Here is a 144,179-nt window from a genome sequence, read left to right on the forward strand (position 1 = left end):
GCCTTTGCCGTTTCTCTTTAAACTAGTGGTCTTATTCACCATCAACACTTGATGCTCTTTACGGAGTTCAGACTCTGCGACTTTCAGCATCGCAAACAACTCGCCGGGAGACTTGTTCATCCCTTGCAAGTTGTAGTTCAACACAAAGCCTTTATAGCTTGGCGGCAGTGATTGAAGGATTCTGTCAGTGATAGCCTCTTGCGGGAGTTCAATCCCTAGCTCAGCTAGACGGTTTGAGTACCCAGACATTTTGAGCACATGTTCACTGACAGACGAATTCTCCTCCATCTTGCAAGCATAGAATTTATCGGAGGTCTCATACCTCTCGATCCGGGCGTTCTTCTGAAAGATAAACTTCAACTCCTGGAACATCTCAAATGCTCCATGACGCTCAAAGCAACGTTGAAGTCCCGGTTCTAAGCCATACAACACTGCACATTGAACTACTCAGTAGTCCTCCTTACGTGCTAACCAAGCGTTCTTAACATCCTGATCAGCCGTAGCGGGTGGTTCATCTCCTAGGGCAGCATTAAGGACATAATCCTTCTTCCCAGCTTGTAAGATTAGCTTAAGATTACGAGCCCAGTCTACAAAGTTGCTTCCATCATCTTTCAACTTAGCTTTCTCTAGGAACGTATTAAAATTCAGGGTGACTGTCGCGTGAGCCATGATCTACAACACAAATATATTCAAAGTGGACTTAGACTATGTTCAAGATAATTAGAGTTTAACTTAATCAAATTATTCGCTAAACTCCCACTCAAAAAGTACATCTCTCTAGTCATTTGAGTGGTTCATGATCCACTTACACTAGCTCAAGTCCGATCATCACGTGAGTTGAGCATAGTTTCAGTGGTAAGCATCCCTATTCTAATCATATCATCTATATGATTCATGATCGACCTTTCGGTCTCATGTGTTCCGAGGCCACGTCTGCACATGCTAGGCTCGTCAAGCTTAACCCGAGTGTTCCGCGTGCGCAACTATTTTGCACCCGTTGTATGTGAACGTTGAGTCTATCACACCCGATCATCACGTGGTGTCTCGAAACGACGAACTGTAGCAACGGTGCACAGTCAGGGAGAACACAATTTTGTCTTGAAATTTTAGTGAGAGATCACCTCATAATGCTACCGTCGTTCTAAGAAAAATAAGGTGCATAAAAGGATTAACATCACATGCAATTCATAAGTGACATGATATGGCCATCATCACGTGCTCCTTGATCTCCATCACCAAAGCACCGACACGATCTTCTTGTCACCGGCACCGCACCATGATCTCCATCGACGTGTCGCCATCGGGGTTGTCGTGCTACTCATGCTATTACTACTAAAGCTACATCCTAGAAAAATAGTAAACGCATCTGCAAGCACAAACGTTAGTATAAAGACAACCCTATGGCTCCTGCCGGTGCCGTACCATCGACGTGCAAGTCGATATTATCTATTACAACATGATCATCTCATACATCCAATATATCACATCACATCGTTGGCCATATCACATCACAAGCATACCCTGCAAAAACAAGTTAGACGTCCTCTAATTTTGTTGTTGCATGTTTTACATGGTGACCATGGGTATCTAGTAGGATCGCATCTTACTTACGCAAACACCACAACGGAGATATATGAGTTGCTATTTAACCTCATCCAAGGACCTCCTCGGTCAAATCCGATTCAACTAAAGTTGGAGAAACTGACACTTGGCAGTCATCTTTGAGCAACGGGGTTACTTGTAGCGATGAAACCAGTCTCTCGTAAGCGTACGAGTAATGTCAGTCCAAGCCGCTTCAATACAACAATACCGCGGAATCAAGAAAAGACTAAGGAGGGCAGAAAAACGCACATCACCGCCCACAAAAACTTTTGTGTTCTACTCGAGAATACATCTACGTATGAACCAAGCTCATGATGCCACTGTTGGGGAACGTCGCATGGGAAACAAAAAGTTTCCTACGCGCACGAAGACCTATCATGGTGATGTCCATCTACGAGAGGGGATGTGTGATCTACGTACCCTTGTAGACCGTACAGCAGAAGCGTTAGTGAACGTGGTTGATGTAGTGGAACGTCCTCACGTCCCTCGATCCGCCCCGCGAACCGTCCCGCGATTAGTCCCACGATCTAGTGCCGAACGGACGGCACCTCCGCGTTCAGCACACGTACAGCTCGACGATGATCTCAGCCTTCTTGATCCAGAAAGAGAGACGGAGAGGTAGAAGAGTTCTCCGGCAGCGTGATGGCGCTCCGGAGGTTGGTGATGATCTTGTCTCAGCAGGGCTCCGCCCGAGCTCCGCAGAAACGCGATCTAGAGGAAAAACCGTGGAGGTATGTGGTCGGGCTGCCCTGTAAAAGTCGTCCAAAATCAGCCCTAAAACCTCCGTATATATAGGGGGAAGAGGGGGAGCCTTGCCTTGGGGCTCAAGGATCCCCAAGGGGGTCGGCCGAGCCAAGGGGGGAAGGTCTCCCCCCCAAACCGAGTCCAACTTGGTTTGGTGGGTGGAGTCCTTCTTCCCTTTCCCACCTCCTCCTTTTTTTCTTTTCTCTTTGATTTTCTTCCTATAGCGCATAGGGCCTTCTTGGGCTGTCCCACCAGCCCACTAAGGGCTGGTGTGCCACCCCCAAGGCCTATGGGCTTCCCCGGGGTGGGTTGCCACCCGTCGGTGAACTCCCGAAACCCATTCGTCATTCCCGGTAACTCCGAAAACCTTCCGGTAATCAAATGAGGTCATCCTATATATCAATCTTCGTTTCCGGACCATTCAGGAAACCCTCATGACGTCCGTGATCTCATCCGGGACTCCGAACAACATTCGGTAACCAACCATATAAATCAAATACGCATAAAACAACGTCGAACCTTAAGTGTGCAGACCCTCCGGGTTCGAGAACTATGTAGACATGACCCGAGAGACTCCTCGGTCAATATCCAATAGCAGGACCTGGATGGCCATATTGGATCCTACATATTCTACGAAGATCTTATCGTTTGAACTTCAGTGCCAAGGATTCATGTAATCCCGTATGTCATTCCCTTTGTCCTTCGGTATGTTACTTGCCCGAGATTCGATCGTCAGTATCCGCATACCTATTTCAATCTCGTTTACCGGCAAGTCTCTTTACTCATTCCGTAATACAAGATCCCGCAACTTACACTAAGTCACATTGCTTGCAAGGCTTGTGTGTGATGTTGTATAGTCACACGGAGATACCTCTCCGTCACACGGAGTGACAAATCCCAGTCTTGATCCATACTAACTCAACGAACACCTTCGGAGATACCTGTAGAGCATCTTTATAGTCACCCAGTTACGTTGCGACGTTGGATACACACACAGTATTCCTCCGGTGTTAGTGAGTTATATGATCTCATGGTCATAGGAACAAATACTTGACACGCAGAAAAAACTGTAGCAACAAAATGACACGATCAACATGCTACGTCTATTAGTTTGGGTCTAGTCCATCACGTGATTCTCCTAATGACGTGATCTAGTTATCAAGCTACAACACCTTGTTCATAATCAGAAGACACTGACTATCTTTGATCAACTGGCTAGCCAACTAGAGGCTTGCTAGGGACAGTGTTTTGTCTATGTATCCACACATGTAAATAGTCTTCATTCAATACAATTATAGCATGGATAATAAACGATTATCTTGATACAGGAATTATAATAATAACTATATTTATTATTGCCTCTAGGGCATAATTCCAACAGTCTCCCACTTGCACTAGAGTCAATAATCTAGCCCTCTCATCATTATGCGAATTACATTGTAATAAATCTAACACCCATACAGTTCTGGTGTTGATCATGCTTTGCCTGTGGAAGAGGTTTAGTCAGTGGGTCTGCTACATTCAGATCCGTGTGCACTTTGCATATATTTACGTCCTCCCCTTCGACGTAGTCGCGGATGAGGTTGAAGCGTCGTTTGATGTGTCTGGACTTCTTGTGAAACCGTGGTTCCTTTACTAAGGCAATGGCACCCGTGTTTGTCACAGAACAAGATTATTGGATTCAGTGCACTTGGCAGCACTCCAAGATCCGTCATGAATTGCTTCATCCAGACACCCTCCATAGCCGCCTCCGAGGCAGCCATGTACTCCGCTTCACATGTAGAATCTGCTACGACGCTTTGCTTGGAACTGCACCAGCTTACCGCACCCCCATTAAGAATAAATACGTATCCAGTTTGCGACTTAGAGTCATCCGGATCTGTGTCAAAGCTTGCATCGACGTAACCTTTTACGGCGAGTTCTTCATCACCTCCATACACGAGAAACATCTCCTTAGTCCTTTTCAGGTACTTCAGGATATTCTTGACCGCCGTCCAGTGATCCACTCCTGGATTACTCTGGAACCTACCTGCCATACTTATGGCCAGGCTAACGTCCGGTCTAGTGCACAACATTGCATACATGATAGAACCTATGGCTGAAGCATAGGGGACGGTGTGCATATGCTCTCTATCCTCATCAGTTGCTGGGCACTGAGTCTTACTCAATCTCGTACCTTGTAAAACTGGCAAGAACCCTTTCTTGGACTGTTCCATTTTGAACCTCTTCAAAACTTTATCAAGGTATGTGCTTTGTGAAAGTCCTATCACGCGTTTTGATCTATCCCTGTAGATCTTAATGCCTAGAATGTAAGCAGCTTCTCCTAGGTCCTTCATAGAGAAACTTTTATTCAAGTAATCCTTTATGCTCTCCAAAAACTCTACGTTGTTTCCAATCAGCAATATGTCATCCACATATAATATTAGAAACGCCACAGAGCTCCCACTCACTTTCTTGTAAATACAAGATTCTCCAACCACTTGTACAACCCCAAATGCTTTGATCACCTCATCAAAGCGTTTGTTCCAACTCCAAGATGCTTGCACCAGTCCATAAATGGATCGCTGGAGCTTGCACTCCTTGTTAGCATTCTTAGGATCGACAAAACCTTCGGTTTGCATCATATACAATTCTTCCTTAAGGAAACCGTTAAGGAACGCTGTTTTGACATCCATCTGCCAGATTTCATAATCGAAAAATGCAGCTATTGCTAACATGATTCTGACGGACTTAAGCATCGCTACGGGTGAGAATGTCTCATCGTAGTCAACTCCTTGAACTTGTGAAAAACCCTTTGCCACAAGTCGAGCTTTATAAACGGTCACATTGTCGTCAGCGGCCGTCTTCCTCTTAAAGATCCATTTGTTCTGAATAGCCTTGCGGCCCTCAGGCAGTACTTCCAAAGTCCACACTTTGTTCTCATACATGGATCCTATCTCGGACTTCATGGCCTCTAGCCATTTATTGGAATCTTGGACCACCATTGTTTCTTCATAATTTGCAGGTTCATTGTTGTCCAACAACATGATTGATAAGACGGGATTACCGTACCTCTGTGGAGCAGCACGTGGTCTCGTCGACCTGCGTGGTTCGACAGAAACTTGAACCGGAGTTTCATGATCATTATCATTAACTTCCTCCTCAACCGGCGTCGCAACGACAGAGGTTTCCCCTTGCCCTGCGCCACCATCCAGAGGGATGAGAGGTTCGACAACCTCGTCAAGTTCTATCTTCCTCCCACTCAATTCTCTCGAGAGAAACTCCTTCTCGAGAAAAGCTCCGTTTTTAGCAACAAACACTTTGCCCTCGGATTTGAGATAGAAGGTGTACCCAAATGTCTCTTTTGGGTAACCTATGAAGACGCACTTTTCCGCTTTGGGTTCCAGGTTCTAGGCTGAAGCTTTTTGACATAAGCATCACATCCCCAAACTTTAAGAAACGACAACTTTGGCCTTTTGCCATACCACAGTTCGTATGGTGTCGTCTCAACGGATTTTGATGGTGCCCTATTTAAAGTGAATGCAACTGTTTCTAATGCATAACCCCAAAACGATAACGACAAATCGGTAAGAGACATCATAGATCGCACCATCTCTAATAAAGTACGATTACGACGTTCGGACACACTATTACGCTGTGGTGTTCCAGGCGGTGTCAACTGTGAAACAATTCCACATTGTCTTAAGTGAGCACCAAACTCGAAACTTAGATATGCACCCCCACGATTAGACCGTAGGAACTTGATCTTCTTGTTACCATGATTTTCAACTTCACTCTGAAATTGCTTGAACTTTTCAAATGTTTCAGACTTGTGCTTCATTAAGTAGACATAACCATATCTACTCAAATCATCAGTGAAGGTGAGAAAATAACGATATCCTCCGCGTGCCTCTACGCTCATCGGACCACACACATCGGTATGTATAATGTCCAACAAGTCACTTGCACGCTCCATTGTTCCGGAGAACGGAGTTTTAGTCATCTTGCCCATGAGGCATGGTTCGCACGTGTTAAGTGAATCAAGTCAAGTGACTCCAAAAGTCCATCGGCATGGAGTTTCTTCATGCGCTTTACACCAATATGACCTAAGCGGCAGTGCCACAAAAATATGGCGCTATCATTGTTAACTCTAACTCTTTTGGTCTCAATGTTATGTATGTGTGTATCGCTATCAAGATTCAATATGAACAATCCTCTCACATTGGGTGCATGATAAAAGATGTTACTCATAGAAATAGAACAACCATTATTCTCTGATTTAAAAGAGTAACCGTCTCGCAATAAACAAGATCCAGATATAATGTTCGTGCTCAACGCAGGCACTAAATAACAATGATTCAAGTTCATAACTAATCCTGATGGTAACTGAAGTGAAACTGTGCCGATGGCGATTGCATCAACCTTGGAACCATTTCCTACATGCATCGTCACTTCATCTTTCGCCAGCCTTCGTCTATTCCGCAGTTCCTATTTCGAGTTGCAAATATGAGCAACAGAACCGGTATCGAATACCCATGCACTACTACGAGAGCCGGTTAAGTACACATCAATAACATGTATATCAAATATACCTGATTTTTCTTTGGCCGCCTTCTTATCTGCCAGATACTTGGGGCAATTGCGCTTCCAGTGACCCATACCCTTGCAATAGTAACACTCTATTTCAGGCTTAGGTCCAGCTTTGGATTTCTTCGTTGGATTGGCAACAGGCTTGCCGCTCTTCTTTGAATTACCCTTCTTGCCTTTGCCGTTTCTCTTTAAACTAGTGGTCTTATTTACCATCAACACTTGATGCTCTTTACGAAGTTCAGACTCTGCGACTTTCAGCATCGCAAACAACTCATAGGGAGACTTGTTCATCCCTTGCATGTTGTAGTTCAACACAAAGCCTTTATAGCTTGGCGGCAGTGATTGAAGGATTCTGTCAGTGATAGCCTCTTGCGGGAGTTCAATCCCTAGCTCAGCTAGACGGTTTGAGTACCCAGACATTTTGAGCACATGTTCACTGACGGACGAATTCTCCTCCATCTTGCAAGCATAGAATTTATTGGAGGTCTCATACCTCTCGATCCGGGCGTTCTTCTGAAAGATAAACTTCAACTCCTGGAACATCTCAAATGCTCCATGACGCTCAAAGCGACGTTGAAGTCCCGGTTCTAAGCCATACAAGAATGCACATTGAACTACTAAGTAGTCCTCCTTACGTGCTAACCAAGCGTTCTTAACATCCTGATCAGCCGTAGCGGGTGGTTCATCTCCTAGGGCAGCATTAAGGACATAATCCTTCTTCCCAGCTTGTAAGATTAGCTTAAGATTATGAGCCCAGTCTACAAAGTTGCTTCCATCATCTTTCAACTTAGCTTTCTCTAGGAACATATTAAAATTCAGGGTGACTGTCGCGTGAGCCATGATCTACAACACAAATATATTCAAAGTGGACTTAGACTATGTTCAAGATAATTAGAGTTTAACTTAATCAAATTATTCGCTAAACTCCCACTCAAAAAGTACATCTCTCTAGTCATTTGAGTGGTTCATGATCCACTTACACTAGCTCAAGTCCGATCATCACGTGAGTTGAGCATAGTTTCAGTGGTAAGCATCCCTATTCTAATCATATCATCTATATGATTCATGATCGACCTCTCGGTCTCATGTGTTCCGAGGCCACGTCTGCACATGCTAGGCTCGTCAAGCTTAACCCGAGAGTTTCGCGTGCGCAACTGTTTTGCACCTGTTGTATGTGAACGTTGAGTCTATCACACCCGATCATCACGTGGTGTCTCGAAACGACGAACTGTAGCAACGGTGCACAGTCGGGGAGAACACAATTTCGTCTTGAAATTTTAGTGAGAGATCACCTCATAATGCTACCGTCGTTCTAAGCAAAATAAGGTGCATAAAAGGATTAACATCACATGCAATTCATAAGTGACATGATATGGCCATCATCACGTGCTCCTTGATCTCCATCACCAAAGCACCGACACGATCTTCTTGTCACCGGCACCGCACCATGATCTCCATCAACGTGTCGCCATCGGGGTTGTCGTGCTACTCATGCTATTACTACTAAAGCTACATACTAGCAAAATAGTAAACGCATCTGCAAGCACAAACGTTAGTATAAAGACAACCCTATGGCTCCTGCCGGTTGCCGTACCATCGACGTGCAAGACGATATTATCTATTACAACATGATCATCTCATACATCCAATATATCACATCACATCGTTGGCCATATCACATCACAAGCATAACCTTGTAGACCGTACAGCAGAAGCGTTAGTGAACGCGGTTGATGTAGTGGAACGTCCTCACGTCCCTCGATCCGCCCCGCGAACCGTCCCACGATCAGTCCCACGATCTAGTGCCGAACTGACGGCACCTCCGCGTTCAGCACACGTACAGCTCGACGATGATCTCGGCCTTCTTGATCCAGCAAGAGAGACGGAGAGGTAGAAGAGTTCTCCGGCAGCGTGACGGCGCTCCGGAGGTTGGTGATGATCTTGTCTCAGCAGGGCTCCGCCCGAGCTCCGCAGAAACGCGATCTAGAGGAAAAACAGTGGAGGTATGTGGTCGGGCTGCCGTGTAAAAGTCGTCTCAAATCAGCCCTAAAACCTCTGTATATATAGGGGGAAGAGGGGGAGCCTTGCCTTGGGGCTCAAGGAGCCCCAAGGGGGTCGGCCGAGCCAAGGGGGGAAGGTCTCCCCCCCAAACCGAGTCCAACTTGGTTTGGTGGGTGGAGTCCTTCTTCCCTTTCCCACCTCCTCCTTTTTTTTCTTTTCTCTTTGGTTTTCTTCCTATGGCGCATAGGGCCTTCTTGGGCTGTCCCACCAGCCCACTAAGGGCTGGTGTGCCACCCCAAGGCCTATGGTCTTCCCCGGGGTGGGTTGCCCCCCCCCCCCCCGGTGAACTCCCGGAACCCATTCGTCATTCCCGGTACATTCCCGGTAACTCTGAAAACCTTCCGGTAATCAAATGAGGTCATCCTATATATCAATCTTTGTTTCCGAAGCATTTCGGAAACCCTCATGACGTCCGTGATCTCATCCGGGACTCCGAACAACATTCGGTAACCAACCATATAACTCAAATACGCATAAAACAGCGTCGAACCTTAAGTGTGCAGACCCTGCGGGTTCGAGAACTATGTAGACATGACCCGAGAGACTCCTCGGTCAATATCCAATAGCGGGACCTGGATGGCCATATTGGATCCTACATATTCTACGAAGATCTTATCGTTTGAACCTCTGTGCCAAGGATTCATGTAATCCCGTATGTCATTCCCTTTGTCCTACGGTATGTTACTTGCCCGAGATTCGATCGTCAGTATCCGCATACCTATTTCAATCTCGTTTACCGGCAACTCTCTTTACTCGTTCCATAATACAAGATCCCGCAAGTTACACTAAGTCACATTGCTTGCAAGGCTTGTGTGTGATGTTGTATTACCGAGTGGGCCCCGAGATACCTCTCCGTCACACGGAGTGACAAATCCCAGTCTTGATCCATACTAACTCAACGAACACCTTCGGAGATACCTGTAGAGCATCTTTATAGTCACCCAGTTACGTTGCGACGTTTGATACACACAAAGTATTCCTCCGGTGTTAGTGATTTATATGATCTCGTGGTCATAGGAACAAATACTTGACACGCAGAAAAACTGTAGCAACAAAATGACACGATCGACATGCTACGTCTATTAGTTTGGGTCTAGTCCATCACGTGATTCTCCTAATGACGTGATCCAGTTATCAAGCAACAACACCTTGTTCATAATCAGAAGACACTGACTATCTTTGATCAACTGGCTAGCCAACTAGAGGCTTGCTAGGGACAGTGTTTTGTCTATGTATCCACACATGTAAATAGTCTTCATTCAATACAATTATAGCATGGATAATAAATGATTATCTTGATACAGGAATTATAATAATAACTATATTTATTATTGCCTATAGGGCATAATTCCAACAAGGAAAAATATGTGAGAAAACATACATAGCTACTTAATTATACAACAACGAAATCTGAAGAGATTCAATGAACAATCTGATCGTAAGCTCACAATTCATCAAAGAAGAAAGAAGGGGAACATGGTATTGAAGATCCAAAAAAAGAGAGAACCATCTAAATACTACTATGGACCCATAGGTCCCGAAGGAACTACTCACACATAGTCATGGAGGCAGCAAGGTTGATGGAGAGGCTCGTGGCAGTCGCTTCACCTTTCGGGAGAACTTCAAAACATGGCTCTAGATGAGATATCTTTCGAACACAGGCTTGTGGTGTGATAAATTCTTCTGGATGTATGCCATACGAATTTTGAATTTATAGTGAATTATGACGGTGAACTTAGAGTAAGGAGATATCTAGGAGGGCCACTTGGACAGGTCGCGCAACCACCCCTTACATCGCCTTGTGTCCATGTGCGAGCCTTGTGGCTCCTCTCGTTGCTTCCCAAAGTTTCCAGTGTTTCTTTTTGCCCAAAAACACCATGTAAAACCGACAACATATTTTGGTCTTCATAGATATTAATTGCGTGCGAAACCGGAAACAAGCATAAAACAAGAACTCACACTTTCCACTAAATTAATAGGTTAGTCCGAGAAATAATATAAATTAATATAAAAGGTATATAAAATGATATCATAATAGTATTTCAAAACAAAAACTATAAATATGTTGAGATGTATGGGCATCCCAAACTTAATTCCTCCTCGTCCTTAAGTAGGTAAATATAAACAAAGATAATTTTTTCGTTGAATGCTACCTAGCATGATCTTGATCAAATGATGTAACATTGATGTGAACCTAGGACAAAAGTTATTCAAAGCAATAATCTTATAATTGATACAGGGCATGTACTTCAAGAAATTTGAACAAGATTACTACTGCTTTCCACGGATTAATATTTTCATGTAATACCAGTTATTAATCACAATATCATATACACTTCGCAACACTCAAGGTTTTATCATATTGAAATATCTTCCCATGACATAACCCAGAGCTTCATTCAAGTAACGGAATGAGTGACAAGCCATTTGCAGCCACTTAGCACCTCTCTTAATGCTCAATTTACAAGCCTTGGCATTAAGAGTTAGGATGGCATAGAGCATGATGATGGAGGTTTTATTGGGGATATCAAAAGGTATAAGATAAACTCACATTAACGAGACTTGGTAGTTAACCAATGGAGAGGCCTGAACATCGATCTCAATGCGAGGAGTAGGGATTGCCATGTGACTGATGCACTAGAGCTGTAAGTGTATGAAAGCTCTCTATATGTATCTAAGTGGGTGTGCGTCCAACTTACTTTATCAATTAAGATCTCGAGCATTTGAGGAAGATCATCATAGGAATACGCAACACAAGTTCTATGATTAAAAAAATTCCAATAGCATATGAAAGTGAATATCTTGATACTCTCTATATGAAATACATGATCCTACTTTCAAGCACAAGTGTGGTAAATGATAGTGATGCGCCCCTCCCTCTTTTTATCTCAATTTGTTTGTTGGGCTCTTTGTGTTACCTTTTTTACTTTTTTATATCTTCACACGTAGGTGCACATCTAATATGCATCACAATTTATTTTACTTACAACTCTAAATATGAATGATATAATAACTACATATGCGGCAATGATCTAGCGTAACATGTATTAACTATGATGAATAGTGACTTTGCCGCAAATATCATGTCATCTCTATATGATCATGCAAAGAAAAATTACAATGAATACTCAAGTCATATGATGAATAGTAACAATGGAAGTTGCATTGCAATATATGTCGGAATGACAACGTGAATATGATAATAGGTAGGTGATGCGGGGCAGACCTATGGGTGTCGATCTTTAATGAATTGGAAGGGGATTCCTCAGGAACACGAAGAACATGGGGATGAGAGGGAGAAATCACAAGAGAAAACACTCAAGAACAAGTCCAATCACACACCAACTATACTCACCACACACAAGCTCCAGAAGGATAGATGAACAACAAAGGAAAGTAAGATACATGGTAGAGTTCATCTCAAATACCATTGGGAGATGGGGTCTTGAATCCACTAGGGGATATTCCTTCGTAAGGGGCCTTGGCATCCACTACGTGGTCTTCTCACGTGGAGGAATTTCCATGGGAGGAGGTAGTAGATGGAGCTTTGCTCAACAATGAAAGATGTAATGCATAAGATAACCCTAGAATAGAGGTGGGGGAAGTGTATATATAGTCTTAGCCACAAAGGGCTAAGTGGGAGAGAGATACAAGGCCAAAGGTCATGGTTGCGCACACGTAGTTCCGGATGTCCGGAGGACATCGGTCGTCCGATGTCTTGGGAGTGTCCGGACGTCCGGTGTGTCTCAGTCGTCCGGTGGGTCGAGACGCTATAGAGTGTCGGACGTCCGGAAGCTTCCGGTCATCCTACCGCTGTAGACTTATGCAACTTCGTCTTCTTCCATCTCCTCTTCCAAGCTTCCCTCATAGATGGTGTGGTTGTTCCTTGGCGCTTGCACTCCTCCTCGTCATCTGTGAAGCTCCGACAATACCTATGCATGCACATGACAGAAGTGTCAAGTGGTATACCATCCTCAAAGGGATCAAGTGAGCACGTCTAAAGGACATGATTCAAATTTATGTATGTCGAGTAGATGTCACGCCTGTCACTTGGCAAAGGGACTCTTGCCTTTCTAATGTTCGTAGGATGCTCAACATCATCACCTCCCCTCCATAAAGATTTGTCCTCAAATCAAAATCCAAATCACCATGGGAATGAGATGGCGTCTCCATGTAGAAGTGGATGATCACCAAGCGCTCACCATGTAGATGCTCGAAAAAAGTACTCTCCAATGTCTCACTCTCTTTCATTGCATTCAAAAGGAGCAAATGGAAACAACACTTGGAGAAACAAATGTGGCTAGAGTTAGAGAAAAACCAAGCATTCAAGTGGTGAATCACTGAACAAGTGTCTTCATCATGCCTAACATATGGAGTGATAAGGTATTGTGTCATGGCATGTAAGCATATTGTTGGGTAACGTAGTAATAATTCAAAAAAATTCCTACGTCATACCAAGATCTATCTAGGATAAATTAGCAACGAGAGAGGTTGTAGAGCATCTTCGCTAAGCGGAAGCGTTACTATGAACGCGGTTGATGGAGTCGTACTCGTAGTGATTTAGATCACGGAAGATTCCGATCCAAGCGCCGAAGAACGACGCCTTCGCGTTCAAAACACATGCAGCCCGGTGACGTCTCCTCTACCTTGAACCAGCAAGGGGAGAAGAGAAGTTGAGGGAGAGCTCCGGCAGCACGTCGACATGGTGGCAGTGGAGCTTTGTACTTCTCCAGCAGGTCTGCGCCAAGCGCTGCGGAGGAGGAGGAAGAGAGAGGGCAGGGCTGCGACGAGGGAGAGAGGAATTCTTGTGTGCAGCCCTGAAAACCCCTTGGGTATTTATAGGAGGAAGAGGAGGAGGAGGGCCGGCAACTCTAGACCAATCTAGGGTTGGTGCGGTGGCCAAGGAGGGGGTGGCGACCAGTCCTAAGGTGGATTGCCTCCCAAGTTGGGAGGTGGGCCACCATAGCCCTAGGGTTCCCAGCCCTAGGAGCCCATGGGTCTTGGTCGGCCGAGCCAGCCCACCTAGGTGGCTGGCTCGCACCTTATTTCGGCCCTTGTGGCCCTCCGAGACTGGTGGCCCCTCCCGTTGGGCCCCCAATACCTTTACGATGGTCTTGGTAGAATACCGATAAACCCCGGAACCTTTCCGGTGACGAAAACTCGACTTCCTATATATAAATCTTTACCTGCGGACCATTCCGAAGCTCCTCATGATGTCCGGGATCTCATCCGGGACCCCGAACAACTTTCGGTGACCACATACTATTCCCATTGCAACTCTAGTGTCATCGAACCTCAAGTGTGTAGACCCCACGAGTTCGGGAATCATGCAAACATGACCGAGACACCTCTTCGGTAAATAACCAACAACGGTATCTGGATATCCATGTTGGCTCCCACATGTTCCATGATGATCTCATCAGATGAACCGCGATGTCGGGTATTCAATCAATCCCGTATGCAATTCCCTTTGTCTATCGATATATAACTTGCCTGAGATTCGATCGTCGGTATACCTATACCTTGTTCAATCTCGTTACCGGCAAGTCTATTTACTCGTTCCGTAACACATCACCCCATGCCTAACCCCTTAGTCACATTGAGCTCATTTTGATGATGCATTACTGAGTGGGCCCAGAGATACCTCTCTATCACATGGAGCGACAAATCTCAGTCTCGATTCGTACCAACCCAACACACACGTTTGGAGATACATGTAGTGCACCTTTGTAATTACCCACTTATGTTGTGACGTTTGATACACCCAAAGCACTCCTACAGTATCTGGGGGTTGCACAATCTCATGGTCTAAGGAAATGATACTTGACATTATAAAAGCTCTAGCACACGAACTATACGATCTTGTGCTATGCTTAGGATTGGGTCTTGTCCATCACATCATTCTCCTAATCATGTGATCCCGTTATCAATGACATCCAATGTCCATGATCAGGAAACCATGACCATCTATTGATCAACGAGCTAGTCAACTAGAGGCTCACTAGGGACATGTTGTGGTCTATATATTCACACATGCATTATTGTTTTGGTTAATACAATTATAGCATGAATAACAGACAATTATCATGAACAAGGAAATATAATAATAACCACTTTATTATTGCCTCTAGGTCATATTTCCAACAGTATCTCACTTGCACTAGAGTCAATAATCTAGTTACATTGTGATGAATCGAACACCCATAGAGTTCTGGTGATGATCATGTTTTACTCGTGGAAGAGGTTTAGTCAACGGATCTGCGACATTCAGATCCGTATGTACTTTACAAATATCTATATTTCCATCCTGGATGTATCCACGAATGGAGTTGAAGCGGCGCTTGATGTGCTTGGTCTTCTTGGGAAACATGGGCTCCTTGGCAATGGCAATAGCTTCAGTGTTGTCACAGAAGAGAGTCATCGGGCCCGACGCACTTGGAATTAGTCCTAGGTCGGTGATGAACTCCTTCATACAGACTCCTTCCTGTGATGCTTCTGAAGCAGCTATGTACTCTGCTTCACATGTAGATGCCGCCACGACGCTTTGCTTGCAACTGCACCAACTAACTGCCCCACCATTCGAAATATACACGTATCCGGTTTGTGACTTGGAGTCATACGGATCTGTGTCGAAGCTAGCATTGATGTAACCCTTTACGATGAGCTCTTAGGCACCTCCATAAACGAGAAACATATCTTTTGTCCTTTTCAGGTACTTGAGGATATTCTTGACCGCTGTCCAGTGATCCACGTGGATCACTTTGGTACCTCCCTACCAAACTTATGGCAAGGTTCACATCAGTTCTGGTACACAGCATGGCATACACAATAGAGCCTATGGCTGAAGCATAGGTGACGGTACTCATATTTTCTCAATCTTCTACCATGGTTAAGCATTGAGTTGTGCTCAACCTTACACCTTGCAATACAGGCAAGAACCCCTTCTTAGCCTTATCCATATTGAACTTCTTCAATATCTTGTCAAGGTATGTGCTTTGTGAAAGATCAATGAGGCGTCTCGATCTATCTCTACAGATCTTGATGCCTAATATGTAGGCAAATTCTCCAAGGTCCTTCATTGAAAAACACTTTTTCAAATAGGCCTTTTTGCTTTCCAAAAGTTCTATATCATTTCCCATCAACAATATGTCATCCACATATAATATGAGAAATGCTACACAACTCCCACTCACTTTTTTGTAAATATAGGCTTCTCCAGAAGTCTGTACAAATCCGAACGCTTTGATCACCTCATGAAAGCGAATGTTCCAACTCTGAGATGTTTGCACCAGCCCATAGATAGAGCGCTGAAGCTTGCATACTTTGTCAGCATTATTAGGATCGACAAAACCTTCCGGCTGTATCATATGCAATTCTTCCTTAAGAAAGCTGTTAAGGAATGCCGTTTTGACATCCATTTGCCAGATATCATAATCATAAAATGCGGCAACTGCTAAAATGATTTGGACCGACTTTAGCATCGCTACGGGTGAGAAAGTCTCCATGTAGTCAATTCCTTCAACTTGTCGATAACCCTTAGAGACGAGTCGGGCATTACAAATGGTCACATTACCATCTGCGTTAGTCTTCTTCTTAAAGATCCATTTATTTTCTATGGCTCGCCGATCATCGGGCAAGTCCACCGAAGTGCATACTTTGTTCTCATACATGGATCCTATCTCGGATTTGATGGCTTCAAGCCAATTGTTGGAATCCGGGCCCGCCATCGCTTCTTCATAGTTCAAAGGTTCACTGTTGTCCAACAACATGATTTCCATGACAGGGTTGCCGTACCACTCTGGTGCGAAACGTGTCCTTGTGGACCTTCGAGGTTCAGTAGCAACTTGATCCGAAGATTCATGATCATCATGATTAACTTCCTCTCTAGTCGTTGCAGGCACCACGCAAACGTTTTCCTCCGCTGCGCTACTCTCCGGTTCGAGAGGTGGTACAATTACCTCGTCAAGTTCTACTTTTCTCCCACTTACTTCTTTCGAGACAAACTCTTTCCCTAGAAAGGATCCGTTCTTGGCAACAAAGATTTTTCCTTTGGATCTAAGATAGAAGGTATACCCAATAGTTTCCTTATGGTCTCCTATGAAGAAGCATTTTTCCGCTTTGGGTTCGAGCTTTTCAGGTTGAAGTTTCTTCACATAAGCATCACAGCCCCAAACTTTCAGAAACGACAGCTTAGGTTTCTTTCCAAACCATATTTCATACGCTGTCGTCTCAACGGATTTAGATGGTGCCCTATTTAAAATCAATGCGGTAGTTTCCAATGCATATGCCCAAAATAATAGCGGTAAATCAGTAAGAGACATCATAGATTGCACCATATCCAATAGAGTACGATTACGACATCTGGACACCCCATTACGCTGAGGTGTGCCACACGGCGTGAGTTGTGAAACAATTCCACATTTTCTTAAGTGCGTGCCAAACTCGTGACTCAAATATTGTCCTCCACGATCAGATCGCAAGAGCTTTATTTTCTTGTCACATTGATTCTCCACCTCACTCTGAAATTCCTTGAACTTTTCAAAGGTTTTAGACTTGTGTTTCATTAAGTAGGCATAGCCATATCTTCTTAAGTCATCAGTGTGTGTGAGAACATAACGATAGCCATTGTGAGCCTCAACGCTCATTGGACCGCTGATACGTCTCCGTCGTATCTACTTTTCCAAACTCTTTTGCCCTTGTTTTGGACTCTAATTTGCATGATTTGAATGGAACTAACCCAGACTAACGCTGTTTTCAGCAGAATTGCCATGGTGTTGTTTTTGCGTAGAAATAAAAGTTCTCAGAATGACCTAGAAATTTACGAGGATTTTTTGTGGAATATATAAAAATACTGGCGCAAGAATCAACCGGAGAAGTGGAGCGTGGAGCCCACAAGCCCACCAGGCACGGGCCCCCCTTGGCCTCGCCTAGCAGGCTTGTGGAGCCCACGGAGCCCCACCGCCTCCAATTCCAGCTCTATTTAGTCCCTTTCGTCCGGAAAAAATCAAGGAGAAGAGTTCATCACGTTTTACGATACGGAGCCGCCGCCACCACCTGTTCTTCCTCTAGAGGGCAGATGTGGAGTCCGTTCTGGGCTCCGGAGAGGGGAGATCGTCACCGTTGTCATCACCAACCTTCCTTCATCGCCAATTCCATGATGCTCTTCACCGTTCGTGAGTAATCTCATCATAGGCTTGCTGGACGGTGATGGGTTGGATGAGATCTATCATGTAGTCGAGTTACTTTTGACGGGGATTGATCCCTAGTATCCACTACGTTCTGAGATTGATGTTTCTACTACTTTGCCATGCTTAATGCTTGTCACTAGGGCCCGAGTGCCATGATTTCAGATCTGAACCTATTATATTGTCATCAATATATGTGTGTTCTCGATCCTATCTTGCAAGTTGTAGTCACCTACTATGTGTTATGACCCGGCAACCCCGGAGTGACAATAGCCGGAACCACTCCTGGAGATGACCATAGTACGAGGAGTTCATGTATTCATTAAGTGCTAATGCGTTGTTCCGGTTCTCTATTAAAAGGAGAACCTTAATATCCAGTAGTTTCCATTAGGACCCCGCTGCCACGGGAGGGATGGACAATAGATGGCATTCAAGTTATTTTCCCTAAGCACGTATGACTACATACGGAATACATGCCTACATTAGATTGACGAACCGGAGCTAGTTACTTATCTCTCCGTGTTATAGCTGTTGCATGATGAATATCATCCGGCATAATTATCCATCACTGATCCAATGCCTACGAGTCTTTCCTATTGGTCCTTGCTATGTTACTTTGTCGCTACTGCTGTCAGTGCTTCTACTGTTACTCTGTCGCTACTGCTGTCACTACTGCTGCTATTACTCTGTCGCTACTGTTGTCACTGCTACTACTATTACTGTTGCTACTGTTGCTATCACACCACTTTGCTACTGATACTTTGCTGCAGATACTAAGTCTTTCAGGTGTGGTTGAATTGACAACTCAACTGCTAATACTTGAGAATTTTCTTTGGCTTCCCCTTGTGTCGAATCAACAAATTTGGGTTGAATACTCTACCCTCGAAAACTGTTGTGATCCCCTATACTTCTGGGTTATCAACCGCATACATTGATATGTATTATTTCCAACAAGTTGGTTGCTCACTCCATTGTTCCGGAGAACGGAGTCTTGGTCATCTTGCCGATGAGGCATGGTTCGCATGTGTCAAATGATTCAAAATCAAGAGACTCCAAAATTCCATCTGTATGGAGTTTCTTCATGTGTTTCACACCGATATGACCAAGGCGCCAGTGCCACAAGTATGTGGGACTATCATTATCAACCTTACATCTTTTTGTCCTCAAACTATGAATGTGCGTAACATCACGTTCGAGATTCATTAAGAATAAACCATTGACCAGCGGGGCATGATCATAAAATATATCACTCATATAAATGGAGCAACCATTATTCTCAGATTTAAATGAGTATCCATCTTGCATTAAACGAGATCCAGACACAATATTCATGCTCAAAGCTGGTTCTAAATAACAATTATTGAGGTTTAAAATGAATCCCCAAGGTATATGTAGAGGTAGCGTGCCGACGGTGATCACATCGACCTTGGAACCATTCCCAACGTGCATCGTCACCTTGTCCTATACTAGTCTTCGCTTATTCCGTAGTTCCTGTTTAGAGTTGCAAATGTGAGCAATAGCACCGGTATCAAATACCCAGGAGCTACTACGAGCGCTCGGAAGGTACACATCAACAACATGTATATCATCTATACCTTTGATGTTGCCGGCCTTCTTATCAGCTAAGTACTTCGGGCAGTTCCGCTTCCGGCGACTGGTTCCCTTGCAGTAATAGCACTCACTCTCAGGCTTGGGTCCATTCTTGCGCTTCTTCCTGGCAATTGTTTTACCGGGCGCGGCAACTTCTTTGCCGTCCTTCTTGAAGTTCTTTTTACACTTGCCTTTCTCGAAACTGGTGGTCTTATTCACCATCAACACTTGATGTTCCTTCTTGATTTCCACCTCCGCTGATCTCAGCATTGAATATAATTCGGGAATGGTCTTTTCCATCCCTTGCATGTTATAGTTCATCACAAATCTCTTGTATCTAGGTGGAAGCGACTTGAGGATTCTGTCAATAACTGCGTCATCTGGAAGATAAACTTCCAGCTCATACACACGGTTGTGCAACCCAGACATTCTGAGTATGTGCTCATGTGCTCACCGACAGAGCTATTTTCCTCCATCTTACAGCTGAAGAACTTGTCGGAGACTTCATATCTATCGACCCGGGCATGAGCTTGGAAAACCAGTTTCAGCTCTTGAAACATCTCATATGCTCCATGTTGCTCAAAACGATTTTGAAGCCCCGGTTCTAAACATTAAAGCATGCCGCATTGAACCAGAGAGTAGTCATCACTTTGCGACTGCAAGGCGTTCATAACATCCTGGGCTGCCGCGGGAACGGGAGGGTCACCTAGCGGTGCATCAAGGACATATGCCTTCTTAGATGCAATGAAGATGAGCTTCAAATTTTGAGCCCAGACCGCATAGTTGCTACCATCGTCTTTCATCTTGATTTTCTCTAGGAACGTGTTGAAATTGAAGTTGACAAGAGCATTGGCCATTGGATCTACAATATTTGTAAAGACATTATTTAGACTAAGTTCATGATAATTAAGTTCATCTAATCGAATTATTTAATGAACTCCCACTCAAATAGACATCCCTCCAATCATCCAAGTGATACATGATCCACATCGACTAGCCCGTGTCCGATCATCACGTGAGACGAACTAGTCATCAATGGTGAACATCTCATGTTGATCGTATCTCCATACGACTCATGTTTGACCTTTCGGTCTCCCGTGTTCCGAGGCCATGTCTGTACATGCTAGGCTCATCAAGTTAACCTAAGTGTTTTGCGTGTATAAATCTCGCTTACACCCATTGTATGTGAACGTTAGAATCTATCCCACCCGATCATCACGTGGTGCTTCGAGACAACGATCCTTCGCAACGGTGCACACTTATGGGGAACACTTTTCTTGAAATTTTAGTGAAGGGGTCATCTTCTTTACTACCGTCGTTCGAAGCAAATAAGATATAGAAATATGATAAGCATCACATGCAATCATATAGTGACATGATATGGCCATTATCATCTTGCGCCTTTGATCTCCATCTTATTAGTGCCTCTAGGGCATATTTCCAACAGTCTACCCCTTGAACTAGAGTCAATAATCTAGTTACATTGTGATGTATCGAACACCCATAGCATTGTGGTCTTGATCATGTTTTGCTCGAGCAAGATGTTTAGTCAACGGGTCTGCAATATTCAGATCCGTGTGCACTTTACAAATATCTATTACTCCACTCTGGACATGGTCCTGGATGGAGTTGTAGCAGCGTTTTATGTGCTTGGTCTTCCGGTGAAACCTGGGCTCCTTGGCTATGGCACTGGCCCCAGTGTTATCACAGAAGAGTGTCATCGGACCCGACTTGCTTGGGACCACTCCAAGGTCGGTGATGAGCTCCTTCATCAAAATCCCTTCATGAGCCGCTTTTGAAGCAGCTATGTACTCCGCTTCACATGTAGATGCTGCCACGACTTCTTGCTTGCTGCTGCACCAGCTCACTGCCCCACCATTCAAAACATACACGTATCCGGTCTGTGACTTAGAGTCATCCGGATCAGTGTCGAAGCTAGCATCCACGTAACCCTTTACGATGAGCTCTTCGTCACCTCCATAAACGAGAAACATCTCCTTAGTCTTCTTCAGGTAGTTAAGGATATTCTTGACCGCTGTCAAGTGTTCCATACCGGGATCACTTTGATACCTCCCTACAATACTTATGGCAAGGTTTATATCAGGTCTGGTACACACCATGGCATACATTAGGCAGTCTACAGCTGAAGCGTAGGGGACAATACTCATCTTCTCTCTATCTGATGTCGTGGTCGGTGACTGAGTCATACTCAATCTCATACCTTGTGAAACTGGCAAGAACCCCATCTTTGAGTTTTCCATATTGAACTTCTTCAATATCTTGTCAAGCTATGTACTTTGCGAAAGACCTATGAGGCGTATCGATCTATCTCTATAGATCTTGATGCCTAATATCTATGCAGCTTTTCCAAGGCCCCTAATTGAAAAACTCTTGTTCAAATAGGCCTTTATGCTCTCCAACAACTCTATGTTATTCCCCATCAATAATATGTCATCCACATATAGTATGAGGAAAGCTAGAGCTCCCACTCACTTTCTTGTACAGACAGGCTTCTCCATAAACCTGTATGAACCCAAATGCTTTAATCACCTCATTAAAGCGAATGCTCCAACTCCGAGATGCTTGCACCAGCCCATAGATGGAGCGCTGGAGCTTTCAAACCTTGTTAGCACTCCTAGGGTCAACCAAACCTTCTTGTTGCATCATATACAGCTCTTCCTTAAGATACCCGTTAAGGAACGCTGTTTTGACGTCCATTTGCCAAATTTCATGAAAAGCGGCAATTGCTAACATGATTTGGACTGACTTCAGCTTCGCTACGGGAGAGAAAGTCTCATCATAGTCAACTCCTTGAATTTGTCGAAAACCCTTTGCGACAAGTCGAGCTTTGTAAACGGTCATATTACCGTTTGCATCAGTCTTCTTCTTAAAGATCCATTTATTTTCTATGGCTTGCCGATCATCGGGAAATTCCACCAAAGCCCATACTTTGTTCTCATACATGGATCCTATCTCGGATTTCATAGCCTCAAGCCATTTTATGGAATCCGGGCCCGCCATTGCTTCTACATAGTTCGAAGGTTAACCATTGTCTAACAACATGATTTCCATCACAGGGCTGCCGTACCACTATGGTGCGGATCGTACCCTATTTAAAGTGAATGCTGCAGTTTCTAATGCGTATCCCCAAAATGATAGCGGTAAGTTGGTAAGAGACATCATAGATCATACCATATCTAATAAAGTGCTATTACGACGTTCAGACACTCCGTTGCGTTGCGGTATGCCAGGCGGCATCAGTTGTGAAACAATTCCACACTTCCTTAGGTGTGTGTCAAACTCGTGACTCAAATATTCTCCTCCACGATCAGGTCGTAGATACTTAATTTTTCTGTCACGTTGATTCTCAACCTCACTCTAAAATTCCTTGAACTTTTCAAATGTCTCATATTTGTGATTCATCAAGTAGATATACCCATACCTACTCAAATCATCGGTGAGAGTGAGAACATAACGGTAGCCACCGCGAGCTTCAGCGTTCATTGGACCACACACATCAGTATGTATTATTTCCAATAAGTAGGTCGCTCTCTCCATTATTCCTGAGAATGGAGTCTTAGTCATCTTTCCCATGAGGCACGATTCGCATGTGTCAAATGATTCAAAGTCAAGAGACTCTAATAGTCCATCAGTATGGAGCTTCTTCATGCGCTTAACACCGATATGACCAAGGCGGCAGTGCCACAAGTATGTGGGACTATCATTATCAACTTTACATCTTTTGGCACTCACACTATGAATATGTGTAACATCACGATCGAGATTCACCAAGAATAAACCATTCACCTGCAGAGCATGACCATAGAACATATCACTCATATAAATAGAACAACCATTATTCTCTAACTTAAATGAGTAGCCGTCTCGCATTAAGCAAGACTCTGATACAATATTCATGATCAAAGCTGGTACTAAATAAAAATTATTAATGTTTAAAACTAACCCCGACGGTAGACGTAGGGGAAGCATGCCGACGGCGATCACATCGACATTGGAGCCATTCCCGACGCGCATCGTCACCTCATCCTTGGCCAGTCTCCGCTTATTCCGCAGTTCCTGCTTTGAGTTGCAAATGTGAGCAACAACACCGGTATCAAATACCCAGGAGCTACTACGAGCGCTGGTAAGGTACACATCAATAACATGTATATCATATATACCTTTAACGCTGCCGGCCTTCTTGTCCGCTAAGTACTTGGGGCAGTTCCGCTGCCCGTGATCTTTTCCCTTGCAATAAAAGCACTCAGTCTCACGCTTCGGTCCATTCTTTTGTCGTCTTTCTTGAAGTTCTTCTTACCCTTGCCCTTCTTAAAACTGGTGGCCTTATTGACCATCAACACTTGATGCTCTTTCTTGATTTCTACTTCTGCAGATTTCAGCATCGAGTACAACTAGAGAATGGTCTTGTCCATCCCCTGCATGTTGTAGTTCAGCACAAAACCCTTGTAGCTTGGTGGGAGAGACTCGAGGATTCTGTCAATTACAGCGTCATCCGGAAGTTTGACTCCAAGCGAAGTCAGACGACCGTGTAACCCAGACATTCTGAGTATATGCTCACTGACAGAACTGTTCTCCTCCATCTTACAGCTAAAGAACTTGTCAGAGACTTCAGATCTCTCAACACGGGCATGAGCTTGAAAAACTAATTTCAGCTCCTGGAACATCTCATATGCTTCGTGTTGCTCAAAACGCTTTTGGAGCCCCATTTCGAAACTGTATAACATGCCACACCTAACCAGAGAGTTGTCATCACTCCGCGTCTGCCAGACATTCTGAATGTCCTGGGCCGCTGCGGGAGCAGGAGGGTCACCTAGCGGTGGATTAAGGACATAAGCCTTTTTAGCTGCTTCGAGGATGAGCTTCAAGTTGCGGACCTAGTCCGCATAGTTGCTACCATCATCTTTCAGCTTGTTTTTCTCTAGGAATGCGTTGAAATTGAGGTTGACAGGTGCGTTGGCCGTTGGATCTACAATATTTGTAAAGACAACTTTTAGACTAAGTTCATGACAATTAAGTTGATTTAATCAAATTAAGTATGAACTCCCACTTAAATCGACATCCCTCTAGTCATCTAAGTGATACATGATCCATGTTGACTAACCCGTGTCCGATCATCACGTGAGACGGACTAGTCGTCATGGTGAGCAAATTCATGCCGATCGTATTCAACCATACGACTCATGTTCGACCTTTCGATCTCTTGTATTCGAGGTCATGTCTGTACATGCTAAGCTCGTCGAGTCAACCTAAGTGTTTTGCGTGTGTAAATCTGGCTTACACCCTTGTATGCGAACGTTAGAATATATCACACCCGATCATCACATGGTGCTTCGAGACAACGATCCTTCGCAATAGTGCACACTTAGGGGAATACGTTCTCAAAATTTTATGAGGGGTCATCTTATTATGCTACCGTCGTTCAAAGCAATAAGATGAAAAACGTGATAAACATCAGATGCAATCATATAGTGACATGATATGGCCATTATCATCTTTGCTCCTTCGATCTCCATCTTCAGACATCGCATGATCATCATTATCACCGGCGTGACACGATGATCTCCATCATCGTGTCTCCATGAAGTCGACATGCCAACTACTACTACCACTACTACTATAGCTAACCGTTAGCAATGAAGTAAAAGTAGTAAACACATGGTGTTGCATCTCATACAATAAATTAAGACAACTCCTATGGCTCCTGCCGGTTGTCATACTCATCGACATGCAAGTCGTGAATCCTATTACAATAATATGATCGTCTCATACATCACACATGTAACATCACAACTTTGGCCATATCACATCACATGTCAAACCCTGCAAAAACAAGTTAGACGTCCTCTAATTGTTGTTTGCAAGTTTTACGTGGCTGATTTGGGTTTCTAGCAAGAACGCCTTCTTACCTACGTGACAGCCACAACGATGATATGCTAAAGCTATTTACCCTTCATAAAGACCATTTTCATCAAATCCAATCCGACTAGAGTGGGAGAGGCAGACACCCGCTAGCCACCTTTATGCACGGTGTGCATGTTGGCCGGTGGAACCTGTCTCACGTAAGCGTACGTGTAAGGTCCGTCCGGGCCACTTCATCCCATAATACCGCCGAAAAAGAGTAAGACTAGTAGTGGCAAGCAATTGACAAATCAGCTCCCACAACCCATTGTATTCTACTCGTGCATAGAATCTATGCATAGAAAACATGGCTCTGATGCCACTGTAGGTTAACATAGCATAAATTCAAAATTTTCCTACGCCATATTCAGATCTTCCTATGGAGAGACCAGAACCGAGAGAGGGGTGAGTGCATCTTCATACCTTTGAAGATTGCTAAGTGGAAGCGTTGCTAGAACGCGGTTGATGGAGTCGTACTCGCAACGATTCAGATCGTGGTGTGATTCCGATCTAGTGCGGAACCACGCACCTCCGCGTTCAACACACGTGCAGCCCGGTGACGTCTCCCGCACCTTGATCCAGCAAGGAGGAGGGAGATGTTGGGGAAGATCTCCGACAGCATGACGGCTTGGTGTCGATGGAGAGACGAGGTCTCCCGGCAGGGCTTCACCAAGCACCATGGGAGAGGAGGAGGAGGAAGAGCTGGGCTGCATCGAGAGAGAGATGGAAAACCGTATCTCCAGAGGAAGAAGAAGAGTAGGGCTGCGCCGAGAGAGAGATGGAAAACCGTATCTCCGAAGGCCAAAACCCCTACTATATATAGGGGGAAGGGAGGGGTGGAGCCCCCTTTAGGGTTTCCCCCTTGAGGGGGGCGGCAACCCGAGATGGGAGAGGGGGCGGCGGCCAGGGAGGAGAGGGGGGTGGCGCACCCCTAGGTGGGCCTTAGGCCCACCAGCGCCTAGGGTTTCCCCTCCCCCCTCTCTGGTGCACCTGGGATGAGTGTGGGGGGGGCACCAGCCGACCTAGGGGCTGGTTCCCTCCCGCACTTGGCCCATGTTGCCTTCCGGGGCTTGTGGCCCCTCTGTGTGGGCCTCCGGAACCCTTCCGATGGTCCCGACACTTTGCCGGTGGTGCCCGAAACATTTTCGGCGTCCAAACCCATCCATCCTATATGTCAATCTTTACCTTCGGACAATTCCGGAGCTCCTCGTGATGTCCGGATCTCATACGGGACTCCGAACAACCTTCGGTAACCCCGGATAACAATTCCCTATAACCCTAGCGTCATCGAACCTTAAGTGTGTAGACCCTACGGGTTCGGGAATCATGCAGACATGACCGAGACAGTCTCTGGCCAATAACCATCAATGGGATCTGGATACCCATGATGGCTCCCACATGTTCCACGATGATCTAATCGTATGAACCACGATGTCAAGGATTCAATCGACCCCGTATACAATTCCCTTTTTCTATCGGTGTAGAACTTGCCTGAGATTCGATCATCGGTATACCTATACCTTGTTCAATCTCGTTTCTGGTAAGTCTCTTTACTCGTTCCGTTGCACATCATCCCGTGACTAACTCCTTAGTCACACTGAGCTCATTATGATGATGTCCTACCGAGTGGGCCCAGAGATACCTCTCCGTCACACGGAGTGACAAATGCTGATCTCGATTCGTACCAACCCAACAGACACTTTCAGAGATACCCGTAGTGCACCTTTATAGTCACCCAGTTACGTTGTGAAGTTTGATACACCCAAAGCACTCCTACGGTATCCGGGAGTTGCACAATCTCACGGTCGAAGGAAAAGACACTTGACATTAGAAAAGCTTTAGCATACGAACAATACGATCTAGTCTATGCTTAGGAATGGGTCTTCTCCCAATGATGTGATCCCGTTATCAATGACATCCAATGTCCATGATCAGGAAACCATGATCATCTATTGATCAACGAGCTAGCCAATCTAGAGGCTTGCTAGGGACACATTGTGATCTATTTATTCACACATGTATTACTGTTTCGTGTTAATACAATTATAGCATGAATAATAGACGATTATCATGAACAAGGAAATATGATAATAACCATTTATTAGTGCCTCTAGGGGATATTTCCAACATTCTCCCCCCTTGAAATAGAGTCCATAATCTAGTTACATTGTGATGTATCGAACACCCATAGCATTGTGGTGTTGATCATGTTTTGCTCGAGGAAGAGGTTTAGTCAACGGGTCTGCAATATTCAGATCCGTGTGCACTTTACAAATATATATTACTCCACTCTGGACATGGTCCTGGATGGAGTTGTAGCGGCGTTTGATGTGCTTGGTCTTCCGGTGAAACCTAGGCTCCTTGGCTATGGCAATGGCCCCACTTTTATCACAGAAGAGTGTCATTGGACCCGACTCACTTGGGACCACTCCAAGGTCGGTGATGAGCTCCTTCATCAAAATCCCTTCATGAGCCGCTTCTAAAGCAGTTATGTACTCCGCTTCACATGTAGATGCTGCCGCAACTTCTTGCTTGCTGCTGCACCAGCTCACTGCCCCGCCATTCAAAACATACACGTATCTGGTCTGTGACTTAGAGTCATACGGATCTGTGTCGAAGCTAGCATCCACGTAACCCTTTACGATGAGCTCTTCGTCACCTCCATAAACGAGAAACATCTCCTTAGTCTTCTTCAAGTACTTAAGGATATTCTTGACCGCTGTCCAGTGTTCCATACCGGGATCACTTTGGTACCTCCCTACCAGACTTATGGCAAGGTTTATATCAGGTCTGGTACACAGCATGGCATACATTAGAGAGCCTACAGCTGAAGCGTAGGGGACAGTACTCATCTTCTCTCTATCTGCTGTCGTGGTTGGTGACTGAGTCTTACTCAATTTCATACCTTGCAAAACTGTCAAGAACCCCTTCTTTGAGTTTTCCATATTGAACTTCTTCAATATCTTGTCAAGGTATGTACTTTGCGAAAGACCTATGAGGCGTCTCGATCTATCTCTATAGATCTTGATGCCTAATATGTATGCAGCTTCTCCAAGGTCCTTAATTGAAAAACTCTTGTTCAAATAGGCCTTTATGCTCTCCAACAACTCTATATTATTCCCAATCAATAATATGTCATCCACATATAGTATAAGGAAAGCTACAGAGCTCCCACTCATTTTCTTGTACAGACAGGCCTCTCCATAAACCTGTATGAACTCAATCGCTTTAATCACCTCATTAAAGCGAATGTTCCAACTCCTAGATGCTTGCACCAGCCCATAGATGGAGCGCTGGAGCTTGCGTACCTTGTTAGCACTCTTAGGGTCGACAAAACCTTCTGGTTGCATCATATACAACTCTTCCTTAAGATACCGTTAAGGAATGTTGTTTTGAAGTCCATTTGCCAAATTTCATAATCATGAAAAGCGGCAATTGCTAACATGATTGAGACTGACTTCAGCTTCGCTATGGGAGAGAAAGTGTCATCGTAGTCAACTCCCTGAATTTGTTGAAAACCCTTTGCGACAAGTCGAGCTTTGTAAACGGTCACATTACCATTTGCATCAGTCTTCTTCTTAAAGATCTATTTAGTTTCTATGGCTTGCCGATCATCGGGCAAGTCCACCTAAGCCCATACTTTGTTCTCATACATGGATCCTATCTCGGATTTCATAGCCTCAAGCCATTTGTTGGAATCCGGGTCCGCCATTGCTTCTTCATAGTTCGAAGGTTCACCGTTGTCTAACAACATGATTTTCATCGCAGGGCTGCCATACCACTCTGGTGCGGATCGTACCCTTGTCGACCTTTGTGATTCAGTAGCAACTTGATCCGAAGCTTCATGATCATTATCATTAAATTCCTCTCCAGTTGGCGTAGGCGCCACAGGAACAATTTCCCGCGCTGCGCTACTCTCCGGTTCGAGAGGGGGTGTAATTACCTAATCGAGTTCTACTTTCCTCCCACTTACTTCTTTCGAGAGAAACTCTTTCTCTAGAAAGGATCCGTTCTTGGCAACAAAGGTTTTACCTTTGGATCTAAGATAGAAGGTATACCCTATAGTTTCCTTAGGGTATCCGATGAATACGCATTTCTCCGCTTTGGGTTCGAGCTTTTCTGGTTGAAGTTTCTTCACATAAGCATCGCAGCCCCAAACTTTAAGAAACGACAGCTTAGGTTTCTTGCCAAACCATACTTCATACGGTGTCGTCTCAACTGATTTAGACGGTGCCCTATTTAAAGTGAATGCCGAAGTTTCTAATGTGTATCCCCAAACTGATAGCGGTAAGTCAGTAAGGGACATCATACATTGTACCATATCTAATAAAGTGCGATTACGACTTTCAGACACTCCGTTGCGTTGCGGTGTGCCACGCGGCGTCAGTTGTGAAACAATTCCACACTTCCTTAGGTGTGTGCCATACTCGTGACTCAAATATTCTCCTCCACGATCAGATCGTAGACACTTAATTTTTCTGTCACGTTGATTCTCAAACTCACTCTAAAATTCCTTGAAGTTTTTAAACGTCTTAGATTTGTGCTTCATCAAGTAGATATACCCATACCTACTCAAATCATCGGTGAGAGTGAGAACATAACGGTAGCCACCGCGAGCTTCAACGTTCATTGGGCCACACACATCAGTATGTATTATTTCCAATTAGCCGGTCGCCCTCTCCATTATTCTTGAGAATGGAGTCTTAGTCATCTTGCCCATGAGGCACGGTTCGCATGTGTCAAATGATTCAAAGTCGAGAGACTGTAATAGTCCATCAGTATGGAGCTTCTTCATGCTCTTAACACCGATATGACCAAGGCGACAGTGCCACAAGTACGTGGGACTATCATTATTAACTGTACATCTTTTGGTACTCACACTATGAATATGTGTAGCATCACGATTGAGATTCATCAAGAATAAACCATTCACCAGCGGAGCATGACCATAAAACATATCACTCATATAAATAGAACAACCATTATTCTCTGACTTAAATGAGTAGCCGTCTCGCATTAAGCAAGACTCTGATATAATATTCATGCTCAAAGCTGGTACTAAATAACAATTATTAAGGTTTAAAACTCATCCCGACGGTAGATGTAGAGGCAGCGTGCCGACGGCGATCACATCGTCCTTGGAGCCATTCCCGAGGCGCATCGTCACCTCATCCTTGGCCAATCTCCGCTTATTCCGCAGTTCCTGCTTTGAGTTGCAAATGTGAGCAACATCACTAGTATCAAATACCCAGGAGCTACTGCGAGCACTGGTAAGGTACACATCAATAACATGTATATCATACATACCTTTAACGTTGCCCGCCTTCTTGTCCGCTAAGTACTTGGGGCAGTTCCGCTTACAGTGACCTTTTCCCTTGCAATAGAAGCACTCAGTCTCACGCTTGGGTCCATTCTTTTTCTTCTTCCCGGTATCTGGCTTACCGGGCGCAGCAATGGCTTTGCCGTCTTTCTTGAAGTTCTTCTTACCCTTGTCCTTATCAAAATTGGTGGTCTTATTGACCATCAACACTTGATGCTCTTTCTTTATTTCTACTTCTGCAGATTTCAGCATCGAGTACAACTCGGGAATGGTCTTTTCCATCCCTTGCATGTTGTAGTTCAGCACAAAAATCTTGTGGCTTGGTGGGTGAGACTAGAGGATTCTGTCAATTAGAGCGTCATCCGGAAGTTCGACTCCAAGCGAAGTCAGACGACCGTGTAACCCAGACATTCTGAGTATATGCTCACTAACAGAACTGTTCTCCTCCATCTTATAGCTAAAGAACTTGTCGGAGACTTCATATCCCTCGACACGGGAATGAGCTTGAAAAACTAGTTTCAGCTCCTGGAACATCTCATATGCTCCGTGTTGCTCAAAATGCCTTTGGATCCCCGTTTCCAAACTGTATAACATGCCACACCTAACCAGAGAGTAGTCATCACTCCGCGTCTGCCAGACATTCTGAATGTCCTGGGCCGCTGCGGGAGGAGGAGGGTCACCTAGCGGTGCATTAAGGACATAAGCCTTTTTAGCTGCTTCGAGGATGAGCTTCAAGTTGCGGACCGAGTCCGCATAGTTGCTACCATCATCTTTCAGCTTGTTTTTCTCTAGGAATGCGTTGAAATTGAGGTTGACAGGTGCGTTGGCCATTGGATCGACAATATTTGTAAAGACAACTTTCAGACTAAGTTCTTGACAATTAAGTTGTTTTAATCAAATTAAGTATGAACTTCCACTTAAATCGACATCCCTCTAGTCATCTAAGTGATACATGATCCATGTTGACTAACCCGTGTCCGATCATCACGTGAGACAGACTAGTTGTCATGGTGAGCAACTTCATGCTGATCGTATTCAACCATACGACTCATGTTCGACCTTTCGGTCTCTTGTATTCGAGGTCATGTCTGTACATGCTAATCTCGTCGAGTCAACCTAAGTGTTTCGCGTGTGTAAATCTGGCTTAGACCCGTTGTATGCGAATGTTAGAATCTATCACACCCGATCATCATGTGGTGCTTGGAGACAACGATCCTTCGCAACGGTGCACACTTAGGGCAATACGTTCTCGAAATTTTATGAGGGATCATCTTATTATGCTACCATCGTTCTAAGCAATAAGATGAAAAACATGATAAACATCACATGCAATCCTATAGTGACATGATATGGCCATTATCATCTTTGCTCCTTCGATCTCCATCTTCAGGCATCGCATGATCATTATTATCACGAGCGTGACACCATGATCTCCATCATCGTGTCTCCGTGAAGTCGTCACGCCAACTACTACAACCACTACTACTATAGCTAACCGTTAGCAATGAAGTAAAAGTAGTAAACACATGGCGGCGCATCTCATATAATAAATTAAGACAACTCCTATGGCTCCTGCCGGTTGTCATACTCATCAACATGCAAGTCGTGAATCCTATTACAATAACATGATCGTCTCATACATCACACATGTAACATCACAACTTTCGCCATATCACATCACATGTCAAACCCTGCAAAAACAAGTTAGACGTCCTCTACTTGTTGTTGGAAGTTTTACGTGGCTGATTTCGGTTTCTAGCAAGAACGCCTTCTTACCTACGTGACAGCCAGAACGATGATATGCCAAAGATATTTACCCTTCATAAGGACCCTTTTCATCAAATCCAATCCGACTAGAGTGGGAGAGACACACACCCGCTAGCCACCTTTATGCACGGTGTACATGTTGGCCGGTGGAACCTGTCTCACGTAAGCGTACGTGTAAGGTCGGTCCGGGCCGCTTCATCCCACAATACCGCCAGAAAGGAATAAGACTAGTAGAGGCAAGCAATTGACAAATCAGCGCCCACAACCTTTTGTGTTCTACTCGTGCATAGAATCTATACATAGAAAACCTGGCTCGGATGCCACTGTTGGGTAACGTAGCATAAATTCAAAATTTTCCTACGCCATATTCAGATCTTCCTATGGAGAGACCAGCGATGAGAGAGGGGTGAGTGCATCTTCATACCTTTGAAGATCGCTAAGCGGAAGCGTTGCTAGAACACGGTTGATGGAGTCGTACTCGCGGCGATTCAGATCGCAGTGTGATTCCGATCTAGTGCCGAACCACGGCACCTCCGCGTTCAACACACATGCAGCCCGGTGACGTCTTCCGCACCTTGATCCAGCAAGGAGGAGGGAGAGGTTGGGGAAGATCTCTGGCAGCACGACGGCGTGGTGTCGATGGAGAGACAAGGTCTCCCGGCAGGGCTTCGCCAAGCACCGTGGGAGAGGAGGAAGAAGAAGAGCAGGGCTGCGCCGCGAGAGAGATGGAAAACCGGTCTCTCCAAAGGCCAAAACCCCCACTATATATAGGGGGAAGGGACGAGTGGTGCCCCTTTAGGGTTTCCCACCCTAAAGGGGGGGGCAGCCCTAGAGGGGAGAGGGGGTGGCGGCCAGGAGGGGGAGAGGGGGGGTAGCGCTCCCCTGGTGGGTCTTAGGCCCACCAGACTTAGGATTCCCCCCTTCCCCTCTCTAGGCGCCTTGGGCTGTGTGTGCAGGCGCACCAGCCCACCCCGGAGCTGGTTCACTCTCACACTTGGCCCATGTAGCCTCCTGGGTCTGGTGGCCCCTCCCGGTGGGCCTCCGGAACCCTTCCGATGGTCCTGTTACTTTGTCGGTGGTGCCCGAAACATTTCCGGCGTCCAAACCCATCCATCCTATATATCAATCTTTACGTCCGGACCATTCCGGAGCTCCTCGTGATATCCGGGATCTCATCCGGGACTCCGAACAACCTTTGGTAACCTCGTATAGCAATTCCCTATAACCCTAGTTTCATCGAACCTTTAGTGTGTAGACCCTACCGGTTCGGGAGGCATGCAGACATGACCGAGACACTCTCTGTCCAATAACCATCAGCGGGATCTGGATACCCATGGTGGTTCCCACATGTTCCACGATGATCTCATCGGATGAACCACGATATTAAGGATTCAATCAATCCCGTATACAATTCCCTTTGTCTGTCGGTATAGAACTTGCCCAAGATTCGATCGTCGGTATACCCATACCTTGTTCAATCTCGTTACCGGTAAGTCTCTTTACTCATTCCGTAGTACGTCATCCTGTGACTAACTCCTTAGTTAAATTGAGCTCATGATGATGTTCTACCGAGTGGGCCCAGAGATACCTCTCCGTCACATGGAGTGACAAATCCCGATCTCGATTCGTACCAACCCAACATAAACTTTCGGAGATACCTGTAGTGCACCTTTATACTCACCCAATTATGTTGTAAAATTTGATACACCCAAAGCACTCCTACGGTTTCCGGGAGTTGCACAATCTCACGGTCGAAGGAAAAGACACTTGACATTGAAAAGCTTTAGCATACGAACAACACGATCTAGTGCTATGCTTAGGATTGGGTCTTGTCCATCACATCATTCTCCCAATGATGTGATCCCGTTATCAATGACATCTAATGTCCATGATCAGGAAACCATGATCATCTATTGATCAACGAGCTAGCCAACTAGAGACATACTAGGGACACATTGTGATCTATTTATTCACACATGTATTACTATTTCCTGTTTATACAATTATAGCATGAACAATAGAGGATTATCATGAACAAGGAAATATGATAATAACCATTTTAGTATTGCTTCTAGGGCATATTTCCAACAATCTTGCACTAGAGTCAATAACGTAGTTCACATCACTATGTGATTGTAATGAATTCAACACCCATACAGCTTTGGGGTTTGATCATGTCTTGCTTGTGAGAGAGGTTTATAGTCAACAGCTCTGAACCTTTCAGATCCATGTGTGCTTTAAAAATGTCTACGGCATCCTATAGATTTTTGCACCATGGGTTATGAACTAGTAATGTGAAGATGCAACATACTAGAGGAAATTTTGGCAAACATGTCATGTGTGCAACTAGTGGGCATAAATAATGCACATGACATATCGCGAGCACGATCACCAAGCAAGAGCAAAGCATCATCATAGGCATGGGGAACAAAGCAAGCATGGCAATAACAAGTAATAACTCCACCAAGCTTGCAAATACACATATAGACACGAGAATCATGGGTCATGTGTAATGCGAAGCACGGCTTACAGATGCATGGCAAGGGCATATAAATGAGCATGTAATGCAAAGTGAACATGCCAATACGGGCATAAGATGTGTAATGGATAATAAACCATAACCATTTGAGGGCCATGTAGAAGAGAGCGTGAATTATTTGCGCAATGAGGAAGGGTGGAGGGTAAGCACTCCATGGTGGTGCACGTCTTCGTTGATCTCTAGAGCTCATTTCGTCAACTCGTGCACTTGCGAGGTTGACGAGGAATAATGTGTACCTACATAAGGAGACACATGAAACAAATTGTATGCATGGTAAATGTACACATCATCCATCATGATTTGTATGTGCAGGTAATAGTTAGCACAAGATAAGCGATGCTCAAAGAAATTTGGGGCATGGTTTAGGAATACGTCATCCATCATGCAATGATAGATATTATACTCAACATGAGTGGGACGTAAATTATAGCAAGTATGTGGCACAAGCATATGATCCATGCCAATGTAGATCATATTGTGCACACAATTATGGGGATCATGCAATGTGTGGGATGGATCCAATTCTCCTAACATGTATGAGGGAACTACGGGGGTCTCCTCGTGTGCAATAGCGGAAGCATAATTCGAAGAACATGGACAACATCCCAAACAATGCACATCCAAAGCATGGCAATAGTGAACAATTGCACAAATGAAGCATGGAAATATCATCACAATAAAAGCAAATGCCAATAACCATGGGCTCGTCATCTATGCCATATGTGCAAATTGGTTTTATTTTAATGGCATATGCATAGTTACTACGATAAGATTGCAAAGATGAAATATGGATGATCTCATGCACAGAAGATGACATGTCAAGCGGATTGTCAAACATGATGTGAACTACAGAATTTTCACACGATTTCCTATGTAACATGGCGTCACAACTAATAGAATCCACATGAGAATTTTCAAACTCATCATAAAAGGGTAATTCATCACATGTGAAAGTCGCATAATCATGAAGCATAACATTAGGTGGTTCATCATCATGCAAGCAATCAATGTCCTCTAGTGGGACAAGAGCATCACCTTCACCTATCTTACCTTTTTCAATCCACTCATGTGGTGTATGTGAGGTGGCATAGACCAACTTGTGGTCATCTTCATCGTGATGGAACCATGTGGGGGTGCATCATATTCCTCCATGGCCATCGTCTTATCCAAAGGGAGGACGAAGTCATCAAGGACCGACGCGTCGTCATATATGGGACCTAGAACCAAAGGAAAAGACACAATAAAGGTAGAGTTTTAGTTGTTAGAAATCAAAATGGCCTCAAATGCCCTATCAACTACCTCACTCGCTCTATGTGGTGGTGGCTCACTCACTCCCTCTAGGTAGCTGCACTCATACCCACATATGGTGGAGTCACTCATCTAACTCAAGTGGTGGGGGTTGTGACTCTCCTCACATGGGAATTGGAGCAACTCATCTTGTATGGGGCTAGTGGTGAAGACACTCTCACTATCAGTATGGTGGCATAAGTCGCTCAACTCATCTTCAAACGCCGTCGTGGTCGAATGGAAAATCCCATGCTCAACCATGAAGTCACCATTGCTGTGGATGAAGGCCGGAGATGGTACACGATCACTCTAGCCTCCAAAGATGGAAGCATCATGCTTGTTCTCCACCTTGTCGCTCGCCTCCAAAGCATGTTCCATGAGTGGCTCCGTAGTCGTGGTTTTCTTTGCGTCGTCTTCAAAAAGAGTCATGGTAGACTTGACATAGTAAATGCCAAAAAGAGGGATGGCGCTGATTTCGAAGCGTTGTCGTGGAGCTCAACCGGCTTGGAAAACTTGGTGGTACCGTTCTCATTCTTGTAGTCGTGGAGCTTGGTCGTCGCGAAGTGTGCTCGGGGTCGAGTAGCCTTGGCCTTGAGTTCTTGTGATGCTTCGAGAGCACCAAAGTAGAGGTCATCGAGTAACTTGTAGGTGTTTGTGAAGATAGTATTGCCGATGTCATTTTTCAATCCCATCATGAAGTGGAACTTCATCCAAATGGTGTCATCAGCTGCGGCTCGTCGCAAGGCTTTCTTCATCTCCATGAAGTACTCGTCGAGGTACTTGGATCCTTGTATGGTGTTCTCCAATTGGCGTTAAATATGTTTTGTGTATGTAGAAGGCACAAACTCTTGCCACATAGCTTTGTTCCTCTTGGACCAACTCATCTCGAAGATCTTCGAAGGTGTGTGAAGCCACCATGCCGACGCGTAGTTGTGGAAGTTTCTTGTGGCATACTTCACTTGATCTTCGGAAGGGACTTGAAATAGCTTGAGGTAGGTGTCCAACTAGTGCTCCCACTCAAGGTACTCTTCGGGGTATTAAGTCTCATAGAATGTAATCTCGAAGTCGGTGTCGAAGTCATATTAGCTCGTGGAAGTCGCGGACTTGAGCTTGGGAAGCTTCTCTTGAGGTAGTTGTCAGTGAAGATACCGCATATTGATGACCCACAAGTATAGGGGATCTATCGTAGTCCTTTCGATAAGTAAGAGTGCCGAACCCAACGAGGAGCAGAAGGATCTGACAAGTGGTTTTCAGCAAGGTAATATCTGCAAGCACTGAAATTATCAATAACAAGTAGTTGTGTGGCAAGATGATTCGTAGCAAGTAGCAAGTAACAAAAGTAGCAACGGTGCAGAAAAGTGTCCCAATCCCTTTTGTAGCAAGGGACAAGCCTGGACAAAGTCTTATAGGAGGAAAAACACTCCCGAGGACACATGGGAGTTTCTGTCATGCTAGTTTTCATCACGTTCATATGATTCATGTTCGTTACTTTGATAGTTTGATATGTGGGTGGACCGGCGCTTGGGTACTGCCCTTACTTGGACAAGCATCCCACTTATGATTAACCCCTCTCGCATGCATGCGCAACTATGAAAGAAGAATTAAGACAAAGTCTAACCATAGCATTAAACTAGTGGATCCAAATCAGTCCCTTACGAAGCAACGCATAAACTAGGGTTTAAGCTTTTGTCACTCTAGTAACCCATCATCTACTTACTACTTCCCAATGCCTTCCTCTAGGCCCAAATAATGGTGAAGTGTCATGTAGTCTACGTTCACATAACACCACTAGAGGAAAAACAACATACAACACATCAAATTACCGAACGAATACCAAATTCACATGACTACTATTAGCATGACTTATCCCATGTCCTTAGGAACAAAAGTAACTACTCACAAAGCATAATCATATTCATGATCAGAGAGGTAATGAGTACCATCAAGGATCTGAACATAAACTCTTCCACCAAGTAATCCAACTAGCATAAACTACAAAGAGTAATTAACACTACTAGCAACCTTACAAGTACCAATCGGAGTCACGAGACGGAGATTGGTTACAAGTGATGAACTAGGGTTTGGAGATGAGATGGTGCTGATGAAGGTGATGAGTCCCCTCCGATGAGAGGAGTGTTGGTGATGACAATGGCGACGATTTTCCCCTCTGGGAGGGAAGTTTCCCCGGCAGGATCGTCCTGCCGGAGCTCTAGATTGGTTCTGCTCAAGTTCCGCCTCGTGGCGCCGGCGAATCCTCCGAAAAGCCTCCTCTTGATTTTTTGCAGACCGAAACCCTTCTTGTAGCAAAAGAGGGGGCCAGTGGGACAGCAGGGAGCCCACAAGCCCCCTAGGCGCGGCCAGGGGGTGGCCGCGCCTAGCAGGCTTGTGGCCACCTGCTGGCGCCCCTCTGGCACTTCTTCGGCCCAGTATTTTTTATAAATCCCAAAAAAATCATCATTGATTTTCACGACTTTTGGAGTTGCGCAGAATAGGCATCTCAAACTTGCTCCTTTTTTAGGCCAGAATTCCAGCTGCCGGCATTCTCCCTCTTCATGTAAACCTTACAAAATAAGAGTGAAAAGGCATAAGTATTGTACCGTGAAGTGAAATAACAGCCCAAAAAGCGATAAATATCAACATGAAAGCATGATGCAAAATGGACGTATCAACTCCCCCAAGCTTAGACCTCGCTTGTCCTCAAGCGAAAGCCTAGATCAATAAACATGCCCACATGTTTAGGGAGAGAGGTGTCGACAAAACTAGATACGAACATGCAGGCATCATGATCATGATCAGAACAGCAATATGATCATATAATCTCTCATGCTAAAGTGACAATTCCTTTACAAAGTAAAGTATGGATCAAGAACCTTACCGAGAAGTAACAACCGATAGCCTTTAGTCATTGAAGCAATTGCAATTTATCACAACATCAGAAAGAGTCAAATCAGAGCTTGTAAAGCAAATCCACATACTCAATCATCTTTTTGTTCTCTACAATTGCCACAACTCACGTGGTACTCATGAGATCAAAGTTTCAACTGGACACAGAGAAACATAGGGGTTTATAGTTTCACCTTCCAACTGCTTACCTCAAGGGTAATGTCAATAATAATAAATCATGAATACTTACTTCCAAGTTGACATATGAATGTAGATCTTTCCCAAGCATATGAAGTTTGCCAAGATAAAGGCGAAATAAGGAATTGGTGAAGATCACCATGACCCTTTCAAGGGTAAAAAGTAAAGGTACAAGATGTTTGGATGCATGTCCTCTTAGTGCGGAGGAATGTCACTTTATATTGCCTCCTGTGACAAAGAACATTATTATGCAGTCTGTCGCTTTTATGTCTTCCTCATCACAGGTTCGTACAAAGCTTATTTTCCACACACTAATAGATCATACATATTAGGGAGAAATTTTTATTGCTTGCACCGATGACAACTTACTTGAAGGATCTTATTCAATCCATAGGTAGGTATGGTGGACACTCATGGCAAAACTGGGTTGAAGGTTTATGGATGCACAAGTAGTATCCCTACTTGGTGCGGGAGTTTTGGCTAATATGAGGTGGAAGCAATCGTCATATGCTAAGAGATCTCTAGTCATATAACATTGTTCAGAACCAAGCAAACACAATTCATTATGTTGTATTCCTTGTACGACATCTACTTCTAAGCATGCAATAGTTTAGTGAGTGTTCACAATCATAGATGGTGTTAAAGATGATATATTTATATGTGAACCTCTCCTTCTTTATCACTTCCTATTAATTGCAACAATGACCAAGGTCTACGTTTGTCTACCCTCAACAAGTTTCAATCATCATTATTTTTAAATGTGAAACCATCACTTCCCATAAGATCATTGCATGATCTTTCATGATTTTGTTCTTTTCTCATTCTTTTGATAATGACATGAGGCAAAGCCCTTAACTAAGACACTCTTTATTATATGGCTTACAAGCTCCAATACATAGGGGGTGACACAAAGGAAAACTCAAGCCTAAAACACTAAGACCTTTATTCTACTAGAGAAAGAGAAAACTTAAAAGGAAGAAACTAAAACAAAGGTAAATGCAAAAGATGTGATGGTGATACAATACCGGGGCAACTCCCCCAAGCTTGGCACAAGCCAAGGGGATTGCCCATACCCATGCTCAGTTGTCTTCCTTTGTAGGTGATGGTGGTGGAGTTGTTGCAACATGGGTTTGATCCTGCGTCTTCCAAGGCATAGGTGCTCCATCATGGAAAGATGAACGAGTCTCCAGAATCCTCAAATCTGCAGCCAACGATATTGATTTAAATCTATACTCATACTCACAGTTTTGGTTCTGAAGGTCGTAGATCTGGGCCTCGAGGTGATCGATTCTGTCATAGAGCCTGGAGAGGTGCTTCCCGATGTCATTAGCATCAATCCTGTGCTTGTTGGTCAACTCCGTGATCATCATGTGGTTGGCTTTGAGTCCACGCTCCACCATCCCATGGCACTTGAAGACTTGTTGCTCCATTGCTTCGAGCCTCGTCTCCACGCTTCCGGTCTTCTTGGGCCCCTCAACAACACGGATGTGCAACATCCCCTCACGCATCTCGATAGATTGAGGGTGTTGCAACACTCCCGAGAGGTAGGTATTGATGACCTTCTCGAAAATCTTGTCCTTCGGAGCTTTTGGGGACGTCATAGCGATCTAGATCTACAACAGAAACAGGATCGAAACGAAAACAGAGAAAATTCGAGTGATATGAGGGTCAGACCTTATGGGAGAATATATAATGATTTTTTCCAGACCAGAAGGAGTACTCCACACGAAAACAGAGTCCGGGTGGCACACGAGGTGGACACAAGCCCCCCAGGCACGGCCAGGGGGTGGGCCCGCACCTCGCAGGCTTGTCGCCTCCTCGCGCGCTTTCCGGACTACTTCCAATTTTTCTATTTTTTCAAATATTCCAAAACGGAGAAAAATCCTACTGGAAATTTATTGGAGTCTGTTTACTTACCGAAACACATACCTCTTCGTTTTCGGAGTCTGAAACAGGCTGATAAATATCCCTTAGGTATTCTTCCGGAGTTATGGTATTGATAATATTGCTTTCAACATATATGGGAGTACCTGAGATATAATGCTTGATTCTCTGCCCATTTACCACTCTCGGACAATTACCTTCCGTGTTGTTGATCTTGATAGCACCGGAACGATATACTTCCTCAACAATATAGGGACCTTCCCATTTAGAGAGAAGCTTGCCTACGAAAAATCTTAAACTAGAATTTATAGCAAGACATAATCACCTACACTGAACTCACGCTTTTGTATCCTCTTATCATGCCACCTCTTAACATTTTCTTTGAATAACTTGGCATTCTCATATGCCTGAGTTCTCCATTCATCAAGCGAGCTAATATCAAATAACCTCTTCTCACCAGCAAGTTTGAAATCAAAGTTGAGCTCTTTGATTGCCCAATAAGCTTTATGCTCTAGCTCAAGAGGTAAATGACATGCTTTACCGTACAACATTTTGTACGGGGACATGCCCATGGGATTCTTATAGGCAGTTCTATAAGCCTACAGTGCATCATCGAGCTTCTTAGACCAATTCTTTCTAGACCTGTTGACAGTCTTTTGCAGAATCAGTTAATCTCTCTATTGCTTAGCTCTGCTTGACCACTGGACTGAGGGTGATAGGGAGACGCAATTCTATGGTTGACATCGTACTTAGCAAGCGTTTTACAGAAAGCACCATGAATGAAATGTGAACCACCGTCGGTCATTAGATATCTAGGGACTCCAAATCTAGGGAAAATAACTTCTTTAAGCATCCTGATAGAGGTGTTGTGATCAGCACTACTAGTGGGGATAGCTTCTACCCACTTAGTGACATAATCAACAGCAACTAGGATATGAGTATAATCGTTGGATTTTGGAAAAGGTCCCATATAATCAAAGCCCAGACATCAAATGGTTCAATGACAAGTGAATAGTTCATAGGAATTTCCTGACATTTACTAATATTACCTATTCTTTGAAATTCTTCACAAGACAAGACAAACTTACGGGCATCCTTGAAAAGAGTGGGCCAATAGAAACCTGATTGCAATACCATGTGTGCAGTTCTATCTCCCGCAAGGTGTCCTCGTAGGCCTTGGAGTGACACTTCTGTAGGATCTGTCCCTGTTCATGTTCAGGTACACAACGTCTAATAACACCATCCACTCCTTCCTTATAAAGGTGAGGATCATCCCAAAAGTAATGTCTCAAGTCAAAGAAGAATTTCTTCTTTTGCTGGTATGTGAAACTAGGTGGTATATATTTTGCAACGATATAGTTTGCATAATCAGCATACCACGGTGCACTATGTGAAGTATTGATGACATTCAATTTCTCATCAGGAAAGCTATCATCAATAGGTTATGGGTCATAAAGAACGTTCTCAAACCTAGACAAGTTATCTGCTACGGGGTTATCAACACCCTTCGTGTCGACAATGTGCAAATCAAATTCTTGTAGCAAGAGAACCCATCTGATAAATCTAGGTTTAGCGTCTTTATTCTCCATGAGGTACTTAATAGCAGCATGATTAGTGTGAATAGTTACATTGGAATCAACTATGTAAGACCTGAACTTTTCACATGCAAACACGACTGCTAAAAATTCCTTTTCTGTAGTAGCATAGTTTCTTTGGGCACTGTCTAGAGTTTTACTAGCATAGTGAATAACATCCAACTTCTTATCAACTCTTTGCCCTAGAACAACACCAACAGCATAATCGCTAGCATCACACATGATTTTAAGAGGTAAATTCCAATCAGGTGGTTGAACAATAGGTGCAGTTATCAAAGCCTTCTTAAGTATTTCGAAGGCTTCCTCACAGTCATCGTCAAAAAAAAAAGGAATATCCTTTTGCAAGAGATTGGTAAGAGGCATAGAAATATTAGAGAAGTCTTTAATGAACCTTCTATAGGAACCAGCATGACCAAGGAAACTTCTTACACCTTTGATATCTGTGGGGTATGGCATTTTCTCGATTGCATCAACCTTCGCCTTATCGACTTCAATACCTCTTTCAGAAATTTTATGTCCTAAGACTATCCCTTCATTAACCATAAAATGGCACTTCTCCCAATTCAAGACAAGATTGGTATCTTTACATCCCTGCAAGACTTGATCAAGGTTGCTGAGGCAATCATCAAAAGAAGACCCGTAAACGGAGAAGTCATCCATGAAAACCTCGACAATGTTTTCACAGAAGTCAGAGAATATAGCCATCATACATCTTTGAAAGGTGGCAGGTGCATTACATAAGACAAAAGGCATACGTCTATAAGAAAGGTACTGAAAGGGCAGGTGAAAGTGGTTTTCTCCTGATCAGCTTGTGCAACTGGTATTTGGGAGAAACCAGAATAACCGTCTAGAAAGCAGAAGTGTGTGTGTTTAGAAATTCATTCTAGCATTTGGTCGATAAAAGGCAAAGGGTAATGATCTTTCCTAGTGACCTTATTCAATTTCCTAAAATCGATCACCATCCTATTGCCAGTAATAATCCTCTGCGGGATCAATTCATCCTTATCATTAGGGACAACGGTAATGCCTCCCTTCTTAGGGATGCAATGCACCGGACTCACGCAATCACTATGAGCAACAGGATAGATAATACCCGCTTCTAGGAGCTTTAGTATTTCTTTTCTTACTACCTCTTTCATCTTAGGATTTAATCTCTGTTGATGGTCAGCAACTGGATTGGAATCAGGATCAGTTTTAATCTTGTGCTAGCATAGAGTGGGACTAATGCCCTTAAGATCATGAAGAGTATATCCAATAGCAGCACAGTGCTTCCTCAGAGTTTTTAGTAACTTCTTTTCTTCATGCTCTAAGAGGCTAGCACTAATTATGACAGGATATATCTCTTTTTCATTAAGACAAGCATACTTAAGAGTATCAGGCAACTGTTTAAGCTCGAACATAGGATCACCCTTTGCTGGGGGTGGATCCCCAAGCAGTTCAACATGCAAATTATTCTTAAGGATAGGATATTGTTCTAAGACAACTCTATCTATCTCATCCCTTTCATCCATATGCATATCATTTTCATGCTCAAGCAAGTATTACTCTAAGGGATCAGTAGGAGGCACGGCAATAGAAGCTATGGAAATAGTTTCATCCTTACTGGGCAACTCTTTTGCATGAGGTTGTCTACCAAACTTGGAGAAATTGAACTCATGTGACACACCTTCAAAGCCAACAGTGACAGTTTGCTTCTCACAGTCAATATGAGCATTGACGGTATTGAGAAAGGGTCTGCCAAATATGATGGGACAAAAGCTATCTTGTGTGGTGGGAAGAATGAGGAAATCAGTAGAATACTTCGTTTTACCACACAAGACTTCAACATCCCTAACAATTCCCACAGGGCAAATAGTATCTCTATTGGCAAGCTGAATAGTGACATCAATGGGTTCTATCTCGGCAGGTGCAATCTTGTCTTTGATTTCATCATATAAGGATTGAGGTATTGCACTAACACTAGCACCCATGTTACATAAACCATGATAACAATGATCTCTTATCTTAACAGAAACAACAGGCGTGCCAACAACAGGCCTATGTTTGTCTCTAGCGTGAGGTTTAGCAATTCTAGCAGCATCTTCACAGAAGTGAATATTATGTCCCTCAACATCGTCGGACAGGAGATCTTTGATAATAGCAATGCTAGGTTCAACTCTAATTTTCTCAAGGGGTGTAGGTGTTCTAATATAGCCTCTACGTATCACCGTTGAAGCTTTAGAATGATCCTTTATCCTCACAGGGAAAGGTGGTTTCTCAATGTAAGCACTGGGAACAACAGGATCATTATAGGCAATAACTCTCTCTTATACTGGATTGGGTTTAACTACATTGACTTCTAAGGGAGGATTATATTTAAACCACTTCTCTTTGGAGAGATCAAGATGAGCAGCAAATGATTCACACAATGAAGCTACTATCTCGGAGTCAAGTCCATACTTAGCGCTAAAATCACAGAAGGTATTTGTTTCAACAAAGGATATAACGCAATCAAACTTGAAATTCATACTTGACTCCTTACCTTCATCAAGCTCCCAATCTTCAGAGTTGCGTTTAATTCTTTCCAACGAATTCCATCTGAAGTCAATATCTCTCTTCATAAAAGAACCGGTACAAGAAGTGTCAAGCATGGTGCGATCATCATGAGAAAGCCGAGCATAGAAGTTCTGAATGATAATTTATCTCGAGAGCTCATGGTTGGGGCATGAATATAACATTGATTTAAGCCTCCCCCAATCTTGGGCGATACTTTCTCTGTCACGAGGCCAAAAAATATAAATATAATTCCGATTACGATGTACTAGATGCATAGGATAAAACTTTTGATGAAATTCTAATTTCAACCGATTGTAGTTCCATGATCCAGTATCGTCACATAGCTTATACCATGTCAACGCCTTATCTCTCAAAGATAAGGGAAAGAACTTCTTCTTTACCTCATCCTCGGGCAAACCTGCAATCTTAAATAAACCACAAACTTCATCTACATAGATTAGATGCAAGTCTGGATGTGATGTGCCATCTCCTGTAAAAGGATTAGTCAGCAGTTTCTCAAGCATACCCGAAGGAAATTCAAATCAAATACTTTCAGTAGGTGCAGAAGGTTGAGGAGCAACTATTTGTGCTTCCGTTCGAGGTGAAGATACCCCGAACAAGCCCCTCAAAGGATTAGTTTCCATAGTGACAAGTGACAATAAATTTCAGCACACTATATAAATGTTTCCTTACCAAGTTCCACTTACCAAAGGCGCTTCACTCCCCGGCAACGGCTCCAGAAAAGAGTCTTGATGACCCACAAGTATAGGGGATCTATCGTAGTCCTTACGATAAGTAAGAGTGTCGAACCCAACGAGGAGCAGAAGGATCTGACAAGTGGTTTTCAGCAAGGTAATATCTGCAAGCACATAAATTATTGGTAACAAGTAGTTGTGTGGCAAGATGATTCATAGCAAGTAGCAAGTAATAAAAGTAGCAATGGTGCAGCAAAGTGGACCAATCCCTTTTGTAGCAAGGGACAAGCCTCGACAAAGTCTTACAGGAGGAAAAACGCTGCCGAGGACACACGGGAATTTCTGTCATGCTAGTTTTCATCATGTTCATATGATTCGCGTTCGTTACTTTGATAGTTTGATATGTGGGTGGACTGGCGCTTGGGTACTGCCCTTACTTGTACAAGCATCCCACTTATGATTAAACCCTCTCGCAAGCATCCACAACTACGAAAGAAGAATTAAGACAAAGTCTAACCATAGCATTAAACTAGTGGATCCAAATAAGTCCCTTACGAAGCAAACCATAAACTAGGGTTTAAGCTTCTGCCACTCTAGCAACCCATCATCTACTTACTACTTCCCAATGCCTTCCTCTAGGCCCAAATAATGGTGAAGTGTTATGTAGTAGACGTTCACATAACATCATTAGAGGAAAAACAACATACAACACGTCAAATTACCGAACGAATACCAAATTCACATGACTACTATTAGCATGACTTATCCCATGTCCTCAAGAACAAAAGTAACTACTCACAAAGCATAATCATATTCATGACCAGAGAGGTAATGATTAGCATCAAGGATCTGAACATAAACTCTTGCACCAAGTAATCCAACTAGCATCAACTACAAAGAGTAATTAACACTACTAGCAACCTTACAAGTACCAATCGGAGTCGCGAGACGGCGATTGGTTACAAGTGATGAACTAGGGTTTGGAGATGAGATGGTGCTAATGAAGACGTTGATGGTGATGAGTCCCCTCCGTTGAGAGAAGTGTTGGTGATGACGATGGCGACGATTTCCCCCTCCGGGAGGGAAGTTTCCCCGGCAGGATCGTCCTGCCGGAGCTCTAGATTGGTTCTTCTCAAGTTCCGCCTCGTGGCGGCGGCGAATCCTTCGAAAAGCCTCCTCTTGATTTTTTCCAGACCAAAACCCTTCCTGTAGTAAAAGAGGGGGGCCAGTGGGCCAGTAGGGAGCCCACAAGCCCCCTAGGCGTGGCTAGGGGGGTGGTACCAGACTTGCTCACTCACACCTACAAATAAGACTTATTGATTGGCTTGGTTAGGAAAAATGGCACAAATTCATGCAAATTAAAGTACAAGATATTTTAAATGTTAAAACAAATCCAAAGGACTCAAAATGCAAAGCAAGTGATCACAAATAGAGAGGAGGGCAATAAAGAAACACACGCGATGGGATACTGTGGCTTTTGCAACTATAGGGATGACAAAAGATCGTGTTGCACAACACAAGGAGAGAAGCAGCTTATTAAAGTTTGGGCACGATTCACAACTTGGCGCAAATCCTATTCATGTATCCTCATGCACAAGTATCTCTTGTCTTGCTCAACTGTTTTTGCTTATAAGCTTTGATCTTTCTTTCTTGCTTAGAAGTTTTTTTCTTCTCTTCATTTCCACTATGTTTATTGAGCCTCAACAAACTATATGAGACAAGTATCACACACTACAAGAAATAAGCTTGTTTATGACAAAAAACAATGACGGCGGTTTTATTGGTCATAGATCTATGACTAAAATCTAAAAAAAGGTCATGAGGTGTCTAAGAGGGTCCAAACCGTAGAAAATTTTGACCATCTCTATCGAGAAGGTCATAACCCCATTGCCCAAAATGGTCACTGGCATGTGTAGCTCTATTTATGCCCGCATTATAGGTCCTCCATGACAAAATTAAGAGGGTCATAGGCTTAAATAGAGGTGACTTGGCAGAAAACTCAACAATTTCGCCTACATGTCTTGTATAGGTGTCGACAAGGCTACAAATGGAAAATGAATTTTATGTCCAAAGAAAATGAAAACTCCCTTTAGCAACATTGTTTACCGTTCCAAGATGCATCCTTGTGCAAAATTATTTGACCGATTTCCTTCCGATTCCATCCGATTTCCTTCTGATTCGGCTGAAAACCGTTTAAATGGCAAAAATAGATTTAAAGATCAAAATTGAATAAGTTGGTTATCGTCCATTAAATGTGGTATTCTTGACTGAAACACTTAGTGATGTCGTTTGGGAAAATATTTTTGGTACATGTTTCACAAACCCCTTCTATTTTTAGCACTTCAAAATTATTTTAGAGAACACCTTTCTCTAACCAATCAGGACGCAGAATCCCTCTCCCTCGGATCACACCACTATAGGCCATCTAAGCCGTTTACGTGATACGTGTCCAACGTCTCTCACCCACCTATCATCCCCATGGTTTTAAAATTCAGTGAAATTTCCGAAATTTCACTAATTACACCAAGCACTGAAATATGCCGTTTCGGCCAAAAAACTTCAACACTTTCGGCGCGAAAATCAGTTCCCGCCAATGTCATCTTGCGCGGGGAAAACGTGCCTAAGGCCCCCAAAAGCCCCAGAGGCCCGCGAATGGGTATATTCCTCTGTCGTGCCCTCACTTCCAGCCCTAAATAACCAAACCGAGGGGAAAAATCCCATTTTCTGCCGGCGGCACCGACGCCGGAGGCTCGAGCTCCTCCTCCGTCAAAGCCAAGAAAGCTCCACTCTCACGCATCCCCTCCCATTCGTACGTCACCCACTCATCCGGGCGCGAGATCCGCCACCACACCACCAATGGCGGCGGCCGCGCTCCTCCTCCTGCTGCTTCTATGGCAGATCGTGGTTGTGTCTGCCGCCAGGGAGGGGCGGCGGCTGCACACGCTCTTCTCGGTGGAGTGCGGCGACTACTTCGACTCGCACACGGTGGGGCTCCTCCACAGCCTGCGCAAGGCAGGGCAGCCCGGCGGCGTCACCCGCCTCCTCAGCTGCGCCCCCGACCAGCTCCCCTCCTACCGCAGCCTCCACATCAGCCACACCCTCCAGGTCCCCTCCTATAGCTGCCACCCTTGCACCGGCGACTGGTAGGTAACTCTCGCCGCCGCACGCGCATTAAACACACTGAATTATTCCTTTTAATCTCGGTTAATACATTGAATGATATACATCCTGATGTTAAACTCTAATATAATGGGTAGCACCATATAGTCATACGAAATCCCTGGTCCATGCAGGTGCACTGGTGGAGGAGTTTCTCTCGCATAATATATGTTGCTCATCTTCAAGTCCACGCCATAGGCCAGTACAACCACTCTGTCCTCTTTCATTTTTGTCCCACTTGATGACTCCTGTCCTAATTCCTTCCGATAGATTACATGTTGCAGGAGCTAAGTCTAATTTAGTGGAACTTACAAGATGCCGGCAAGCAGATCTGGCTACGGGAAGCAAGAAAAATTTTGTATGTTACTGGCTGCTGGATTGATGGCCTTTTACTGGAGAAACACCAGCAACAAGAAAACTATTTTTCTGGTGATGGCATCATCCACGGCTGTTGTTGTGGTACTCTCTCCTCCACAATAGATATACATTTTTTAATCTTTGTCCCAGTTTTATTGATGAGGGATGACTTACTACTTACATGCATGCCTGATGCCTATGTATAGTTTCAATGTACGGACAGTGTTGGACTGCTATTTTCATAAAACACGGTATCTTTGTCCGTCAGATCATTCTATATCTTTCTTTCTTTCTATTACATTAATTCATGTGGTTGATTTTATTCAAAACCATGGATTAATTAGAAGTAGAACATGTCTCGCATTCTATGTTTCCAGTTATATTTCAAATCAATTTGGTTTCGACAGACACTCACTAACTCTGCACATATACATGCTAAATCATGCATTTTATGTTCCAGTGAAATAGATAAAACAAAAATAGAAATAGGAATACAGATCGGGATACACAAGAACCTTCTAACGTTATATTGGACGTCATCGCCACTCAATACTTTTGTGATGTAAAAAGGGTGATATCATGTGCCTGTATTTTGTCTGTAATTAATTTTGTTCTACTAACTCAGGCATGCATTTAGTCTGTAATTTTCACCGCTTAAATTCTGTGGCTATATATTTTATTCCTGTTAACTCAGTATTTTTAGGGTCTGTCAACTCCGTTTGTTTACTGTGTGGCCTACAAATTTAGGTATCGTCATCGTGTTGTAATATATCTTGGTCTATACTTAGGTATATATTTTTATGTTGGTGTACTGATATATGAAGGAAAAATTGTAACCACTTAAGAATGAAGGTTAAAAAGAAAAACAAAATTGGTGGAGACGGCTCTATTAAAACTACCAGCTTGCAAATTCTAATAGTGGCTTCAAGTGTTCTATGAATTTTCTAAAATAGCTACTTCACGGGTTGACGACTAGTAGTTCTAATTTATTTATTACTTGTACATTCTAATATTTGATTATTTTATATGCTTTCTTATGTTTGATTATTTGAATTACCAGGATCATCTGAAGCACCCAGAAGAAGTAGAGGACAAGACAGGAGGAGGGAACAAGAAGCTTCGTTTATCATCGATGTTATGTGTCGAAGTATGTTGATGTGTGATTATGCACTTGTTGGGCCCTTTTGCTCTACACCTGCACTTGTAGAACTATTTTGTTGTGCACTTGTTGGGCATTGAACCTTTATGTGTAGAGGAGTCGATGGATGATGTATTGTAATTCATGTGATGTGCTAATGAAATGAAATATATACAACTAATTTGCAATCTTGTATTTGTTTTTTTAATGGGTCTATGCTTAGATATACATGCTTTTGGCAAAATAATGCATCATCCTAAACAATTTAGACAATTTTAATAATAAAATAGTATTGATGGAGGCCCATGTAGATTATTGAATTGGGCTGTGAAATTTATGATGATTCCATTTGGTCATGTCAGCACAGCCACGTCAGATCCTATGTGGCTCACACAAATGGGTAACGACCAAACCAAAATTTTGGTCAATAGAGTTCCATGACCAAAATTTTAGAAAGGTCAAGTTTGTTCATTCTTGACGGCCAACTATTGACCTTGTAAATTTGGTCAAAAAAAGGTCAATAAACAACAAATATGATGAATCAATGACCAATATAGGGAGTCATAATTGACCTTATTTTTTGTAGTGACAAGATATGCACGGGAGCAAGAAATTGCACTATATGATATTTCCAGTGAAGAAACAATATGATATCGTATCACTATGGTGCACAAGTTTTCACGAAGCCCGACAATACTCGGATAGCTATTCTCGATAGGTATGAAGGTAATCGCAAAGATAGTGGGGCTATCAAGATGTAATGGCAAGGAAGGGAAAGTCTATGACGGAATGTATACCTTTGTCACACTTAACATTTCATGAAGTCGGGGGTAACCTGTTTGCTTCCGGTTGAAGATGGTCTTAAAGGATGGATGGTCGTCGTCGATGTCGATCATCGGTAGTGGATGAAGTCGATGGCACAATACAACTAACCGGTGGTTGATGATGAAGTGACCGTCCCTAAGTATCCAAAACACCTTAGGAGACTCAAATCAAAATTCAAACAACCACAAATGCAAGGTTAACAAAAATGGGTTAAGTTGCGGAAGACTATGGTGATAATGCCGATGATATGGTGGAGGACCTAGGCAAACTTGCCAAAACTTGAAAAATATGATGGTGTCAAATGATGGTGGAATTAATTTTGTGGGATGGGGATGTCAATAGCTACAAAACGAGTTATCGAACGTCGAAATCGGAGCCCGGATGAATTAGTTAAGGAATAAACTAAATTCAGCCAAAATTATATTCTCCAAGTTACGAACGTCCGGAGGATGTCGGACGTGCGAAACTCGGACGTTCGGAAGGGCTGGAAATCCGAGAAATTGGGTCTGTTTAGGGGTTCCAGACGTCCGGAAACGATTGGACGTACGACATTTCTGACGGGTCCGGACTTCTGTAAGGTGTTGGTCATCCGGTGGGTCGGGGTCATCGCGAGATTTGAGATCCGGAACACAATTTTGGACAGAAATTGATGATTTTGGGCTCGAAATTGATGTGGAAAAAGAAAAAATGGGGATAGGGAACTCCAAGGGAAGTAGATCCACTTGCGAAACAGTAGATCCATGGATCAAAATCTACAAGAACGCACTAGAAACAAACAATCACAAAAAAATTGGTATGACTCTTTTTGTGGGGAATTTTTGAAATTGGACAAAACACACAAAATTAAGGCTAGAAAACGAAGGGGAGGACTCCAAATTCGTGAGAAACGTGGGTCTTGATACCAATATGCTAGTTTTCATCGTAATTTCGTCAGATCTATTTGTGTTCATGTTTTCTCGTCACAATGGCTAGTTTGAACGCTCCTCCTTTGTTACCAGATTTTGAAGTTCTATACGTCAAACAAAGACAAGGAGAAAATTTGAAAGATGCTTGGTATAGGCTTATGGAGTCTTACCATGTTTGCAATCTAAAGGGACATGCAAAAAATTTGCTTAGAAAGTTTTACGTAGGATTGGCTTTGCATCATAGACAACTCTTGGATTTTGCCGCGAAAGGGAATTTTATTGAGCTTGATGTTAATGCCACCTATGAAATTTTAGAAGGGATTTTGGGAGTTCCACCACAAAAGGAAGGGTTCTCTTTCACTTTAGAGGGAGTCCAAATTTTGGACAAACTTGGTGATTTCCACAAACATATGGTTGAATTGCAAAAATATAATGAACCTCTCTAACATCTCAATCGTAGTATTAATCGTATGAACACTTTGACTAAAGTTTGCAATAAACTGTTGGATATTTTAGATCTCAAGATGGTTTCTTTTCCAAAAAATTTAGGGAAGCACAAAGAGCCTCCCGGATTTGAAAACGCCCTTACTAAAGTGGCAAAGATTACCGAGGACAATACTTAGATCCTACGCGTTATGCCTAGCTAGGGGCGTAAAACGCTAGCGCTTTTTGGGAGGCAACCCAACTTGTATCTTTTTGCTTTTTGGTTTTCTTGCTGTTTCAATAAAATACACAATTATACCTCTGGTTAGATGTGTTTTTGTGTTTTAAATTAGTGTTTGTGCGAAGCAAGGCCTTTGGGATGATTTGGGTGAAAGTTTATTTGATCTTGCTGAAAAATAGAAACTTTTGCGCTCATGAAATTATTTTTAATTTTTAACATAAGAGTTCTTTTGAGTTGATTCTTTTTGCAGTAGGTTAATAAAAAAATTATTCTCGTTGTCCTAATGTTTTAGAATATTTGGAGTTACAGAAGTTTTCAAAGTAGTCAGATAGCTACATACTGCTATATTTTTGACAGATTCTGTTTTCTTTGTGTTGTGTGCTTGTTTTGATGATTCTATGGTTTTATTTGATGATTTTTTGCCATAGAAAAGTTGGAATACAGTAGATATAATCAAAAACTAAAATATGAATAGGTTTTCAATAGTACTTATAGTAGTGGTTTGCTTTCTTATACTAACGGATCTCACGAAGGTTTTGTTGAGTTTTGTGTGATTGAAGTTTTCAAGTTTGGGGTGATCTTACGATGGATGAAGGAATAAGGATTAGCAAAAGGCTAAGCTTGGGGCTTCCCGAGGCACCCCAAGATAATATTCAAGAAATAGCAAGCAACTAAGCTTGGGGATGCCCCCAAGTGACATCCCCTCTTTCTTCTAACAACCATCTATATTTTACTTGAAACTATATTTTTATTCATCACATATTATGAGTTTTGCTTGGAGTGTCTTGTATGATATGAGTGTTTTCTTGTTTTTCTTTGTGTTTTAAGTCTTGAATCCTTGCTGGACACACCTTTTTGAGAAAGCCAAAAATTATGCTATGCTTGCTCCTATGCTTCACTAAAACTTTTAGAGCCATGGATTTGCTCTAGTACTTCACTTATATCTTTTTGAGCACGGTGTGCTTTGTTATTTTTGAAGAAATTCGCTCATGCTTTGCTTAGATTTATTTGTGAGTTAGTAAATTTTTTAAGAAATTCTCTCTTGCTTCACGTAGATTACTTTGAGACAAATAAAAATTATGCTCATGTTCTTCACTTAAATTTGTTTGAGCTTATTAAAAGCAAAATATGAAAATAGTCCCAAGGTGATAGATATCCAAGGAGGATATAATAAAAATTTCATGAAGATCATTGGACAAAATAAACTTGATTCTTAGTAATGGTTTTGAGATATGATGATATGATATGTGAGTCACGTTGACCCGTAATTCTGTTTTAGTAAGAATGTTGATGTTAAAGTTTGTGATTCCCTATGCAAGCACGAAAGTCAATAGTTATGTAATGAAATTTATATCCTAGTTGTGGTGCATTATTTGGTGTTACCTATGCTTAATTCTTGGGCACGAGATTTTTCGTTTCTTCGTTGGTCGCTTCTCCATCTTTTTGCTAGCCTTCACTTTGCACTAAGTATGATCACTACTTGTGCATCCAAAACCCTTTAAACCAGTTTTGCCATATGAGTCCACTATACCTACCTATATGCTGTATTTCCATGCCGTTCTAAGAAAATTTGCATGTGCCATCTCTAATTTTCAAAATAAATTTCTCTTTTGTGTGCTCTACCGCTCGCGAGGCGGTGAGGGGTGGCCAATATTTTCCATCCTAGATGTGTTATTCACATGATGAGTGTTTATGCACTTGTCATTGCACGAGAGTACGACAAAGGTATTAGGGATAGCCAGTTCCGAAATGAAAAAAAATTGAATTTACTTTTTGTTGTCAAATAATAAATTCCTTGGAAACTATTGGTATGGAGGGCACCCGTGGATATGGACAAGCCATGGAAAGTGAAAGTAATGGTGTAAAAAGGAATAAACATTACTTTCTGTTTAAGAACCACCTATGATGTATCTAGCATGGAAAGTGTTGGGAGCTCGAAGTCGTTTTCATTGGTGAAATGTTTTTATATCTCAATTTTTGCTTTGAGCTCTGGCACCTCTACAAATACCTACTTCCCTCTACGAAGGGCCTTTCTTTTACTTATGCAATTTTTATTTTGAATTTGAGTTTCCATCTTCTCTCATAAAGCACCAACTAAGGGGCACTATGATCCTATTTCAGCATTGGGTGTAGCTATTATTCCAGTGTGTTTCATGAATAGATCAATGATTGAGCATAGTGGGCTAGGGATAACTTGCTTTAGTGTTGATATTTTGAAAGACATGGTTGCTTGTTGGTATGCTTGAGTATTAAAGTCTTCATGTCAAAACTAGACTACTGCTTTGAACCATATAAAAGTACAAATGTACATGCTATAAAGAAAAGAAATGTGATGAACATGTTAGGCAGCATTCCACATAAAAAATTTCTATTTTTATCATTTATGTACCCGAGGACGAGCAGGAATTAAGCTTGGGGATGCTGATACGTCTCCAACCTATCTATAATTTTTTATTGTTCCATGCTGTTATATTATCCTTCTTAGACGTTTTACAATCATTTATAGTCATTTTATATCATTTTTTGGTACTAACCTATTGACATAGTGCCCATTGCCAGTTGCTGTTTTCTGCATGTTTTTTACATCGCAGGAAATCAATACCAAACGGAGTCCAAACGCAGCGAAACTCTTTGTGAATTTTTTTGAGCCAGAAGACATCCAGTGGGCCAGGAACGAACCTGAGGGGAGCTCTGATGGGAGCACAACCAACCAGGGCGCGCCTGGGCCCTACTCGTTGGCCTCCCGCACCACCTCTTTGCTCTATTAATACCCCCAAAATTCCAGAAACCGTAAGAAGGGGGACGAAAATCAATTCCAGCCGCCGTAGAATCCAAAAACACCAGATATAATCTAGACACCATCACGGAGGGGTTCATCATGTCCATTCGTGCCTCTCGATGATGCGTGAGTAGTTCTTTGTAGACCTACGGGGTCCGTAGTTAGTAGCTAGATGGCTTCCTCTCTCTCTTTCTCTTGATTATCAATACAATGGTCTCTTGGAGATCCATATGATGTAAGTCTTTTTGCGGTGTTTTTGTTGGGATCCGATGAACTTTGAGTTTATGATTAGATCTATATTTTTATCCATGAAAGTTTTTTGAGTCTTCTTTGATCTCTTATATGCATGGTTGATTATAGCCTCGTATTTCTTCTTCGATATTTGGGTTTTTTTGGCCAACTTGACTATTTATCTTGCAATGGGAAGAGATGCTTTGTGATGGGTTCGATCTTACGGTGCTTGATCCAAGTGACAGAAAGGGAAACGACACGTATGTATCGTTGCTATTAAGGATAGCAAGATGGGGTCTATTTCTACACAAATAGATCTTGTCTACCTTATGTCATCGTTCTTATTGCATTACTCCATTTTCCATGAAATTAATACACTAGATCCATGCTGGATAGCGGTCGATGTGTGGAGTAATAGTAGTAGATGCAGGCAGGAGTCGGTCTACTAATGTTGGACGTGATGCCTATATAATGATCATTGCGTGGATATCGTCATGAAGTTCTATCAATTGCCCAACACTAATTGTTTTCCCACCGTTTGTTATTTTTTTTAGAGAAGCCACTAGTGAAACCTACGGCCCTCGGGTCTCTTTTCATCATATTTGCCTTTGCGATCTATTTTACTTTGCTTTGATTTTAATATCTATTAAACCAAAAATATAAAAATACATTGCTGCAATTTGTTTGTTCCGTGATCTATTTATCCTATCTACCACTTTTACCTCACGTTATTTGTCTATCTAGAGGTGTCGTAACCGGAAGGGATTGACAACCCCTTTAATACATCGGGTTGCGAGTATTTGTTATTTGTGTGCACGTGCTGTTTACGTCGTGTGAGGAGGTTCTCCTACTGGTTCGATAAACTTGGTCTCATCACTAAGGGAAATACCTACCGTCGATATACTGCATCATCCCTTCCTCTTTGGGGAAATAGCGATGTAGTTCTAGCAGATATCATGTATCTTATTGCTTAGTCCTGAAACTATGCAAGAGGCAAAGAAATGTATGAAGGAAAAGGGCATTAAAGCTCGAGATGTTAAGAATTTACCACCTATCGAGGAAATACATGATCTCAAAACTCCACCATAGGTGGTGGAGGTAAATTCTCTTTTAAAGTTTGATGAAGGGTACATCCCTTAAAATAAACATCCTAGTCAATTCTTATATGAGTTTGATAATTATATTAAAAAGCAAAATCATTTCAACTCCTATGTCATGAAACAACTGAAACAAAACTCTGATGGGATTGCTCGCTTAAGTGACTTGTTATTTAGAATCACCAATGATGTTAGAGGTGTAGGAATACATGCTTCGATGGTTCAAACCCAATTAGAACAAGTTGCTAAATCTCAAAGTGAGGTACTTCATGAAATGACTAATAATATGAATGATCATGTTGTTAGAGTAATGACAAGAGGAGGAACAATGACTCAAGATCCACTATATAGAGAAGGTCATCCTATAAGAACTGAACAAGATTCACAAAGAATTAATATTGATGCACCTAGTACTTCTAGGAAGAAAAAGAAAAAGAAAAATGATAGGACCTTGCATACTTCTAGTGAACTGAAGTAGGAAAACCTTCTGCTAATCCTAATGATATGTCTATCTCTGATGCTGAAACTCAATCTCGTAGTGAGCATTCACCTAGTGATAACGAAAATAATAATGATGATGCTCAACCCAATAATGATAAATAACAAGGTAATGATGTTGAGATAGAACCTGCTGGTGATCTTGATAATCCACAACCTAAGAATAAACATTAGGATAAAAGAGATTTTGTTGCTAGGAAGCATGGAAAAGAAAGAGAAACATGGGTTCAAAAACCCATGCCTTATCCACTTATACCAACTAAGAAAAAAGATGATGAAGAATTTGAGCGCTTTGCTGAAATGCTTGGGCCAATCTTTTTGCATACTCGTTTAACTGATCTTTTAAAGACGACCCCTAATGCTATGTACATGAAAGATATCACCACTAATAAAATAAAAATACTTGAAGCTGAAATCTCTACCATGGTTGCTAATTATACTTTTAAGGATGGAGTACCTAAAAAGCTAGGAGATCCAGGAATACCAACTATACCATGTTCCATTAAAAGTAACTATGTGAAAACTGCTTTATGTGATCTAGGAGATGGTTTAGTGTTATGCCTTTCTCTTTATACGAAAGACTTGACTTGAATAAATTCACACCTACTGAAATTTCATAACAAATGGCTGACAAATCAACTGAGACATACCTATCGGTATTTGTGAGGATGTACCCGTTCTTGTTGCGAATGTTACTATCTTGACAGACTTTGTTATACTTGATACGCCCGAGGACGACAACATGTCTATTATCCTTGCTAGACCTTTCTTGAATACTGCAAGGGCTATTATTGATTGCAACAAAAGCAAGGTCACTTTTCATGTCAATGATAGAGAACATACGGTGCATTTTCCGAGGAAACAATTCCAAGTGAATGGTGTTAATGTTTTAGAAAAATCTCTGAGTAGCACCAATGAAAGTTTTCAACAACATCTACCTACTGCCAAAAATAAATATGAGATACTTATTGTTGGGGATATGCACACCCCCATTGAGGTAACTTAATGTTTTACAAAAATTCTTTGGGATCATGCTAATTGGAAGTGGTTGTTAATAAGAGCTTATCAAACTTGTTAATGAATCATTTTCAAGAGGCATGAGGTCGATGAATTCAGTAGGCACAACTCTATATACCCATTTTACTTTTCCTGTTATTTTTATTTTAAAATGCAATATATGTCATGATTATCCCGTTTTTCTAATTTTTTCATGCAATAAAAAAGTGCCCAGACATAGAAGTTCTCCAAATGACCTGAAATTTTCACACAATTTGTTTCTGAATATTTGAGAATATCTAGCACTGAAAACATTATAGGGGGGGTGTCCGAGGTGCCCACTAGGCACCAGGGTGCGCCACGCCCACCAGGCGCGACCAGGTGTCTAGTGGGCCCCTCAGCTGCCCCGCTCACTTATTCCTCCAGCTCACTTCGTCACTTACCTCCACACAAAAAATCCTTGTATATCTCTCTCTCATGTTTTTGCTCTCAAACCCGTGGATTTCGATCTCTTTGCTCGAAAATCTGTTTTTGAAATTGTTTTGGGGGATTGCTCCTTGGTACGTAACCCCCCACTCCTCCAATTAGTTTTTGTTTAGGTGGTTTATCTTAGAAGTCATTAGCTGCTCTAGGTGCTGTTGTAGATGAGCTTCCATGTTGAACTCTTGAATTTCCAAGTAGTTTGAATGCTTGTTTTAGGCTCTAGGCATCCCTATGAGTAGTTGCTATCATTCTTGTGAAGTTTTGGTAACTTTAGTTTGTGACCCAATTTTTCTTTCAAAAACTTGTCCCTGGAAAAATGAACCTCTTCATGGAGAGTTCATCAAAGAATAATGCCAAGGGGGTTTTTGGTGAATCTTGTGCCGCTGGACTCACCACCCCGCGATTGACGAAGGTCCGACCATGCGAATGGCCACAAACTCGCTTCATGGAACAAGCCTGATTCTACCATGACTTTAAGCAATTCATGGAAAATGTTGGGTTGAACAACTTCATCGCACATGAGCGTGACCAATACCATACCCTCACTAATTCCTTTGTTCAAAATTTCTTTTTTCTAACTAGGCATGATCCACCTTCAGCGTGGTTTAAACTATGTTGGAACCCGACAAATACCGCTTACTGAATTTTGTGAGATATGTTTAATTCCGTCTCACGGGGAGTTAAGATAACCCAAACAGGTTGAGTTTGAGGATTTACTATACAGCTTAACAGTCGGTGAGATGAGAGGCTTGTCAAAAGCCACAGCTCCGAGCCTGCAGTTTCCTTGAGTGCACTACTTTGGTTTATTTATCATGAAGTGTTTAACTGCTAGGGAGAACGGTAGTATCCTTAGTGCTGCTTACCTTGCCATTGCACGCCGAGCAATCCATAATGATCACACCTTTCATTTGGGAGATATTGTTGCTCGATGTTTACACAATAATAGATCTAAAGGTAAAATCCACTCTGGTATTTATGCCACTAGCTTAGCGAAACGCTTTAACATCCCTTTCCGTCATGATGACTATCTTTTACCACGAGCTTATCTACATTAGCCAGTCTATGGTTGATCACCACTTTATTTATAGTAATGATTCCTTGGATAACCTTTCGTACAACTTAGTTTTTAATGAGGTTACCCGAGATATTATTCCGTTGCATGCACCTGCTTTGTTTGATTATATTGCTAGGAATGGATATAGGATCATGCTTGGGGACATTATTACCAACCGAAACGCCCAGGCAGCGACCTAGTAGGAGCCCTAGGAGTGGGACTCTCTGGTGATGCCGCCCAAACACTTCAAAATATGGTCGGGCGGCTACTACGGGTGGTGATTACCAAGCTCAGCCAAAATCCTAAGCTTGGGGACTACGTGTTTCCATCGACTTTATATTCATGCATACATATTCTAGTTGTCGGTGTTCACACTCCTGCATTGTATAATCCATGTTAGATTTAGTTTTCTTCCCTTCTTCTTGTGTGTTTGAAAAACTTGCAAAAAATCCAAATATTATTCTCACTTCTTTTTGGTTTTTCTTTCTAGCGTAATTTAGTTGTAGTATTAAAGAAAATCCAAAAATATTTCTCTTTTCTTATTTTACTTGTTGGGAGATTTCCCGTGTAAATATTTTTTTCTCGTCTTAGTTTTTCCTTCCTTAATTTGCTTTATTCTAGAAAGACTACAAAAATTCCAAAAATACTTTAGTGTGTTTCTTTGAATTTCTTTTCCCTTCTTTGAATTATACCCAAGGGGAAGACCATGATGAAAATGTTGACTGGCTCTCATATGCACTGTTATTGATCTAATAAAGAGCCCATACTACCTAGTCTTTTCCTTTTGAATAAGAGATTGCAGATTCCAGCTTAGTCCACTACACTCTTGCACTATTATTATTTTCATATTTTTTGGCCATGCAAATGAAAGGCAATAATGATGACACTTGATGAAGTGACTATGGCACAGAGAAGCGAGTATGAACTTGATATGTCTCCAACGCATCTGTAATTTTTGATTGTTCCATGTTGTTATATTATCATTCTTGGATGTTTTATGATCATTTTATAGCAACTTTATATCATTTTTTGGGATTAACCTATTGACATAGTCCTAGTGCGAGTTGCAGTTTTTTGCAGCTTTTTCCTTCGTAGAAAATCCATATCATCTGAGGTCCGAGTGCAACCTAGTGTCTAGTGGAGCAATCGGGCACCTGGTACACCGCCCCTCAGCTCTATAAATACCCCAATATTTAGAAAACCCTAGAGGAGTCGACGAAAAATCGTTTCAGCCGTCGCAATTTCTAGAGCCATGAAATCCAATCTAGAGCCCGTTTCGGAGAGGAACATGATAATGGAGGGGATCACCATTCTCATTGGTACTACTCCGATGATGCGTGAGTAGTTCATATCATACCTACGGGTCCGTAGGCAGTAGCTAGATGCCTTTGTCTCTCATTTTGTTTCTCAATACAATGGTCTCTTAGAGAACCATATGATGTAACTCTTTCTTTGCGGTGTGTTTGTTGGGATCCGATGAATTGTGAGTTAATGATCAGATCTATGAAAACATATTCAATCTTGATTATTATAGCCTCGTATATCTTCTCCGATATTTTGTTTTTGTCTGGACAGCTTGATCTTTTATCTTACAATGGGAAGGGGTGCTTTGCGATGGGTTCGATCTTGCGTTGCTCAATATCAGTGACAGAAAGAGACATGGCACGCATGTATGATTGCTATGAAGGATAAAATGATGTTGTCTATTCCTACATGAATAGATCTTGTCTAAATCATGTCATCATTCTTAAGGCATTACTATTTTTCTCCATGAACTCAATACACTAGATGCATGCTCGATAGCGGTCGATGTGTGGAGTAATAGAAGTAGATACAGGCATAAGTCGATCTACTAGTCTTGGATGTGATGCTTATATACATGATCATTGTCTTGAATATTGTTATATTTATTTTCTCTTATATCAATTGCCCAACAGTAATATGTCTACCCACTGTTTGCTATTTCTCGAGAGAAACCACTAGTGAAACCTACGCCCCCCGGCTCTACTTCAAATCATCTATTTGCAATCTCTACTTGGCTATTTATATTTCTAATTTATTTGTTCTTTTGTTTTCAGATCTATATTATCAAAAATCCCAAAAATACCTTGCTACGTTCTATTTTCTATCACTCTTATTTTCATCTACAGTCTATCCTTACTTCACCTACGAGGTATTCACAACCCCTCTATGCTTTGGGTTGCGAGGATTCGTTATTTGTGTGGAGGTGTTGCTTACATAGTCTTGTGGATCTTCCTATTGGATTGACACCTTGGTTTCTTAAGTGAGGGAAATACTTGTCGTCGCTGTGCTACATCACCATTTAAACTTGGAGGGAAACCAACGCATAAGCGAGACAAAGCAAGATTTCTCGCGCCGTTGCCGGGGAAGATCAAGTCAAGATCTATCTGGTTCCTACACACAAATCTCATCTCCTTGCAATTACATTATTTGCTATTGTGTGATATGCAAAAGAACAAATATGTGGACAATGATATTGTCAAGCTAAAATTATTTCCATTCTCTTTGTATGATCGTGCTAAAATTTGGTTTTCATGTTTGCCACAAAATAGTACTGGTTCTTGGGACAAGTGCAAAGATGCTTTTATCACAAAGTATTTTCCTCCCATGAAAATTATTTCTCTTAAAAAATAGATTTTGAATTTTAAACAACTTGAGCATGAGCATGCTGGCTAATCTTGGGAAATGATGAAATTGATGATAAGAAATTGCCCAACTCATGGTTTGAAATTGTGGATGATCGTACAATTTTTTTATGCGGGATTGAATTTTGTTTCTAGAAATCTGCTAGATTCCGCTGCGGGTGATACTTTTATGGAAATTACGCTGGATGATGCTACTAAATTGCTTGATAATATTATGGATAATTATGCACAATGACATACTGAAAGAGCTCCTACTAGTAAAAAGGTTAATTTTATTGAATAAAATGGTGCTTTGAGTAAAAAGCACTAATTTTAATCTTAGTCCGTATCCTAAAATTAATAATTATGGAAATTCCTATGGTAATTATCATAACAATAATGCTAGGATACCCTCTAATCTTGAGAGTAATATTAAGGTATTTATCAATGCGCAAAAAGCTTTTGATACCATGATAGAAGAAAAGTTGAATAAGATTTATGATATGTCTAGAAGCATTGATAAAATTTCACATGATGTAGAAAATCTCAAGAATAAAGTGGGGACCCCGACTTGTAAGTCGAGATCGCCGAATGTACGTGCTCCGTGATCCCAGAGACCAATGCTCACCGAACATACATAATCTGTATAACAAGAGTCTTACATCCATACATACCGTCTAATACAAATAAGGACCATTAAGATCAAGTCTTACATAGGTAGGGCCTTGAAGGCCAACACAACAAACTCAACTAATAGCGTAAATCTTGGTTCAAAGCGTGAACTCATGCCATTCGCCTTAAGCTACACACATTCTGACTGGGAAGCGTCCTAGCTCCCAGGAATGTCACCAAGGTATTCTTCACCATCTCCTGTTCTCTCTTACATGGTCAATGAAATAACCAGTGGTAAGCCAATGAGTACTTTGAATGTACTCGCAAGCAATCCGTGTTATGGAACAAGGCAATAATGGAACATGATATAACATTAGTTTTCTATTTTTGCGGAAATAGATATTTCCCTAGTGCAATAACGTGATCAAATTCTCGTGTGACATGCATCACAAGACATAGCGGTAACCAAGTGAACATGTTACACATATCAATATTAACTGAGGGTCGAACATCCCATGTGCACCCATCATGCCAAGTCACCTAACTTAGCTAAAGCATCATCTTTCCCATGTCACCATGTTTTCCTCACACTAACCCACACACACACACTAGGCTTATGCGGAAACGACTGGACATAGTTTAAGCAGGATTACCCAACTGTCCTTGACCATGGACACGACTATTCGAATAGTTTTACAATCTCCACAAGTTGCGCACGGTACCCACAAGACTCGGGGAACTTCTGTGTATAACAAACCCGATGTAAGCACCCGAACAATGTTTTTCCCTTGGCGACACTAAACAAAGAGTCCACTCGTTCGGTAAACAACCCACATGACGTACATCCTACGAGCCTCGCCCTAGATCGTATCATCCATGCAGGGACCAATGGTGTGCCCGGAACCTGCGAAAACAACATAGTCGTCCTTCCTGGCATGACCCTGTCTCGAGAATGACCACATCACCCCCGTCACTAGTAATGCGGGCTCTCTGCTAGCATCGAGCAAAGAATCAACAAAGACTCGTCCCATAAAGGGTATCGTGGTTGCACATGTAAGGTTGGGACGATCGACAAATGTTAAATCTAATCCCATTTTTGAAACCACACACACAAAACCTTTCTTGGTACACCACTTCTTTCTCAAGTGGTCATCCATCTCAACACCATCACCCTCGGGTATTAGTGGCACCCGACGGGGTTTTCGAAAAGCCTTTGTAAACACTCCCTTCATCGTCACCATGCATATTCCCATCCCTGTTTGCGTAGCAAGTACTAGCAACTAACTACATCCCGCATGCACAACCCTCATAGGTGTAGGGTCATGCCCAAATGCAAGTTTCAAGGAGGTGTTTTTTGGGGGCAACCCAACAAGGGGGTCTCCGATCTAACAAGAATATATGCATAAGTAAGGTATCAAATGACATGCAGTTAAAAGTTCCTTAGGTTTGGACAAAGAGTGCTTGCCTGGTTCAGCAAAGTCTTCGAGGCCTTGTCACGCTTCTCGTCTATCCCCGAGTATTCCATTTATTTTGCCAACTATCATCAGAAACAACACCGATAAGCCACACAACAAGTAGAAACACAAAGTGCTCTATAAATAGGAGTTTTATTACTCTTGGACATCTCTGGTCATAAGAACAATGCCTAAAGTTGTTCTAAGGGAGTTGGATCACTAGAGATTTTTGAATGGTGGAAATGGAGGCATCACTTGCCCCACAATAAGTATATAGAAAATATTTCATAAAAAATGAGTGGAGGAACTCATTTAATAAGGCATGAATTTAGAAACATTTAGGAAGTGGTTTCATTGGATTTGGAGTTGGTATTATTTTCCTATGGTTTTTCTAACATGGAATAAATAGAAATAGGTGCTATTTATTTGATGCAACATAAAATATGGCAGAGAAAAATGTTGACTAAGGCTAGGAAATTAGAGCCTGATTTTATAAGTCTTTGGAAATTGGAATCGCTCCATTCAGAGTTGATTTGAGTGGTGCAAGAATTTACAAATGTGGAGTTTGTATAAATCATATTCATGTTTGCATTAGATCTCTACAAAAATTATTTTTCGAAAAATGTGCAGAACACATATTTGGATAGCCAAGGGTTTTAGGAGTTCACAGGAATTTGAATCATCAAGTTTGGAGCTAAAATGAATTTAATATGAGTTTTATAAGCTTATGCAAAATAGAAAAAGGTAAAAGGCATATACCCAATGGGCTATCAGTGCATAGGGCGAGGGATAGCTACTCGGCGCCATGGGCTGGCCCAACAACCCGTGTGCACGCCTGAGAAGGCCACATCGAAGGTGCACTCCTCCGAGTGCGTCTTCCACGTGGGTCGGCAGAATGTAGGCGAGGCGCCTCCACTTATCCAGACGGGCCCGACCCTTGGGCCGCCGAGGCTTGGGGCCCGTCAGACTTCTCTCTCTCTCCTCCACCCCCTTCTTCTACCTCCCGTCGGGGCCGATGGGGGCGCCGATTTCTGCAGCTCCGGCCATCCAGTCGCACCAGATGTCGAGCCAAAGGTATGGGAGGACGTCGTGCTCCGTGTCGTGCTTGGTGGTGGCCTCGACGGCCGCAGGAACGGCTGGGAGCCAGCAACTCATCGGGAGAGGCGGGCGATGGTGTCGGTCGCAGCTAGGGGACACAGTGAGGCCTCGAGGACGACATCTGGATGTATGGGGGACTCCTACTGTCGACGGCGTCCCTCTGGGGCTCTTGGTTGAGGTGAGGGAGGGTCGGTTGGTTCGGGATCGAGCGAAGCCGAGTGGCAGCAATGGCAACCGTGGGAAGAGAAGGATTGCGTGGGAGCTCCAGTGGAGGGGCCTTGGAGGTTAACAGAGGGAGGAGGGAGTGAGAGAGAGAAAGAGTGGGCCCGGGGGCGAGGTAATAATGGAGGGGGCGCCGAAGAGGAGCTTTGGTGGCCTCGGATGTGCCCTGGCGCGAGGAGAACACATGCGAGAGGCGTTATGGAGGCGAGCTAGTGTCTGGGGAGAGGCATGGTGGGCGAGAGGGAATCTCTGGCGTGCTCAAACAAGCTGCCACAGCTGGACACGAGCTGCAGGACAAGGACAACGTGCAGAGCACCATTACTGCATGCCAGCAGAGTGATCACCACGCCACACAGTGTCCATAACCCCACTTTGGCCACACCAAGGTGACTAGCATGCAATTTGGACCTGAGTGGAGTAGGGTAGGTTGGATTTCACCTCTGATTCAGTTTGAAGCAGCAAACTTGGGGCTAGCAAAAGGTGTTCTTGCTCGAAGGCTTTTAAAATTAAACCTTATCTAGTAGTCATAGGCATGGAGGGACTCCAAGACTGCCAATTTTCAGATCAAGGAGGAGTGTAGCTAGCACTTGTAGTTCAAGGCCACATTTCTGCCAAAATCAAGTTTCAGAAGGGCTGCTCATGTTTTCCACATGATCATGCCCTATCTTTGCTTGAAATAGTGCACTAGCATACTAGAGGTGCTCTCGAAGGATGTAGGGGTCTTGTCTTGAAGAAAATTATTTGGAGAGGGGTAAAATAGGTGTTGCCATGGTAAAAAGGAGAGGTTGAGAGATGGAGTCACCCTCCAATGATTGACCAGGGGCCATGGCAACGTTACTGGAGGTGATAAAGGGATAGGATAAGCTGAGATAAAAATTTGGGCTCAAGGAGATTAGTAGAAGGGGCCAAAGAAGCAACTTTGGTAAGTGAGCAGAAGGTGTTTGATGGGTGTTAGGGCTAGCAAATGGTTTCCAATTACTATGAAACATAGCAGGATCACATGTTGGGTCAAAATGAGCTTGTACACCAAATTGGGGATTTGGTGGAGAAATTTTCCAATCTAGACATGAAAAAATCCAAGAAATGGGCAGAAATAGCTTTCTGCAAATAAAACCATGCAAACTAATTCCCACTAATGCACCACTTGGTGTGGTGGCATTATTTTAGTATTAAATCATGCCCAAAAAGTTTGGAATCAATTGGAGAAACTTCACAATGTAAACTTTCCCAGTTCTAGAAATCAACACAAAATGTTTTGAGGGGTTTTGGACAGGTTCATCTATTCTCCTTGATGCGCCACTTGGTGTGGATGCATTATTGGAGTACTAGAACATGTCCACAAAATTTGAGAACAATTGGAGACACTTGGCAATGTAGATTTTCTCAAATTTGGATCTGGACAAATAGGGTTTTGAAATATTTAGCTGAATCAAATAAACTTTTATTGAGATTAAACTTGGCAAGATCATCCCATATATCATGTGTAAAATTATAGAATTTTACTGGGATTTATTGAGAATAATTCCTATGGAAATATTCAAAAATCTTGAAATAGGAAGAAAGGGTTTTGTCCAATATTTTGAACATGACCATGTGTTGAAACTCTTATATATGGAATACATATGTCCATTGAGTTTCCCTAAATTTTCTCAAATATTTTGAACGCAGGAAAAATAATCTTTCTTCAATAAAGACCATTTCTGGCCTCAGAAGCATGTATATTAATAAAATAGTAAAATAGCTTTTCAAATAATAATCTTGTGGTTTTGGGAAGTATTTTTGATAATGGGATTTAAATAAATTGTTGGGTGCAAAACAACTTCCCTAGTTTGAGGAGTTGTAGTACAAATCCCAACAAAGGGGGTTTTGAAAGCTTAAATTACATAAAAGCTTTTTGGTAAAAAAAATTATTTGGTAAAAATAGTTTTTGGTCTTATACACATGGCATGATCATTGGGCAAGGGTTTGGGTCAAGGAGTTGAGTCTAGAGAGTAGTAGGAACTTTGTGACTTAAAACACAAGCAAGCAAGCAAGAATCTCATCAAGCATCACAAGCACTCACAAAAAATTTAGCTGGTCCTAATTTTTGAGATATATTAATTTGGTCAGGAGAATCAAAACACACGGTGTGACAATAAAATATTTCCTAAGGTTGATATTAATGAATTAGTTAAAGATTTATATGTTTTCGTAGATGAAAGTAAGAAAATAACTGCTATGTTTAGAGCTAAAAGAAATAAATTAGAAAGAGAGCTTCCCGGCTGCTTTCATAAAAATGATGAAGAGATTAAAATTATTGGTGTTTCTTCTATTGATTCCCTACTTAATAATGTTAAATTAATGATGAGAGAACTGCACAAGAGTTAACTTTACCTAGAGGGCGTTCCCATGATTCGGAGGGTGAAAATCTTATTTAAAAACTGGTTAAAGTGGGATTGAAGATGTCACAACTTTAGCTAGTGATTCACCCACTATTTTGTATTGCAAAATATTTAATTTTGATAGCTTCTCTTTGATTGAGTGTATTTCTATGTTGCAATCTATGATAAATTCACCGAGTGCCTATGAATAAAATAAAGCTTTTACTAAGCATATTTCAGATGCGGTGATAAAAGCTTTAGAAGAAAAGTTAGATCTAGAGATTTCGGTTCCTAGAAAATTACAGAGTGAATGGGAACCCACCATTAAGATGAAAATCAACAATTTTGAGTGATATGCTTTATGTGATTTGGGTGCTAGTGTTTCCACAATTCTGAAATCTCTTTGTGATGTGCTTAGTCTCACCAATATTGAAGAATGCTCTCTCAATTTGCACTTGGAGGATTCTACTATTAAAAAACCTACGAGAAGAATTAATGATGTTATTATTCTTTCAAATAGGAATTATGTGCCCATAGATTTAATTGTTCTTGATAATGAATGCAATCCGTCTTGTCCAATAATTCTTGGTAGACCGTTCTTGTGTACTATAGGGGTCGTGATTGCTATGAAAGAAGGGAATATTAGGTTTCAGTTTCCACTAAGAAAAGGCACGGAACACGTACCTACAACTAAAATTACATTAATATATTAATCAATCATGAGGGCAACCTATGAATCAATTGCTAAGCACGACATCACTTCAAATGTGTGATATATGCCTAGCTAGGGGCGTAAAACAATAGCGCTTGTTGGGAGGCAACCCAATGAATAAAATTTATTTTTACTTTTGATTTCTGTTCTTAGAGTTTGCATAATTATGCTACTATTATAATCGTGTTTTTTGTGTTTTAGTTAGTGTTTGTCCCAACTAAAGCCTTTGGGATCATGTGGGGTGTTAGTTGCTTTAATCCTGTTGAAAAACATCAACTTTTGCCTCGAGTAGAAACAATCCTAAAAATCACAGCAACATAAAAAATGTCTGCATTTTTTACACAAGATTAATATACAAATTCCCTACGTTGTCCTAATTTTTCAGAATTTTTGGAGTTAAAGAAGTTCACGTAAATTTCGAGTCTTTACAAATTGTTCTGTTTTTAACAAATTCTGTTTTCTTTGCGTTATGCGCTTATTTTAATGATTTTCTGGTTTATATCGGGGAGCATAATCCATGGCAAAGTTAGGATATAGTTGGTATATGAAAAAGAAACAAAATTGGAATAGGTTTAAATAGTACTTAGAGTAAAGTTTGGTTTTTTTATACTAACAGATCTCATGCAAATTTTATTGAGTTTTGTGTGATTGAAGTTTTACAGTTTTGAGTGAGATCGCGATGGACGAAGGAGTAACGTGTGATAAAATCCTAAGCTTGGGGATGCTCCATGGCACCCTAAGGCAATATCTAAGGAGTACCAAGCAGCTAAGATTGGGGATGCCTCGGAAGGCATCGCCTCTTTCTTCGAAAAACCATCGGTAATTTTACTTGGAGGTATATCATGAGTTTTGCTTGGAGCATCTTGTATCATTTGTGTATTTTCTTTCTTTGATGATTAGTTTGTCATAATAAACCTTGGTGGACACACGCAATTGATATAGCTAAATTATGCTATGATTCGTTAGAACCACTCTTAATGCTTCACTTAATTTTTCTTGAGCCATGGAATTGCTCAAGTGCTTCACTTATTTTTTTAGCACGGTGGAGATGTTATTTTGAAGAAATTTTCTCTCATGCTTCATTTAGATTATTTTTAGATTTGCTAAAATTTTGAAGAAATCCTCTCTTGCTTCACTTATATAATTTTGAGAGTTGGAAATTTTAAAGAAACTTGTGCTCTCGTTCTTCACTTATATTTGTTTGAGAGCTTGTTATTTGCAATGAAAATTTGCTTTCAATGAAAACTAGTTCCATAGTGATGAATTTGCAGGAAAGATATAATAAAAACTTTCATGGAGATCACTGGACATTAAGCTTGATTCTTTGCAACAGTTTTGCGATATGATGATAGTAATATGTGAGTTATGTTGATGAGTAATTATGCTCTAGTAAGAATATTGGTGTTAAGGTTTGTGATTCCCTATGCATGCACATGCAGTTAATAATTATGCTATGAAATTACATCCTACTTATGTTGCATTATTTGGTGTTTGTTATGTTTAATGTTCACTTATGATGATTTTTGTTCCTTGGTTGGGCGCTTCTTCCTTGGTTGGGCGCTTCTCAATCTATTTGCTAGCCTTCACTTGTACTAAGCGGGAATACTGCTTGTGCATCCAAATACTAAACCGAAAGTTGTGCCAAATGAGTCCAACATACCTACCTATATGCGGTATTTCAATGTCGTTCCAAGTAAATTTGCAAGTGCCAACTCTAATGTTCAAAATAAAATTCTGTTTTGTGTGCCCGCACCGCTCATGAAGCGGAAAGGGGTGGCCGGTATCTTCGATGTCAAATAGGTTATTCTCAAAATGAGTGTTTGTTCACTTATCATTGCACGAGAGTATAGCGGTAATAGGGATGCACAGTCCAAAAAATAAAAAATAATATGTTGTCAAATAACAAATTTCCTGGGAAATGTTGATATGGACAATACCTATGGATACGGCTAGCCGTGGAATGTGAAAGAATGGTGGAAAAAGGAATAGACTTTATTTTTAGTTCAGGAACCGCGTGTAATTTGTTTAGCATGGAGGATATTGGAAACTCTTAGTCGTTCTAATTGACAGGAAAAGCATGCCACCCTAAAAAAATTATCTCTAAATTTTTCACTTTGACCTCTAGCACATCTACATATCCCTCATTCCCTCTGCGTAGGGCCTATCTATTTACTTTATGCGATTCTAATTTTGAATTTCAGTCTGCATCTTCTCTTATAAAGCACCAACTAAGGAACACCATTATCATACTTGAGCATTGGATGTAGTTAATATTTGTGTGTGGTGCATGAATGGAACAATGGTAGAGCATGATGGGATAGGGATAACATTCTTTAGCGTTGATATTTTGAAAGACTTGGTTGCTTCTTGATATGCTTGAGTATTTAAATTTTCATGTCAAACTATAGACTATTGCTTTGCATCATCTACAAGTCCATATGACCATGCTGAAAAGAAAAAGAATATGACAAACATGTCAGGCAGTATTCCACATCAAAAATTCTGATTTTATCATTTACCGCCTCGAGGACGAGAAGGAACTAAGCTTAGGGATGCTGATATGTCTCCAACGTATCTATAATTTTTTTAGTGTTCCATGTTGTTATATTATCACTCTTGGATGTTTTATGATCATTTTATAGCAACTTTATATCATTTTTTGGGACTAACCTATTGACATAGTACCTAGAGCGAGTTGTTGTTTTTTGTTGTTTTTTCATTCGCGGAAAATCCGTATCACATGAGGTCCAATTGCCACGAAACTTTACGGGGATTTTTTGGACCAGAACCAAACTTGGGAGCCAAGAATGAGCAGCAAACGAGGCCCAGGGGCCCCACCACACATCAGGGAGAACCACAGGCCCTAGCGCGGCCAATTGTCTACTAGGGCCTTCGGGCACCTCCTCCACCGCCTCTGAGCTCTATAAATACCCGATTTTCAAAAAACCCTAGAGAAGTTGACGAAAAATCGTTTCAGCCGCCGCAAGTTCTAGAGCCACGAAATCCAATGTAGAGCCTATTCCGGAGAGGAACACGATCAAGGAGGGGTTCACTATCCTCATTGGTGCTCCTCCGATGATGCGTGAGTAGTTCATATCAGACCTACGGGTCCTTAGGCAGTGCTAGATGGATTTCTCTCTCGTTTTGTTTCAGAATAAAATGGTCTCTTGGAGATCCATAAGATGTGACTCTTTCTTTTGCGGCGTGTTTGTTGGGATCCGATGAATTGACATTTTATGATTAGATCTATGAAAACATGTTCATGCTTCATTATTATAGCCTCGTATTTCTTCTCTAATATTTGTTTTTTGTCTTCCCAACTTGGTTTTATTTTGCAACGGGAAGAGGTGCTTTCTGATGGGTTCGATCTTGCGATGCTTAATCTCAATTACAGAAAGAGACATGACACGCATGTATTGTTGCTATCAAGGATAAAACGATGGGGTCTATTCCTACATGAATAGGGACTATCTACATAATGTCATCATTATTAAGGCATTACTATGTTTCTCCATGAACTCAATACACTAGATGCATGCTGGATAGCGGTCAATGTGTGGAGTAATAGAAGTAGATGAAGGCAGAAGTCGGTCTACTTGTCTTGGACATAATGCCTATATACATGATCATTGTCTTGAATATCGTCATAATTATTTGCTCTTCTATCAATTTCCCAATAGTAATTTGTCTACCCACCATTTGCTATTTCTCGAGAGAATCCACTAGCGAAGCCTACGGCCCCCGGGTCTACTTGACATCATCTATTTGCAATCTCTACTTTTCTATTTGTGTTTCTACTTTATTTGCTCTTTTGTTTTTAGATTTATATTATCCAAAAACCCAAAAATACCTTGTTGCGTTCTATTTGTTGTCACTGTTATTTGCATCTATAAATCAATCCTTACTTTACCCATGAGGGATTGACAAGCCCTCCGCATGTTATGTTGCGAGGATTTGCTATTTGTGTGCTGGTGCTGCTTACATAGTCTTGTGGATCTTCTATTGGATTGATACCTTAGTTTCTGAAATGAGGGAAATACTTGCCCTCTCTTTGCTACATCACCCTTTAAGCTTGGAGGGGAACCAACGCATAATCGAGACTAAGTACTACTCAACTTGTTTTTGTTTTTGTAAATATATTTAGAGGAGTATCCATGATTTAGAGTATTATGACCAAACATGTTTGCAATAACAATTATAGAATATAGTTGTTTATTCCATTCTTAAGTATGATGATATGATATCCTCCTCTAAATGTTCGAGTGGCTTGACTTGGCACATGTTCACACATGTAGTTGAATCAAAACCAACTTAGCCTCCATGATATTGATGTCCATGGTGTTTATATCCTACTCATGCTCGTATGCAATGATAATTATTCATAAATCATGTTCATGACCTTCTTAGCTCTCTAGCTGGCCGCTTCCCAACCTATTTGCTAGCCGTCGCCTGTACTATGCAGGAATACTGCTTGTGCATCAAAGTCCTTGAAACAAAGTTATTCCAGATGAGTCCTCTATGCCTAACTATATGCGGTATTACCCTCTCGTTCCAAGTAAATTTGCATGTGCCACCTCTAATATTTCAAATGAACTTTTTATGTGTGCCTGGACCGCTCATGGAGCATCAGGGGGAAGTAAGTATCTTCCATCCTAAGCGGGTTATTCTCATGATGAGTGTTTATTCACTCGTCCTTGCACAAGATGAGCTGGTAAAAAGGGACTCTCAATCCCGAAGTCATAAATTCCAAATAATTAACCAAAACTCCCCCTCGATTGTTGTTGGTATGGATGGCAAGAGTGAATTCGGCTAGTTGTGGAGTGTGTTTTTTGGTCGAGGTTAGTAAGCTTTTACTTTTACCGCTTGGTAACCACCGCTAATTTCTTTATAATGGAAGAAAGGGCTAGCGAGATACCATTGTTTTCATATTCTATCATGATTGTTTTGACAACGTGTTGGCATTTGAGTTATCTTATTATTACTCGCTAGTTGATTATGCCATTGATATGAGCTAATATAGTTTCTAAGGGTTATTGCTGATATGATTAGTCATGATTTATGCTGAACATCGATGCCCTCTAAGCATATATATATGTAAACAAGAACAAAAGAGTTTGTATTTTTTTTATTTATCACTTTCGGTTTGTCAACTGAATTGCTTGAGGACAAGCAATGGGTTAATCTTGGGGGAGTTGATACGTCTCGACCATATCTACATTTTCTAACGCTTTTGCTCTTGTTTTGGACTCTAACTTGCATGATTTGAATGAAACAAACTAGGACTCACACTGTTTTTAGCAGAACTACCATGGTGTTGTTTTATGGAGAAATATAAGTTCACGGAATTGGAATGAAACTTTTTGGTGATTTTTCTGGTATAAATCAAAAATACTGGAACCCAGACCCACCAGGGGGAAGGCCCATGCGCCCACAAGGCACTAGGGCGCGCCAGCCCCCTTTCACTGCCTGGTGTCTAGTGGGGCCCACGGGGCTCCGCTGACCCTAATTATAACGCTATAAAAGCCTATTTTCAGTGAAAAATCAAAGAGGAAGTTTCATCACATTTCACGATATGGAACCGCGCCACCTCCTATTCTTCATCACGAGGCCTAATATGGAGTCTGTTTGGGGCTCTAGAGAGGGGAATCTTCGATATTCGTCATCACCAACCCTCCTTCATCGCCAATTCCATGATGCTCTCCACCGGGAGTGAGTAATACCTTCATAGGCTTGCTGGTAGGTGAAGAGTTGGATGCGATTCATCATGTAATCGAGTTAGTTTTGTTATGGCTTGATCCCTAGTATCCGCTATGTTTGGAGATTGATGTTTCTATGACTTTGCTTGCAATAGTTTTGCGACATTGAGATAGTAATATGTGGGTGCGCTAGTTGACGATTGTGGAGTAGTAAGAATATTGCTGTTAGGATTTATGATTCCCTAAGTTTGCATGTATAGTCTCTGGTTGTCCTATGAAGTTGGGGCATAACTTATCCTTCATTGAAAGCCTTTGTGTATTTATAATCGGAGGTTCACGATGGTTAACTCCTCCCAACCTTCTCCCTAGAGCATGCAAGTAGTGCTTTGCTGCGAGAGAGATAATAAAATGTTGCAATAAGTATGTGAGTTTTTTGACTAAAGTGAATCCATGGGTATACACACTCTTACCTTTCCACAATTTTCTAGCCTCTACGGTACCGCGCATTTCCCTTCCTCACCTCGAGAGACGATGCAAACTTCGCAGGTGCATCCAAATCTCGTGATATGATACGCTCTATCACACATAAGCCTTATTATATATTCCTCAAAACATCCACCATACCTACCTATTATGGCATTTCCATAGCCATTCTGAGATATATTCCAATGCAAATTCCACCGCTTCCGTTTTGATGACTTGAGCATTCATTTTCATCTTGCTTTGCACATCATAAGATAGCTAGCATGATATTTCCATGGCTTGTCCATTTTCTATGTCTGTGCTATGCTAGATCATTGCACATTCTAGGACACTTCTAGAGGCATTCATATAGAGGCATACATTGTCTAGGTATCGAGTTGTAATATTGAGTTGTAAGTAAATAGAAGTGTGATGATCATCATTATTCATTATTAGAGCATTATCCCAGTGAGGATGGATGATGGAGACTATGATTCCCCCACAAGTCGGGATGAGACTCCAGAAAAAAAGAAAAAAAGAAAGAAAAAAATAGAGAAAGAAAAAAGAAGAGAAAGAAAAAAATAAGAGAAAGAAAAAAAGAAAAAATGAGAGAAAAGAGAGAAGGGGCATGCTAATTCCATACTTGTGCTTAAAAGTAGCACCATGTTTTTGATATGAAGAGTCTCCTATGTTGTCAATTTCATATACTAGTGGGAATTTTTCATTATGAAGTTTGATGCACACCCACTTAGTTTTCATATTGAGATTTCATACACTTATAGCTCTTAGTGCATCTGTTGCATGGCAATCCCTACTCCTCGCATTGATATCTATTTATGGGTATATCCATAGCCTATTGACTCGCCTTGTTGATGCAAGACATTCTTCTTCACTTTTACCCCTTTTCAACCTACCATCATATTATATTCCACCTTTATGATATATACATGGTTCATGCTCATGTATTGAGTGAGTAATAAAAAGGTTAAGCACGTTAAAAAGTATGATCCAATTGCTTGATTGAACACCAGAGTGCTTATGATTTATACCTTGTTCTAGGAAGACCAAGCATGACAAACTATATGATTTTGTAGGGATAGCTTTCTTTAGCGTTGATATTTTGAAAGATATGATTGTTTGTTGGGGTGCGGGAGTATTAATGTCTTTATGTCAAATTAGAGACTATTGCTTTCAATCACTTGTGTCTTAATATTCAAGCCATGATTAGATATATGATCTAGATTATGCTAGGTAGCATTCCACATCAAAAATTATCTTTTTTATCATTTACCTACTCGAGGAAGAGCAGGAATTAAGCTTGAGGATGCTGATACGTCTCCATTGTATCTATAAATTTTGATTGCTCCATGCCAATATTATACAACTTCACATATTTTTGGCAAAAAATTTTATGATTTATTAGACTAACATATTGATCCAGTGCCAAGTATCAGTTCCTATTTGTTGCATGTTTTTTTGTTTCACAGAATATCCATATCAAACAAAGTCCAAACGCAAAACAAAAGAGAACAGAGAGGGAGATCCAATCTCGGAGGGACTCCTGCCCCTCAGCCGCCATGGAGGCCATGGACCAGAGGGGGAACTATCTTCCCATCTAGGGGGGCAAGGAAGAAGAAGGATGAGGGGGCTCTCTCCCCCTCTCTCCCGGTGGCGCCGGAGTGCCGCTAGGGCGAGGAGCATGACGATGATATACATCAACAATCTTGCTGCTGTCAACGCCAACTCTCTCCCCCTCTATCTAGCAGTGTAACACCTCTTTTTCCCGGTGTAACTCTCTAATTAAACATGGTTCTCAACAGTACAAACTATTTCCCATTTATATGTGGTTATCCTATGATGTTTGAGTATATTCGTTTTGTCCTACGGGTTAACTGTGATATGATGTTATGGATATGAGTTGTGTGTTGATATGGTGTTGTCCTAACGTGCCTTCCGTGATGTGCACACATGAAGGATACACGCTGGAGGGTTTTCAATATGTTCATGATTCGCTTATAGTGGGTGGCGAGAGTGACCGAAACTTACACTCGAGTAAGGGAGTTGTGCGCGTATGGGAGTAAAGAGGACTTGATGTTTAATGCTATGATTTGGTTTACCTTAATGATTTCTAGTAGTTACAGACGCTTGCTAGAGCTCCAATTATAAGTGCATATGATTCAAGTACGGAAAGTGTACTAGTGTGTGCCTCTCCCACATTGTACATCATAATTATCTATCATGTTATATAGAATTGCCTATGTACAATCTTTTTCTTGCGTTACACAAAAAAAATTCTACTAAACAGTCCCAAACTTTTATTTACTTGCTCTTTATTTTTCCACGAAATAGTTTTATACTTATTCTAGGTAATGTAAGTGTTTCTACGCGTAGAGTTGTATTGGTGGTCGATAGAACTCGAGAGAATGTTAATTCTAGCTTTAGCTCCTCGTCCGGTTCGACACTCTTACTTATCAAAAAGGCTACAAACGATCACCTACACTTGTGGGTAATCAATTCTCCATTGCTCTGGAATGTTGAAACGATCACCTACACTTGTGTGTGCTTCCTTGGAGCATTCCTCCGTGTCTTGACCGGAAGAGTAATTGTTGTAGCTCTATCCCGTTCCAGATTACGTTATCCCTCACCATCTGCTGGAGACCTAGGGTAGTGAGACTCAGATGAACATAGATCGCCTGAAGCATGAGTGTTGTCACTGCTAATCGGCATCTACATAGAACACATGTGAAACTCGGGAAAGGAGGATGAGCATAAAACTAACAACTTGGTATCAAGCTATCTAAACATGTCATGCAATAATTTAGAAAATCTACAGCTAATTTCTGAAGTTTTGTGTGACTCGGACGCCCATGATCCGTAAATCGATAATAACTAATTGCAAGAAATACAACTTATACGTACTACTCCCTTTGTACCTAAATAATTGTTGTTGGGGAGAACTAGTCTGGTTCTCCCCAACTAAAATTATTTAGGTACAAAGGGAGTGGTTAGGAAAGTAGATAATGAACATATGTACGCTCTCTGTTATTTTATAGCCAATTTAGGAACATATCGAACAAAATAAGAAGAGGGATTGCGAGGAAATATGCCTTACCATAATGGAGAGCGGAAACTAATAGGTTTCTTGTGCAAACCCGGCAGGACCACACGAGTGGCGAGGGTTACAGGATTGATATGCTCGAGGGTGCCCAGCGAGCAAACGGAGACGGCGGGGCGCGGGCAGTGGACGTAGGGTTGATGCCGAAGAGCGGGCACACGACCAACACGCTGGCGCCGAAGAGGATTCTGTTGTGGACTTGGGGGAGGGGGAGCTGGAGATGAAGATTGGGTGGACTATTGAGTGAAACGGGGCGGGCGGTGGGGGTGGCACCATAGGTGAAAAGGGTGAAAAAAGATTGGAGGTCGCCGCATGGAAATGCCTATGCAAATTGTTGCCTCTAAGCGCCCGTGTGCACAAATAGTATAATATTGTTTGAAATGAAGACATGCTAATTTTGAAATGTAGACATGCTAATTGTGAGTTCATCGTTTCGCCTCCAATTTTTTTCCAAGGTAAACAATCAACATTGTACCGCATGTAAGATTTTCTAGCCCATTTCAGGTCTCGTCTGCTATATTTAAGCCATTTTTTCATTTACCTCGCATTTTGTGCATATAAAATCAAAACCCCTCTACAAATTCATGTGGGTGTTAGCCAAGAAGGTGTACAAATTATTTGTGTGTCGCTTTGCAAGTTTCCATTCATTGCCCAAGAAACAGGAAAGAAATTCAAACGTTTCGGCCACACGGAGCGGCTAGAGGCGTAGGCCTTGTTGGTATTTTAATTTCAGAAATGCATATAGAGTTCGGAAATCATGAAAATCGGTCGGTCACGGTGGCGTGCTCTCACGACCCCATGGAAAATTTTTGGTAAAGTTTGGAACAAGTTTTGATGCTAACACCTTAGAAACCAGAGCACGTCACAAGAAGGATCATAATTTCCAAAAGGAGATGCGGCACTGAGGACTCCAATGATCGGTGACTTCGTCGTTCCGCCTCGAAAAACAAACACGGTAAACAATCACCTATATACCATAGGTTTGATTTTCTGGCCCATTTTAGGTATCGTCTGATATATTTAAGCCTTTTTTTCATTTACCTTGCATTTAGTGCATATAAAATCAAAACCCTTCTACAACTACATGTGGGTGTTAGAAATGAAGTTGTAAAAATCATTTATGTGTCGCTTTGCGAGTTTTCATCCACTGTCCGGGAAGTGGGGAGAAGTTTCAAAAAAAATCATTGCAAGGTGCGGCCACCGGCATAGGCCTAGTTGATATTTTGATTACAGGAAATTCAGATGGAGTCTGGACATCCCGAAAATCGGTGTGTCACAATGGCGTGCTCTCACAGCCCCGTGGAAAAAAATTCGTAAAGTTTGGCACAACTTTTGATGATCGCTCCATGGAAATTGGAGCAACTCACAAGAAGCATCATGGTTTCCAAAATGAGACGTGTCAAGTCAAATTCCAATGGCCGGTGACTTCATCGTTTGGCCTCATAAAAATTTCCACGATACTCAATCACCATTATACCTTGGGTTTGATTTTTTTGGCACTTCAGTATCGTTTGCTATATTTAAAACATTTTTTGAATTTAACGTGTATTTGTGCATATGAATCAAAGCCCAACCGCAACTGCATGTGCTGATGAAAGGGTTGTCGTTCTATCTAGTATCCAATTGTGCACATGTATGATCCGTGGAGTTTGGGTTCTGGTCAATCAGAATGGACGACTCACATCGCGCGTGTAGCACGGAGAAGGGGAGCATCGGCCACGGTTTTGTAGGCACGCAACTTTTGTGAATGAACATGTGCTATTCGAAAACATTTACATCAGCTAACAACATATTTTTGTTTGAATGAAAACATGAGTTCATCATTTTACCTCGAATTGGTTTCCACGGTAAGAAATCACCATTGTATCCTAAGCTTTGATTTTCTGGTGCATTCGAGATCTCATTTGTTATATTTGAGCCGTTTTTTGCATTTACCGTGCATATATATATATATATATATATGTGTGTGTGTGTGTGTGTGTCGCAACTACACGTGGGTGTTATCAAGATCATTTGAGTGTCGCTTTGCAAGTTTCCATTCATTGTCCAAGAAACTGGAAAAAAATTCAAACATTTTGGCCGGAGGGTGCGGCCACACAGTTAGGCCTTGTTGGTATTTTAATTACAGGAAATGCATATAGTCCGGAAATCATAAAAATCGGTGTGTCACCGTGGCGTGCTCTCACGACCCCATGGAAAACATTTGGTAAAGTTTTCCACAAGTTCTGATGCTCGCACCTTCGAAACAGGAGCATCTCACAATATGGATCAGAGTTTACAAAAGGAGACACGTCACTTCGGACTCCAATCACCGGTGACTTCATAGTTTCGCCTCGAAAACAATTCACGGTAAACAATCATCGAGATACTCTAGGTTTGATTTTCTAGCACATTTCAGGTCTCGTCTGCTATATTTAAGCCATTTTTTTGCATTTACCTTGCCTTTAGTGCATATAAAATCAAAACCCTTCTACCACTACATGTGGGTGTTAGAAAAGAAGGTGTTAAAATCATGTATGTGTCGCTTTGTGAGTTTTCATCCATTCTCTGAGAAGCGGGCAGACCACCGGCATAGGCCTAGTTGATATTTTAGTTACAGCAAATTCAGATGGAGTCTGAACATCACGAAAATTGGTGTATCATCGTGGCGTGCTATCACGACCTCGTGTAAAAAATTTGGTAAAGTTTAGCACAAGTTTTGATGATTGCTCCTTGGAAATTGGAGCATCTCACAAGAAGGATCATGGTTTCCAAAAGGAGACGCGTCAATTCAAATTCTAGTGGCCGGTGAATTCATCTTTGGCCTCCTAAACATTTCCACAGTACACAATCACCATTATACCACGGGTTTGATCTTCTGGCGCATTTCACATATCGCTTGCTATTTTTAAGACATATTTTGACATTTTCTGTATATAAATCAAATCCCCAAGTGCAACTGCATGTGCTAATGGAAGGGATGACAATTGACATTTGATATGCGAGCATCCAACGATGCAGATGTACGATCTGTGGAGTTTGTGTTCTGGCCAATCAGAACGCATGACTCGCATCACGCACGCAGCAGGGGGAGGGGGCATCGGCCATGGTTTTCATGAATGAACCTTGTGAAATTCACAAACCAGATTGCATATCTTCTGTTGATACATACTGGAGTGATATCAATTGAATGTGCTACCTCTAGGGTATAATAGTAATAATAAACCGTTCAAATTTGTTGCCTGAGCTGACAACATATCATGGTCAACATATTAATGATTCTTACATCAACAGAAGACCGAGCATAACTCACAAATTCAGTACACGCGATAGTTCTAAATTGAAAAAATTATGGTGTAGGTTAGGCACAAAAACTATTCTTATGGCTTAATTCCCATGAACATGGCGGGGCTGGGATCATTAGGTTGACCCCAAATGAACTAAGATTTTCTCATGATTTTACACTTCTCTGTTTGGGTGGTTTGTGAACCCTTGGCTGGAAACTCGGCAAATTCATCGTACTCATCCTCATCAGCAACATCCTCGACACCTAGTACCCTCCTCTTCCCATGCATCGCTACATGGAAGTTCTTACGCAAGGGGTCTTTCACATAGAAAATATGGGTAGCATCACTCGCAAGAATGAATGGGTCTCCTTGATATACCATCACTGTCTTGTTTACAGAGGTCTTTCTGTAATTATCAACCTTTACCTCGCTAAGAGGGAACCATGTGCACCTGAATAATGCCACCTTAACTTTCACATAGTTATGCTCCCAAATCTCTTTGATGGTTCCATAGTATACCCTTTTATTAGCTTCATCTACGGTCATGCATTCCATTGGATAGAGTTGTTCTGATATGAGATCTTCTCATCACGTTCCTTAGTATAGAATGTGTAGCCATTTATGTCATACACTTGGTACATCAACACCGTGGTGATGGATTTTGTGCCAACCATGTAGCAATGTCATCCATGGATCCATGTGCCAAACGATTCTTCACCCATCTGGCGTAGTCCTTATTGTACTCCTTCATGTCAACATCTAATGGATACACCATTGGTAAGAATCCTGGGCGTATCTCCGCCGAGTATTCAACAGCATAAGCAGTGAGAACTGGGTTGTTAAGAAGTACCATTGAATGGGCTATGTCTACCAAATTTTTGGGTGCAGTCTTCTTTGTGCGAGCAAGGACCGGCTTAACTTTTAGCCTTGTCTCGTGGCAAGAGAGGGGCAAACCTATAGGTCTTTGTTTCATGTTTTCAGTGCAAAACTCAACCACCTCGTCCTCGGTATAACCTTGTAGGATGCTTGCCTCTCGATTGCTTCGGTTTCGACAATAGCGCTTCAGTATTCCCATGAACCACTCGAAGGGATACATGTTGCGAAGAAACACATTACTACAATACTTTATTTCATCAACAAGGAGCATAGTGAGATGGACCATGATATCAAAGAATGAGGATGGAAAAACATCTCTAGGCTAGCAATAATCTTGCAATATTTTCTTGCATATAATCCAACTCTTTAGGATGTACAACTTTCTCCCATGGTTTGTTAAAGAAATCACAAAGCTCAATGAGTGTGTTTCTTATATATGTGTCCATCAGATTCCTGATGCCCACCGGCAGGATTTGTGTCAATATTACGTGGCAATCATGTGACTTCATGTGTCCCAACTTCATTTTACCTGAGCTCACATCCACGAGAATTTTGATGTTTCCGGAGTAGGAAGAGGGTGTATTAACTCACAATAACTTGTTGAAGAACTATGTTGCTTCTTTTGTACTAAAATTGTAGCTCTGGCGAGCGTGGAGGAATTTGTTATCATATTTTTCTTCACTCCTGCATTTTCATTTATCGCTGAGCATATCGAGTCGTGTACTGTCACCATCCATGGTTTGACCTTTAATCTTGAGCATAGTACCAAGGATGCTTTCACATATGTTCTTGTCTACGTGCATGACATCGATGCAGTGACGTACACGTAGAATCTCCCAATAAGGTAATTCCCAGAACAACAATTTCTTCTTAAACACTTGATTCATGGGTGTTTGTTTCACCCTCAGAGCGTATTTCTTGCCAAGCACAATATTGATTTGTTTAGCCATGTTGTGGACCCACTCCCCAACTTAAGGTCTTGGGACCAAACCTATATTTGTCGTACCACCAAATTGATCTTTCATATTTCGGTATGGGTGATCTTTCCGTAAGAACCTATGATGACGCAAATACACGGTTTTGTGTGAGTTTGGAAAAAAATTGCTAGATGTCCTATCCATGGATATGACACACCCTAGATCTCCCTTTGTTTTCTGCCCCGTGTGTTTCCTAATGCCCACATATCTTGAATGGTGTGCAATAGCATCGCATGCAGATTGAATAACTCCTTTTTTGTAAGCATCATAAAATTTTACAAGCTCTTTTACCCACAATGTGAGCAGTTCTTCTCTGAGTAGCTAAAACTAACTATCGGTGTCATTTCTAGGTTGCTTGAGGCCTTGGATAATCATTGACATCATGATGTATTTTTTCTTCATACACAACCAAGGAGCAAGGTTATATATGCACAGAAGCACCAGCCATGTGTTGTGTTTGGTTCTCATATCGCCAAAAGAATTCATCCCGTCACTACACTCCCCGAGCCTTATACTTCTAGGATCCTTGGCACAGTCTTCAAACTTGTTCTTGATTAATTCCGACTGTGCCCCATCTTTCGGGTGCATGATAGATTCATCGCGCTTTTCTCATCATGATGCCATCGCAAGCTCTTTGCCTCTCTAGGGTTTGCAAACAAACGCCTCAACCTTGGAATTAAAGGCATGTACCAAACAACCTTGAACGGGATTCATGTCTTCATCTCATCGTCCAATTTGTACTTGTCCTTTGCTCTCCTGCGCTTGTATCGCACATGCTTGCATATGGGGCATGCATGCAAATCTTTTTACTGCTCACCACGATACAATATTTAATCATTCACACAATCATGTATCTTTTGTACTGTCGGGAGGATAACCCCGGGGTAGGCTCAGCGAGCCTGCTCCTTTGCCTTCAGCCCAGAAGGAATGACCAAAATAATTCTACAAAGCCCAAGTCCCCTGGCTGGCTAGGAAACACCTACCGGCTGGGGCGCGAGGTGGCCAACTATCTGGCCGGCCAAGAAGCACCTGCTGGCTAGAGGCGAGATGGCTACCTCTCCCTGGCCGCCTAGGCCAAGCCAGCCAGCTAGGGATGAGGCAGCCGTGCCCACCCCGGCTAGCCTGGCAGGCTAGCCGACTGGGGATCTCAAGTCACATCAGATCGTAGGTCTTGACGAGACCCTACGATTAATGGTGGCTACGCGTTAGAAAAGGTACTGGATCGGAATGCAAGGCGGGTACTAGCATCGGCGGCCACGTCGCTAACCTCCCCCGGGTCTGATCCATCACCCTGCACAGTGTCGACCCGTCAAACTCCCACTCCATTACTGCAGTCGGCGTGGGAACAGTGGAGGCGGCCGTACAGTCTGCCCATGAAGAATCTCGCTGGACGATGCCGGACGTACCATACGTGTCCAGCGTCAACCTTACGCGAGAGCCTCATTGGCTAGCCGGCGGGTCCCATAGCCAGACAGGACCTCGCAGCCGGCGGGCCCCGCAAGCGGGAAGACAAGACCCCGTGGGCCACCTGGCCAGCCGGCGAGGCTGCCAGCCGGGTCCCACTATTGTACCCTTTATCAATATTGTAGGCCGGTGGGTTCGTCTATAAAACCCCTCGGGCCCCCTCCATGCAGAGGGTCGGTCAACTTAGCACACACACCAACCACATAGGAGAGGCAGAGTCGAGGCGGCTGCTCCTTCTTCCTCCTCCGCAATACAGCCCCAGGAGAACCTTGTAGTTTTATCCATACATCATACACTCCGGCAGGACTAGGGGTATTATCTCTATGGAGAGCCCTGAACCTGGGTACATCGTGCGTTCCATGCTTGTACCAACCTCGTCCCCGGCGCCCTCTGGTGCCACTTCGGTTCCTACCATCATTAGCCTACCCATGGCTTATATTGTGAGTATTCACCGACATTTGGCGCCCACCATGGGGCCGATCACGACATCGGCTGGCTTCACGCGCTGGGCGGGGGCCCGCACCTACACCACCGGATGCATTGCGTCTGGACTAATCTGCCTGCCCGTGGAGCCTGCCTTCGATGAGGCAACACCGATGATGATCGACGTCCCTGTTCGTCATGCGGATTCGGACGGGGAGTCCGATGACGAGGCGCCTCCCAGCATCGTTGTCGCTGCTATGGAGAACCTTAGCGTTCTCTTTAGTGACCTGAGCCTCAACGACGGTCCTCGCTACTTCGGCGAGGACTTCGATGTTGAGGCGTTATGCGCCAGCTTCAGTAGGCTCTCTATCGCTGAGATGCCTACATTCGACATGTACCCCAGCAACGTACTCGTCTTCGACGGTCCTCCGCCGTCTGTGGGGTTCTTCACCCCGTACCAAGTCGCCACCATCTCCAACGTCGTGGAGGTGATGGTCATCGGCGCTGGCACCAGCATGGCTCAGGAGCCTGCTGCTCTCACCGCTGGCACTCTTCAGGCTGTGCTTACCAGCCTGAAGATGCCCATGGCCGCCTCCACAAACCCCAACGATGCGCGGGCCTCGCTGGAGGAGGCGCGCAGGCAGATCTTGTAGGAGGGCATCACCATCGCCTTGGCTAAACGCCAGATGAAGGCCATCCAACATGAGTATAACTCCGCCTACGGCCTCACTCCAGTTTTCGAGGCCCATAGCCGGCTCGGCTCGGTCCGCGGCCATGGCCGGTTCATCGCCGAGATTCTAGGCGGCAAGCAATCCATCTACGAGACTCCTGCCGCCAACTTACGGGCGGCCCAGGCGGCCATGGCCAAGATGCCAAGTTTGGAGGGCGAGGAGCGCGCCTTCCAGGTGAAATGGGTCAAGCATCTCCTTGACGCCGCCAACGAGCAGCAGACATGGCTTGACCCCGGTCAAGCTCAACCGGAGTCTCCGGGACCCTACTCCGGAGCGCGCCATAACCCCAGCGGTCATTAGCAAGCCGAAGGATCTTCCTCGGATCGCACTTCCGTCCGGAAGGGCAAGGGAAGCCACGGCAGGCGCTCCCAGCGCTAGAGCGAGCATACTTTGAGTCGACGTCGCAGAGATGACGAGAGCGATTCGGTGTATGAGGTTCCTCGTCCGAGGAGGACCCATGCCACCGGCTCGCAAGGCGCCCTTCCGATCGAGGCTCGGATCGGCGCTCGCGTTCACAAGGGCGACCACAATGCCCGCAGGCGTCTCAACGCCGTGGCACAGTCAGCCCTTCTATAGGAGGACGGTCCCATCGTTTTGGCCTGCTTCAGCCCCTGGATCCGAGGGGAGCCGTTTCCGCGAGGTTTCACTCTGCGTCGGGATACTCCCAAGTACAATGGCACCGCCAAACCAGAGGACTGGCTGATCGACTACACCACCGCCGTTGGCATTGCCAGGGGCAACGAGCGCGTAGCAGTCCGCTACGTGCCACTCATGCTGGCCGGATCGGCTCGGAAGTGGATTAAAAGCCTTCCTGCCGGCAGCGTCAACTCATGGGTTGATTTCAAGGAGGCGTTCATCCGCAACTTCACTGGGACCTACAAGCGCCTTGGCCGGCCTCGCGAGCTGGCCATGTGCGTCCAGAGGCCCGACGAACCCCTTCGCGACTACGTCACGCGCTGGACGGAGCTTGGCAACTCCTGCGAGGGAGTGCATGAGGTACATACCATCCAGTACTTCATTGACGGCTACCGAGACGGCACTCTCCTCACGCACAAGCTCGTGTGCTCCGAGCTCACCTCTCTCGCGGTGCTCATGGCCAAGGCGGATAAGTACGCCACGGCCGACTCCGCGATGCCGGTCAAGGTGACCACCTCGGACAAGGTTGTTCCCACGTCGGTACTCCCAAGCTGGCTGGGGACAATCGAGGCGGCCAGAACAACAACAAGCGCAAGGCGGATCAGCTAGATTCGTGCTCCAACAACAAGCTGGTGGCCAACATGGAAGGCGAGGCGCCGGCTACTCAGGACGGCTCCCAGCGGAGGCGGTCGAACAAAGGAAACTGGAAGCCCAAGCAGACCTTCGAGCAGATGCTTGACGCGCCCTGCAAAATGCATTATGGGGCACAACCCTCTACCCACACCCTTCGAGAGTGCAGCTTCGCACGATGATTGTCGCAAGTGGAGGGCCTGCCGGCTGCCCCAGGTGCACAGGCTGCGCCTCAAGCTCCGGCTCCTGGTCCCGCTCTGGCTCCACCGCCGCCGCCTCGCGACGACGGCTATCTCCACGACGACTACCCCCATCAGGACGGAGCATTCGTCGTCTTCACCAGTGAAGGCGACGACAAGCAGAGCCAGCGCCAGCGACGGCGTGAGGTGAATGCCACGGTCCCCCGGTTCCCCAAAACATGCACTAGTCTGAAAAGCCCATCACATGGAGCCGGGTCGACCATCCTGCGGTGATGCCCAACCCGGGCTCATACGCGCTCGTCCTCGACCCTACCTTCGCCTCGCACAGGCTCACCTGCCAGTTCACCCAGGTGTTGGTCGACGGCGGCAACAACATCAACATCCTCTACCTCGACACCCTCCTCAGGCTCGGACTCAAGGAGACAGACGTCTTGCTGACCAGTACCATTTTCCACGGCATCGTGTCGGGACAGTCCTGCTCGCCGGTCGGCAAAATCCAGCTAGACGTCCTCTTCGGTGACAAGGCTTACTTCCGTCGCGAGGCCATATGGTTCGACGTGGTGGATCTCAGCAGCACGCATCACGCGCTGCTCGGCAGACCGGCTCTGGCCAATTTATGGCTATCCCCCACTATGCCTACCTGAAGATGAAGATGCCGGGTCCAAAGGGCATCATCACCATTGTTGGCGACTACAAGAATTCACTGGAGTGTGCACAGGACAGCAGCCGCCTGGCCGACGCCATGGTGATTGCTGAGGAGAAAAGGTAGATTGACCGGTTCGTGGCTCAGGCTACCGTGCAGCCGACGGTCCCTTCTCCTCCGTTCGAGTCGGCCGGCAAAGGCTCCTTCAAGCCGGCTAAAGAAACCAAGCAGGTGCCACTCGACCCTGCAAACCCCGAGCAGTGCGTCACCATCGGGGCTGGCCTCAGCCCCAAATAGGAAGGCGAGCTCGTCGACTTCCTCCGTGAGAATCGAGACATCTTTGCATGGTCCCCCAAAGACATGTCTGGTGTTCCGAGGAAGTACGCCGAGCACAAACTTCACGTACGATTGGATGCTAAGCCGGTGATACAACCTTTGCGCCGCTTCGCCGAGGGGAAGCGGCGCACAATTGGAGAAGAGATTACCCGGCTCCTTGCAGTCGGCTTCATCATGGATGTTTTCCACCCGAACTGGTAAGCCAATCCAGTCCTGGTGCTGAAGAAAAACAACACCTGGCGAATGTGTATCGACTACACAAGCCTGAATAAGGCATGGCCGAAAGACCCTTTCGCATTGCCCTGGATAGATCAAGTGATCGACTCCACCGCCGGCTGCGAAATGATGTCGTTTCTGGATGCTTATTCAGGCTACCATCAAATCAAGCTGGACCCAGCTGATCGCCTGAAGACCTCCTTCATCACGCCCTTCGGGGCCTACTGCTACACCACCATGACGTTCGGTCTGAAGAATGCTGGTGCGACATTCCAACGCTGCATGCAGCAGTGCTTACTGCCACAGATTGGCAGAAACATCCATGTCTATGTGGATGACATCGTCGTCAAGACCAAGCAGCACTTCAGCCTCCTCGACTACTTGCGGGAGACGTTCACCAACCTGCGCGAGTACAAGATCCGGCTCAACCCGGAGAAGTGTGTCTTTGGGGTTCCAGACGGCAAGCTCTTGGGGTTCTTCATGTCCGCTCGTGGCATTGAGGCAAACCCCGAGAAGATCGGCACCATCAAGCGGATGGTGAAGCCGGCTCAAATCCTAGACGTCCAGAAGTTCGCCGGCTGCATGGCGTCCCTTAGCCGGTTCGTCAGCCGGCTCAGCGAGAAGGCCCTTCCACTCTACCAACTCATGAAGAAGATGACGAAGTTTGAGTGGAACGACCAGGAGGACAAAGCCTTCCGCGACCTGAAGCGGGTCATTTCGAGCCTGCCAATCTTGGCAACGCCGGCTGAAAGGGAACCCATTCTCATATACATTGCAGCGACCACTCGCGTGGTTAGTGTAGTGCTGGTAGTTGAATGCAAGGAGGAGGGCAAGGTACTGTTAGTGCGACGCCCTATCAATTACCTCAGCGCGGTCTTGTCCGCCTCCAAGAAAAACTACCCCCACTACCAAAAAATGTGTTATGGTGTCTACCTTGCCGCAAAGAAGTTGAAGCAATACTTCCAAGAGCATGTCATCACTATGGTTCGCACTGATCCACTTTCAGAAATCATGGGACGCAACTGGCATGATCGCCAAGTGGTCCCTCTCCATGGCTGACCACGACATCCACTACGAGCCTCGCACTGCCATCAAGTCTCGGGTGGTGGCCGACTTCCTTGTCGACTGGGCTGAAACCTAGTTTGAGCCGCTGATACGTCTCCATCGTGTCTACTTTTCCAAACTCTTTTGCCCTTGTTTTGGACTCTAATTTGCATGATTTGAATGGAACTAAACCGGACTAACGTGGTTTTCAGTAGAATTGCCATGGTGTTGTTTTTGCACAGAAATAAAAGTTCTCGGGACGACCTGGAAAATCACGAGGATTTTTTGTGGAATATATAAAAAATATTGGCGCAAGAATCAACTGGAGACATGGAGCGAGGAGCCCACAAGCCCAGGAGGCGCCCCCCTTCCGGCCGCGCCTAGCAGGCTTGTGGGGCATTCGGCGCTCCGCCACCTCCAACTCCAGCTCTATTTAGTCCCTATCGTCCAGAAAAAAATCAAGGAGAAGAGTTCATCGCGTTTTGTAATACGGAGCGCCGCCACCACCTGTTCTTCCTCTGGAGGGTAGATCTGGAGTCCGTTCTGGGCTCCGGAGAGGCGAGATCATCGCCATCGTCATCACCAATCTTCCTTCATCGCCAATTCCATGTTGCTCTTCATTGTTCGTGAGTAATCTCATCGTAGGCTTGCTGGACGATGATGGGTTGGATGAGATCTATCATAAAATCGAGTTAGTTTTGATGGGGATTGATCCCTAGTATCCACTATGTTCTGAGATTGATGTTGCTACTACTTTGCTATGCTTAATGCTTGTCACTATGGCCCGAGTGCCATGATTTCAGATCTGAACCTATTATGTTTTCATCAATATATGTGTGTTCTTGATCCTATCTTGCAAGTTGTAGTCACCTACTATGTCTTATGACCCAGCAACCCCGGAGTGACAATAGCCAAAACCACTCCCGGAGATGACCATAGTATGAGGATTTCATGTATTCACTAAGTGCTAATGCTTTGTTCTGGTTCTCTATTAAAAGGAGAACCTAAATATCCCGTAGTTTCCATTAGGACCCCGCTGCCGCGGGATGGATGGACAATACATGTCATGCAAGTTCTTTTCCATAAGCACGTATGACTATATACGGAATACATGCCTACATTATATTGACGAACTCGAGCTAGTTACATATCTCCCCATGTTATAACTGTTCCATGATGAATGTCATCCGGCATAATTATCCATCACCGATCAAATGCGTACGACTTTTTCCTACTGGTCCTTGCTAAGTTACTTTGCCGCTACTGTTGCCACTGCTGCTATTGTTACCTCTACTGTTGTCACTGTTGTTACTGTTGCCGTTGCTACTGTTGCTATCACACTACTTTGCTACTGAAACTTTGCTGCAGATACTAAGTCTTTCGGGTGTGGTTGAATTGACAACTCAACTTCTAATACTCGAGAATATTATTTTGCTTCCCCTTGTGTCGAATCAACAAATTTGGGATGAATACTCTACCCTCGAAAACTATTGTGATCCCCTATACTTGTGGGTTATCAAGACTGTTTTCTGGCGCCGTTGCCGGGGAGGCCTAGCACTATTCTCTGAGTCACTTGGGATTTACGTCTATTGATCACTATGAGGAATCGGAGAGATCCAAAAACTAAAGTCTTGCCCTCAACTACGAGGACAGGTAAGGAACTGCCATCTAGCTCTGCACTTGATTCACCTTTAGTTGTGAGTAAGTTTGCGACACCACCTCCTACTAGAAATTTTGATGTGTCGCGTATGATTGATGATGCTACTTCTGCTATCCATGATGCTTGTGATGATGCTTTGCTTGATACTACTTTAACACTAGGTGCATTCCTAAATGCACAAATTGCTCGAGTTGCTGCTGAATGTGATGATACTTCTGAGACTGCTGAGATTATTGAAGTAGAACCTGCTATTTCACCTGTTAGAACTAGCTTTCCTGGATATGAATTGCCTGATATACATGAGGGTTATGTTATGGAGGGAGGGATAGCTGAGGACTTTCTTGCTTGTAAGGATAGCTATGATCTTGAGAAATTACTACGCAAGTGGAAAGAAAAATCCCTGAACGCTAGGATTAAATACGACCCGAAGTTTGCTACTTCGCCTATCTTTGTGACCGATAAGGATTATGAATTCTCTGTCGATCCTGAGTTAATCACTCTGGTCGAACTTGATCCTTTTCATGGTTATGAGTCTGAAACGGTTGTAGCACATCTTACTAAGTTGCACGATATAGCCACCTTATTCACGAGTGAGGAAAAGATCCGCCACTATTATATCCTTAAGTTGTTTCCTTTCTTGCTAAAGGATGATGCTAAGACTTGGTAAACTTCTCTTGCTCCTGGCTATGTGCGTAGTCCCCAGGATATGATCTACTACTTCTCTGAGAAATATTTCCTGCCCATAAGAATCAAAGGCTTTGCAGGATATATATAACTTTGTGCAAGTTGAAGAAGAGCGTCTCCCACAAGCTTGGGGGAGGCTTGTCGAGCTACTGAATGCTTTGCCTGATCACCCTCTTGAGAAGAATGAAAGACTTGATATCTTCTATAATGTACTAACCGATGCTTCTAGGAACCACCTAGATAGTTGTGCTGGTTGTGTTTTCACGGAACGAACTATGGAACAAGCTGAGATTCTATTGAATAATATCTTGTGCAATGAGAATGCTTGGACTATTCCCGAACCACCTCCGAAGCCAACTCCGAAGAAAAGAGGTATCCTATTCCTCAGTCCTGAAGATATGCAAGAAGCTAAGAAATCTATGAAAGAGAAAGGCATTAAATCTAAAGATGTCAAAAATCTTCACCCTATCGAAGAGATTCGTGGTCTTGATAACCTGACACAGGTAGTAGAGGTAAATTCTCTTCATAGATTCAATGAGAGTTATATTCCTTTTGATAAACCTGCTAGCTTATGCTTAGATGAATTTGATAACTTTGTTGCCAAACAACAAAGTTTCAGTGATTATGTTAGCACACAATCGGAACAGAATGCTCATATGCTTAGTCATTTAAGTGCTTGTGTGGATAGAAATGTCAATGATCCTAAGCTTTTGAGTAAACATGCCTCTATGGTCACTACTCAAGTAGAACAAGTACTTAAGGCTCAAAATGACTTGCTCAATGAGTTGAATGACAATTTTGTCAGAGTCGTCACTAGAGGTGGTAGAATGACCAGGAACCTTTGTATCCTGAGGGTCATCCTAAGAGAATTGAACAAGATTCTCAAGGAGTTAGCACCGAGGCACCTAGTCATCCTAGGAAGAAAAATAAAGATGATAAGAACTTGCATGCTAGCAACCCTGTTGCTGTTACACCTGAGAATCCAAATGATATCTCTATTTCTGATGCTGAAACACAATCTCGTGATGAATATGAGCCTAATTATAATATCGATAGTGATGTTCATGTTGATGCTCAACCTAGCAATGATAAGGATGTGGAGATTGAACCTAGTGTTAATCTTGATAACCCACAACCTAAGAATAGGAGATACGATAAGAACGACTTCACTGATAGGAAGCATGGTAAAGAAAGGGAACCATGGGTTCAGAAACCCATGTCCTTTCCTCCCAAACCATCGAAAAAAGGATGATGAGGATTTTGAGCACTTTGTTGAAATGATTAGACCTGTCTTTCTGCAAATGTGTTTGACAGATATGCTCAAAATGTCTCCGTATGCTAAGTACATGAAGGATATTGTGACTAATAAGAGGAGGATACCTGAGGTTGAGATTTCCACCATGCTTGCCAACTACACTTTCAAGGGTGGAACTCCTAAGAAACTAGGTGATCCCGGAGTGCCCACTATACCTTGCTCCGTTAAAGGCAACTACATTAGAACTGCTTTATGAGATCTTGGAGTCGGTGTTACTGTTATGCCTCTCTCTCTCTCTTTATCATAGACTTGAATTGGATAAGTTGACACCCACTGAAATCTCTTTGCAAATGGCCGACAAATCAACTGCTTTCCCTATCGGCATTTGCGAGGATGTGCTTGTTGTGGTTGCTAACGTTACTACTTTAACAGACTTTGTTATTCTGGATATTCCCGAGGATGATGCCATGGCGGTCATCCTTCGAAGACCCTTTTTAAACACTGCAGGGGCTGTTATTGATTGCAACAAAGGCAATGTCACTTTCCATGTTAATGGTAATGAGCATATGGTGCACTTTCCGAAGAAACAATATCGAGTACATTGCATCAATGCTATTGAAACAACTTCATCGATTCTTATTGGGAGCTTTGAATGTCCTATACCTACTGTTAAGATGAAGTATGATTTGCTTGTTGGGGACATGCACATCCCCATTTAGGTAACCTAGTGACTATTCGAAAATTCTCCATTTTTATGCGGTTCAAAAAAAGTTTGTCAAGGAGACTTGATCAACCTCATTGACGGATTTCTTTTGATGACCATGAGCTCGATGAATCGAGGAGTCACAACCCTGTGCCCCCAACTTTTACTTTAGGTTGTTTAGAAGGAAAATGATAGATTTAGCTTTAGTTTCTCCTGTTTTCTTCTTTTTCCGTCCCGTAGAAAAGTGTCCCAAAAATAAAAGTTCTTCAAATGCCCTGAAAATCAAGTATGATTTTTTCTGGATTTTTTGAAAAATTCTAAGACGGAGAGCTAGTCAGGGGGATGCACCAGTGGGCCACAAGCCTAGGAGGCGCGGATACCCCCCCTAGTCGCGCCTACCAGGCTTGTGGGGCCCACGTGCCCCCCTCCACTTATTCCAGCTCCCATCTCCTTCTCCTACCTCCAGAAAAATTCATTCTACAGCTCAAACCCGTGTTCTTGCTCTTCTTGACGCGATTTTCAATCTCCTTGTCCAAGGCCCCATTCACCAAACTGTTTTGAGGGAATTGTTCCTTGGTATGTGACTCCTCCACTAGTCCAATTAGTCAACCAAGGAACGCACAGGTACAACCATGTGAATGGCCTTCTGATGAATTCATGATTGATGCAGGTTTCAAAGACGAGTTTGATACACTTGTTCACAACGTCGGACTTGAAGAATTCATCTCCAATAAATGTGAACTGTATACTTCTCTCAGTGCCTCTTTTGTTCGTAGATTCAAATTTTGAGTTGTCCGTGACACATCCATACTGTTTGATCTCTATGACAAATTCTATACCATGGATTTAGAGGATTTCAATAGAATTTGCAAGATACCTGATTGGGGTAGTCTCAATGATCCTCCTAAGTCTTAGGTTAGATATTTTATCTCTAGTATAATTGTCGGAGAAACTAGAGATATTACGCAGGCTACCATGGGGAGCATTCATTTTCCTGCCTTGCATTACTTTGCCCTCTTCATAGGTAGATGCATTAACGGCAAGATTGAGCATTGTCACCTTCGTGCACCTGACCTTAGTATTCTTAAAAGCGCAGTAACGGGTGATAGAAGTTTCAACATGGGAGCTATAATCAAGAGGAGGCTAAATAATAATGCTAATGAAGGGGATTTCTTTGGTTGGATCTATGCCACTCGCATAGCAAATTTTCTTGGAGTATCCATCCGCGAAGGAGATCCCCCGCTCCATACAGCTTTCCTTGATCGCGCCGCTATGACACGTTATCAGTTCCTTGAGAGGGATAATGAATCCCTCCTATACCGGTTAATATTTGACCGACAACATGTTTTCCATATTACCCTTCCTCCTCCTACCTTCTTTGACTTTCAGGTAAAACAGAGATATTACATAACCAGAGGAGAGGTAGAGGAGTATGAGAGAGAGGCAAAGGCTTCTCGCCTCCATGAGGCATCTATTCAGGCAGTAGTTGTCGCGCTCCCGTACAACCCCCATTATGATTTTGGATATCGCCCGGACCAGCCATGGGAGTAGACCAACGTATGCCAAAAGCCTAAGCTTGGGGGAGTACGTGTTTCTCACCGACTTTACATTCATGCTCACACTTTCACTTTGTTAGTCGGTGTTCACACCTTGCCACTGTATCATCCATGCTAGTTTGTTTCTTTTTCTTGCTTTCTTCTCGTGTGTTTGTTTAGTTTGAGAAAACCCAAAAAGATTTCTCGTTCTTCTTTTTCTTGTTGGGAGCTTTCCCGTGTAAATAGTTTTCTTTTTCTTTGGGTCAAGGTAGAAGACCATGGTTACAATGTTTAGTGGCTCTCGCATGCATATCTGTTTATCTGTCAAAGAGCCATATTACTTTGTCTTCTCCTTTGTGTTTGTTTGCAGATTCCAGCTTAGTCCAATGCATGAACACTCTTATTATTGTTCACATCGTTCGGTCGTGCAAGTGAAAGGCAATAATGATGATACATGATGAAGTGACTGAGCCTGGAAAATCTGGTATGAACTCGATCTATTTTGTTTTTGTAAATATGACTAGCTCATCATTCCTAATTCAGCTTTGTTATGAGAGAAGCATGTTTGCAATGAGAACTTAGAGATCATAGTTTCTGATGCCATGCTTAATTAACTAGGAGCTTATAATGGTTTGTCTTGGATGCCAACATGAATTTCAAGATGATTATGATGTAGTATGATAGGATGGTATCCTCCTTTGAATGATTCAAGTGGCTTGACTTGGCACATGTTCACGCATGTAGTTGAAACAAAATCAACATAGCCTCTATGATATTCATGTTTATGGTGATTTATGTCCTACTCATGCTTTCACTCAATGTTCGTTAATTTCAATCCTTATTGATGACCGTTGTCGCTCTCTAGTTGGTCGCTTCCCAGTCTTTTGCTAGCCTGCACTTGTACTAAGCGGGAATACTGCTTGTGCATCCACTTCCATAAACCCAAAGTTGTTCCTTATGAGTACACCATACCTACCTATATGCGGTACCTACCTGTCGTTCCAAGTAAATTGGCATGTGCTACTCTCTAAACCTTCAAGAAATAATTTGTTTTGCATGCCTGAACCGCTCATGTGGTGACAAGGGGCGGTCGGTATCTTCCATGCTAGGCATGTTATCCTTGATACGTGTTTATTCACTATCATTCGCGAGAAAGGGGCCGGTAATTGGAATGCCGAGTTGCATGCTCAAATCGAAAAGATAATTGCAAACAAAACTCCCCCTGGATTGTTTTTGGTATGGACGACACCCGAGTATTCGGCTAGTCGTCGAGTGTGATTGATCGGTGGTGGGGGAGTCAAAACTTTACTTTTCTGTTTGGGAACCGCCTATAGTATGTGTAGCATGGAAGATGGCGAAAACTCTTGGTCATCGCGTTGACAATGAAAGCATGCCACCCAAAATTATTTATCTCTGTCTTCAAAGTTTGAGCTCTAGCACCTCTGCAAATCAATGCTTCCCTCTACGAAGGGCCTATCTATTTATGTTTCTGTTGAGTCATCCTCTTCTTTCAAAAAGCACCAATTAGAGAGCACCTCTGTCATTTTTATGCTTTGCTATTAGTTGATAAGAGTATGACTGGGACTGGATCTTCTTTGCTATGAATTACAACGTTCAGTCAGCCCTTGGTCTTTAAAGGTGCTCTGCATTTATGTTTTGTGGTCTCAGAAAGGGCTAGCGAGATACCATCTGTTCATATTGCTTCATGATTGTTTTGATTGAAGTGTTGAAGTTTGAAACTTATTATTATTGCTCGCTAGTTGATTATGCCATTGATATGAGTTTACCTTGAAACCTAAATGTCATTGCTTATGTGGTTAGCTTATGATCTTGCTGAAAATCTGGATATGAGTTAGACATGATTGCAACAACAAGATCAAACAAAGTTTGTAAAAGTTTTTCTTTTGTCTCTTTCAGTTTGTCAACTAAATTGCTTGAGGAAAAGCAAGGCTTTAAGCTTGGGGGAGTTGATACGACTCCATCGTATCTACTTCTCCAAACTCTTTTGCCCTTGTATTGGACTCTAATTTGCATGATTTGAATGGAACTAACCTGGACTAACGTTGTTTTCAGCAGAATTGCCGTGGTGTTGTTTTTGTGCAGAAGTCAAAGTTCTCGAAATGACCTAGAAATTTACGAGGATTTTTTGCGGAAGATATAAAAAATACTGGCGGAAGAATCAACCGGAGACGTGGAGCGAGGAGCCCAGAAGCCCAGGAGGCGCCCCCTGGCCGCGCCTAGCTGGTTTGTGGGGCCCTCGGGGCTCCGCCGCCTCCAACTCTAGCTCTATTTAGTCCCTTTCGTCCGGAAAAAATCAAGAAGAAGAGTTCATCGCGTTTTATGATATGGAGGCGCCGCCACCACCTGTTCTACCTTTGGAGGGCAGATGTGGAGTCCGTTCTGGGCTCCGGAGAGGGGACATCGTCGCCATCGTCATGACCAACCTTCCTTCATCGCGAATTCCATGATGCTCTTCATCGTTCGTGAGTAATCTCATCGTAGGCTTGCTAGACGGTGATGGGTTGGATGAGATCTATCATGTAATCGAGTTAGTTTTGATGGGGATTGATCCCTTGTATCCACTATGTTATGAGATTGATGTTGCTACTACTTTGCTATGCTTAATGCTTGTCACTAGGGCCCGAGTGCCATGATTTCAGATCTGAACCTATGATGTTTTCATCAAGATATGTGTGTTCTTGATCCTATCTTGCAAGTTGTAGTCACCTACTATGTGTTATGACCCGGCAACCCCGGAGTGACAATAGCCGGAACCACTCCGGAGATGACCGTAGTATGAGGAGTTCATGTATTCAATAAGTGCTAATGCTTTGTTCCGGTTCTCTATTAAAAGGAGAACCTTAATATCCCGTAGTTTCCATTAGGACCCCGCTGCCACGGGAGGGATGGACAATAGATGTCATGCAAGTTCTTTTCCATAAGAACGTATGACTATATACGGAATACATGCCTACATTATATTGACGAACTGGAGCTAGTTACATATCTCCCCCTGTTATAACTGTTGCATGATGAATGTCATCCGACATAATTATTCATCACCGATCCAATGCCTATGAGTTTTTCCTACTGGTCCTTACTAAGTTACTTTGCCGCTACTGCTGTCACTGCTGCTACCGTTACCGCTACTGATGTCACTGTTGTTACTGTTATCATTGCTACTGTTGCTATCACACTACTTTGCTACTGAAACTTTGCTGCAGATACTAAGTCTTTCAGGTGTGGTTGAATTGACAACTCAACTGCTAATACTCGAGAATATTCTTTTGCTTCCCCTTGTGTCGAATCAACAAATTTGGGTTGAATACTCTACCCTCGAAAAGTGTTGCGATCCCCTATACTTGTGGGTTATCAAGCCGCCGCCTCCAGATTCCACTCATTGGTGGATGCACTTCGACGGCTTGAAGATGCGAACTGGTCTGGGAGCCGGCATCGTCTAGACGTCTCCGAAAGGAGACCAGCTCATGTATGCTCTCTAGATTCACTTCACCGCCTCCAACAATGTCGACGATTACGCAGCAATCGCTCACGGCCTCTGGCTTGCCTAGGAGATTAGCATCCGACGGCTCGTCTGCTTCGGCGACTCGGACCTTGTGGTGCAGCAAGTCTCTGGCGAATGGGACGCCAGGGACGCCAACATGGCGAGCTAACGCTTCCTGATCCAGCAGCTCAGCGGCCCTTTAGAGGGTTGCGAGTTTCACCACGATCCCAGGGCAGACAACGAGGCTGCTGATACATTGGCCAAGATTGGCTCCACAAGACAAGCCATTCCAGCCGGCGTCTCCCTCGAACAGCTACACAAGCCGTCCATCAAGCCGTCTCCAGAGTCGGCATCAATTTTTGTGCCGGCTGATCCCTCGGTGCAAGCGCCGTCGGCTACGCCAGCTGCGTCGTCTACAGCTCGTGTGTCGGCTGCACTCACTCTGCCGACTCCAATTGCGTCACCGGCTATGACCACTTCGCCGGCTACGACTACTTCGCCGGCTACAACAACAAATCTGGCTCTGCCAAGCCTTGAATCCTGTCGTCTCGACACCCACTGGGTGGACGTCATGGAGGTAGACGGTGAGCCGGCTGCCACCACGGCATCAGAGGCAGAGCATCTCGAGCTCGCGACTGCTTCATCAAGCGCGGGGGTTGCAGAAGCCCCTGACACTCAGGTCGAGACGGAGCCAGCCCTTGTGTTGTCTCCGTCATGGGATTAACCCATCATGCCTTCCTTCTTCGCGGCGAACTTCCTGAAAAGGAGACGGAGGCAAGGCAGATCCAGCGCCGATCGACAGCCTACGCCATCATCAATCACGAGTTGGTTCGGCATAGCGTGACTGGCGTATTCCAGCGCTGCGTTGAATCAGAAAAGGGACATGAGATCCTCAGAGACATTCACCAGGGGGAGTGCGGGCATCATGCCGCCTCGACAACCCTGGTGGCCAAGGCGTTCCGCCATGGATTCTACTGGCCCACTACCCCCGATGAGGCCATGGACATGGTCAACAAATGGGAGGGCTGCCAGCGCTTTGGCGCGCAGAGCCACATGCCGCCTTCGGCCCTCAAAACCATCCCCCTGTCATGGCCTTTCGCCGTCTGGGGGTTGGACATGGTGGGACCGTTTGAGACGGCTCGTGGTGGCATGACTCATGTCTTGGTGGCCATCGATAAATTTACCAAGTGAATCGAGGCTAGACCCATCAAGAAGCTTGACGGCCCCACGGCTGTCAAGTTCATCATGAACATCTCTATCCGATACGGCGTCCCCCACAGCATCATCACCGACAACGGCACCAACTTTGCCAAAAAGGCTTTGATGCTCTATTGCTCCAAAGTAGGCATTCGGCTCGACTTGGCATCAGTGGCACACCCCCAGTCCAACGGCCAGGTGGAGAGGGCCAACGGCCTATTCCTGGCCGGCATCAAGCCAAGACTGGTGGCACCACTTCTCAGGTCAGCCCGCTGCTGGATCAAAGAGTTGCCGATAGTACTGTGGAGCCTCCGCACCACGCCCAATCGGTCAACCGGCTTCACCCCGTTCTTTCTGGTATACGGGTCTGAGGCTATCATCCCTACGGATGTCGAGTTCGACTCGCCTCGGGTCACACTATACACAGAAACGGAGGCGAAGGATGCAAGAGAAGACAGTCTCGATTTGCTCGAGGAGGCACGGGACATAGCCTTGAGCCGGACGGCAATCTATCAACACAAGCAGAGGTACTACCACAGCAAGAAGATCAAGCCTCTCTCTTTCAGAGTGGGAGACTTAGTGCTTAGAAGAATCCAGCGAACAGCCGGCCAGCACAAGCTCTTATCCCCATGGGAGGGACCCTTCATCATCAGTAGGGCATTGCACAACAATGCGTACTATCTGATCGATGCCCACAAGCCAAGGAAGCGCAAGAGGGACGACTCTGGCCAGGAGACAAATCATCCATGGAATGCGGCATTGCTTCGCCCGTTGTATTGCTAAGAAGGCAAGTAAAAAAAATGGAAAGAGCATGCGCATATGTATCTTTCTCCCTCTTCAGGGATTTCTAATGAATGCAATGAAAAGAGCATGCACATATGCCTCTTTTTAGATTCATGTCTAGAGTTTTCACTCATTCTGTGAGTCCCTTGACCGGCTCTAATAGGCTCAGGGGCTTTCTAGACGCCCGGACGACTTCCTTAGGTTGTAGAAGAACACATAGTGTACGCCGGATCGATCCCTCGTCGTCTCGTAACAGCTACAGACCGGCTCCCGGCTGTCCGGCTAGCGATGCGACGCGAGGTAAGGCCGGATACATGAAAAGTTCAACTACAAAAAGGTTGTCAGCTCGGGTTGGTTTGATCTTTTTACGATCTCATTCTAGCCGGCCTCTGCTGGTTTGTGTTTGAGTCTTTAAGTCTTGATGGCTTCGAAAAATCTAAGTCCTATATTCCCAAAGGTAGAAGCCTTGACCCAGTCACAGACCGGCTCCCGGTTGTCAGGCTGGCAGGGTAGGCGCTAGAGGGAGTAGAGGGGTTGGAGAAAAAGAAGTCAAGCAGGAATCAAAAGATGAAAACATAAAGCAGCACGCATGGCATTACGAATATAATGCAGAATTCAAACATTCAAAAGCATTGGCCCACGGCCGAAGTTCGTTACCCCCCCCCCAGTGGGTGGAACTGTTGGACTGACAATTCATTGCAGACAACCAAAAAAACAAGACTGGCTAACGGGCGAGGTTGCGGCACTTGAAGTGGTGGCTTCACCGTCGCCGGCTGCTCCCGATGCGGTGGCGCCGTCTCCTCCATGAGAGCTTTCGGCTCCATCCTTGGCAGAGTCGACATATGCCTCGCCACTGGAGGCGGCGTCTTCCACCTCACGGGCCGCCTCGTCGGAGCTGCCTTAGGCGTCATAGGGCTGAAGGCCGTGCAGATCCTCAGGGACCATGTTGCCGTCATCACCCCGCTCCAAGTTGAGCTCATCCCAGGCGGCGTACGAGGCGATGTCGCTGGCCCTCACACACAGGTGCTCTTCCACGGCCTACATCCCACCCCCTCCGAGCCGTCGCGTTGCACGACGAGCTTGCCCAAGTCCAGGTTTCGGTACCAGGACTTGGCCAAGCGCAGGGCCATGTAGGCTCCAGCACGCGCGGCTGAGGCGCACCAAGCGTCAAGACGATCGTCGCCGACCGCAAGCCAGCAGGAGAGCTGGCTCATCGACGCCGGCTCCATGGCCTGGGGCCACAGAGCCTTTATCATCGACGAGCCTGCCATCTGAAGCCGCTCCACGGACTCGGTCAGGGCGCGCGGGCGGGCTCTGAGGTTCACGCCGATCTCCTCCACGCTCCAGTCGGCAGTGATGTCTACCTCCTGCCCGGCCCCGTGACATTCCTCGCGGCTCACCTCGACAGCCGTTTCAGCCACTTCCCGTGTCTCCGGGAAGAAACCTGGGATAGGGGAAGGGGTTTGAAGAAGAGTAAGAAGAGGAGGTGGCAAAGAAGAAAATTCAAGACAAAACAAAGAGGACCCACGGTCGAAGTGGCCGTCAGTCTCGTGGGAATTCTCCAGGGCCTCGAGCTCCTGCACCTTGCTCGCTTGAGTGACGCGGGAGACTTCTTCCTGGAGGGCCGCGGCCGTCTCCAGCGCCTAGGACAGCTGCGCCTGCCTCTGGATCAGGGCTTCCTCCTTCTCCTTCAAGGCAGCGTCCTTGAGCTTCATCTCCTCGAGATGAACCGTCTCGAGACGCTCCATGTCGGCAGTATGGGAGTCGTCCTTCTCCTATAGGGAGGCGCGCAGCTGCTCTTGCTCATCCTGGCGGGCCACCTCGAGCTCCTTCTTCTCCGTATAGAGAAGAGCCAGTTGCTGCTGGAGCCGCTAGTCCGCCTCGCGCAGGGCGTCCTGCTCGGTGACGGCCTCGCCTAGCCGGACCTGAAGTTCGGCAACCTGGCCGTCAGCCGCCTGGTTATGAACCCGCATCATGTTATATGCCTGCAACTGGGCGTCGTAAAGATCCTACGAGCAAAGCTAATAAGAAGCAAAGTAAGATTCTCGGGGGCTACACCAAGTGGGTGTGCTAGCACGCCCCCACTAAAAAAGCAAAGCAAGAGATAAGCTCGAAGAGATTCGGCCCGGCCAATGCTTGGCCGGCCGGATTCTCGGGGGCTACACCCAGTGAGTGCGCTCGCACGCCCCCACTGATTCAAGAAGAAGAAGAAGAAAAATCAAAATCCAAGACGAAGAGGATGCAAAGGATGAAGCCTCACCCTGGTGCGGTCCTCCAGGCGCTCGAGATCGATGTCCGCCACGCGGGCTGTCTGCTCCACCTTGTACAGGTTGCTGGCAAACAACAACACCAGCTCTGGGATGCCTTGGAGTATGGTCCCAGTGGGCAGCACCTAGTGCTCAAGGTTGGCCGCTCGCCAGGCCTTCATAGGCCGGCTCCCGGCTCTGGGGCCGGCTCGTGGAGAAAGCCGGGCAACAACGTCCCAGCCAACGCCGTATCCGCAGCAGGAGGGGGATTGGCTGCGTCCGGCGCATCCATGGCCACCTCTGGCGCATCCATGGCCACTTCTGGCGCGTCCAGGTTCAGCTCCGGCGCATCGGCTGCCGCCTCGGCCTCCGGCGACTCAGGGATCTCCTCAAGGTCCACTGGTGCAGAGGCGTCCAGCTCGGCCGGCTTGGCCGCCTCGGGGCCGCCTCGCTAGCTGGCTCCTCCACGCGAGCACGCATGGAGGGGTCATGTCTAGCTTTCGTACGCCTCTCTGTAGGCTTCTCGGGCCGGCTGGGCTCAGATCGGCCCTTGGCCATCTTCTTCGCCACCACCTCCCAGCAACGGGCGAATCATTCTTCAATTTCCTTCTAGGCAGCGCAAGCCGCTGCCCAGCCGGCTCGCTCAGCGGCGGAGCCGGTATCTTCCTCTACGTCCTCCGCCTCCCTGCCAAGTAGCCGTTTGAGGAACATGTCTTCACGCAAGACGAAGTAAAAGAGAATGAAAGGGAACCCTTACCCCGAGATGATGGGCACCTACCTCCTACCGGCACCAGCACGACGCTTCTTAGCGCCGCCTGCTCGTCCTCTAGCTGGAGGTCCTGTCGCGACTCGCTTGGGAGCCGGCCTGGAATCTGTGGCACCCTTGACTTTCTTCCGGGCCGCCTCGCCAAGACCGAACGTCTTGGCCACATGGAGGCGTCCACGCGTCAGGGGTGGGCTCGTGACCTCCTCCGCCCAGTCAGAGGCTTCCTCGAAGGCTACATCAGATAGGGAGGGAGGAGTTTCATCATCATCCGTCCAATCAACAATGGAGGGCTTCAGATGCTCACTAGACGGCTCCGAGCCCTCCGACTCCGGCGCATCCTCCGAACCCTCGGAGGCGGCAGAGCGCGACTCGATCATGCCCTCGTCCTCGATCTCCGAGGCGTCGGACGTCACCACATCGGCGCCAGGCGGGTTGAGTGTTTGCAGCTTCTCGAACATCTATGCAATAGAATCGGCGGTCGGCTCAAAAAGATGGCCTGCTACAAGAAAAATGACAAGAACAACACCAAAAAGAATGCTTACCATCGGAGGCCGATGGGCCTTGTCAAAAGGGACCAGCCCCCACTCCCAGTTCCCGCCATCGTCCATGCGGGCGGTGGAGATCTGGTTCACACCCCGCGCCACCGTGCCGGCTGTGTAGTTCTTGGTGGAGATCCGGCAAGGATCATACCGGCCGCCCATCTGGCAAACCAGATGGGCCGCCTCTGCAGGGGTAGGATCCTGCGGGTGATCATGGTGGTAAGCAGGTCGCGGCCCAGGAGGCCGCGATTCTTCAAGCTGTCGAGGTAGGCGCCGATATGCGCCACCTCGGGAATCGGCTTCGGATACTTCGCCTGGTAGTTCAACCTCGCCATCGGAGGCTTGATGTTGAATGGAGGCAAGTTGAGGGCATCGTGAGCGGGGCTGGCGTTCTTCACATAGAAGAAGCCTTTCTGCCAGTGCTTGATGGATTCTTGCAGTGGCATCTGGGGAAAGCCGGAATTCGACCGATGGTGCACCAGTGCGGCTCCGCACGACGTCATCGGGCGAGGGCTGTCGAGCCTCTCCAGCTCGGCCTTCTCCATCTTCTTTGATTGCTGCTTGAGGAAGAATAAACTCTGCCAGAGGTCGAGGTGAGGCTTGATCCCTAGGAAGCCCTCGCACAGGACGACGAAGGAAGACAGTTGGAGAGTGGCGTTCGGCGCCAGGTGGTGCGGCTGGAGGCCGAAGAAGGTGAGCCAGTTGGAGAAGAAAGTGCTCGCCGTAAGCTCGAAGCCTCGGTAGAAGTGCTCGTCAAACACGCCGATTTCTCCCTCCTGCGGCGTCGGGGCGGTCTCGGCGTCGGGGATCCGCACCCTCACATGGGAGCCGGAGGCAACATCCCGCGGTGGCGGAGCGCCTCGATGTGGCCGTCGCAAATCTCCCTGCCCAGCCAAGCTCCGTTGGACAAGCTCTTCTTCAAAGAGGAGCCGCTCACCATGACTGTGGGTGATGGGTGCTTGGGAAGATGGGCGTCGACGGGTGACGCGACGGTGACGGAGAGTATGAAGACGAAGACAGACAGTCTCTTTCTCTCTGGGCTCAGGGAGGAAGAGGGCATTGATGCGGGGCGAGAAGGGGGATGAATAGCCTCCTCGGTACCCCGCACCCCATTTAAACCCCACGAAGGATCATGGGGAGGGTATCCGGTGCGCACAGGGCCCCACTTATCCCGTTTATTACGGGTGATAACGCTTCCCGAGACCCAACCGTCGCGGAGCAAATCCATAGAGGAGGATCCTCCGCACGGGGGCCGTGGGGGCATGGTGGCGGGACCCAGGGCCTAGGCCCAGTCCCGTCACCTGCATAAACCATCATCACGTCAAGCCGGGCCTGGCACGTGGCGTGATTTACGGGGCCTACGACGAAGCCGAGGTGTCGCTTGGAAGCCACCGGCTTTCGAGCCGGCGCCCCCTGCCGCACGCGACGGCAGGAATACAACGACAAACAATCGAGCCGGTGAGGCCACCCACTCCTAGGAGGCGGGCCTCCCCAGCTTCGGGGACTACTGTCGGGGGGATAACCCCGGGGTAGGCTCAGCGAGCCAGCTCCTTGTTGGGGAACGTCGCATGGGAAACAAAAATTTTCCTACGCGCACGAAGACCTATCATGGTGATGTCCATCTACGAGAGGGGATTTCCGATCCACGTACCCTTGTAGATCGCACAGCAGAAGCGTTAGAGAACGCGGTTGATGTAGTGGAACGTCCTGACGTCCCTCGATCCGCCCCGCGAACCGTCCCGCGATCCGTCGCACGATCTAGTGTCGAACGGACGGCACCTCCGCATTCAGCACACGTACAGCTCAACGATGATCTCGGCCTTCTTGATCCAGCAAGAGAGACGGAGAGGTAGATGAGTTCACCGGCAGCGTGACGGTGCTCCGGAGGTTGGTGGTGATCTGATCTCGGCAGGGCTCCGCCCGAGCTCCGCAGAAACGCGATCTAGAGGAAAAACCGTGGAGGTATGTGGTCGGGCTGCCGTGGAAAAGTTGTCTCAAATCAGCCCTAAAACCTCCATATATATAGGTGGGAGAGGGGGGGCCTTGCCTTGAGGCTCAAGGAGCCCCAAGGGGGTCGGCCGAGCCAAGGGGGGAAGTCCTCCCCTTCCAAACCGAATCCAACTTGGTTTGGAAGGTGGAGTCCTTCTCTCCTTTCCCACCTCCTCCTTTTTTTTCTTTCTCTTTGATTTCTTATCCTTTGGCGCATAGGGCCGTCTTGGGCTGTCCCGCCAGCCCACTAAGGGCTGGTGGACCACCCCCAAGGCCTATGGGCTTCCCCGGGGTGGGTTGCCCCCCCGGTGAACACCCGGAACCCATTCGTCATTCCCGGTACATTCCCGGTAACTCCGAAAACCTTCCGGTAATCAAATGAGGTCATCCTATATATCAATCTTCGTTTCCGGACCATTCCGGAAACCCTCGTGACATCCGTGATCTCATCCGGGACTCTGAACAACATTCGGTAACCAACCATATAACTCATATACGCATAAAACAACGTCGAACCTTAAGTGTGCCGACCCTGCGGGTTTGAGAACTATGCAGACATGACCCGAGTGACTCCTCTGCAATATCCAATAGCGGGACCTGGATGCCCATATTTGATCCCACATATTCTACGAAGATCTTATCGTTTGAACCTCAGTGCCAAGGATTCATATAATCCCGTATGTCATTCCCTTTGTCCTTCGGTATCTTACTTGCCCGAGATTCGATCGCCAGTATCCGCATACCTATTTCAATCTTGTTTACCGGCAAGTCTCTTTACTCGTTCCGTAATACAAGATCCCGCAACTTACACTAAGTCACTTTTCTTGCAAGGCTTGTGTGTGATGTTGTATTACCGAGTGGGCCCCGAGATACCTCTCCGTCACACGGAGTGACAAATCCCAGTCTCGATCCATACTAACTCAATGAACACCTTCGGATATACCTGTAGAGCATCTTTATAGTCACCCAGTTACGTTGCAACGTTTGATACACACAAAGCATTCCTCCGGTGTCAGTGAGTTATATGATCTCATGGTCATAGGAACAAATACTTGACACGCATAAAACAGTAGCAAAAAAATGACACGATCAACATGCTACGTCTATTAGTTTGGGTCTAGTCCATCACGTGATTCTCCTAATGACGTGATCGAGTTATCAAGCAACAACACCTTGTACATAATCAGAAGACCCTGGCTATCTTTGATCAACTGGCTAGCCACTAGAGGCTTGCTAGGGACAGTGTTTTGTCTATGTATCCACACATGTATATAAGTCTTCATTCAATACAATTATAGTATGGATAATAAACGATTATCTTGATACATGAATTATAATAATAACTATATTTATTATTGCCTCTAGTGCATAATTCCAACAGTCTCCCACTTGCACTAGAGTCAATAATCTAGCCCTCACATCATCATGCGAATTACATTGTAATAAATCTAACACCCATACAGTTCTGGTGTTGATCATGCTTTGCCCGTGGAAGAGGTTTAGTCAGCGGGTCTGCTACATTCAGATCCGTGTGCACTTTGCATATATTTACGTCCTCCCCTTCGACGTAGTCGCGGATGAGGTTGAAGCGTCGTTTGATGTGTCTGGTCTTCTTCTGAAACCGTGGTTCCTTTGCTAAGGCAATGGCACCCGTGTTGTCACAGAACAAGGTTATTGGATTTAGTGCGCTTGGTACCACTCCAAGATCCGTCATGAACTGCTTCATCCAGACACCCTCCTTAGCCGCCTCCGAGGCAGCCATGTACTCCGCTTCACATGTAGAATCTGCTACGACGCTTTGCTTGGAACTGCACCAGCTTACCGCACCCCCATTAAGAATAAATACGTATCCGGTCTGTGACTTAGAGTCGTCCGGATCTGTGTCAAAGCTTGCATCGACGTAACCCTTTACGGCGAGCTCTTCGTCACCTCCATACACGAGAAACATCTCCTTAGTCCTTTTCAGGTACTTCAGGATATTCTTGACCGCCGTCCAGTGATCCACTCCTGGATTACTCTGGAACCTGCCTGCCATACTTATGGCCAGGCTAACGTCCGGTCTAGTGTACAGCATTGCATACATGATAGAACCTATGGCTGAAGCATAGGGGATGGTGCTCATATGCTCTCTATCCTTATGAGTTGCTGGGCACTAAGTCTTACTCAATCTTGTACCTTGTAAAACTGGCAAGAACCCTTTCTTGGACTATTCCATTTTGAACCTCTTCAAAACTTTATCAAGGTATGTGCTTTGTGAAAGTCCTATCAGGCGTTTTGATCTATCCCTGTAGATCTTAATGCCTAGAATGTAAGCAACTTCTCCTAGGTCCTTCATAGAGAAACTTTTATTCATGTAATCCTTTATTCTCTCCAAAAACTCTACGTTGTTTCCAATTAGCAATATGTCATCCACATATATTATTAGAAACGCCACAGAGCTCCCACTCACTTTCTTGTAAATAGAAGATTATCCAACCACTTGTATAAACCCAAATGCTTTGATCACCTCATCAAAGCGTTTGTTCCAACTCCGAGATGCTTGCACCAGTCCATAAATGGATCGCTGGAGCTTGCACACCTTGTTAGCATTCTTAGGATCGACAAAACCTTCGGGTTGCATCATATACAACTCTTCCTTAAGGAAACCGTTAAGGAACGCCGTTTTGACATCCATCTGCCAGACTTCATAATCGAAAAATGCAGCTATTGCTAACATGATTCTGACGGACTTAAGCATCGCTACGGGTGAGAATGTCTCATCGTAGTCAAATCCTTGAACTTGTGAAAAACCCTTTGCCACAAGTCGAGCTTTATAAACGGTCACATTGCCGTTAGCGTCCGTCTTCTTCTTAAAGATCCATTTGTTCTGAATAGCCTTGCGGCCCTCAGGTAGTACTTCCAAAGTCCACACTTTGTTTTCATACATGGATCCTATCTCGGACTTCATGGCATCTAGCCATTTGTTGGAATCTTGGCCCACCATTGCTTCTTCATAATTTGCAGGTTCATTGTTGTCTAACAACATGATTGACAAAATGGAATTACCGTACCACTCTAGAGCAGCACGTGGTATCGTCGACCTGCGTGGCTCGATAGGAACTTGAACCGGAGTTTCATGATCATCATCATTAACTTCCTCCTCAACCGTCGTCGCAACGTCAGGTGTTTCCCCTTGCTCTGCGCCACCATCTAGAGGGATGAGAGGTTCGACAACCTCATCAAGTTCTATCTTCCTCCCACTCAATTCTCTCGAGAGAAACTCCTTCTCGAGAAAAGCTCCGTTTTTAGCGACAAACACTTTGCCCTCGGATTTGAGATAGAAGGTGTACCCAACTGTCTCCTTTGGGTAACCTATGAAGATGCACTTTTCCGCTTTCGGTTCCAGCTTCCCAGGCTGAAGCTTTTTGACATAAGCATCACATCCCCAAACTTTAAGAAACGACAACTTTGGCCTTTTGCCATACCACAGTTCGTATGGTGTCGTCTCAACGGATTTTGATGGTGCCCTATTTAAAGTGAATGCAGCTGTGTCTAATGCATAACCCCAAAACGATAACGGCAAATCGGTAAGAAACATCATAGATCGCACCATCTCTAATAAAGTACGATTACGACGTTCGGACACACCATGACGCTGTGCTGTTCCAGGCGGTGTCAACTGTGAAAAAATTCCACATTGTCTTAAGTGAGCACCAAACTCGAAACTCAGATATTCACCCCCACGATCAGACCGTAGGAACTTGATCTTCTTGTTACGATGATTTTCAACTTCACTCTGAAATTGCTTGAACTTTTCAAATGTTTCGGACTTGTGCTTCATTAAGTAGACATAACCTTATCTACTCAAATCGTCAGTGAAGGTGAGAAAATAACTATATCCGCCGCGTGCCTCTACGCTCATCGAACCGCACACATCGGTATGTATGATTTCCAACAAGTCATTGGCACGCTCCATTGTTCCGGAGAATGGGGTTTTAGTCATCTTGCCCATGAGGCACGGTTCGCACGTGTCAACTGAATCAAAGTCAAGTGACTCCAAAAGTCCATCGGTATGGAGTTTCTTCATGCGCTTTACACCAATATGACCTAAGCGGCAGTGCCACAAAAATATGGCGCTATCATTGTTAACTCTAACTCTTTTGGTCTCAATATTATGTATATGTGTATCACTATCAAGATTCAATATGAACAATCCTCTCACATTGGGTGCATGACCATAAAAGATGTTACTCATAGAAATAGAACAACCATTATTCTCTGACTTAAAAGAGTAACCGTCTCGCAATAAACAAGATCCAGATATAATGTTCATGCTCAACGCAGGCACTAAATAACAATTATTCAAGTTCATAACTAATCCCGATGGTAACTGAAGTGAAACTGTGCCGACGGCAATTGCATCAACCTTGGAACCATTTCCTACGCGCATCGTCACTTCATCTTTCGCCAGCCTTCGCCTATTCCGCAGTTCCTGTTTCGAGTTGCAAATATGAGCAACAGAACCGGTATCGAATACCCAGGCACTACTACGAGAGCTGGTTAAGTACACATCAATAACATGTATATCAAATATACCTGATTTTTCTTTGGCCGCCTTCTTATCAGCCAGATACTTGGGGCAGTTGCGCTTCCAGTGACCCATACCCTTGCAATAGTAGCACTCTGTTTCAGGCTTAGGTCCAGCTTTGGGTTTCATTGTCGGATTGGCAACAGGCTTGCCACTCTTCTTTGAATTACCCTTCTTGCCTTTGCCGTTTCTCTTGAAACTAGTGGTCTTATTCACCATCAACACTTGATGCTCTTTACGGAGTTCAGACTCTCTGACTTTCAGCATCGCAAACAACTCGCCAGGTGACTTGTTCATCCCTTGCATGTTGTAGTTCAACACAAAGCCTTTATAGCTTGGCGGCAGTGATTGAAGGATTCTGTCAGTGATAGCCTCTAGTGGGAGTTCAATCCCCAGCTCAGCTAGACGGTTTGAGTACCCAGACATTTTGAGCACATGTTCACTGACAGACGAATTCTCCTCCATCTTGCTAGCATAGAATTTATCGGAGGTCTCATACCTCTCGATCCGGGCGTTCTTCTGAAAGATGAAATTCAACTCCTGGAACATCTCATATGCTCCATGAAACTCAAAGCAACGTTGAAGTCCCGGTTCTAAGCCATACAAGACTGCACATTGAACTACTGAGTAGTCCTCCTTACGTGTTAACCAAGCGTTCTTAAAATCCTGGTCAGCCGTAGCGGGTGGTTCATCTCCTAGCGCAGCATTAAGGACATAATCCTTCTTCTGAGCTTGTAAGATTAACTTAAGATTACGAGCCCAGTCTACAAAGTTGCTTCCATCACCTTTCAACTTAGCTTTCTCTAGGAACGTGTTAAAATTCAGGGTGACTGTCGCGTGAGCCATGATCTACAACACAAATATATTCAAAGTGGACTTAGACTATGTTCAAGACAATTAGAGTTTAACTTAATCAAATTACTTGCTAAACTCCCACTCAAAAAGTACATCTCTCTAGTCATTTGAGTCGTTCATGACCCACTTACACTAGCTCAAGTCCGATCATCACGTGAGTTGAGTATAGTTTCAGTGGTAAGCATCCCTATGCTAATCATATCATCTATTTGATTCATGATCAACCTTTCGGTCTCATGTGTTCTGAGGCCATGTCTGCACATGCTAGGCTCGTCAAGCTTAACCCGAGTGTTCCGCTTGTGCAACTGTTTTCCACCCGTTGTATGTGAACGTTGAGTCTATCACACCCGATCATCACGTGGTGTCTCGAAACGACGAACTGTAGCAACGATGCACAGTCGGGGAGAACACAATTTTGTCTTGAAATTTTACTGAGAGATCACCTCATAATGCTACCGTCGTTCTAAGCAAAATAAGGTGCATAAAAGGATTAACATCACATGCAATTCATAAGTGACATGATATGGCCATCATCACGTGCTCCTTGATCTCCATCACCAAAGCACCGGCACGATCTTCTTGTCACCGGCACCACACCATGATCTCCATCAACGTGTCGCCATCGGGGTTGTTGTGCTACTCATGCTATTACTACTAAAGCTACATCCTAGCAAAATAGTAAACACATCTGCAAGCACAAACGTTAGTTTAAAGACAACCCTATGGCTCCTGCCGGTTGTCGTACCATCGACGTGCAAGTCGATATTATCTATTACAGCATGATCATCTCATACATCTAATATATCACATCACATCGTTGGCCATATCACATCACAAGCATACCCTGCAAAAACAAGTTAGACGTCCTCTAATTTTGTTGTTGCATGTTTTACGTGGTGACAATGGGTATCTAGTAGGATCGCGTCTTACTTACGCAAACACCACAACGGAGATATATGAATTGCTATTTAACCTTATACAAGGACCTCCTCGGTCAAACCGATTCAACTAAAGTTGGAGAAACCGACACTTGCCAGTCATCTTTGAGCAACGGGGTTACTCGTAGCGATGAAACCAGTCTCTCGTAAGCATACGAGTAATGTCGGTCCAAGCCGCTTCAATCCAACAATACCGCGGAATCAAGAAAAGACTAAGGAGGGCAGCAAAACATACATCACCGCCCACAAAAACTTTCGTGTTCTACTCGAGAAGACATCTACGCATGAACCTAGCTCATGATGCCACTGTTGGGAAAGTCGCATGGAAACAAAAAAATTCCTACCCGCACGAAGACCTATCATGGTGATGTCCATCTATGAGAGGGAATTTCTGATCTATGTACCCTTGTAGATCGCACAGCAGAAGCGTTAGTGAACGCGGTTGATGTAGTGGAACATCCTCACGTCCCTCGATACGCCCCGCGAACCGTCCCGCGATCCGTCCCACAATCTAGTGCTGAACGGACGGCACCTTCGCGTTCAGCACACGTACAGCTCGACGATGATCTCGGCCTTCTTGATCCAGCAAGAGAGACGGAGAGGTAGATGAGTTCTCCGGCAGCGTGACAGCGCTCCGGAGGTTGGTGGTGATCTGATCTCGGCAGGGCTCCGCCCGAGCTCCGCAGAAACGCGATCTAGAGGAAAAACCGTGGAGGTATGTGGTCGGGCTGCCGTGGAAAAGTTGTCTCAAATCATCCCTAAAACCTCCATATATATAGGTGGGAGAGGAGGGCCTTGCCTTGAGGCTCAAGGAGCCCCAAGGGGGTCGGCCGAGCCAAGGGGGGAAGTCCTCCCCTTCCAAACCGAATCCAACTAGGTTTGGAAGGTGGAGTCCTTCTCTCCTTTCCCACCTCCTCCTTTTTTTCTTTCTCTTTGATTTCTTATCCTTTGGCGCATAGGGCCTTCTTGGGCTGTCCCACCAGCCCACTAAGGGCTGGTTCGCCACCCCCAAGGCCTATGGGCTTCCCCGGTGTGGGTTGCCCCCCCCCCCCGGTGAACACCCGGACCACATTCGTCATTCCCGGTAACTCCGAAAACCTTCCGGTAATCAAATGAGGTCATCCTATATATCAATCTTCGTTTCCGGACCATTCCGGAAACCCTCGTGACGTCCGTGATCTCATCCGGGACCCCGAACAACATTCGGTAACCAACCATATAGCTCAAATACGCATAAAACAACGTCGAACCTCAAGTGTGCAGACCCTGCGGGTTCGAGAACTATGCAGACATGACCCGAGTGACTCCTCTGTCAATATCCAATAGCGGGACCTGGATGCCCATATTGGATCCCACATATTCTACGAAGATCTTATCGTTTGAACCTTAGTGCCAAGGATTCATATAATCCCGTATGTCATTCCCTTTGTCCTTCGGTATGTTACTTGCCCGAGATTCGATCGTCAGTATCCGCATACCTATTTCAATCTCGTTTACCGGCAAGTCTCTTTACTCGTTCCGTAATACAAGATCCCGCAACTTACACTAAGTCACTTTGCTTGCAAGGCTTGTGTGTGATGTTGTATTACCGAGTGGGCCCCGAGATACCTCTCCGTCACACGGAGTGACAAATCCCAGTCTCGATCCATACTAACTCAACGAACACCTTCGGATATACCTGTAGAGCATCTTTATAGTCACCCAGTTACGTTGCGACGTTTGATACACACAAAGCATTCCTCCGGTGTCAGTGAGTTATATGATCTCGTGGTCATAGGAACAAATACTTGACACACAGAAAACAGTAGCTACAAAATGACACGATCAACATGCTACGTCTATTAGTTTGGGTCTAGTCCATCACGTGATTCTCCTAATGACGTGATCCAGTTATCAAGCAACAACACCTTGTACATAATCAGAAGACCCTGACTATCTTTGATCAACTGGCTAGCCAACTAGAGGCTTGCTAGGGACAGTGTTTTGTCTATGTATCCACAAATGTATATAAGTCTTCATTCAATACAATTATAGCATGGATAATAAACGATTATCTTGATACATGAATTATAATAATAACTATATTTATTATTGCCTCTAGGGCATAATTCCAACACTCCTTTGCCTTCAACCAAGAAGGAATGACCAAAACAATTCTACAAAGCCCAAGTCGCTTGGCCGGCTAGGAAACACCTACCGGCTCGGGGGCGAGGCGGCCAACTCTTTGGCCGGTCAGGAAGCACCTGTCGGCTAGAGGCCAGACGGCTACCTCTCCCTAGCCGCCTAGGCCAAGCCAGCCGGCTAGGGACGAGGAGGTCGTGCCCAGGTGGGCTAGCCGAGCAGGCTAGCCGGCTGGGGATCTCAAGTCACATCAGATCATAGGTCATGATGAGACCCTACGGTTAAAGGTGGGTACGCGTCAGCAAAGGTACTGGATCGTAATGCACGGCGGGTACCAGCGTCGGCGGCCACGCCACTGACCTCCCCCGGCTCTGATCCATCACCCTGCATAGTGTCGGCTGATACGTCCATTTTGCATCATGCTTTCATGTTGATATTTATTACTTTTTGGGCTGTTATATTACTAGTGGTACCATATTTATGCCTTTTCTCTCTTATTTTGCAAGGATTATTTGAAGAGGGAGAATTCAGGCAGCTGGAATTCTGGACTGGAAAAGGAGCAAATCCTAGTCCACTATTCGACACATCTCCAAATGCGCTGAAAAGTTACGTGGATATTTTTTGGAATATATAAAAAATACTGGGCGAAAGAACTACCGGAGGGGGGCCACCAGGGCCCCACAAGCCCCCACTCCGCCACCACCCCCCCGGTGGCGCAGGGCAAGCTTGTGGGCTGCCTGGCGGCCCACTAGCCCCCCTCTTTTGCTATATGAAGGGTTTTGGTCTGGAAAAAATCAATAGGGAGTTTTTTCATGGTTTCGCCGCCGCCACGAGGCGGAACTTGAGCAGATCCAATATAGAGCTCCAGCAGGACGATCCTGCTGGGGAAACTTCCCTCCCGGAGGGGGAAATCGTCGCCATCGTCATCACCAACACTCCTCTCATTGGAGGGGAGGCATCTTCATCAACATCTTCATCAGCACCATCTCCTCTCCAATCCCTAGTTCATCTCTTGTAACCAACACTACAAGAAATAAGCTCGTTTATGACAAAAAATAATAACAGCGGTTTTATTGGTCATAGATCTATGACTAAAATATAAAAGAAGGTCATGAGGTCTCTAAGATGGTCCAAAACCTAGATAATTTTGACCATCTCTATCAAGAAGGTCATAATCCCATTGCACAAAATGGTCATTGGCATGTGTAGCTCTATTTACGCCCGCATTGTAGGTCCTCCATGACAAAATTAAGAAGGCCATAGGCTTAAATAGAGGTGACTAGGAAGACAACTCGATAATTTCGCGTACGTGTCTTGTATATATTGGTGTTGACAAGGCCACGAAGTATAATTACGTTGACAGTTTGGAATTATAATATCTTGATTGCCCTCAATATTTTTGGACACTCTTTCCTACACCGCTCATTGCCTCATGAAAAAAATTAGCTCTATTTTCCTATGAAATCGTCCTCAACAAATTTCCAAAGTTTTTGTTAGCTAGAAGCTTTATGAAGGAACTACTAGCTACACATCTCCTAATGAGCTGCATTTTTGCCTCATATTCTATATGCCCAAATAATAGCTCTCTATAAAATTTGGTCCCCATCTAACAATCCATCAAAGCTCACAATCCAATCTTTGTTTCTTATAATATTTTAAGTTTTTGAAGCAACTATATTTTATATTGCTTTATAATTTCTGAAAACTTACCAGGGCATGACACTTCCCATAAAACCTCCCTCCACCAAATTTTAGCTCATTATAATGTATCATATTTACCTCAATATTTCCCACAATCGTCGGATCTTTGCGCGCGAGTGGTCCGATCTAACTCCTGGAGTGGTTCGGTCGCCTGCCCGACACATTAATTTTTGAACAACAAACAAGTTGCAAAAACATTCGTCGACCGATCTCCATGCACACCCCACTTGTCCCATCCCTGACTCATTAATTCCCTAAAAACCGAGGGGCGTATCCAACCGAGAAAATCAGACGGTTGTTGTATAACGTTTTTCCAAAAACTATGCTCAATTCTCAAAATAAAAAACATAGAATTACACATACTTAATTTTTATTGGTGGAATAATTTGTGTCACGGATTGATGACATGGCAAACATCCAATCATCTGTTCTCAGCAATCCCATCGTCCACCGATCAATTCATCCATCTAAAGAAAAAAAAAGGAGGAAGGAAAAAAGATGCAACCCACCGGACCAATCTCTCTCTCGTGAACCTATCCTTCCCCCCAACCTACATCGCTTCTGCTCGCTCCTCGCTTCCGCGGCCACCCACGCTGGCTGGTTCCGGCCAGCTCCATCCATGCGCTGCTCCCCAAGATCTGCCGATGAGTTTGTTCACCGCCTTGAGGAAGGCATCAGCGTCCGTGAGTCAGCGCAAATAAACCTATTCATGGTGAAAAACTGCGAGATCTGGGCGTGATCCGCTCCATGGACGTGATGGGACTCGGGCTGGCTCGAGCTCAGACCCGCCCCTCCCTCCCATCCATTCAGGTCCGCGCCTCAGGCTCCTCTTCCGCGCCCGAGGCTAGGGTTTCCCCGCCGGAACTCGCCGGAATCGGCAATGGTGAGGTGAAGCTCGTAGAATCCATCACCAGCATTGCATAGGTAGGACCTTCCCATCCTTCCTCGCATGGATCCACCCTCTCCTCCTCACCTTTTTCTCCTATCTGCCCCTTTCCTGCAGGTTAACATGGTGTGGAGACGACGACGACGGCAGAGGGTGTCGGCCTTGCCCAGCTCGAGGAGGAGGAGGAGGGGTGCAGCTAGCCATCGGCCCTGTTCTTCTCCAGGAGGAGGGGCAGTGGTCTCCTCCTAGGGCGACCAAGATATTCCGCCCGAGCTCAAGCATGACCACGACGACCCACTAATGCAAGTAGTAGCATATACTTGCACGCAATACAGTTCTGGGAATACTACTGCTAATGAACGTTTATCTCATCTCCACAGAGTTGCTTTGTATAGATCTTATTTTTTTCCGAATCTTTCAAGTTCCTTTTGCTCTGATGTATGCTTGCTGATTTATCTAGATGAGAAGGTTCTTTTAATATTAGGCTGATCCTTCAACTAAGAACATTTCTTTTGTAATCAATCATGGGTATTATCTTAACACTACTTTCCTACTAACTGATATTTTCAAATGGCTAAAAGAATCAACTGTTAGAGATTTCAGAATCTGATAAACTATGCAACTTTTGGTTACATCTTTTTCATTCAGTTTTGGACTTTAGCTCTGTCGTATGTATGTAACTATCTGAATTATTTTTCAAGATCCTATGATTTCAAGAGTAAAAAATAAGGCAGGTAGGCGCAACATACATGGTGAAATCACTCTTATTTATGTTCTTCACAAGGAACACTTACCCTTATAAGATGAACTTCATCTTCATTCCTCTCGTCTCAGTTTTACTTGTGTGATGTGAGTGTGTGGATTATTAACCAGTGAACATGCCACCCTTTTCATGGTTACCGTCTCGCCACCCGCACAGGTCCACCGGAAATCAAACCCTTCGGTTTGCAAGATCATGGAGTACCACAAGCACATGTATATCAAGGATGCCAATGAAAGAGAGCGCCTGAAAATCAAGGTACGTGTGTGACGAATTTGTCGTGTCATTGCTCCTCGAGCTAAGTTGAAATGCTTAGAAAGGTGTACCAAATCGAGGTGAAGGACTGGGGTGGGTGCTATACTGTTTGCATCTGACGTAGGGGCTTACAACATGATCGTCTCCTTAGTCTACAGAACATATATGTAAGCCCCTACGTCAGCTGCAAACAGTATAGCACCCACCCCAGTCCTTCACCTTGATTTGGTACTCCTTTTTAAGGTGGGTGTGAGATCTGCATGACAGTATATATGAAAGGAAAAAAATAAATAATGCAAAAGTAATGTTAGAAGAATTTGTGAGGATCCATTTATACGTGATTAGCTACTTTTGACTACTTATTTGGAAGAACGATTTTTTACTGTTGGAGTTGTTGTTTTTTGGTATTACTTCCAGTCACTGAATCTTCTTCGATCCCCATATCTCCAGCCACCAGACAAAAATTATCAACACATACTGGGTTGTTATGGAGAGAAATATAGGTTTTAGTTTCAGGTTTTAGTCCTGCTTCACTGGGTTGTTTTGACTTGGTTGAGAATCACACGAAGTAGTCTAGTTTTTATCTGTTATTTAGTTTCAGGTTTTAGTCCTGCTTCACTGTCAGTTGTATACTAGGTTGTTTAATTACCAATGGTTTAGTTTTCTTATTATTTTAAATTATCACTATAATTCATTCATTAGTATTGAGTTTGTTAACTCTTTTCAGCACCCTTAATTTGGTCTGTGCACGTAGTTGTCAGCTCTAATAGGTTCAAATACTCCTGGAAGTTTCAAGACCACCAAGTACTCCCGTAGAGTCATTGACACCATGATTTCACCAAGAACATGATCATTGGGACATGTCAGGCTGATTGTAAATTAATGAATTTTTTGTGATACGATGTAATTGTAAATTATTTTATTTTTGTGCATAAATAGTTGGTTGATGGGCCTATCTTAGAAAAGTGCTTTTCTGTACCAGAACTTTGCAAATTAAGGCCTAGAACTAATCCAACTCGACTATTTAAACCAAATTATTTGTTTGAACAGATTATGGACACTATTTGACCAAATAATTGTGTTAAACAGATTATGGCCGTAAAAATAAATGGGCTTGAACCTAATAATTGGGCCAAAATGAGTATGGCCTTAAAAATAAATGGGCCAAACTATTAGGCCTGGCCCATGTAGAACTGATTGGGAAAATCATGCCATGTCAGATCACATGTGGATTCCACGTCACCACAAGCGACACTTCAGCGTGCCACGTCGTCTTGCCATGTAAGATCCTACGTGGCTTAGGCACATGGCCATGACCAGAATTTTGGTCATACATTTAACGACCAAACATTTTCGTCGTAGATCTAATGACCAAAATATCATAAAGGTCAGCTTTCTTCATTCTTGACGGCCAACTGTTGACCTCCCAAATTTGGTCATAACATGGTCATAAAATAATAACAATGACCTTCCAGTGACCAAAATTGGGCGTCATGATTGAGCAAATTCATTGTAGTGCAATCTTCGTCTCGCAACTCCGATTGGTACTTGTAAGGTTGCTAGTAGTGTTGATTACTCTTTGTAGTTGATGCTAGTTGGATTACTTGGTGAAAGAGTTTATGTTCAAATCCTTGATGCTATTCATTACACCTCTGGTCATGATTATGATTTTGTCTTGTGAGTAGTTACTTTTGTTCCTGAGGACATGGGATAAGTCATGCTGATAATAGTCATGTGAATTTGATATTCGTTCGGTATTTTGATATCATGTATGTTGTTTTTCCTCTAGTGGTGTTATGTGAACGTAGACTACATAACACTTCACCATATTTGGTCCTAGAGGAAGGCATTGGGAAGTAGTAAGTAGATGATGGGTTGCTGGAGTGACAGAAGCTTAAACCCCAGTCTATGCGTTGCTTTGTGAGGGGCTGATTTGGATCCACTAGTTTAATGCTATGGTTAGACTTTGTCTTAATTCTTCTTTTGTAGTTGTGGATGCTTGCGAGAGAGGTTATTCATAAGTGGGATGGTTGTCCAAGTAAGGGAAGTACCCAAGCGCCGGTCCACCCACATATCAAACTATCAAAGTAACGAACGCGAATCATATGAACATGACGAAACTAGCATGACAAAAATTCCCGTGTGTCCTCGGGAGCGTTTTTCCTCCTATAAGAATTTTTTCAGGCTTGTCCCTTTCTACAAAAGGGATTGGGCCACTTGCTGCACCATTTCTACTACTTGTTACTTGTTACTCTTTGCTTGCTACGTTTCACCTCGCTAAACAATCACTTGTTACCGCTACTTTCAGTGCTTGCAGTTATTACCTTGCTGAAATCCGTTTATCAGAGCCTTCTCCTCCTCGTTGGGTTCGACACTCTTACTTATTGAAAGGACTATGATTGATACCCTATACTTGTGGGTCATCAAGACTCTTTTTTGGCGCCGTTGACGGGGGGTGAAGCGCCTTTGGTAAGGTGAAATTGGTAAGGAAAACTTTATATACTATGCTGAAATTTATTGTCACTTATCACTATGGAAACTGTTTCTTTGAGGAGTTTGTTTGGGGTATCTTCACCATGAACGGAACCACGAGGAGTTGCTCCTGCACCTGAGGTACCTATTGAAAATATCTTTTATGAAATTCCTTCGGGCATGCTAGAGAAACTGCTGGCTAATCCTTTCACAAGAGATGGATCTTCACATCCAGACTTGCATCTAATCTATGTAGATGAAGTTTGTGGTTCATTTAAGCTTGCAGGTTTGCCCATGGATGAGGTAAAGAAGAAAGTCTTTCCTTTGTCTTTGAAGGATAAGGCGTTGACATGGTATAGGCTATGTGATGATACTGGATCATGGGGCTACAATCGATTGAAATTGGAATTTCATCAAAAGTTCTATCCTATGCATTTAGTACATCGTGATCGGAACTTTATTTATAACTTTTGGCCTTGTGACAGGGAAAGCATAGCTCCAGCTTGGGGAGGCTTAAATCAATGCTATATTCATGCCCCAATCATGAGCTCTCGAGAGAAATCATCACTCAAAACTTTTATGCTCGGCTTTCCCATGAAGATCGTACCATGCTTGACACTTCTTGTGTCGGTTCTTTTATGAAGAAGGATATTGATCACAAGTGGAATTTATTGGAGAGAATCAAACGCAACTCTAAAGATTGGGAGCTGGAGAGAGGTAAGGAGTCAGGTATGAATTTCCAGTTTGTTTGCATTAAATCTTTTGTTAAGACAAACATTTCTAGAGATTTTAGCGCTAAGTATGGACTTGACTCTGAGATAGTAGCTTCTCTTTGTGAATCTTTTGCTGCTCATGTTGATCTTCCCAAAGAGAAGTGGTTTAAATATCATCCTCCTGTAGAAAGCAACATAGCCAAAACCAATCTAGTTGAGGAGAAAATCATAGCTTTTAGTGATCCTGTTGTTCCTTGCGCTTACACTGAGAAACCACCATACCCTACTAGGATAAAGGGTTATTCTAAAGCTCCAACTGTGATACGCAGGGGTTACATTAGATCACTTGCACCCCCTTAGGAGATTAGAGTTGAACCTAGTGTTGCTATTATCAAAGATCTCTTAGCCGAAGACATAGACGGACATGTTATCAAATTCTGTGAGGACTCCGCTAGAATTGCTAAACCTCACGCGAAAGACAAACCCGGACCTGTAGTTGGCATGCCCGTTGTTTCTGTTAAGATAGGAGATCACTGTTACCATGGTTTATGTGATATGGGAGCTAGTGTTAGTGCAATAACCCGTTCTCTATATGATGAAATCAAAGATGAGATTGCACCTGCTGAGTTAGAACCCATTGATGTCACTATTACGCTAGCTAATAGACACACTATCTGCCCTCTGGGAATTGTGAGAGACGTAGAAGTCATGTGTGGTAAGACGAAGTGTCCTACTGATTTCCTCGTCCTTGGTACCGCACAAGATAGCTTTTGTCCCATCATATTCGGTAGACCCTTTATCAACACTGTCAATGCTCACATTGATTGCATTAAGCAGACTGTTACAGTAAGTTTCGAGGGTGTGTCTCATGAATTTAACTTCTCCAAGTTTGGAAGACAAACCCATGAAAGAGAGTCGTCTGGTAGGGATGAAATTTCTCTTGCCTTTATTGTCGTACCTCCTACGGATCCTTTAGAGCAATATCTGCTTGAGCATGAAAATGATATGCATATGGACAAGAGAGATGAGAAAGATAAAATTGTCTTAGAACAATATCCTATTCTCAAGAATAATCTTTCTGTTGAACTGCTTGGGGATCCTCCCCCGCCAGAGGGTGATCCTTTGTTCGAGCTTAAATAGTTGCCTGATACACTTAAGTATGCCTATCTTGATGAGAAGGAGATATATCCTGTCATTATTAGTGCTCTCCTCTTAGAGCGCGGAGAGAAGAAGTTACTAAAAACTCTGAGGAAGCACCGCGCTGCTATTAGATATACTCTTGATGATCTTAAGGGTATTAGTCCTACTCTATGTCAGCACAAGATTAAAACTAATCCTGACTTCAAACCAGTTGTTGATCATCAAAGGAGATTAAATCCTAAGATGAAAGAGGTCGATAGAAAAGAAATATTAAAGCTTCTGGAAGCAGGAATCATTTATCCTGTCGCTCATAGTGATTGGGTAAGTCAAGTACATTGCGTACCTAAGAAGGGAGGTATCACCGTCGTTCCTAATGATAAGGATGAACTAATCCCACAAAAGATTATTACCGGCTATAGAATGGTGATAGACTTCCGGAAACTGAACAAGGCAACTAGGAAAGATCATTATCCTTTGTCGTTCATCGACCAAATGCTAGAAAGGCTATCAAAACGCACACACACTTCTGCTTTCTAGACAGTTATTCAGGTTTCTCACAAATACCTGTTGCACAATCTGATCAAGAGAAAACCACTTTCACCTGCCCTTTCGGTACCTTTGCCTATAGACGTATGCCTTTTGGCTTATGTAATGCACCTGCCACCTTCCAAAGATGTATGGTGGCTATATTCTCTGACTTTTGTGAAAAGATCGTCGAGGTTTTCATGGATGACCTCTCTGTTTACGGGTCTTCCTTTGATGATTGTCTCAGCAACCTTGATCGAGTCTTACAGAGATGCGAAGAAACCAACCTCGTCTTGAATTGGGAGAAGTGCCACTTTATGGTTAATGAAGGTATCGTCTTAGGACACAAAATTTCTGAGAGAGGCATTGAAGTTGATAAGGCTAAGGTTGATGCAATTGAGAAAATGCCTTGCCCCACATATATCAGAGGTATACGAAGTTTCCTAGGTCATGCTGGTTTCTATAGAAGGTTCACTAAAGACTTCTCTAAGATTTCTAGGCCTCTTACCAACCTCTTGCAGAAGGATGTTCCTTTTGATTTTGATGAGGATTGTGAGGAAGCTTTCGAAATACTTAAGAAGGCTTTGATAACCGCACCTATTGTTCAACCACCTGACTGGAACTTGCCCTTTGAAATCTTGTGTGACGCTAGTGATTACGCTGTTGGTGTTGTTCTAGGACCAAAGAGTTGACAAGAAGTTGAGTGTCATTATGAAGCCTACGGAGGACACCATGCTGGAGATAGAACTGCCCATAAGGTATTGCAATCAGGTTTCTATTGGCCCACTCTCTTCAAGGATGCGCGTAAGTTTGTCTTGTCTTGTGACGAATGCCAAAGGATAGGGAACATCTGTAAGCGTCAAGAGATCCCTATGAACTATTCACTTGTCATTGAACCATTTGATGTCTGGGGCTTTGATTATATGGGACCCTTCCCGAGTTCCAATGGGTACACTCACATCTTAGTTGTTGTGGATTACGTTAATAAGTGGGTAGAAGCTATCCCCACTAAAAATGCTAATCACCACACCTCTATTAAGATGCTTAAAGAAGTCATATTCCCAAGATTTGGAGTCCCTAGATACTTGATGACTGATGGCGGTTCACACTTGATTCAGGGTGTTTTCCGCAAGATGCTAGCTAAGTATGATGTCAACCATAGAGTTTCATCTCCTTATCATCCTCAGTCTAGTGGTCAAGTGGAATTGAGTAATAGGGAGATCAAGTTGATCCTACAAAAGACCGTCAATAGATCTCGAAAGAACTGGTCTAGCAAACTTGACGATGCACTGTGGGCTTATAGGACTGCTTATAAGAATCCCATGGGCACGTCACCGTATAAAATGGTTTACGCTAAGGCCTGTCATTTACCTCCTGAGCTGGAACACAAATCTTATTGGGCAATCAAAGAGCTCAACTTTGATTTCCAACTTACCAGTGAGAAGCGGTTGTTTGATATCAGCTCGTTAGATGAATGGAGAGCCCAGGCATATGAGAATGCCAGGTTGTTCAAGGAAAGGGTTAAGAGATGGCACGACAAACGAATACAGAAACGAGAGTTCAATTTAGGTGATTATGTCTTGCTATACAATTCTCGTTTGAGATTCTTTGCATGCAAGCTTCTCTCTAAATGGGAAGGTCCCTATGTTGTCGAGGAAGTATATCGTTCTGGTGCCATCAAAATCAATAACACGGAAGGAAATTTTCCTAGAGTGGTAAATGGGCAAAGAATCAAGCATTACATCTCTGGTACTCCCATTAATGTTGAGACCAATATCATGAATGTCATAACTCCACAGGAGTACATAAGGGATATTTATCAGCCCGTTTCAGACCCTGAAAACGAAGATGTATCTGTTTCGGCAAGAAGTTGGACTCCGATACTTTTCCAATAGGAAATTTCTTCCATTTTGGAATTTTTGGAAAATTAGAAAAATAAAAAGCAGTCCGGAGAGCGAACGAGGCAGCCACAAGCCCCCACAGTGCCACCACCCCCTGGTGGCGATGGGCAAGCTTGTGGGCACCTCGTGTGCCTCCCGGACTCCGTTTTCTTGCAGAGGACTACTTCTGGCCCAGAAAAAATCAATATATAGTCGCCCGAAGGTTTTGATCTCTATATCGCGCAGTTTTCCTCTGTTTTCGTTTCGAGCTTGTTTTTGCCACAGATCTAGATCATCATGACTTCCCCAAACGCTCCTAAGGACAAGATCTTCAAGAAGGTCATCAATCCCTACCTCATGGAAGTGCTAAAACACCCTCAATCTATCAAGATGAGCGAGGGGATGTTGCACATCCGTGATGTTGAGGGGCCTACGAAGACGGGAAGCATGGAGACGAGGCTCGAAGCAATGGAGCAACAAGTCTTCAAGTGCCAAGGGATGGTGGAGTGTGGACTCAACGCCAACCACACGATTATCACGGAGTTCACTAGCAACCACAAGATGGATGCCATTGATATTGGGAAACACCTCTCCAGGCTCTACAATAGAGTTGACCAACTTCAGGGCCAGATCTATGACCTGCAGAATCAAAACTGTGAGTATGAGTACAAATTTAAATCAATAAGTTTGGCTGCAGATTTGAGGATTTCGGCGACTCGTTCATCCTGCCATGATGGAGCACCTATGCCTTGGAAGACGGAGGATCATACTACTCCGACAACACCACCATCACCACCAAAGGAAGACAACTAAGCATTGGTATGGGCAATCCCCTTGGCTTCTGCCAAGCTTGGGGGAATTGCCCTGGTATCGTATCACCTTTATATCTTTTGCTTTTACCTTTGTTTTAGTTCTTTCCTTTTTAGTTTTTATTTCTTCTTTTAGAGGAATAAGTCTTTAGTTTTTAGTTTGAGTATTTTGCTTTTGTCTCTCCCCCGTTGTATTCGAGCTTACGAGCTATATAATAAAGAGTGTCTTAGTCAAGGGCTTTGCTTTGTGCCATGAACAATAGTATGAAAAGAACGATAGCATGAAAGATCATGAGGAGATCTTATGGAAAGTGATAACTTCACTTATGACACGTATGTTGATTGAAACTTGTTGAGAATAAATCAACATAGACCTCAGTCATTGTTGCAATTAATAAGAAGTAATAAGGAAACAGAGGTTCACATATAAATATATCATCTTAGACACTTTTTACAATTGTGAGCACTCACCAAACTATTACATGCCTAGGAGTAGATGTTGGACAAGGAAGACAACATAATGAATTGTGTTTGCTTGGTTCCAAACAATGTTATACGATTAGAGATCCCTTAGAATGTGACGATTGATTCCACCTCATATTAGCCAAAACTCCCGCACCAAGTAGAGATACTACTTGTGCATCCACAAACCTCCAACCCAGTTTGCCATGAGAGTCCACCATACCGACCTATGGATTGAATAAGATCCTTCAAGTAAGTTGTCATCGGTGCAAGCAATAAAAATTGCTCTCTAATATGTATGATGTATTAGTGTGTGGAAAATAAGCTTTGTACCAACCTGTGATGAGGAAGACATAAAAGCGACAGACTGCATAATAAAGTTCTTTATCACAGGACACAATATAAAGTGACGTTCCTCCGCACTAAGAGGACACGTATCCAAACCTCAAAACCGCATGACAACCTTTGCTTCCTCTGCGAAGGGCCTATCTTGTACCTTTACTTTCTACCCTTGTAAGTGTCATGGTGATCATCACCAATTCCCTATTTTTGCCTTTGTCTTGGCTACCGTCACATGCTTGAGAAAGATCTATATTCAGATATCAACTTGGAGTTGAGTACTTATGCTTTATTGTTGTTGACTTTACCCTTGAGGTAAATGGTTGGGAGGCAAAACTATAAGCCCCTATCTTCCTCTGCATCCAGCTGAGACTTTGACACCATGAGTACCACGTGAGTTGTAACAATTGTGGAAAACGAAAGAGATGATTGAGTATGTGGGTTTGCCTTACAAGCTCTTATTTGACTCTTTCCGATGTTGTGATAAGTTGCAATTGCTTCAATGACTATGGATTCTTGTTGGTTACTTCTCGGTAAGGTTTTTGCTTCATGCTTTGCTTTGTGAAGGAATTGTTACTTTCCCATAAGAATCTTTATGATATATTGCTATCCTATGTGTGATCATGATGCCCTCATGTCCGTATTATGTTTTATCGACACCTTCGTCCCTCAACATGTGGACATGTTTATGGAACTTGGTTTTCGCTTGAGGACAAGCAGGTCTAAGCTTGGGGGATTTGATACGTCCATTTTGCATCATGCTTTCATGTTGATATTTATTGCTTTTTGGGCTGTTATATTACTTGTGGTACCATATTTATGCCTTTTCTCTCTTATTTTGCAAGGATTATTTGAAGAGCGAGAATTCAGGCAGCTGGAATTCTGGACTGGAAAAGGAGCAAATCCTAGTCCACTATTCTGCACATCTCCAAATGCCCTGAAAAGTTACGTGGATTTTTTCTAGAATATACAAAAAATACTGGGAGAAATAACTATCGGAGGGGGCCCACCAGGGCCCCACAAGCCCCCACTCCGCCACCACCCCCTGGTGGCGCAGGGCAAGCTTGTGGGGTGCCTGGCGGCCCACTAGCCCCCCTATTTTGCTATATGAAAGGTTTTGGTCTGGAAAAAATCAATAGGGAGCTTTTTCGTGGTTTCGCTGCCGCCACGAGGCGGAACTTGAGCAGATCCAATCTAGAGCTCCGGCAGGACGATCCTGCCGGGGAAACTTCCCTCCCGGAGGGGGAAATCGTCGCCATCGTCATCACCAACACTCCTCTCTTCGGAGGGGAGGCATATTCATCAACATCTTTATCAGCACCATCTCCTCTCCAATCCCTAGTTCATCTCTTGAAATCAATCTTCGTCTCGCAACTCCGATTGGTACTTGTAAGGTTGCTAGTAGTGTTGATTACTCTTTGTAGTTGATGCTAGTTGGATTACTTGGTGGAAGAGTTTATGTTCAGATCCTTGATGCTATTCATTACACCTCTGGTCATGATTATGATTATATCTTGTGAGTAGTTACTTTTGTTTCGGAGGACATGGGATAAGTCATGTTGATAATAGTCATGTGAATTTGATATTCGTTCGGTATTTTGATATGTTGTATGTTGTTATTCCTCTAGTGGTGTTATGTGAACGTCGACTACATAACACTTCACCATATTTGGGCCTAAAGGAAGGCATTGGGAAGTAGTAAGTAGATGATGGCTTGCTGGAGTGACAGAAGCTTAAACCCCAGTCTATGCGTTGCTTCATGAGGGGCTGATTTGGATCCACTAGTTTAATGCTATGGTTAAATTTTGTCTTAATTCTTCTTTTGTAGTTGCGGATGCTTGCGAGAGAGGTTAATCATAAGTGGGATGCTTGTCCAAGTAAGTGCAGTACCCAAGCGCCGGTCCACCCACATATCCAACTATGAAAGTAACGAACGTGAATCATATGAAAATGATGAAACTAGCATGACAGAAATTCCCGTGTGTCCTCGGGAGCGTTTTTCCTCCTATAAGATTTAGTTCAGGCTTGTCCCTTGCTACAAAAGGGATTGGGCCACTTTCAGCACCATTGCTACTACTTGTTACTTGTTACTCTTTGCTTGCTACGTTTCACCTCGCTACACAATCACTTGTTACCGCTACTGTCAGTGCTTGCAGTTATTACCTTGCTGAAATCCGTTTATCACAGCCTTCTGCTCCTCGTTGGGTTCGACACTCTTACTTATCGAAAGGACTACGATTGATCCCCTATACTTTTGGGTCATCATCGGCCCGTCAAACTCCCACTCCATTACTGTACTCGCGTAGGAACAGTGGAGGCGGCCGTATAGTCTTCCCATGACGAATCTCGTTGGACGACGCCAGACGTACCATATGTGTCCTGCATCAACCTTACGCGAGAGCCTCATTGGCTAGCAGGCGGGTCCCACAGCCAGACAGGACCTCGCAGCCGTCGGGCCCCTCAAGCGACAAGACAAGACCCCCATGGGCCCCCTGGCCAGCCGGCGAGGCTGCCAGCCGGGTCCCACTCTTGTACCCTTTATCCATATTGTAGGCCAGTGGGTTCGTCTATAAAATCCCCCGGCCCCCCTCCATGCAGAGGGTCGGTCAACTTAGCACACACACCAACCACATAGGAGAGGCAGAGTCGAGCCGGGTGCTCCTGCTTCCTCCTCTGCAATACAGCTCCAGGAGCACCTTGTAGTCCTATCCATACATCATACACTCCGGCAGGACTAGGGGTATTATCTCTACGGAGAGCCCTGAACCTGGGTACATCGTGCGTTCCATGCTTGTACAAACCTCGTCCCCAGCGCCCTTCGGTGCCACTTCGGTTCCTACCATCTTTAGCCTACTCATGGCTTATGTTGTGAGTATTCACCGACATGTACTTCGAGTTCCAATGGGAAAACAATTTTCTTTGCTTCGTTAATGCTTTTGGGGAGCACATTATCTTCCGAAAGAATTTCTCTGAGAAGACCTAACAACTGTGTGAAGCCCTTGTTTGATGGACCTTTTGCTGATTTAAATCTGAGAAGCGCTAGTGTGGCACTTAACTTGGAATATTTCTTTTTGCAACCTGCATACAAATCTTTCTTGGAGTCCACATCAATGGTTGACAGATCATTGTACCCAATCATATATTTTTGAGGGCCCTTGAAATCTTCAATCATAGTAGAAAAATATGGCATATCAAGGTCATCGATGTCGTGTGCGTCACCGTCTTGGTTTTCTAGTGGGGTTTTCGGATTTCTAGTGTTCCATTGGTAGCTTGACCCCTCAAGCCAATGTTAGATTCAACATCTATGTGACTCTGACCGGGGTTTGGCATCTCGCATCCCTGGGTATATTCATCCATGGCCTCCTCTTCATCATATCTAGTCCAACGTATATATCCATCCATGAATCACTGAGTGACTAAGTGGAACTCGACAACTGTAACTTTATGTGACTCTGTATTGGCACAATGACTACATGGACATAGGATGTAAGCATCATTACCATTTCTCTTGTTTGTAGTACTTTCAGCCAAATTGACAAACTCCCTCACCCCACTCGTAAAATCTGAGCTTCTCCGTTTCTTCATCCATTCAGATCGTTCCATCTGCACCACACGAAGGGTAACTAAAAGAAAAACAACGACATTCACACAAGTATTAACTGATGCCCAAAGATCTGTGAAAAATCACAGGATTTTATTTTCATAATTACTCAGGGCGCTCCATATTGTTATCCAGTCATGCGATGACAAAAATTAATGGCCACTCAATTTACACGCGGAGTGGGCAACACTACCCATATGAATTAAATTCCTTAATGAAGCCACTCAACGCAAAGAATACCTTAATTAAATAGCCGTGCGGAAACTTCCACCCAACAAATGGAGGAGCATGATGTGTCAGCACAGGAAGACACCAGGGTCGAGGAGCAAAGCTTAGTCGGGCAACCACCTAAAGTTCGACCTCCACTATCCCACAATCGACTGCAATGGATGTCCTCCAATCAGGCCACCACCGACCTTGATGGTTGAGCTCTCCTATCTCCCGCCACAGAATAGGGATTGACCTCCTATGACGCTGCCACCACCCATCGACTGAGGATTTACCTCTTATCTCGTAGCCGCTATCTCGACCGCCACCTCCATCTCCATCTGTAGAGTGGTTGTTTTTATCTTTGGACGGGTATCTGCCAAGCGGTTGTTTACTAGTATTAATGTAACTCAATTATTGCATACCCATATGTATAGGGTAGTACATCACATACAGTTATGTCATGGTAACCGTGTCTCACCTAAGTTGTCTTCTCACACGGTTTGGTGCGGAAATCATGTGTGAAGTTGTAATACCTAAGAGAAACGACATGTATAAATCGTGTCTCGTATAAAACATAGTGCAATAAGTACTCCCAACCTTTAGAATATCCCCATAGTTTCCCCATTTCCCCCAAATCCCTAGATAGCCTCCAAATTCGCTCGTGTGGCACTGAGATCGGGGGAATGCGGACAAGTGGTGCTGATGATTTTGGTGCAGGTGCTCCTGCCCATATCACCGCTCTCGGTAGTGCTGCCGCGACGACAGTCACCACCGAGCACTTGCCTGAGGTCATCAGAACGCAAGTGTACTACGGATCCGAATTATCCTGTCAGGTTCCAATCTATCCTGATATTTTTAGCATGTCCAAAGTAGCTCGCTGCTCAATCCGTCTTGCATGATCCCCCAGGAAAGTGATCACCCACCGGATCCGAAGTATGACTCGAGACCCCCGCAACATGAGTTCGTCTTTGAGTTCTGAGCCACTGAGGAGTACCAAAAGCTAAGTTGTGTGCACGGACACACTCCTCAACGTGTATGCACGGAGGGATTCGACATTCGTAGACAGTTTCTCAATTTCCCCTTAAAGATTAGTGTTCAGTTCATTATTTTAATTAAGTTAATACCACCGCTCATCCTGAATACTATTTAACATTGGCACGGATATGAAGCGTGTGCCTTTGTTAACTGGATGGATGAAGAATTGCATGGAAGGGCTCGAAGTGTTATCACCAAGCTCGTAGAAGATAACATAAAACTAAAGAAGAAATTGACTGTTCTGGAGTGTACAATCAGTACGATGAAGCAAAAAATAATCAACCACAGGCAACAGGTGAAAGCAAGAGACAAGCAGGAACTAACATGTCTAGTTGTGGTTGTCACAATAGCCATCTTTTATGCACTATTTGCAATGATTATTAGGGGTTTTGTTTGATTATTACTCGCTTCATCAACAAAAAGAGCTCAATGTATTGCTTGCCAACTGTCCTACTCCATTCATACCAGTGCATAACTCACATTACGAAAACCAAATAATCCCAAAACTCGTTTCCTATTTTTTATCTTGAAAAAAGAAATCATCCAATAGGAGTCGTGGGGCTTGTATGCATTCAATGACTTCAAACTACTTAGCATAACATGCAACATTTAATTTTGTGCATGCAATGGTATTGGTTAGCAAATAATCATCAAGTTCTGTCATTTCCCCCCACCTAGGTTGCTGGTACGAAAGGAGTAGTATATGAAAAAAATTGTATCATATTTGGACACTCCAACGCGTGTGAGTAATTATCACACTCAGAACTGTGCAACCACATGAATTTGCAGCAACTTGGTATGAATAAATGCGGTTGATTATATCAGCGGTAACATAATACGTCAATCCCTCACTTCAATTGGCATTCCTCTTCTCTGCATACCCCTCTTAAGTGTCCACCATCTTCATCATCCTCGGCCGGCCGTGCTACACACTTTCACACACTCTGCAATCTATCTTTCTCGCAGTTTGTATCAGTACCGAAGCCATGTCGAGCAATAGCGAGGACGATAGTTTAGCCAGCAGTCTAGCACCCGATGATAGGTCAACATCAAAATCATCCCGATCATCTTCCATGAGTCCGCCATCTGGCTCAGACCTCGATTTTATTCGGATCATGGAAGGGGCTCCGCCTTCCAAGTCGTCATACGACAACCATATGGACAAGGAGCCATCGAAGGACGAAGAATAGGATGACAACGATGATGATGAGGAATGGTGGAACGAGGAGGACGACGACGATGATAACAACGACGATAATGACGATGACGACAATGAAAATACAACGGTCAGCAACAAGAAGCGTCATCACCAAGATGATGTCGCGAGGCCATCCAACAACAACTACAAGAATAAGGACTAATTTAAGCACACTGTATATATCTCTGTTTCCGTTCGCTCATATTAGTTTGTTATATCTATTTCCCCTGCCAATCTCATCGCAGACGGTTAGTAATACCTATTCGATAAAGATCTTTTACATTATCACCCACAGGTTGGTTTTTTGAATTGTGTGCCCTATCGAGCGCAAAATTCACAAAGAAAAATCATATGCGCTGTCTATAATGATCACACACAATTCTGATTATCGGCCTGTTTACCGGGAATCACACATTTCTTGGTACGTCGGATTGTTTGTGTTCAACTCAATCATCACAAATGGTTCATTGGAGCAAACGGTATGTCGTATATCGCGCACACCTTGATCTGGTGCCCGTTTCTGTTGTTCTGCCTCATCGCAAATAGTACTTATGTATTAACCGTATGTGCATGCACAACTATATTATGAATCATGTTTGATGTCTCCGTCGGAGCAAACATTTTACATTTTTTGATGGTTTTTTTAATCACCATTTGGGATTGATACATCGCACACAATTTCGTCGAAGGGTCTCTGATTGTAGTGTTGCGTTTGGACCATCATGTATTAGTGTATGAAAAGAAAGACTTTGTTTCTAGAAGCATTGTGGAGAAAGAGAGCCATTGGTTCAAAAATTAACGGCTTTTCCTAGTAAAGTTGTAAAGTCTAAAAATTAGGAAGCTATTAATCGCTTTGTTGATTTTCCTAAACATGTATTCTTGCAAATAGCTTTGACGAATGCTATGAAAATACCTCCTTATGCTAAATATATCAAATATACTGTCACAAAATAAGGAAAATACCTGATGCTGAAATTTACAATATGTTTGCAAACTATTCTTTCAAAGGGAAAATACTTGAAAAACTAGGAGATCCATGGATACCAACTATACCATGCTCCATTAAGAAAAAATATGGTAAGGCTGCTTTATGTGATCTAGAGGCTGGTGTTAGAGTCATGCATTTTTCCCTCTATAAAATACATGATTTGAGTAAATTGACTCCAACTAAAATTTTCTTGCAAATGGCTGAAAAATCCATTGTTATACCCATTGGTATTTGTGAGGACGTTCCCATTGTGGTTGCTAACGTTACTATCTTAACGAACTTCCTTATATTCTTGATATGCTCGAGGATGATAACATGTTGGTTATACTTGGAAGACCTTTTCTTAACTATGCAGGGGCTGTTATTGATTGTAGTAAAAGCAAGGTCACTTTCCATGTCAATGGCAATGAGTATACGATATATTTTCTCAGGATGCAAAACAAAGAATAGTATCAATTCTATTGAAAAAAATCACTATTGGAGACTTTGAATTTCCCCGGTTCCCAAAAAGAATTATCAAATTATCACTATTGGAACCATGCATATTCCAATTGAGGCAACCAAGTGTTATACAAAAGTTCTTCGGTTTTATGCCATTCTGAAATAATTCATTAATAAGACTTGATTAACCTTATTGGATTCTTTTATAGGGGCATATGGTCGATGAACTATGTAAGCACAACTTTTTTTGACTTTAATTCACTTTCTGTTATTTTGACTTGAGCATATTTATCCATGCGTGGTTTTGGTAATTGATGACAATCCCTATGGTAGTGGTTGCCTTGAGTTATATTTGAAGGATTTTTCCATAGGCACTACTTGAAGTACATCTGTTAGTTTCAAGGATTTTATATGTTGACCAAGGTGGTGTTCAAGGTTTTATCCAAATATTGGTCATAAAGACACAAGGTTGATCAAGACTAAGCCAAAGAGTGAATCAAGTTGATCAACACACAATGCCAACAAGATGTACTGAGAGGGATCAAGCGATCCCATGGTATGGTAAGCATTGTCGGTTATGCTTTGTGTACTAACCCATGGTCTCCGTGAGAGTTCTATCTAGGGTTAGGTATGTATCCATGGGCTTGCGTCAAGAGGAATAGCTCATACAACCCATGAAGGATGACATCAAGTGTTGATTGTCAGCAAGATTGCGGTGTGCAAGTTCAAACGGAACATAACGAAGAGATCATGCTTGAAGCTTGTTGTCCATTGTGGTGAGAATAGACTTGTGAAGACGCGCGTAAGAGTGGCTCACCCATAGTGTAGTATGGGGGAGTAATCAACTAGTCCTCATCGAGTCAACGCAATCCAGAAAGGTGTTCCATATTGAGGAAGTCAAGATCGGCATCATCCAGCTCAAATGGACTATGTGCAAGGTATAGGTTTCCCTTGATAGGATAGCGGGTTATAGGATAAATTGCCGTAGTATCAAGGGGGGCTCTCAAGTGAGTATCTTCATCATATCGTTCGTTGAGAGCTTAAACCATTTGCATCATTGCATCATCTTTCTTGGTTCTTGTTTAGTATTGCTCGTTGTGAGTTTTAAGAGCTTATTGTCATCTTCATGACAAGCTCGAGTTCATCAAAAACGGAGTTCATATGAATCTTCCATGATGTTTTATGTGTTGGAGTTTTTGTCGGTTCTTCATTCATAGAGGTTTCACATCTCTATATCATTGGTATTTGTCGGGAAACCGACACCTATGGGAAACTCGAGGAGTCCCTTGGTCGTTCGGCGGGGAGAGAGAGGGACGACGTCGAGAGCGGAGCTAGCGATCAACACCCGCAAGGTCCTTTACCCAGGTTCAGGCCGTTTGGCGCGTAAAACCCTACTCCTGCTTAGTTTGTATTGGGTGTTTCTTGCATGGTGCTTTGCTACAGTAGCTTAGCTGGTGATTAGGGGGGGGGTCTCAGATCCCCAAAAAGTCCAACCCCAAGAGTTAGCCTTGGGCCTCCTTTTATAGGCAAAGGGGTCACCAACAGTGTGCTAACGGGTGGTATAGTGAATAGTGTTCACCGCTCTTCTTCTATGGTGGTGTCAAGGGCAGTAACTGCCTTGTCTGACCACTGACCTGCCATGAGGTAGTCGCGACACGTACCCAGGTGAATCGACACGTGGACCTTGAGCTGGCGCATCAAGGATGCGCTGGAGCGGTCGGATTGTGGTAGAAACGGGGGGAGGACACCTGGAAAGCGAAGGGGCTTGCTGGCCTGGCGTCCCGGTTGATGAGTTGGTTATCTTCCTGGCATGGAGGGCTTGTCGGGTGCTTGAACACTTTCCCGGCAAGGAGGGCTTGCTGGGGGTCTCGCCAGTCTTTGTGAGTCTTCCCGACAAGGGAGGCTTGCTGGGGTCTTGCGAATCTTCCTGGCAAGGAGGGCTTGCCGGGGCCTTCCATCTGGAGCCCTCGTACTCCACGCCCTTGGAGGGAGGGGAGGGCGTGGCCTCGGTGGGTCTTGGTTTGTCTTCCCACCAGCCTTCGTCGTGTGCTGCTGCCGGGGGCGTTGCTGGTGCCCGTGCACAAGTCTGGGGCACAAGGGACCCTAGTCTCTAGTGCACCAACAATATTTCTATATTGTCTCTTATTATTATAACAATAATCCTAAAATCTTGAGTTTTCACAATTCGCAGCTCATTTGCACAAGTTATGGAAGTTGTGGTCTTACCTGTTTTCATATGTTGCCTTTGTCCTAGCCTGAAAAGACCCAAGTGGTAGTACCGCTCCCACGAGCAGTACTACCTCTTATCCAAGGTAGTACTTCCTTGGTCAGCGGTAGTACCACTCTACTCGGGGGCTCGACATTTTTCGTGTCAGATTGAGCGGTTTCTAGAGTGGTTTTTCTGGGTAGTAGTACCACCTATTACTATCGCAGCGGTTCTACCTAGGTTTCTGAAAGCACATATGCTCCCTTGGTGGTTTTGATAATTCGTGACAACATACATTGTCTCTTGGACTAATGCTTCTACCTAGTGTATTTCGGGTATAGTCCATAGAGAGCATTGGCTAAAGGATTGTGAGGAGAAACCCCTTGATGCAAGGAAAGGAATAGGATTGGATCAATCTTCAAGCAAGAGGACTCTACATTTTACATTTGTGAGAAATCACTTTTTAGTCCATTGGAAAGCCAATACTATTAAATTGGGATAGGTATTATGATGAATTGGTTGCTCAAGTGTTAGAGATAGCCGCCATAAATACTCACCATTCCTCTCACAAATATCTTTGTCCCAAACCAAAATAGAAAAATCAGTGCCACCAAGTTTTCCCACCCGGCCCTACCGATTTTCCCAGTGACAAATCCTATGCCAAACCCTAATATCTGGGTACCATCAAGTTTCATATCGGTGACACTGAAAGACACTGACGAACTTTATGTTGTCTCCATTTCAAGAATCAGAATTTCCGAGATTGAAATTGATACCATTGAGGTTTCGAAACTGCCCTAGGTCATTGTAACGGTACCACGGAGATTCATATATCGGTCTCAACGAGAATTCAAAAGTTTCCGCATTTAGTGTAACTCGGTACCATAGAGATTCTTTTCGGCGTCACTGAGTTAGGCAATAATGTTGTAACAGTTGGATTTTGGGGGATGCCTGTATGTACCCCTCCACCTATTCTCACTCACAGAGGAAGCACTCAGAACACAAACACATTTCCCAGATCCATTTTTCTTAGAGAGGGCCACCTACTCAAGTGTTGACATCAAGAGATTCCAATCCAACCATTTGAAACTTGATATCTAGCCTCCCCAAGATGCTTTCCACAAAATCAATCACTCCTACCCATGCCGAATCTATGAGAGGGTGATTGAGTGTTGAGGAGACTATATTTTGAAGCACAAGAGCAAGGAGTTCATCATTCTACCGCATATATTACCTTTTGCAGGGTGGTGCCTCCTAGATTGGTTAAGTGTCGCTTGGAAGACTCCTACTTCATGTTGTGGAGTTGAACCAAGAAGTTTGTATGGGCAAGGAGATCGCCTACTTTGTGAAGTTCTACCATGAATGAGGCTAGTCCTTTGTGGATGTAAGCCATGGTGGAATAGACAAGGCGCTTCTTTGTGGACCCCTTGTGGGTGGAGCCCTCCGTGGACTCTTGCAGTTGCAACCCTCCGTGGGTTGAAGTCTCCACTAACGTGGATGTACAATATCTCCACCTATCGGAACCACGCCAAAACTCCATGTGTTCATCTTTGCGTTTGATCTTCCTAAGATATACTCCTTACTTACATGTGCAATGTCTTTACTTTCCGTTGTCATATTTGTCGACTAGCACGTGTAGGGTGCACTAGACTTGTTATATTTGCAAAAATCTACCAACCATTAAAATTGGCAAAAGGCTAGGATTTTAATTTCTGCAAGTAGTCTATTCACCCCCCATCTAGACACCCCTTCTCTCGATCCCACAATTGGTATCAGAGCTTTGGTCTCGATAGCCTTGGTTTAATCACCATTGGAGGAAGATGGATATGCCTAGTCTGGGGAATATTAGTTGTAGAGTACCTATTCTCAATGGGGAGCATTATCGACAATGGAAAGATGAAATGCTTGATATATTTCATGACTTCCATTTGCGCAAGTATGTTGAATATCCCTATGTGCCTCCCATCGATCCCTTACATCATTCTCATGATTAAGAACTTGATATGCTTGGTAATTTTAAAACTATTAATCTCATCATTAGAGGACTGCCAAGAAATATGCTTAATCAAATGCAGGATTTTGAGTGTGCTTGTACTTTGTGGAAAAACATAGATAAAATATATCCAAACTACTCCCTGAAAAATCTTGATATAATTTTCCATAAATGCATTGCCTTTCACAAAATGAAGCCAAATGATCCTAATTTGGATAAATGTCTATTTGACCCCTGTGGCCTCATGCGTGCTAAACGAGATGTCATTACCATTAACAATGTCATTCTTGAAGCCATTCCCATGCATAAACATGAACATTGTCATAGTCAAAATTCTAATGAAATTCTTGATTCTTATGATGAGGATATTCTGTCTTAGGATGATAATGTGGAGCATGGCTACTACAATGAAGATGAGGAGTTTGACATCGAGTATGAGAAGACCATGAGGATCCTTAGTCTGATGGCGAAACTTAGAGACTACATGGCCGGAGGAAAAGAGTGGATACTTGATAGTGGATGCACCAATCACATGACCGGAGATAAAGGCATGTTTCATGAGATCATGCCAAACCACCAACCTCAAAGGTATGTGACCTTTGGTGACAACTCCAAGGGTAAGGTGATGTCTACTACACAACTTGTTCTTGTAGACTTGTGTTGGGCCTCCAAGCGCAGACTTTTGTAGGAGAGTAGAAAATTTCCCTCAAGTGGATGACGAGAGGTTTATCAATCTGTGGGATGGGTAGGATGAAGGTGGTCTCTCTCAAACAACTCTACAACCAAATAATAAAAAGGCTCTTGTGTCCCCAATACACCAAACACAATGGTAAATTGTATAGGTGCACTCGTTCAGCGAAGATATGGTGATACAAGTGTAGTAATGATAGTAGATATTGATTTTTATAATATGAATAAATAACAACAGCAAGGTATCAAGTAACAGAAGTGAATGTAAACGGTATTGCAACGCTTAATAATGAGGCCTAGGGTCCGTACTTTCGCCAGTGCAATCTCTCAACAATGCTAATATAATTGGATCACATAAAAATCCCACAATGTGCAATGAAGAGTCACTCCAAAGTTCCTATTTAGCCGAGAACATAACAAGAAATTGTTTGTAGGGTACAAAACCACCTCAAAGTTATTATTTCTCATCAATCTTTCCTCGAGTTCGTACTAAGATAACAACTTATCCTTTCCGATCAATCTATTCAAGAGTTCATACTAAAATAACACCATAAAAAATTCAGATTCATAATACTCAATCCAGCACAAAGAACTTGAAGGAGCACACCGACATTTCTAATGGAGAAAATAGTATGAAAACATGCAATCAACCCCTATGGCTAGATTACTCCAATGTCACCTCAGGACTCCACGAGTTGATGCCACAACATATATCAAGTGAATCACTTGAATAACCCAATGTCACTATGGGTATCCGCATGCAAGACATATATTATGTGCTCTCAAACCTGAATGTTCAATCCAACATACTGAGATCTTAAAGTGAAAGACTCAATTCATCACAACAATAGCATGGGACAAACACCATATGATCCAACTATATTAACAAGGCCCATGATATATCAAGATCATGACATAACAAGAACAAGAGAGAGAGAGAGAGAGAGAGAGAGAGAGAGATTGAACACGTAGCTACTGGTACAAACCCTTAGCCCGAAGGGTGGACTGCTCCCTCCTCATCATGGTTGCCATCGGAGATGATTTCCCCTCTCTGACAGGGTACTGGAACGTCTTCGGATTGGTTTTTAGTGTCTATAGAGGCTTGCGGTGGCGGAACTTCTCATCTAGGGTTATTTCTAGAGGTTTCTATATTTATAGGATTTTCGGGTGTTGGAATCACGACAAGATGGGCCACGAGGTGCCCACTAGACATCAGTCCACGCCAGGGGGCTGGCTGGCCTCGTGTCTAGTGGGCCAGGGGGTCTTCACGTGGTTCTTTGCTCCAGTATTTCTCTTTTCTTCCAAAAAATCGTCAAAAAGTTTAGTCCAATTCCGAGAACTTCTATTTTTGCACAAAAATACGACACCACGGTAGTTCTGCCAAAAAGCGTTTGTCCGGGTTAGTTCTAAATAGGGATTTTTATTTCTGTGCCCCTCATTCGTTAGTTCTACTCATTCATCCCCACGCTCTTAACTTTTGCTCACTTTTCCCTACTCCCTTTCTCGAAACCCTCAGAACAGGTTACAATAGACGTTGCCGTCGGGTTAGTGCTTTGACCGTTAACTCTGACGAGTGGGGCCGCATAGGGCCGAGTCCACCTTTGACCGTTTACGCGTATAGTGGTTTTGTATGCTGACCGTACAGTGGTATTCATATACGTGGGCGCATGAAACTGATCGCGGTCGTGGGGTAGCACGTGTCGATGGGACATGCCCGAAATGTCCCATCGTATAAAGAGGGGGAACCACCTCCCAGCACATCGCCCATACCATTTTCCCCAAATCCCCTCCCTGTCGCATCGTCTTCCTCTCCCCAACCGACATCATCTCGCTCTCCTCCACTGTCGTCTTGCTGTCTCCCACTGCATCCTCTTCCTCACCTTCATCGCCTCCATCTATCCGATGGCGGAAGCTCATGGCGACGCCGGCGCAGTGGCCGGAGATGTAGTGGAGTTGCAGGGCACGGTGACCGCGGATGAAGTGAAGGATGTTGGTGGCGTCCACGGCGGTGCGGGGAAACTCGCAACCACTTTGGATGTGGAGAAGGAGGTGGCGGTATCCGCCTTAGTGCTGTCGGAGCAGAAGGTGACGCCGTCGAGTGGCGCAGTCCATCCCGATACCCGCGATGCACAACGTGGCGAGGAGCAGGAGGTTTTTTGCACTTGCTTGTTAGTTGCAATATTTAGGATATTAGATTGTAGAGTTAGTTGCATTGGTTAGATTGTGATTCGTACAGTAGTACAGATGGTTAGAGTAGTTGGTTTGACGGATGGGCCGGGGTTCTCTATATGGGGGATGGGGGTTTTTTGTTGCAGAAATGCTAGATAGATCTGTATGAGAGATAGGGATCTCTATGCTTCAATGCTACACATATGTATGCTTATTACATTTGTTTTTAATGCTACACGAATTGGGTTTTTTAATATTACAGACATGTATGCTTATTAGATTGGGTCCCTATTAGATTTGTTTTTGAATGCTACGCATATTGGAGTTTTGAATGTCATATACCCAAATGGAATCCATTGATTAAGAAGTTATTTGATTCATTAGTATATAAATTTGTCCATAGTATGTAGTTATATTAGCTCTGTTGTTCAATGTGTGTGCATGACAATGGAAAATTCAAATATGATCATAGTATATTAGCCCTATGATCAATGTGTCATGTGTGCATCTCTAAATTTTCAATTGGCTTCTGCATTTAGTAGTGATGGATGTAATTGTATATTTAGGAGGATGATGGATGGGGGAAAAACAGGAAGCTAGCCTTTACTGGGTTCGACCCATAGAATCCAGAGTATAGTGACGACAAAGAATATGAGGTAAGCCTACTTGAAATTTAGATTGTTCATTTAGTTTCTTCCACATGGTATATATGAATCTATAATGTATTAATGCAATTCATTCTTGTGTGCAGTATGATTCTGGAGAAGATGTGTACAAGGGCAACTGCGCATCCTTCACAGCGAAGGAGCTGGAGAAGATCAAGGCCAAGGGAGTTGCTTCCTTCTTCAACCGCAAGATCAAGAAGTGGCGCTTCCCCTACTGCACCACCAAGCCCAAGCCAAAGGATGGCCGCTTCAATCACCTTGTGTCTCATGCAGAGGATGTAGCGATTCGCGGGGAGGACTACATGATCAGGGAGCATCTTGCGGCCCTCGCGAAGGCACTGACTCCGGTGTGATGTGATGATGTGATGAACTTAATGTGGCAGCATGTTTTATCTTTATCTTTTGGGTTACTTTTGGTAAACTGAATGTGGTTGTTTATGATGTGATGAACTGGATCTATGGTAGTAATGTATTAGGGTACCCAATGTAATATGGGAACCCATGTATTACGCTATCTATATTTGTCTGTCCTTAAATTTGCCTGTGGTGTATGGTTACTTCTGTTTAGATATTTTTTGAATTAATCTTCATATTTTTACATTTTCTTTTGAAAAATTGCTTTAATATAAAAACTATTAAAAACACGTTTAAAATTTGAAAATGTAAAACTAAGTTCAAATCCTTCTTATTCAGTTTGAAATAAAGCTTTGGTGATTTTTTCGATTTTTTAAATTTTTCAAAAACGGAAGGTAACCCTACCTCATCTCCTTGAACTCTATGAAATCTTGTAGGTGATAGCTCATATGTGTTAAGGTTTTATCATGAAAATGACCATATATGTTGTGTCCTTAAATTTTCCTATGGTGTATGGTTACTTCTGCTTAGATGTTGTGAGCTATGAGTTTAGGTGTTGCAATGATCACACATGTTGTTTCAGTGTTGCTTCACTGATTAGACATGCTGCAAAAAAACCTTGGCAAACTATCTAGGGTAACTATCTATGTTTGTATAGGAGATCATGTGTGCAAAATTTGAGGTGATTTAGAGGATGTCAAAGAAAATTCAATTTGAGAAATGTGCTCCAAATGAGCTCCCACGCTAGGGTAAACAACCCCATTTGTAATCAAGTTTTTCTCGACCTACTCTAAATGAGCCAAACGTTTTTTATTAACACCTATTCAATCTATATATTGTAGATTTGAAGTCTCACTATTTTTAGAATTAATCTTCATATTTTTACATTTTCTTTTTAAAAATATGCTTTAATATAAAAACTACTAAAAACACGTTTAAAATATGAAAATGTAAAACTAAGTTCAGATCC

Source organism: Hordeum vulgare, chromosome 3H (genome assembly GCF_904849725.1).
Source record: "Hordeum vulgare subsp. vulgare chromosome 3H, MorexV3_pseudomolecules_assembly, whole genome shotgun sequence".
NCBI lineage: Eukaryota > Viridiplantae > Streptophyta > Magnoliopsida > Poales > Poaceae > Hordeum > Hordeum vulgare.